Raw genomic sequence first — 144179 nt, 5'->3', positions numbered from 1 at the left:
CACAGTTCGTACCGAGCACTCAGCGCGATCGGTTCGTTTTTTCTTTCTCTCCGTCTCGTGCGCGCGTGGTATTATACTTCCCGTGAATTAACGAAATAGCAGCGTACAGTAAAACACAATTAACCTTTGTTTGAGCACCGACTGCTCTTTATAACGTTAGAAAAAAACCGAATCCTATTCAAATAGGAGAAATTAGAGTCTCCTAAAGTCGCGTCCCCGTAGTGGGATCGTGTAACCACCATTTTGTAGCAACTCTAACCCCAAATGACGCTAGACAAAACTACACCAGACGGTGGCGGAGGACCGTCCCCATCACATAACCTACCAGCGTATCTAAACAGCGGTGATGTCATCGACACTCGAACGCTCCTACTGCGAGCAACTAACCTCCAGGGAGAAACAGAAAATCGCTTGCCATCTGACCCGTTCCTCATATATCAGTCCGTAAAAGCTGTACTACAACGGAACCCTAACGACGTACTATCCGCCGCTAAAGAGGGCAGAGGCAGTAGATACATACTAAGAACGAGCTCAAGAAAAGTATATGGAACCCTACTCGACATGAAGAGCCTAATAAACGGACAACCCGTAGAAATCATCCCTCACCCCACACTGGATGTGACACGTGGCATCATCTATGACCTAGACACTATGGGCATGACAGATGAACAAATGACAGAAAAATTGAGCGATCAAGACGTGATAGCGACTAGACGAATCACCAAAATGGTCGACGGTAAGGTCACCAACACACCCCTCACAGTTATCTCTTTCCCCGGATCATACCTGCCCAGCCACATATACATCGGCCTAGTACGCACCAGAGTCGAACCCTACTTCCCGCGACCTATGTTGTGTTACAACTGCGGCCGCTACGGCCACGGAAGTCGCTCTTGCAAACAACCAACGACATGTCTCAACTGCAGCGAAAGACACGACACCAACCGAGAAGAGCCATGTAAGGCAAATAGCAAGTGCATTAATTGTGGTGAAGGACACTCCACCCGGCACCGCAAATGTCCAACATACATCATGGAAGAAAAGGTCATAAAGGTGAAAATCTCGAACAACATCTCCTTCCCTGAAGCGAGAGCAATCGTGGAAAAAGAACACAGAACTACCAGCTACGCCAATGCCCTTGGGGATAGGTTGAATTCCAACTCTGACGACAAAGACAGAACAATAAGAGTACTCAGAGAAGAAATAAACAAGCTCCGGCAGAGCAACTCAAACCGTCAAAACGAAGACGCCAAAGACCGCGAAATTAGTTCTCTAAAATTGCAACTGGCAGAAGCTAGAGACAAGTTCAACCAAGTCCTTGACGAGATGAAAATCCTGCGAATGGCTTTTACCGAAATCAGCCAACAGACCACCCAGCATAAAGGAACCAAAGTAACACAACAGATAGAGGAAAAAACTAAACCCAACAGTCCTACGTCGAACCAAAAACCAACCGCCCTCCCAACTGCCATGGACACTGACGTTAACAACAGCAAGCAGAACAACGAACGCGACGACCAAACAGACCGAAGCCACTTGAAAGGAAAAAAACACCAAAAGGGATCGAAAATCACGCAGCCCGAACCGAAAAATCCAGCGCGACGACTCAACAATCGAGAAACGAAGCCGATCACGTCTAAGCCGTGAACCAAAAGCCTCCACAACAACCACACGCACCAACTCAAGTGATGAAGGAGACTACTACGGAACACTAAGGGCAAACATCTCTGATTAAACGGAACAAACAATACAAAAGACGATGCACGATAGCAACCCAAATAAACTGAACTGCACTCCAACAAAACCACCCACACCAAGACACCAGAAGGAAGAAAAAGACACCATAAAACCGACAAGCACACCCACACCCGCGTCGACCCCGTCCGGAGACGTCCCGCCACCAGGCGATGCCCCTCCGGCGGCTGTTGACGTCGGGTACCTGGGTATCCCCCAGGCAAGTGTAACAAACAATTACAATATACCAACAAAAAGCTCCCCACATTTTTGTCTACCCCTGTCATTACCAACTAGCACATCATCGACCAGCCAGACGACGACCGACCATGTGGCCCTCTACTGTCCCCCAACGGCCGTTGAGGGAACAAGCAGAAGAACCTTTAGCCACGATAAAATAACACCACCAAAAACAATCATTCCACTCGGGAGTAACCAGCAACCATCACACACAAGACATTCAAGGGAAATCTCCGGCGTTCCGGACTCTCCCAGCGACTGCCTACTACCACACCTCCTAACCAAACCCTACGAAAACCAGACATCCAAAACACCCACCGACAGCCACCGCGAACCCAGCCCGATACCTGGCTGCTCATGGTACAAACCTTACATCAGCAACATACAGAACGACGAGCAAACAAACTATGCACTCAACCACATCACTGACCAGCCAAATTGGAACACCCGCGAACCAGCCACGGACTTCAAATCGGTAGAAGAAACATCGAACGGGTCCAGAAAGCGCAACGAAAGGAGAAACCCGAACCTGCCTCGGAACCATACCAAGCCATACATCAACACCAACAAAGGAAAAAACACCCCTTCCAGCTCAAACTCCGACCGATCAACCTCATCACACACGCAAAAACACTGTACTCTGGCCGTGCAATGGAACATCAACGGCCTAAGGCCAAATCTAGGTGACTTACAGATGATGACATCACGCATCGACCCATCTCCATGGTTGAGCAACCGATACCTATGGGACCTCAAGAGTGGAGCAAACATTTATCAGACCATCGGGCTTGGCATCCGGACCGACCTCCCCTCCGACCCGGTCACTCTAGATACCGACTTGATAGCATTAGCTCGGCGCGTTTCATACCCTACCCCATGCACCATCGTATCGATCTACATCCCTAAGGAGGTTAAAGATATGAAAGACAAACTAAAAAAACTCATCAACCAACTACCAAGCCCGTTCTTAATAATGGGTGACTTTAACGCCCACAACACGTTTTGGGGATCCAAACAGAGCTGCCATCGTGGTAAATGCATCCTAGAAGCTGCCGAAGAGACCAATTCAATTATCCTGAACGACGGAAACACCACTTTCCTACGCGGACGCGCTTCCTCCGCAATAGACATCACCATATGCTCAAACTCACTCGCGACTGCGTGCGGCTGGTCGGTCGCGCACGACAAGGGAAACAGTGATCACTTCCCAATCGAGATAACTTACAGTTGCACACCCCCATCCACCTCACGACCCAAACGATGGCTCTATGACCAGGCCGACTGGGCTTCCTACGAAGACAACGTTTCAGATATGCTGGATCGCGACCGTCAATACTCACCCGAGCAACTCTCCGAAATCATAGTCCGTGCGGCTGAAAGCAGCATACCTAAAACTAGTGGAACTCCGCCGCACCGTGCCGTCCACTGGTGGAATCCAGACGTGGAAAAAGTGCTAAAAGAAAGACGCAAAGCCCTCCGAACACTAAAAAGAACTGCCCCAAACAACCCCCACTGGGAGGAAAGATCCGCAGAATACAAAAAGCTCCGGAACCAAGCAAGGAAAGCTGTAGCAACCGCAAAATCTGACAGCTGGAACGAATTTTTGAACGGGATTAGTCCAGACACATCGACATCAGAAATGTGGCGAAGAGTAAATGCACTGAGCGGTAAAAGGAGACAAAACGGTTTCTCCCTCATGGCAAACGGGAATTTAATCGTTAATCCAATAGACATAGCCAACGAGATCGGCAAATACTTCGAAAGCCTCTCGTCTAACGAATCCCTTCCTAGCACTTTCATGAAGCAAAAAATAGAATCTAAAATCACCCCCACCTCATTCGTACCAAACTCGAGACAAGCATACAATCAACCCTTCTCGGCTACCGAACTAGCAGCCGCACTAGGAGCGGTACGCAGTAAATCAGCAGGCATCGATGACGTCAGCTACCCTTTACTCAAACATATGCCCCCAGTAGGAAAACGAGCACTATTAGATGCCTTCAATCGAATCTGGGAAGGCTCTCCCATACCGGATGCTTGGAAAATCGCGGTAGTAATCCCCATCCCCAAAAGATGCCAAGGAGTCAGATCTCCAAGTGACTTTCGTCCAATCAGCCTCTTACCTTGTTCCGCAAAAATCATGGAAAGACTCGTCAACCGCCGTCTGACTACCCTCCTTGAAAAACGTAACTTATTGGACCGCCGACAATTCGCATTCCGGAAGGGACTAGGTACCAACATCTACATGGGATGCCTGGGTAACTGCATCAACAAAGCACTAGCTGACGGCTCGCACATAGACATCGCAATTTTAGATATTGCCAAGGCCTACAATACTGTTTGGCGCGAAGGTGTCCTACGACAATTGCATCAGTGGGGAATCCGTGGGAATCTCGGTCTCTTCCTCAAACAGTATCTTAACAAGCGAAACTTCAAAGTCAGGATTGGCGGGCACCTGTCCAGCCAATTTAATGAGGTCAACGGCGTACCGCAAGGCTCTGTACTGGCAGTCACGCTGTTCCTCATCAGCATGAACTCCATGTTCGCGACCCTACCCAAAGGCATACACATATTCGTCTACGCAGACGACATCCTACTAGTGTCTATCGGAAAAACAATTGCGCGCACAAGGATAAAACTACAGTCAGCAGTCAAGGCCGTAGGCAAATGGGCCTGCTCGGTAGGATTCAACATCTCCGCACCAAAGTGCGTATATACACATTGCTGAGCATCACAGCACCGAGCTACGGATAGACCGATAAAACTTAACGGAGCAAACATCCCTTTTAAAAAACAACCAATCATACTAGGGATAACGATCGACCGGAAGCTAACCTTCAAGCCTCACTTTCAGAAGGTAAAAAAGGACTGCGAAAGCAGGAAAAGGCTGATACGCACTATCACCTCACGTCACAAAAAATGCAACAGACAGACCGCACTACGCATCTGTCAGGCCATCATACAAAGTCGGGTGTTCTACGGCATTGAACTAACCAGCAGCAACTGGATCGAATTAGTAAGCACACTATCCCCACTGTTCCATGGAGCGATTCGAATCGCTTCAAACTTACTCCCCAGTTCGCCCGCAGAAGCCACATGTATCGAAGCCGGCACCCTGCCCTTCCAATGGACCACAGCAGTAGCCATCGTTAGGCGAGCCCTAGGCTTCCTAGAAAAGACGTCAGGAAACGACTGCGTACTCCTACAAACGGCCAAGACCGTATACGAGAATTTCGCAGGAACCCGCCTTCCGAAACTAGCACGACTACTCAGAGTGACAGACCGTCCGTGGTTCGAACGCGGCCCAAATCTGGACATTAGTCTCTCCCACCTAATCAAAGTTGGAGATCCCCCAAGCACTAACTTAGAACGATACAACCGACTAGTCAATCGCAGGTATACCAACCACACCCGACTATACACAGACGGGTCTAAACTGGATGATAGCGTTGGAATCGGAGTCAGTGGTACCGAACCAGGTCTCGCACTCCGCCTCCCCCCATCATGCTCTATTTTTTCGGCGGAGGCTGAGGCAATCGTTATCGCCACTTTAAAAAAACCAGAAAACATACCCACCGTCATTTTCTCGGACTCTCTATCCGTAATCTCAGCTCTACAATCCGGAGAATCACGGCATCCCTACGTACAGCAAATCGAACAAAACTGCGATCCACTCACAACGCTATGCTGGGTACCCGGCCATTGCGGCATACGCGGCAATGAAGATGCAGACCGTCTAGCCGCCTTGGGCCGACGATCGCGAACCTTCCACACCAAAAAAGTACCGGCATCCGATATCGCTAACTATTTCGAAAGAATTGCCACCGACCACTTCATAGCGCACTGGCGTAATCAACCTGGCCACACCCAGAAAATTAAGGGTTCACCTGACCGATGGGTCGATCGCAACAACAGAATCGAACAAAAAATACTATCACGCCTACGAGTGGGACACACCAGAACGACACACGCCCATACCATTTCCAAAGTCAGCCCCACCATCTGCGGAACCTGCAACACCAGATTAACAGTAGAACATATCCTAGTGAACTGCAGAGTATACGAAGACCTACGAGAAAAATTCAACTTCCCGAGCTCCATTCGTGAAATTCTGGCGAACGACCCAATCAGGGAACAGACACTACTCTCCTTCCTCAAGGAAGCCAACCTCCTCGAGTCCATATAACACAACAACTTCATCTTCAACAACATCCTGGCCCTCTGCCACATCCAGAACGGATGATGGAGAGGATTCAGGTGGCCACACCACCTGACACCAAGCAAACAAGCCTACCGACAACCGTACGCGAACGAATACCACCACCACCATCCATCGCGGGCCCTCCGCCACACCCGCAAGGGCTCGTGGGGAGGACTCCCGCGGCCCCAGCAGAACTTGGACCAACCAGCACTAGAGTACATAATGAGACAATGTTCATATTAGTATATTATGCTAGGCAAATACAATGTAGAATTTCCCCCACAGTCAGTCGGCGAATGACCTAAAATAGGTTAAAACCGAAATAAATAAATAATAATAATAATAATAATTTTCTACAAGTGACTATTACAATAATCACAAGACGTACATTTTTGGTAGATTAGAATTTTATTTACCCGTGGTTAGCAATTCAATAGAAATCGTTTCGAATGCTATGCTGACTCACGGATTCGTTGTCATTCCACGCCGGCAGACCAACGGAATCGGTCGCAGAAACATTCAATGGCTAAGTCTAAAAGGATATGCAATGTTCTCAATCCAACTGCATATTCCACTTCTAGTCAGTTGAGACGTTTGGTTGCGATCAATTTGTCTGGGTCACGCGTAGATGAGTGACTATTAGCAAAACGAATACACGTCTTGGTTGCATTTGTTACTCTTTTAAGTTTTATTTTATCGCACGTACGCGAAAATCCAGTAACTGATAAAATCGAGTGTTTTCGTGGATCGTATCCGAATCGTACCCATGTTCTACGCCAAGGCCCGTTTTTTGAAATACAGTCCCATCACTGGCAAAATATATCGCACATCTTCATTGCTTAGCTGGAATGTTCCCTTGAATGCTGATTTTGTCCAAACTGGGCGTTCCATGAAACTATTCCGAATCAATTCAACTGTTTCGTTAGAAATCCTCTTCTGTTCAATAATTCGCAGTGCAAGTGGATTCGGTTTTTCGGGAAGAGGTTCGGTTAAACTAAACGACATGTACAATACATATCTTGTACTTTGAATTTGTTGCAATTCAATTAGGTTTTTTATCGTGACGACACAAATGAACAAGTATTCATCCTTGACAGTTCAGCGGTACTGTTTACAAACAAGCTTAAACAAAAATCGAAGACCAAATCTCAAACAATCATCTTAACACTTTGCAACTAGTCACTTTTTTTTAATAAATTTCAAAAACGAACCGTATTCAGTCGTGAACAAATGTTTTAAAACTTTATTTATGCGATACGGACCGTGAATGGTCTCATCCAATTTGTCAATAAACAAACAAAAGAAATTTCTGTTTACAAACAGTACTGCTGAATTGTCAAAATGTGTTCATCCAATTGAGGTTAGCAGTGACGGTAAAAAACCTAATACAGCAACGGTAAACATAAACAAACTTGTTTTGCATCTTAGCAACTAGCATGAAGCGTTGCCAGAAACGATCTTCTTCCACATTTTCAAACTATCGCAACAAAAGGGAGTAATTTGCTAGGCTTGCTTGTTCAGGCTGTGAACCAATCATTGGCGGTTCGTTTGTATGAGACTTATACCATGTTTACATTAGCGCTCATATTACTTGATATACAGAGATGATATGCATATCACGTCGAAGTGTTCACATATGAACTAGATGATATCGTTTGACAATCAAGTTGTCATCTTGAATGCACTCATTAGATAAAAGGTCAATAATATTATCTTTCGCTATTAAAATTAAATCAATAATTGAAGTCTTGCATTTAATGGTCTCCGAAAGCAAGTATTTGCTGAAAAATTCGAAATTAAAATGTGTGTTTATTGTCACTCTGAAGGTGACGTTCATAAATGAGTGCGTTCAATGCCATTATCCGTGTTGCTAGTGGCGGATTTTGACAACTCGAAATGATATCGTACATGATATCCCGGATATCATGCCAAAATGATGATATGCATTGACATCAAATTGTATGCGATATCAAATGATATTGCACATGATATCATCGGATATCAAGTATATCGGTATATCATTTGATATCAGCGCTAATGTGAACATACTATTAGGGGTATTATTATTTGTATTTGGTACTACTGTATTTGAAAAGAATACACGGATTCGGCATTTAAAATAATTATGCCATGCTACTAACGATAAATAATGATACCTGAAATAAAATCTACTTGAAGGAAACGGACATACCAAAAACTAAACTGATCTTGAAATGATCGAATGTTTTGCAGAAGCTTGGACTCACTAGGGAAAATCTTTTTGTTTTTATTCGTCATTATTCATTGTATTGGCAAAATTTTATCAGACAAATGAACTTTGGCAAATGTTTTTCTAGGGAATATCGCCCTTTTCTAGTATATCGCCCTTGTAGGCCGTACATGTCCAACTCTAAGATCATTTCCGAATACGATGAGCTGCAAAGAGTAAAATCTGTGTTAGCTGAATGAAAATGATGTAATATCAAAATACTTTTTGGAACTTAATCATGGTATGTTTATATACCACAACATACTTATATTGAAAGCTCTCAAATAAAATTTCAGCACTCACTTTTATTACAGCTTGCACTCATGATGGCTGTAACATTTGCACGTTCTACTTTCTTAAGTTACTCTTATAAAGTGGTAATGAGGGACCAAAAGTTAAATAATTTTAACTGTTCCTCAACTTAGTTTTGTTTATTTATACGGGGTTCCTAGGTAACTAGTTCGTAGCAACTTAAACAGTGTTGCTCGAGAAGAATATTTTTATCATTATCAAGGGGTCGCTATATTTGTGGTAAGTGGTGGTAAATCGCTAACAGACACGTTTTATTTCGATTTTTCTTCGGAGTGCCTGGTCGTGTCGTCGATGAAACACTATTGCCAGACTGACAGTTGTATTACCTGACTTGACGTTGCATAATGGGTTTTGGAAATCCATCTCAACTTATGAAGTGCACATTTTCAAATTAGACAAGTATATGGCACCATAATTCAATTGTTGTTGATAGGAAAAAACTATAAAATTTCGTCGATGAATATAATATGAATAAATATGAATGAATAAAATATATATATAATCTACCACTCTATAACCATAATCTATTGGAATAACACCTTTTAACATAATTGTATTGTAGAAATTTCATTTTATTAGCGAATACAGATAAATACAGATATTTTATACGAATGAATACAGATTTTCTATGAAAATATCTGGCATCTCTGTTTACGGTAGCACTGGCTAGAGCGCCTTATCTTTGCCACCGAGTGTGAATTGGACAATGAACAATTCTGCATAAAATGTTCAAAACGACGTATGTGACATTTCAGCTGAACCGAGAAGAGCGATGTTGAAAAATAATCGCACAATTTTAAATCCTATTTAAAAATGAGTAATTGAAACCAGTGTTGGTGATTGCCGAAAATTTGACAGAAGCTGCTATATTGCTATCTATATTGTATACAACATTTTCAATCCGGTAGAAGATGCTATAAAAACTCGAGTCATTCAATGCATGAACCGCGAGAGAATTTTTCTACATTTCTTCGCTCCACTTCATACTCTGAGTATTTCACGGCCCATGAAAAAATATACAGTCTGATAATGATCGTTGCTGTGTGGAATTTCCCAAGAGAGAATCGCAAGTTGACAATTATCGCAGAAAATCGAATCGATGGTTCATCTTGATGTTTCTCATACTAGGTTGCAATATTTCAAAACCCTTGTGTGGAGCATTCACATACATTTTCATAGACACAATTTATACAAAGGTTATATGCACATAGTTAGAATAAGCGGTGTGGTGATGTATCTGATATGTATCTGTGGTAAGAGAGAAATATAAAAGAGATGGTCAACAAGTGAACAGGTTGTGTTAATTATTGCTCCAGTGATCTATTACAAATTGGCGACGAGGGTGAAAGATAGTGCTATTTTTTTGAAAATCTTGTATGTTGGGTTTTCTCGACTTATCGTCGGTATTGGTAGGTAGGAATATTGATAAGGGAAACTATAGTTCTGATGTGGGGAAAAGTTTCCTTTGTAGCGTCTGCCTTGTGATCAGTTGGAAAAAAAGAAAGGGACGGATAGATATCGCGGCTTGCTAGCGAGTAAGAGAAATTATAAGAACGGCCTTGTTGAGCGTAAAGCCCCTACCGTGAGTGAGGGAGATGGGCGCATGTTGCCTTTGATGATTTGCGACTTGACAGCAGGACCACCGCGACTAGTGAGCGGTGAGATTTGCGACTTGTGAGCAGGAAAAGCTACGCGACACGGAAGCGGAGAAATATACCATTTGAGCAGGAAATACCCGGCAAGCTAGGGTTGGTTATAGATTAGCCAGCTATTGTGTCAAGTAAGCTAAGACCGTTTTAGTTTGAAACACTAATAAACATAGTATCAAACTAACTTTGACACTTATGTTTTCAGAATGGATAAAAACAAAGGGTTTGCGAATCTGCCCTTATTTTCGTATGTAGATGTTCCTTTGACCGAACGTCGAAATAAATGGTACGTTTGGAAGAGAGGATTTGAAATTTGCCTTCGCGCGTGCAAGGTCAAAGATGCAAGTGAAAAAAAAGACTTGCTGCTTGCACACGGTGGATTTGAATTACAAGAAATATACTTTAATATTCCTGGAGCGGATGTCCAGGAAGACAAAGAAAACGGCATTGACCCGTATGAAGTAGCCATTGATAAGTTAAATAATTACTTTGCCCCTCAACGTCATGAAGCACACGAAAGGTATCTTTTTTGGGACATGAAACCCGAACCTGGTGAAGGACTAGCAAAATTTTTAATGAGAGCTCAAGTTCACGCAAGTAAATGTAACTTTGGTAAGACATTATCGGAAAGTTTGGAAATCGCGGTAATGGACAAAATGCTTCAGTTTGTACCTGTTCCATTGCGAGAAAAACTGCTTCAGGAATCAACTTTAAAATTGGATGAAATGATAAGGCAGGTGAATGCTTATGAAACATCACGCTCTGCTTGCGATCAAATCAGTGGACAGAGTATTTTACAACAAATGCAAAAAGGGGGCGAAATTATGCAAAGTATTCGAGCTCTCTGCAAATACTGTGGCCGATCTCACGGTCTAGAGCAGCAATGTCCGGCTTGGAACAAAACTTGCTCAAAATGTGGGAAGCGCGGGCATTTTCGTGCGGTTTGTTTTAGTCGCTCTGGGAGTGATACTACATTGATGTCCAATTTGCGATTACCAGCGAAGAGATCTCATGTTCAATCTATACCGGCCGAAAAATCAAGCAACACTATAGCACGGAATAAGAAGAGGCATTTCACAAGAAGACTACATGCAATTGATGATGCGGAATCAGACATCCAGTTGATAGAAATGCTATCAACGGTACATGATGCAGATGAGCTAGTATGGGCAAAAGTTGGAGGTATACTCATTGAAATGCAAATCGATTCAGGAGTACAGTCGAATATTATTGATGATAAAACATTTGCCGCGATGATCCGCAATGGAGTAAAGACTATTGGAAATATTCAGCATCCAGATCGGAAATTTAAAGCGTATGCCCAAAAAGATTGCCTAGTAGTATGTAGCATGTTTGATGCGGAGATCTCTATTCGTGATGGTCCAAAACAGCTGGAAGCTGTAGCACGGTTTTATGTTATTAAAGATGGTCCTCAACCTCTACTTGGGAAGATCACGGCCAAAATGTTAGGTGTGCTGATTGTTGGACTTCCAAGTCAACAAGAATCAGTTCGGAATGTAGAAATCTCGAGACCATTTCCTAGTATTCGTGGTGTCAAGATACACATTCCTGTTGACAAGTCAGTTGAGCCTGTTGCTCAACGATTTCGGCGAATGTCGTTCTCGACACTGGAACGCGTGAACGAAAAGTTGAAGGAATTACTTGCAAAGGACATTATTGAAAAGGTATCGGAACCAAGTCAGTGGGTTTCGCCGATAGTTGTTGTGCTTAAGGACAATGGCGATATTCGATTGTGTATCGATATGAGACAAGTCAATAAGGCAATTCTTCGTGAAACTCATCCTCTCCCAACGATTGAAGATGTACGCTGGAAATTGAACGGAGCAATCTACTTCTCAAGATTGGATATTAAAGATGCTTTCTATCAACTTGAATTAGACGATGAAAGTAAACCACTCACAACGTTTATTACACACAAAGGTAAGTCATTGGTTGGTTGATATTGTCATATATTATCTTGGAAAATATTAACATTTCCAACGATGGTTATGCTATATGATGTGCTAGAATTATATTGTATTTTTACATGAGATCATCCCATTATTGAGTAATAATGCTTGACTTTCAATTTATTCTAATCAAAGGCTTATTCAGATACAAAAGGCTCGTATTTGGTATATCTTGCGCTCCTGAGATGTTCCAGAAAGTTATAGAGCAAATATTATCCGACTGTGGAAATGTGGTGAATTTTATTGATGATATCGTTGTAGTAGGACAGACCGAGGAGGAACACGATGCTGCTCTCCATTGTGTTTTGGATAAGCTTCGTTCGTATGGTGTTCTTTTAAATCAGTACAAATGTGATTTTAAATTAACGGAGATTGATTTTCTCGGACACCGTTTTGATAAAAATGGAATGTCTCCGTCTCATAGAAAAGTAGAAGCTATAAAAAATTGTAGAGCCCCACTGTCGTCGGAAGAAGTACGAAGTTTTTTAGGTTTGGTAAACTACGTTGGAGCATTTATTCCGGATCTAGCCACACTTGCTTTTCCCTTACGTGAACTTACAAAAAACAAGGTTGTGTTTTCATGGGGCACCAAAGAACAAGAAGCTTTTGATCATCTCATTAGAGCAATTGGACAGGTTGAAAGATTATTCCACTTTGATCCCAAACTGAAGACAAGAGTTGTGGCCGATGCTTCGCCAGTTGGCTTAGGCGCAGTTCTTCTGCAGTTTTACGAGGGACAACCTAGAGTTATCTCTTATGCTAGTAAAAGCCTCACGGATACTGAGCGACGCTATGCTCAAACCAAAAAAGAGGCGTTAGCACTAGTTTGGGCAGTCGAACGGTTTCGAATATATCTCATTGGCATTCGTTTTGAACTCGAAACTGATCATAAGCCTCTTGAAGCAATCTTTGCTCCTGATTCTTCTCCATGTCTTCGAATTGAACGCTGGGTGTTGAGACTTCAATCGTTCACATACGATGTAGTATACCGTAAAGGTAAATCTAACATTGCGGATCCATTATCGCGACTATCACAACAATCAGTACCAGAAACATTTGATCAAGAATCTGAAGTTTATATTCGGAACATTTTGGAATTATCGGCAATCGACTTGAATGAATTAGAAACGGTATCATCCAGAGATCCAGAACTCATTGAGCTACGCGAGTGTTTGAATCGTGGAGTGTGGAACTATGCATCGCATATAATTAAACCATACCATGTGTTTCGCAATGAACTTGGAGTAGTGGGTGATCTTGTAGTTCGAGGATCCAAGCTGATAATTCCACGTGACTTGAGACAGCGCATGCTGCAGTTGGGCCATGAAGGTCATCCTGGTCGTACCAAAATGCAACAACGGTTAAGATATACATGTTGGTGGCCAGGAATGGATGACGCTATAGCTCGAACTGTGGATTCTTGTACAGGTTGTCGTTTGGTGAGTCAACCAAATCGTCCAGAACCTATGGAAAGAAGGAAAATACCGGATAGACCTTGGACGGATGTTGCAATTGATGTTTTGGGCCCCTTACCATCTGGAGACTATCTCTTAGTGATAGTTGACTATTTTAGTCGCTATAAAGAAATTGAGATTCTTAGAAAGATCACGGCGAATGAAACAGCCAAGCGGTTGGAACGAATTTTTGTTAGATTAGGCTACCCTCATACCATCACTCTGGATAACGGCCGCCAATTCATAAGTACAGAGTTTGATGAGTATTGTAAGAAACGAGGAATACATCTAAACAAAACAACACCCTACTGGCCACAAGAAAACGGTTTAGTCGAACGTCAAAATCGATCGCTTGTCAAACGATTGAAAATCAGTCAGGCTTTGAACCGCGACTGGAAGAATGACATGCTTATTTACTTGTTAATGTACTATTCGACTCCTCATTGTACCACTGGAAAACCACCAAGCGAACTCATATTTGGTAGGAACATTCGGACAAAAATACCTTCATTGCAAGAGGTGAGCTCGGCAGTGCCTTTTAGTGACTTCAGAGACCGGGATCAAATCGCGAAGGAAAAAGGGAAGGAAAGAGAAGATGAAAGACGTAACGCAAAGCCTTCACGTATTAATATCGGAGACCAAGTCTTCATGAAGAATGTTCTTCCGGGTAATAAGCTAACTCCAGTCTTTGGTCCGGCGGTCATGAACGTAGAAGCTAAACAGGGATCTAGAGTAACTGTTCGCAATCAAGAGACTGGAAAGATCTTCGATCGAAACTCCAGTCACCTTAAGAAAGTTTGTCCTGAAACAAGTGTTTCCGAGCGAAGTATAAATATAAAATAATCAATATCATTCAAATCTTATTTATTTCTTTCAATTCCAGACGGAAGCGCGAACCAGACCTGTGAGCCTTATACGGAACATCCTGCAGAGGAAACAACACAACATTCAACTACATCGGTAGAATCCCAGCAAAGACCAACTGTAGTTAGCGCGGAAAACCCGCTTCAACGTAGTAGATCTCAACGAGTTGTTAAGACACCAAGTCGATTTAATAACTGCTTCATGAAATTCTAAATTGATATTTTGAAAAAAGGGGAGATGTGGTGATGTATCTGATATGTATCTGTGGTAAGAGAGAAATATAAAAGAGATGGTCAACAAGTGAACAGGTTGTGTTAATTATTGCTCCAGTGATCTATTACAAGCGGCAATAGTAAAATGATTCTATCGCTATTATCCACTGCCCATACAGAATCGGATCGCGAAACGAGAATAAGCGACCGTTTGTTGCTTCAGAGAGGATCCCCACAGCAGCGTGCTAACCTTTGATTCTCAGAAATGTCATCGAGAGAAATTCACTCTCGCACTGGTGTCTATTCTATGTTAAATAAGCCATGCCGGGTGTTTGTTGTTGCGATGTTTTCCATTCCTCTTTGATGGCACTGATTCAATCGTGTGAAGAGTGAAGATTGAACGTTCTATGATACGATAAAAGCCATCCTTGATTGAAACAACTTCATCTCTTCACTAAATCGTCCAATTTGTATGCGTGCAACGTATCATAGTGACTAATTCACAATTTTCAACTACAAAGATAACTTTTAGGCAAAAACGACACTTACGTCGTTTTGTAATTAGATCATGTACAAACAGTATGATAGGTCGTTTTATCCTGGTTGACTTGATACATAAGTCGTTTTGCTTCTGTTAGTTACGTCGTTTTGCTACTCGTACTTGTGTGAAAGCCAGTCGTTTTGTTACTCGCACTTGTGTGAAAGCCAGTTTTGCTCGAAAACAAGAGCTAGTTTTGCATATCAAGTGAAAAAAAAAATGACAGTCGACTCGTTTTTAGTGTGTTTAGATAATTTTCGCTTTTGTTTGACGAAGGATTCATAACGGTTTCTACGATTGGAAACAAAACAGTTTCTTTCCAAATTAATCAGCGTATTTTTCAACAAGCTTAATAGCAACTCGATCCCAATAAATATCTCCAACTCTACAGCAAGTCTCATTTTCATAATATCACTAGATCACTAGATCTGCTTTTTCGTGAAAAACTATTTTGTCGTAAGTCCACGCATACACTTTTGTTTACGCTTCGGTACGTTGTTTATGCTTCGGTAATTGTAAAACATTGGTGGCGTGGATTGCTCTGGTTTTGCACTTTCGAGAAGAAGTGCATTTTTTCGCCGGTGTTTCATTGCCATTTCTGCTCGAAAGTGCAAAACCAGAGCAATTAACGCCACCAGTGTTTTTCAATGAAAAACGCATCCAGGGATGCCAGGTCATTTTAACAAAAATCTGTGATCAAGCCAAAAAACCAGCCATCTGACACCGGTATGTGTGTGAAAATCGGTGCCCGTTTCCCGTATCATAATAGCAGATCGAAATAAATTTGGTGAGCAAAAAAAAGATCACACTCACTGCTCAATTTAAAAAATCTGTGATTTATTCCAGAATCTGTGATCATTTTCAGAAATCTGTGAAAATCTGTGTCATTTTCAAAATCTGTGCAGAAAATTGAAAATCTGTGAAACACAGATTGTGAACCTGGCATCCCTGCTCGGCATCGGTGTGGGTATTGTACGATTCAGACGTTCCGGTGACGGTGACGGGAGAAGCCGGACCGTCTGAATCGTACTTAACAGAGACGTCAAATGACTGAATAACCAGAGTTACCAATTTCACAGATTTTTCTATAAACCACAGATTTTTCGCCTATTTTGACACACAGATTATGTCACAAATTTTATCAAAACTCACAGATTTTTATTAATATTTTATTAAATGGCAGATTTTCAAAATGTTTTTCACAGATTATAATCAAAAATATGCAACACAGGAGGTACACAGATATTTCAAGTTGAAGCAGATTTTAAAATGGCAACTCTGTATAACTATTAAAATTTTGTTTCTATGTTTGGTTTTAAAATGGTGGTCAATATCATCCAAGAGTATCCACGTGCCGAAGATATATGTTTTGGTATGGAATCCGTAAGTAATTTGAACCCAACTGAAAAAGCTGAAGAAAAATCAATATTGATTGCCAGAGAATTAAAATTCGTAAGATCGCTTGCTGGTAACGATGGTAGACTGCGACAGAGAGTTCTCAAGAACCTTAGAACATGGCTTACAACTAGGAGTCGGAGTACTTTTGGTAGGAAACGAATGCTAAATTTCTTTCAAAACCTGATTCCATTCCTGTTTATAGCGTTTACTGTGCCCGACTTTCTAAGGTTGTGGAAGGGTTTGTTTTATTGTATGTGGATGTCAGACAAACCTTTAAATCAAGAGAATTTAGCTGATGAAATTGCTTCTTTAGTGAGATGTTTCGGTGATTTGAACGCAGCACTACTATATTTCAGAGCATTTCTTGAAACGATGTGTAATGAATGGTTTGGAATCGATCGTTGGAGAATTGACAAATTTATGATGGTAAGATTCAATTAGAACCAATATACACATGTATATTTTTTGTTTGTTTCTGTAGTTAGTTCGTCGGTGCACTCGCCAGATATTAATCGAACTACACGAAGCTCAATGGCCACATGAACACGTTGATGCTCTAATGAAACTAGTGGAAAATACTATTCTCAACCCAGACAAGTGTGCATTTGGACTTACTAAGCATTTCGATGAATTGCTTTTTGAAGAAGTTTCCAAAGCAAGCGATGGAAGCGTACCTGCTGAAGTTATCCATATAATGGTGCGAACATATGCTATACAGTTACTTGGAACAAACGACCGGCGAATGATTAAGCACATCACATCAAGCATATTTCATAATCTCTTGTACCAATCCGAATTGGGACAAGATTATCTGGAAAAATTTGATTTTTGGAAGAAAACTGCTTTTGTGACTGGGAATATTGATCATGTGGATTTCGAAGTTCAGTATGAGAGTGACGAAGCTGAGGAAGAAAATGAACATAGTAATGAACAGGATAAAACCTACGATCCTCGTGCAGGTCAAGTTGATGTTTTCATACATGCAATTAGTTTTGATCCATTAAAAATAGTTGACGTTTTTGAAAGCAATCGATTCAAATCTTTTGTTACGTCGAAAGGGAAAAAACAAATGAAAATGCTTGTCAAACAATATAAACAATTTGCAAAAGGAATATTTCCGCTGGGTATTCAATCAGTCGAAAGTATTTCAACAAAAGATTATTATGTAGATATCGATCAGCAGGTTGAAGAACTAAACAGTTACCATAAAGAACTTTTCAAAGAAAACAACAAAAATAAATTAAAATGTAAAGAGATGACTGTTGGTACAAAACCAAACCATGATTGTTTGCAAATTGAGAAAATAAACAGTGAGGGTATTGTGAATAAAAAAAAGAGAAAGGCTTCAAAACTTCAACTGAACGAGAAAAAACTGAATGAAATGAAACTTAAAAGAGGTGAAAAAAGAAAAGTTATTAGGAACAAAAAATCTTGCTTTAAACAAAGTTTTCATGTTCCAACAGAGCAGACAGTGAAAGACGTTCTAATACCAATTGAATCATCAATTAAGGCAAAGCAAAACATAAATAAACTAAAAGAAATATTTGACGTCAAAGATGAGTCGACTGAACAAAAAGGAAAAGGACCACATGATCTTACACCGCAACAAACAAAACTTTCTGTTTTTTCAAAGCGTTGTAAAAAAGTACAAAATCCAACGTTGAATTTATCAACATCGGTTGAAAATCCGTTTACAACACCAAAAAGTACAGCGAAGAGTTTGAAACGCTCCTTGGAAACACCAACTACTACAGATTTATTCGGAACAAAGAAACGGGTTAAAATAGCATTAAATAAAAATATTTCACAAGATTTACATCAGCACATTCAGAAAGTTAAAAATTCCCCTCAACTTCCATATGACTCCTCTAAGAAACCATCAAAAGGTGCTTTGAAACCAAATTTAATTCCTAGTCCCATCAATCCGTTTTATCGAAAAAAGATTGGTTTCAAACTTAAACACAAATTGTAGCATACCTTTGTATATTTGATCTGTAATAAATATTTACTGTCAAATAAAGTTTAAGTATGTTGAATTCAGTTTCGTTTTCATCGAATTACTTACAATTGTCCTACGAAATGAATTCGAATTGCTGGGGTGAATCAACAATCTATAAATCTACGATGCCATTACTTGTAGTGCGATCTTGAAAATAAATAGGTAGGTAGTCTTTAAATCGCCAGTGAAATCAATTGGAACCGGAGTATAAGTTCATTTTCAGACTGCTGCATCAGATTGTTTCAAAGTTGACTTTTAGCATGCATTAAATTAGAATTCATATACGCACTTCAACTCATTTTTTTATTCTTCCGAAAAAAACATTGTTCATTTCAATAACATTTTTATACAATACCTAAAATAATATAAGTAACTAACGGTAACACTAAATTATCTACTTGGTTTGTTTTGGCCTCCACTATGACATTGGTAATAATCGCAGAGCCAGTAATGGCTGCCTTCGAAACAGTCAAATGAATCAGTCTTAGCTTCAACAAAACAAATACAACACATAATTGAGCAATTGCATTTGCTAGTGTGCCTTCTACTGATTTCGTTGAACCTGGCCATTTGTGTTTTCCGATATAATAACCACATACGCTTGCAAATGTATCCCCGATTCCAACGGAAAGAACGCCTGCTGACAGTTTTATCATGTTAAGTCCGGCCGAGTCTGTTAGATCACATGGCACTGGATGTAACCACATCGGAAGAGAGCAACCCACCAACAAATAAATTGGCGTAAGTGCTACCACACCTGTATCTTTATCGTCAACAAAGCATCGAACTGCAGCTTCAAGCATTTCGTGTAATGGATTTAGTTTAATAATTCTTGCTGTCTGAAATTAAACAGATTTATATATATATATATATATATATATATATATATATATATATATATATATATATATATATATATATATATATATATATATATATATATATATATATATATATATATATATATATATATATATATATATATATATATATATATATATATATATATATATATATATATATATATATATATATATAATTTAAACACCGTTGATATCCTGTTTTGTTTACCTCCAGTAGAAACAGTAAGGCTAACATGCCTCCAGATGCAACGTAGAGCAAATTACACTGACACAAGAGCCCAGGAAAATACACAAGAAGTATAAGAACGTGGAATACTTTTCGAAATGCCGTATTGGCATTGCCGTGTTGTTTCATTTGCCACAGGACAAAAATGCTTGCAATACTTAGTAACGTTAGGTATAAAGCTACTAGTAAAATCCGTTGCATATCACTGAACACAAACTGGAGTAAAATTTGTAATGTTGGTTTTCCATGAAGAGGAAACAGCATTGCTCCTGTCGTAACTATAAGGAATAACATCCAAAAACAAATACTGTATCGAAGCAATAGTATAAAATGGCACGATATAATCATCATTCCGGTTCCGAGTAAAATGATCTAAAAAGTCACTTATTCAATGCTTAGACATTTACTAAGCTAGGCATCATTAGATTTACTTGCACAATTAGATGTAGTTCAGAAGTTGTTTCGTTTGGAGACTTTTCGTGGAGAAATGCAGCAGGTACAGCGAGAAACGTATTGTAAAGAAATAGAACAACCCCTTGAGAAACAACACTAGCTTCACCTAAAGTAAAACATCTAGGCATTTTTTTTAAAGCTAGAAAAAAAATTCGGTCATATGAAATTACACCAAATAAAGTACTTATCAAACTCAGAATTCTATTATCTTTTAAGTACACTTGGAAAAGAGAGAACGTTAATGACATACTGATTGCACAGTATACATATTTTCCAATCCCATTTTCAGCCTTTCGATGATACAAATATAGAAAAATACAAAACGAATGAAAGAACAATCCGAAACACAAAATAGTCATTCTTTTATATGTTAAATCTATTTGTTGATCTTGATTCCACATATTGACCGTAAAACAACCTGTTAACAGCAATGACAACCATAATCCATTATCAGCATTTGGTCTGCAACGAATCGAATGCAAAACCTTTGTTTGAGGAACATTTATAGGCACTTTTGAAATAAATATAAATACCTTGTTACAATTCCAATATTTTTGAGGTTCCATTCCACAAATTCGCTTATAGCTTTAGTCATTTTTTATAAATTGAACAAAAATAATAAGTATTCAAATTAGAGATGGGCAATTCGCTCCTGAGCTGCTCCAATGAATCGAATCATATAAGCAACCAGTGTTGCTGAAGAATTTTTTTTTATCATTATCAAGGGATCGCTATATTTTTGGTAACTGAAGGTAAATCGCTCACGAATAATTTTTATTTCGATTTTTCATCAGAGTGCCTGGTCGTGTCGTCGATGGGACCGTCTGTGCTTGAGTTCAGGGAGCAGGGTCGCCTAAAGATGTCCGAGAATTCAATCCAGACCGTCCTAAACGAGTTAAAGAACGGAGATCGTTTGGTTCAGAAGCGATATACATGTGATGTTGAACCACAGACTAACAGACAGGACACTCAAATTAGATTCTTCAATCATTTTAACGGTCATTTCGAATATTCCTCTATTTGGAACAGCACTCACATGAGTCATGATGGCGCCACGTTACACTATCAAAAACATCCTGTCTGTCATCTGGACTGTGTTTATTTTTTTCATTCACCAACAGAGTTGCCATTCATACAGAATTACCTGTAATGTATTGATTTGTATACGTCCATGAGAATTTCATGCAGGATCAGAGATGCCAGATATTTTCATATAAAATCTGTATTACCCAAAATGAAAAATCTGTATTTATCTGTATCCACTATAGAATCGAAATATTTATAATAAAAATTTGTTGAGGTAATGTTATTCCAAAAATTTATGGTTTTATAATGAGAAATTGAATGAGTGCTCAATATTCATATCATTCTACAACGACGACATTAAATGCTTTCAAATTTTCATCACCAATCGGAATCAACAAAACATAATTTCAATTTCATATACTTTCAAAATATTGGCTTGGTGAGTTGATGTAGGATCCCAGCGCTCAACTTAAACTATCAACACCATTTAAAGATTTTTAGATCAATTTGTGATTCGTCGATAGATTACAAAACTCTCATCTCGTCACTACTACCAAAGAGAGCTCAAACGAACAAAGTTATTTTATTCTTTCCTTTTTTTGAAAAATCTGTATGAATCTGCATGGAATTTAAAAAACCTGTACAAAATCTGTATTCTATATGAAATCTGTATGTGCATGTAAAAATCTGTATAATACAGATAAATCTTTATAAATGGCATCGCTGTCTACGATGCCGTTTTATTTTTTGTATATTTGAAACACGAGTAAAACACTGCTGGGACTGCCAGTTTTTCTTGTTATAAAATCCAAATTTGAATTTTGTAACTGACACAAATTATGCATCTAGAACTAGAACACTACTTAATATGCTCTAAGGGCATATTCAGGAGTGTTCTAGTTCTAGATGCATAATTTATGTTAGTTTTAAAATTTAAATCTAGAAATTATAACAAAATAAACTGGCAGCCCCAGCAGCGCTTTTATCAGTGGTTTCAAATATAGAAAAAATAGAACGGCAATGTATACCAGTTTTAAATTTGACAGTAGAACTGGTCGAATAAATAAAACAAAAACGGATACGTTTGTTTCAGTTTCATTTACATTATAGACCACCCATATGAATCTTGCAGCTGCTGAATTTACCCTAAGGCTTCTTTTTTTCAACTAAAAAAAGAAAAAAAAAATAACCATGAGTTTGACTTTTTTATTTGTTTATTAATTTTTAACTTTTTTTAATTAAATATACTAAAAAGGTTGTTTTATGGGACTGCTTATTTGAAAGCTAGAGAAAAGACACACATTTCAAGTCTTGGACGAATTTTTGTATCTTTATTAGATTTTACAGTATAGGCTGTTAAAAAGGCTCTTTTTTGTAAACGAGAAACTTCAAAAAATCATATCTCGAAAATTCCACGCACCATATTGAAATAAATAAATACGTGTCGAATATTTTCGACTTATTTAACAAAAAAATTTTTTTGATGGCTGATTTTGCGTGGAATGAATCGAAACATAATTTACACATTGCCGTAAAGCTGAATCACCTGTCAATGAAAAGTGGAACCAAGAAAAGGAATTTTTCATATCGGTTGTAGTGATTTACATTTTTATCGTTTATTCAATAGTACAAATAGATATCAGCAATCAAAGTACACTCGAAGTAGAAGAAAATCGATTTCAAAGTGATTACTACTACTTTTTTTAGTGTAAACTACGATTAAACATGGACAATCTTCAGAAATGTGTGAAATTGGGTAAGGTTAGGTTTTTTCGGATCAACATTTTTTTAAACAGAAACCAGTGTAATGTTGATTTCTCGAGTACTAGTATGTATAGCGATCGAGTGCCATTTATTTTGGAAACTTTATTTGTTATTTCCAGGCATTTGAAAAATGGTATTAAACCAAGTTTAATGCTTCATTCTAAAAAAACATTAGTTTTTGCACAATGAATTAAGATCAACAGTACCATCTCAGAGTGAAAACTTTTTCTTCAACTTCTACTATGATTTTTCAAATGAATTTGCTGGTTTTTATAAGAAATCGTTGAAAAGGTGGAGTAATTCATAATTTTCCTACCGATTTGACAGCTCTTGCTGAAAGTATCATCCCCAAACAAGCACCGCCTCTACATTTCAGTTTTGCGACAATATGCCAATGAATTTTCACACATAATCTTTTGGAAGTTGGTACCAGAGATGCCAGATATTTTCATAGAAAATCTGTATTCTTTGTATAAAAAATCTGTATTAATCTGTATTTAGTAATAAAATGAAATTCTAACAACAAAATGATGATAAAAGATGTTGTTCCAATAGATTGTGGTTGTAGGATGGTAGATTCAATCAGTCAATTCAACGACGAAGTTTCATAGTTTTTTTTATCCACAATTGAATTGCAATTCCATATATTTATCTAGTTTGAAATTGATGACTTTATAATTTGACATGGAATTTCAACGCCCAATATGCAACGTCAAGTCGGTTCATACAACTCTCAGTTTGACAGTAAAGTTTCATGATGCCATTACTTTCTTAAATAAAGTACTGCCTCTGAGCGTATCCAAAAAATCATCTTTTCTGTTAGTTTTTCATTCATTTGGCTTCTCCAATATATGTTTTCACTCAGTCATTGAAAAAAATTGAATATCAGTTCAAATTGGTTAAAAATTATAATATAAATGGATTTCACAGATTTTCATATTAATTTGTGATTTGTCCGTTGATTGATAGACTTTTATATCGTCACTGGAATCAAATACTAAAAGATAGCTCATACAGAAAAGTTAAATTTGTTCTTTCTTACTTTTTGTGACATCTGTATAAATCTGTATAAAATTTAGAAAATCTGTATAAAATCTGTACTCTGTATTAAATCTGTATGCGCATGTAAAAATCTGTATAATACAGATAAATCTGTATAAATGGCATCTCTGTGCAGGATACAGATTTATGCATATTGCCAAAACTATATACATAATTGAGCCTACTTCTCATCCTCCAACGCAATACAAAATCGAACCCGTTTTGTCACAATATTTACTTGCTTCTGGTCCGCCACCACTTAATTTTGGGTGAAAACTACCAACACAATAAAAAATAGTCTAGATGAACACCGTTGAGTCAAATAAATGGTTACCTTCCAACATCGCGAAAAAGTTTAATATATTGTCAACGTGATCGAATAATTTGTTGTGACGATTCATTTTCAAATATTTTGATGAAATCAGGCATCCCTGCAAGCAGCTGATCGGTGTTGACAAACGAGGGGAAACCAACTAGTAAAAAATTTTTACATAACACAAGGGGTGTACTGATAGTAAATAGTTCGCGCAGTACAATATAGGTGGAACTAGTGCATCACGAAAAATTATTTTTATAAGAATTTACTCATACTGTCATGTCTGTTAGTCTGTGGTTGAACTAACCTCTATTCCAACGTTCTTAATCGTTCTGGGTCTATGATGTCTAATTCATAATAGGTTTAGATTCTTTAGTTTCCAACGCTTGTCTTGCCATGGTAGTCGCCTGCACTTTGTACTATTTGTTGTATGTGCATTCAGATAAACGTATCGTACAGGAAAAACTTTTTTCATTAGTTTTTTAATTATTTGGGAATTTGTGATATGAGTACAGAGCATACATACTCTGGAATGCAAAAATGTTCATCCGACAGAGTGCATAGGTTCTGGGAAACTAGTTGGTCTACTAGCAACGTTAAAAACAAAAGATATTCAATTGAAGTTTTTGAAAATATCACGATTGGCGAGTTTGTACTATTAAAACATAACAATCATTTGGTGTTATGTAAAGCTGTTTTCCGGTTTTTGGATGGTAAACGGTGTGGATTATCGAACATGCCCGTCCATGCCCCTAGTCATTCACGCCAACGAAGAGTTTAAGTACTGGGGAACTTTTTCAGTATTATTCACTACAGTGGGGTTTACCTTTTAGAGCTGATCGAAAACTATGGATAATTGAACATAAGTTGTTATGTTTCTCATATGGAGAAACCAGCAATAGACTCCGATGGCATTTTATACTACACAGAAAAAAATGTAGCGTACATCGAAAACTTCAAGAAAACTTTTTTATTGTTTTATAACAAAATTTTTATTTGGCTCATTTGCTTTAGCTTAACGTGGCCGTTTGTCTTGTTGTTATAGGAGAAGACGGGACGCCGTATTGAGGGGCGGCATACTCTCCTAGAGTTAGTAAAGGAATGTGAGGAGGGTGGGATTTACAAAATATTGATTTTGAATTAAAATACATCATTCGTTTGTGGCACAAATTTTTTAGAGTTTTCTGGATCTTCAGGTTCTTCAGATTGTAACGAGAGAGATTATCCTTGGCTGGGATGCTTTGTTGGTATGCTCTGACGTTGATGTGGCGTTTTTGGGTAGTTTTCAGCAACTCAGTCAGTTCAAGGCAGGTGTACGTTCCGAAGCATCGTTTATACAGGTCATACTTTCAGCAGCCCAAAGAAGAGTGCGATAGAGCTGTAGACGAGAGAGAGATAAGGATAGCACTAAATTTGGGCATTCATAGTTTTCAAGAAGTTATACACAGATAAAAATATTTTGTGAATTTACATCTATTTTCATGCACATATTTGGAGCAGGTAATTAAACATAAAATTACTTTACAATTCTGTACGTTTCAATATAATTTGATCGCAAAATAAGCGTTAATTGAAAGATACAGTTATATTAATTGAAAATTCAATGCAATCCAATTTAGTTTTGCACCGATGAAAGTTTTCAATCAAAATTTCGATTCAACCCATGTCTATTCCATGTTACTATTGATTTACATCTCGTGTAAATTTCATTATTTCTTTCTGTGTAGATGAGAGTCATATAAGGAAGATTTCGAGTTGCCAAAACGTCGCGGACTGGCACGAAGGGTGGTATACCTCGGGCCCGAAGGGAATATATAACTTGGGACCTGATATCACAATACTCGACACACATCCAAACAACATGCTCGATGTCATGATAACCCTCACCGCAAACGCAGACACCACTCTCGGCGAGCCCCACACGACGGAGATGCGCGCTGAACATATAATGATTAGACATGAGCCTTGACATTACACGAATAAAGTCTCGGCTCACGTCTAATCCCCGGAACCAAGGTATCGTCGATACCCGTGGAATTATTGAGTGTAACCATCATCCCAGAGTTCCACTATTCCATGTATTTTGCCAGCTGGCTAGAGTTTTCTGACGACAGCAACTGAAAAATTCATTGAAGCAGATTGGTCTTTCATAGATATCACTTTCTAGTGCGCCCACCTTGGCTAACGAGTCCGCCCTCTCATTGCCCCGTATGGAACAATGTGAGGGGACCCAAGCCAAGGTAATCTGGTATGATTTTGCAGATAAAGCACTCAATTGTTCCCGTATTTTCCCCAGGAAATACGGTGAGTGCTTTCCAGGCTTCACTGAACGGAGAGCCTCAATGGAACTGAGACTGTCCGATACAATGAAGTAGTGATCTGTGGGCAGAGTGTCAATGATCTCAAGGGTACACTAAATTGCAGCTAGTTCTGCGACGTAAACTGAAGCTGAATCACTGAGTTTATAGGAAGCGGTGAAATTTACATTGAATATACCGAAGCCAGTGACCCCGTCGAGATATGATCCGTCAGTGTAAAACATTTTATTACAGTCGACTTTTTTAAATTTATTATTAATAATTTTTGGGATCTCTTGAGGGCGTACAGGATCCGGGATTCTTTCTTTCATGGATGTGTCGAAAAACACAGTAGAATTAGAAGTATCCACAAAATGAACACGATTGGGAACAAACGAAGAAGGATTTATATTCTGAGCCATGTAGTCAAAATACAAGGACATAAAACGGGTCTGTGAATAAGGCTCGACAAGCTTTTCAAAGTTTTCTATCACCATCGGATTCAAGATGTCGCATCGGATTAGCAGTCGATATGAGAGATCCCAGAATCTGTTTTTCAACGATAAGACGCCCGCCAGCACTTCAAGACTCATCGTATGAGTTGATTGTATGCAACCCAAGGCAATACGTAAACAACGATACTGAATTCTTTCCAGTTTAATGAAATGAATATACGCAGCGGAGCGAAAACAGAAACATCCATATTCCATTACTGACAATATAGTCGTTTTGTACAACCTGATCAGGTCTCCTGAGTGAGAGCCGCACCAAGTTCCGGTTATTGTACGAAGAAAATTGATTCTTTGCAGGCATTTTCGTTTCAGATACCTAATGTGACATCCCCAGGTACCTTTGGAGTCGAACCAGACCTCGAGATATTTAAATGTGAAGGCCTGAGCTATGGTTTCACCCCTTAGTTGAAGCTGTAGTTGTGCTGGTTCTCGCTTACTTGAAAATACAACTGATGCCATTTGTTCTTTACGAGCAAATGCCATTTGAATTTCTGTTGAGAGCAACGCCAGACAATCGTTTGTTCCTTTGCCCCTGCGGAACCCAAATTGTGTACCTGAATGTAATCCATTAGTCTCGACCCAATTTTCTCCAACAATTTCCGAATATAGAAAAGCATAGCAATCGGTCGATACGAATTGTGATCGGAGGCTGGTTTCCCAGGTTTTTGAATGGTGATAACTCTCACTTCTCTCCATTCGCGTGGAACAATATTACCCTCGAGGAACTTGTTGAATAAATTCAACAAGCGCATTTTGCAGAGTCAGGCAGATTTTTCAAAAAGTTGAATTTAATTCTGTCTAACCCCGGGGCTCTATTGTTACACGACAAGAGCGCAAGTGAGAACTCTACCATCGAAAACGGTGTTTCGTTTGTATTCGAAGTCACGGCGCGGGATATCTTCTGTTCCGGAACAGAATCAGGACATACTTTTTTAGCGAAATCTAATATCCAGCGGTTAGAATATTACTCGCTTTCGTTCGCGTGATTTCGATTGCGCATGCGACGGGCCGTATTCCAAAGAGTGCTCATTGCTGTTTCTCTCGTTAATCCGTCAACAAACCTTCGCCAGTAACCACGTTTCTTAGCTTTAATCAGACTTTTCATTTGAAATTCTAACGCCGCGTTAGAATTTCAAATGAAGCGCGCAGATATCGAGCTCGCGTAACTTTTCCAATCAATGTTTCGTGTGAAATCGTATGAAACATTGATTGTTTCCGATGGTCATACACGATTGGTGATAGAAACTATGATCGGCAAGTGATCGCTACCGTGAGGATCACAGATTACCTTCCACTTGCAATCTAACTGTAGCGAAGTCGAGCAAAGGGATAAATCCAGCGCACTTGGTTGTGCTGGCGGTCTAGGGTTCGTATCATTTCTCCCGTGTTTAGAATTGTCAAATTGAAGTTTTCACACAGATCTTGGATTAACGAAGTACGGTTATCATCATATAAGCAGCCCCATCCTGTACCATGCGAGTTAAAGTCTCCTAAAACCAGCCACGGTGAAGGAAGAAGTTCTATCATGTCTGCAAGCCAATGATGCCCTATCGAGACTCTGGGAGGAATGTAGATGGAAGCTATACATAGATCTTTGCCTTTTATATTATATTGGCAAGCAACAACTTCCCGGTGTCGAGGGGAGGTTAATACGATAAAATGAATAGTACTTTTTGATCCCTAAAAGTACCCGTCCACAAGAGTCTTCTCGATCCAGGCGGATTATGTTGAAATTATGGAAGTCGAGGTTGATGTTGGAAGTCAGGCAAGTTTCACTCAAGGAGAATACAGCGCAGTTACGAGTATGTATTAAGTGTTTGACAGAATCAAGTTTTGGGATGATACTTCTGCAATTCCACTGAAGCACAGTGATTGCTTGCACTCCAAAATTATACACAATTGCTTGCAATGCAAAATTTTCACTGGCTGAAGGTCGGGGTTTTTGAAACGGCCTACCCCGTCTTTCATCAGATCTTCGATCGTCAGACTTTCATTACGGACCACACCGTCGATCTCCACCACATGAGACGGGACGAACAAGCGGGACTCCTTCGTGAACAACTCGCTGGTAGCAATCCCGTTTACTTGCTTCAGGTCGGACACAACAACGCGTAACTTGTTTGGCGAAACCTTCTGGCGATTTTATTGCCGAGTAATGATTTGTCAGGTCCCGGGAAATATTCAGGACTCTGAGAGGCTTTGATTTGGGTGATTTGGGCCGGAAGTATACCACCCACGGACCCCCCGAGCCATTGTCTTGGTAAACTTTTCGACGAGGTGGCAATATCTCAGAAGGAGATGGAGGAATCGGAGAGGGGGACGGTATCGGAGGGGGAGATGGTATCGGAGGGGAGATGGCATCTCGGATTCAGACTCGGTTTCTAAACGTTCTTCGTTCATTGAAGCTTCGCCTTCTTCCAAGACACCCCCATTGTCATCAATATTCATATTTTAAGTAAGGGAGAAAAGAGTCTCCCGCACTTGTAATAAGAATTAAAAACAAAAGTGAAAAAGAAAATATATAAATAGAAAAAGTAAAAGAAAAAGTTAGAGAAAATACTTAACAGTATGACCCAGCAATCTGTTAGGTGAGTTGATCTTTCACTCCTCCGTTGTGGCTCAGTGTGACCTTGACTCAGGATTGTACGGCTGCGATGCGGGTAGCAAACAATGGATGGATGTCCGCTGCTGTCCGAGTATAACACAATAGTTGTCGATACCGTCGGTGCACAGGTAGAACTCACTTGCGGGGATGCTGCTTTTTATCACTACGGTGTAATGCCTATACTACAGCCTTTGCTGTGATAGGCACCTTCGTTTTTTTTTATTCAATAATGTAATATAATTTTAGGCACACTGCTTAAGCTCTAAGATACCAAGGGTATTTTCTAATTTAGATTAACGACTAACTTAAAACTAGAATAGTATCATTAGACTATGTCATCTCGGGTTCTCGTCAATCCAGCTTTCAGCTGGCGATCGGCAGTGGTCGATGAATTGAGTGTTGCTTGAGTCTTCCAGATGGCATTGGTGGGTCCGCGAGAAACACCCCCAGGCTACGAAGGGCCGGCGGGTGGCCCGTATACTGGTTTTCTACTGGAGCGGTCTTCCTTGGGCGGTGATGGTGATGTTACGGATGAGAAGGAAAAAGAAAGTAAATATTGTGAAAATGGGGTAAAAAGGGGATGTGGGAACAAAATGTCTGAAAACGACAGAGATCTAAAGGCACCTTCGTTTTGCCGATGTCGATTGTAAGAAAAACGCGTGTGTTCACTTTGAACATTCGGTTACGAATGATTCAAGAAAACTTGATATGGATCTTGTTGTATGATTATTGTTTCGTCTAAATATAATTACTCGATGAATTACTATCCTATACACAATAAAAAGTTTGTTGATTTTTTATGTGAAAATTGTTCATGAAATAGCATAACAAGTGAAGAATAATCGTTCTATACAGTAATTTTCTTCAACAAGTTCGTTATGTGAAATGTATAGTTTGCTGTTAATATGTATTAAAGTAAAATAAATGAATTGTTACCATTTCTATAAGATTTTCAATAACATATTTTATATTAAAAAACAGATTTAATAAGGTTTTGCTTCAGTATTAATGAAAAACGTTTCTAAACATAAAAATGGCAAGTCTTAGCATCTAACAAAATTTAAAACCAGTTCAATATCACAGACAGAGATATCTTTGGGTAAACCTTCAAAGGGCTACAATAAACTGAAATATATTCCATCTTCATGCTCCCAGCTACAAAGAAAACAAATTTTCAATGTTGTTTAAGGGGCGAGTAGGGTCTAACACTTTTGAAAAATCATTAGTTATTTTCTTTATATTTTCTTATAGTAAAACATTTAAAGAATATTTGGTGAAATTTTCATGCCTATTGGAACAAAACTCCGGCAGTTATAGTCCATTATCTATGGCTATCTCATTCTACGAAGAAGCAAGAGCTTTGTGCACAGGCACAAGATTCATACTTCGATTGACTTCAAAACTTGACAAAACATTCTTGGAATGTTTCATTATAATAACTTATAAAAGAAAACCTGTTTTAATCCACCTAGTGGTGTAATGATGCCTTTCTCATATCAATCATAATTTCATATATAATACTGCGATTCTTGAAAGAATAACCGAAATCGGTTTGTTTGACCGTGTACTGATGAAAACTATCAATTGGAAAAGATTTTAGATCGATTTAGAAAATTTTTTAAGGTTTTTCCCCATTTTCAGTGATGGTATACAGTTTTTAACCCACTTTACCCTATATTTCCGGATCCGCATGAAATTCAGGAATTACGTATGGGACTTTCATTTGAATCTAAGTTTGTGAAAATCGGTCGCGCCATCTATGAGAAAAGTTAGAACACATATTTACTTTTTTTTTGCATATTTTACCCCATAACTCCTGAACCGGAAGTCGGATCCAAGTAGTATTCAGGAATTTTGTATGGGACCTCAAAACCTTTCATTTGAACCTAAGTTTGTGAAAATCGGTTCAGCCATCTCTGAGAAAAATTAGTGCACTTATTTTCACAATTTTTTGCACATTTTACCCCATAATTCCGGAACCGGCAGTATCATCCAAATAATATTCAGAAATTTTGTATGGGACCATAAGACCTTTCATTTGAATCTAAGTTTGTGAAAATCGGTCGCACCATCTATGAGAAAAGTTAGAACACATATTTTGATTTATTTTGCACATTTTACCCCATAACTCCGGAACCGGAAGTCGGATCCAAATAATATTTAGGAATTTTGTATGGGACCACGAGACATTTCATTTGAATCTTAGTTTGTGAAAATCGGTTCAGCCATCTCCGAGAACAGTTAGTGCACTTATTTTCACAATTTTTTGCACATTTTACCCCATAATTCCGGAACCGGAACTCGGATCCAAATAATATTCAGGAATTTTGTATGGGACCACGAGACCTTTCATTTGAATCTAAATTTGTGAAAATCGGTTCAGCCATCTCCGAGAAAAGTTAGTGCAAAAAAACGTTACATACACACATACGCACACACACAGACATTTTGCGTACTCGACAAGTTTCCTTCAAGTGACTTGGGCTGGCTATCCACAATCCCTCGTCCAGTCATCAATTCGTCCGATGCTCTGATGCTCCCTCCCCTTTACGCTCCCGTGCAAAATGTTTTATATTGATTATATTGATAAATACAATGAAACATAGTGTAATGAAATTAATATAACATAAAATGATATAATAGATTACAAAATAATATAATATAACATAATATAATATAATATAATATATTTTAATTTAGTATGATATAATACAATGTCATACAATATAATATAATATATTATAGAACAATATATAAAATAAGAGTTAATGTAGTGTCAGTTAAGCTCTTCTATCTTCGCAATACTGCAGGAAGTAGAATATTTCTCTTCTAATAACAATAATAATATCCACATCTATAAAAATAATATATGTTATTATTATTGATGACAAATTAATGATAATAACAATAAATATAATAATGAAAATAATAATAACAAACAATATAATATAGTACAATGAATTATATAATAAATGATAGAATGAATAAAATGATATGTTGCGATATGCTATGATATTATATTACTTGAATTTATATGTCATTTCTCATCCTCTCATTCTGCCATCAACGCATTCCATCGACCAATTGTCACCACAGACACACGTGTAGGCATGAAACAGGAACCAGTGAGAACCAAGCTCACCTTGTGACGGCCTTGATATTTAGTTAAAAGTTACTTTAAAAATGATAACTTATAAGGAAAACAAATTTCTATTTTGCGCAGAGGTACGTAGTACTACTCATAATAAACCCTATAATATAATATAATACAACATAATGCAATACAATATAACATAATATAATAGAATAAAATATAATATAATATAATATAATATAATATAATATTATACAATATAATATGATATAATGCAATGCAGTATAACACCATACAACATAGTATATAATAACATAAACTAGTGTAAGGCGATAATATATGAAACAATATGCTATGATACAATATAACAGTTAATGTCCCAGTGTAAGGTACGCTCTTCTTCTAATAATAATAATAATAATAATAATAATAATAACAATAATAATAATAATAATAATAATAATAATAATAATAATAATAATAATAATAATAATAATAATAATAATAATAATAATAATAATAATAATAATAATAATAATAATAATACATGATGTAATAAACCACAGAATTATATGTTGTAATATACTATGATAAACACTGCACTTTAGGATGGGCTTCAACCTACAAGCCATTTCGCACCCTCGTATTCTGCTACTAACGCAGAAGGCGATAGCACCCAGTCGACGCCGTTCTATGGACCAAATGTCATCATAGACGCTCGGGGAGGCATGAGATAGGGACTTGTGAGGACTTAGTTATCTCACCATTTGACGACCTGAATTCAGGGCGGCGCTAGTGTACCTAAACAATACGGGTGCAATGAATTACGAAACAAAAAGATTACAAGAGAAACCAGTACTTCATTACGTTATTTACGGTCAGTGGATCGCCGAGGTATTTCAGACATATTTTCTCCTTGTAGTTTTCTTGTACATACGTTTTCATTTGATTCTTCAATGGGTGTTGGATCAGCTGTCAAAGTCTCTGATTCGTCTTCTGTAAATGTTGTTTTTTGGGTAATTGATTGATCATTGTTATATATTCATCTGGATTTGAAATAGGGCTCCACCTTTTTCTTGATTGGTTACGGTTGTAAATTGCATCAGTCTCAATCGAGTCGTCCTTATCAGTTGTCCTTCCAGTTGGACCGGGTCTTAATTGGTCTACGTGTCGTTTCCAAAGTCGACCGTCATCTAATTCGACCATGTAATGAAGTTTTCCTATACGTTCCACCACGGTTCCGAATTGCCACAAAAATCGCGGGCCGAAACTCGATCATAGATTACGAAATGTCTAACTTCAATTCCACTGTCTTGCACAGATCTAGCGTTGGTAGCACTTGGAACAATAAGATCTAAGCGGGATTTCAGTTGCCTGTCAAAAATTAGCATCGATGGTGATTCGCCGGTAGAAGGATGAACGGTACGCCGATATGCCATAAGAATATTATACAGCTCCAACGATATGTCCTTCCGTTCGCACTTTAACATCTTCAGCTTATTTTTGAAAGTTTGAATAAATCTCTCCGCCTGTCCATTCGTAGCTGGGTGGTATGGTGCTCCCATTCGGTGTGTGATGTTATTGTTCTTTAAAAACCCTCTGAACTTCTCCGAAGTGAACTGTGCACCTCTGTCACTTACAATCACCGATGCAACACCATAAGTGGAAAAAAATTCCTGCAAACGTTCTATGGTAGTATTAGTTGATATATCCGAAACGATTTTTACTTCAGGCCATTTTGTATATGCATCCACAATAACCAAGAAGTTTAATCCAAGAAAAGGTCCCGCGAAATCAATGTGGATCCTTTGAAAAGGTTCTGCAGGTCTTTCCCAGTGATGTGTAGGTACTTTTTCAGGATTTTTCTGGACGCTCGCGCAGTTATTACAGTTTTTCACCATTTCTTCAATGTCCCGATCTATGCACTCCCACCAGCAGTACGATCGCGCTAAAGATTTCATACGGGATACGCCAAAATGGCCGGTGTGTAATTCTTCCATTACTCGTTTACGTAGTTTTGGTGGTATGTAAACGCGAATACCCTTAAAGATGCAACCTTGTTGAACGGAAAATGCATTTTGGTCCACTCCAAATCTATCGCGACTGTCTACTAACCTTCCTATCTTCAATCCTTGCAAAAAATTACGAACATTTGGATCACACTTTGTGCAGTCCGATAACTCTGCGACTGTAATTGGTAATGTTTCAATTTGATTCAGTTCTATTACATCCGCTTCTTCCATACAGTTTTTATTGGTTAGATTATCTATTGGTAATCGCGACATACCGTCCGCATTGGCATTTTCGTGGGAACTGCGATACCTGATCTCATAATCGAACGAACTAAAAAACACTGCGTAGTGTTGCATTCGTAATGCCGAGAGTGTCGGCAGACCCTTATCTGGTGCTAAGATTTGGGAAACAGGTTTGTTGTCCGTTAATAATATGAACTTACGACCGTACAGATATTGATAGAACTTTTTTACTCCAAAAATAATCGAATATGCTTCCTTTTCAACCTGTATATAGTTTTGTTGTGATCTATTTAAAGTCTGCGATGCATACTGAATCGGTCTTTCGGTTCCGTCAGGATAAACATGACTCAGGACTGCCCCTACACCATATGGTGAAGCGTCAGTTGCTAAGATAAGCTGAAGTTTCGGGTCGTAATGAGCAAGCACCCTGTTGGACTGCATTTCTTTTTTCACCCAGATAAAAGCTTTCTCGCACTCCTTAGTCCACTGAATAGCGATATTATCCTTCAGCAGGTTAATAATGGGGTAAATGTTAGTGCTCAAGTTTTTCATAAAACGTCCGTGATAGTTAATGAGACCAACAAACGCACGAACTTGTTCGCGATTGCATGGTCGGGACATATCCTGTATCGCATCTATTTTCTTTTTCATCTTTCGAATGCCTTCTTTATCGATAACAAATCCGCAGTACTCGATTTGATCGGCAAAAAAATCGCATTTCAAAACATTAACGCGCATTCCGTATTTGTCTAGCCTTTGCAGTACTGTTTCCAACCGCTTCAAATGGCTTTTGTCATTTGGTCCTGTTATTTTAATGTCGTCTAGGAAGACTGAGACACTGGGTATATCTCTTAGAATTTGAGATATTTCGCGTTGAAATATAGCAGGGGGCGACGATATACCGTACATCAATCGCGTTGGTTTATACAGTCCGAGGTGAGTATTCAATGTTAAAATTTCTCGATCTTCTTCGCGCACTTCCAGTTGTAGATATGCTTGAGCTAGATCGATTTTTGAAAATTTCTGTCCACCAGCCATATTAGCAAACAATTCATCAATCGTGGGAAGAGGATGTTCATCCACTACGAGATACTTATTCACTGTAACTTTATAATCTCCACATACGCGTACGCGGCCATTTGACTTTATGACAGGAACTATTGGAGTTGCCCACGCACTATGCTTTACCTTAATAAGTATACCACTGCTAACCATTTTTTCAATTTCACGCTCAACCGTGTCGCGAATGGAGAACGGTAACGGTGCTTTCAGGAATATTAGTTTACTATTGGATTTTAAATGTAACGAGGCGTGTACGTTACGTATGGTACCCACCGAATCATGGAAAACCGCTGGAAACTTTTCAAGCACTCGTGATACTGCATCCGTCCCTTGTGTGCGGACAACTACATTATTCACTGTCTTTGCCTTTCGAATTATTTTATCCCAATCGACATTGAGATCACGCATCCACTCCTAACAATGCATGCCGTTTTGTATCCACAACAAATAAACGGAGCGAACTTGTGTGCTTATTGTACTTAACCTCTACCTTCATGTAACCGTGTACTTTAATTTTACTCCCACAGTAACTGATCAACTCAACGTTAGTTTTTTTCAACGGTATGTTCATAAAGTATATCAATTTATCAGTCAAACTAACAAGTGATACGGGTGATCCACAATCCACCTCAAATTTAATCAGTTTGTTGTTTATTGTCAATGGTAGTATAATTTTAGAAAGGGAATTGAACTTGTCTTCTAATCTGCAGATATCTAAAACACACACATCTTCTAAATCTGTATGATGCACCTATATCTGTTACGCCTTCTTCTTCCGTATCTTCACTCTCTTCTTCGAGCATGTTAGTGTGAAACTTCTTTTTCATTTTAACGAATCTGTCACTTTTTCCATCCTTTGATTTATTTTGCTTTGTTAGACTGAGACATACTAGCTGGCAGAGATGGCATTTCACCAGAGTGATAAACGCTAGAGTCAGATTTCTGCCACACCGAGGATGCAAAAAACGAAGCACCGCACAAAGAGGAAAGCGCACTTCTTCTCAGTGTCGAATAGACAGCATTTGAGTGTGTGCTTGTGGTTAAAGCAGCTGGCGCGAGTGAAACACATTCTCTTCGCATGAATCGCTCACACGCGCTCTCGTCTAAATACACCCAAGTGATCACTGGCGCGTGATGGTGAGCGAACACTTCTGTGAATTTCAATTAATAGAGAGTACATCTGGCCTTGCTATGAAAAATATGCAAGGAAAGCCGAAAATTTTACGATAAATTGTTTTATTTTGCTGATTTTGCGTGTCCACGCTTCATCTATGAAAACCATACAGCAGAGTGCTCACCGGCGTGTACACCTCTGTGAAAGTATCTGCATCCACTTCAGAGAATTTATTAGCTAATGCTCTAGCACTTTGGTGCGATTCAGTGGAAGAGGTAAAAGGAAATAAACAAACGCACTCATGATGTGTGCACACTTTACACAACAGTGGTGTATAAATGTGAAAGAGAAGAGCTCTCGTTGAAGTTGTCAGTGCGAGGGGAGAAATTTTGCTTGCTCTTCGTCACACAGAGGAGATAGACATCTCTGCTCGCTGGAGATGTCCTGTTTTATTACAGAAATTACAAACGGATTCTTTATATTTACATACACTTACCAGGTGAGTCTCACTACCACAACGGAAACAATATTTTATTCCAACTTTAAATCGATTTTTTTTTCTCCGTAAGATTAACTTCATGTAGCTTTTTTTGAAAGACCTCGGCACCCTCTCCCGATGCCTCCATTGATATGGCTATTTCTTTAGCTCTTTCGTACGTCAAATTTTTCTCTTCGATCAGCCGGGATCGAATCCGCTTTGAACGCAGTCCAAAAACAAGCTGATTCGAAGTTCCTTCGTTAGGTATTCACCAAATTTACAAAATTTTGCTTCACGCTGAAGTTCCGTTATAAACTGTGTCATAGTTTCACCGTCGTTCTGCTTCCGTGCTCGAAATTTCCACATTTCTACCATCTCTAATGGTTCCGGATCAAAAAACGCATTGAGTATTGTCACTAACTCTTGATAATCATGAGATTCAGGCTCTATAGGGGTTATGTGATCGCACAGCAAGTCGTATGTTGTAGATCCCATGTAAAACAATAGGTAGTCTTTCCACTTTTCTTCTGCAACATTAAACATACGGAAGGCTCCTTCCAGACGTTTTATCCATCTCGCAAATTTTGTTTTTTCTTTGTCGAACGGATCGAAAGTGAAATTTGCAGCAACTGCCGGAATACCGGCACAATCTTCTCGTACTTGACTCATTTAGAAACTTTTTTACATAGTGTCACCACAAATGCAGCCCGTACGGTGTAACGCACAGCGTAGATTCTTCCGACTAATCCTAACAATCACAGAAACGTAAGACTGGCTTCATATCATTAATATACATAATAAATAGAATAGGACCTAACACACTTCCCTGAGGCACACCAAGTGAATTACCGAGGGAACTACCCAACTAACCAAAAGTTCGGATAAAAGGGACTGATTTGGCTTAAGCAGCTCTCAAAGTTAATCAATAGCATTCTAAGCAGCCCATTTTTTAAGTAATTATCCACACTTGAAAGTTCGCGCGACGCAGCGGAGCAAACTTCTAAGCTGCTTCTAGAATACATTGTTCAGCTTCTATGCAGCGAAAAAGTTCGCGCGGAACTTGTTCTGTACTTTCAAGTTGCTAAAAGTACCACGTGCACTCTTAAGCAGCGAGAAAGTTCACGCGGAACTTGTTCTGTACTTCGAACTGTCAAAAATTGCCACGTGTTTTCTTAAGCAGCTAGAAAGTTCACGCGGAACTTGATCTGTACTTTCCAGTTCTCAAAAGTTCCGCGTGTACTTTTAAGCAGCAAGAAAGTGAACTTTTTAAGTAATTGTGAAACTTCTGGTTGCTTGGGTAGACACTACATCGTTCAAAAATAGTCTTTTGAGATTTACCACATAAATAGTTTTCAAACCATTCATGTGCCATTCCCCCGATGCCAAAACGCCGTAATGTCTGCAACAATAAAGGTCTTGAAATTGTGTCAAAGGCTCTTGTTACGGATATGGTACAGAGCAAAAGACTAGTGTGTCTGTTCGATACAAGTGACTTTATTCAACTGAAGGGAGAGGGAGAAATATTGTATTGAATATAGGTGAGAACAAATTTAGCGTGTGTGAGAACCCGACTAATAACTAATGTAACATCCTCTTCTCATTTTAAAAATAAAAATTAATCATCTATAACATAGTCTTCATACTTGCTCGGAAGTTTTCTCTCACGTTTCGGTCTGTACGTCGCATCTGTGGTCTGCTTGTTCGATTTGTTGGTGGTGGCCGCAGCACCCTTGCTGCCCCTGCCGTGTGTCATCTCGGGTGCATCAGCTGATTTGTTGACAACGGGAGTTGCCACTGGTGTTGTTTTCTCGTTTGGTTCAATCGCAGTAGACGGCGGCGGAATCAATTGCAGTCCAGGTGTTGCGTCAATGGTAGGTGTTGTGCTGTCACTGTTTTGTGGTGAACTATCTGGAATCGAGACGAGAGGGCTTGATTCTGGTTCATTACGCGGCTTGATGTTCACCAGATCTCTCCGGTAGCAAGAACCGTCAACGTCCACCACATACGATCGGTTGCTCAGCTTCTCGTTAATCGTTCCTGGTGTCTAGAACTTGTTGCTTTCCGGATGTGCTTGTACGTAAACAGGCGTTCCAGTTTGCAGTGCAGGTAGGTTGCGAGACTTTCGATCGTAGTAATACTTCACCTTCCTCTTGTTTTCCAGGATTGTTTCCGGGACATTTTGCACAATTCGAGGATCGTATTTTTTCATCGAGGCTGGAACTCCGCATCTTGTGTTGCGTGAAAACAATCTGCTCGCCGGGCTGCTGCCTATCTTGTTCGGGATGTTCCTCCAGTGAAGTAAAACATACCAAATGTCTTGATTGGTTTCTTCTGCCTTTTGTAGCAACCGCTTCGCGATTTTGACGGCTGCTTCCGCTTTCCCGTTCCCTTGTTGATGGTGTGGGGAAGAAGTCGAGTGCTTGAAGTCCCATTTGGTCGCCATCTGCTTCATTTTCTCGTTCACGAAGTTGGTCCCATTGTCCGTGACGACGATCTGCGGAATTCCGTGTCGAGAAAAGTTTTTTTTACAGGTTTCAACTAGACTTCTGGCGGACATGTCTTTGAGAATGTCCAGCTCAATGTAATCAGAGTAATGATCCACTGTTACAAGGAACTGGTGTTTCTTGCCACGGTAGGAGGCGAAAAACACATCCATGGAAACGATTTGCCACGGGTAGACTGGAACAGGGTGACTCTGCACCGATGGTTTCTGCTGGCTTGGCGAAAATTTGGCGCAGATAGTACATTCCTTTACCACATCCGTAATCTGCGCGCTCATTCCCGGCCAGAAAATATTTTCTCGTGCGAGCTTTAGGGTTGCTTCGATGCCGTTGTGGCTCACGTGTACTTTGTCGATCATAGACCGCTGCAGGACTGACGGGATCAGAATCCGATCGTTCCTGAACACCAGTCCATCTTGTGTAGACAGCTCGCTCCGATACTTGAAGTAAACTTTGACGGCAGTTGGCACCCGGTCAATGGTATTGGGCCAACCATTTCGGATGTAATCCATCACTGCTTGCAGAGCTGCATCTTGCTTGGTGGCCTCCATGATACCACTCAAACAGCTGTCGGAGATACTCAAGTAGCCACTCACGTTGTAATCTTCCAGCTGCTGAAAGACTTTGTAGATGTTCAACTTTTGATATTCGTTGCGTGCAGCTGGGTCATCATAAGGGGCGCGAGAGATCGCGTCCGCCACGATGTTTTCTTTTCCGGTGACGAACTTCAGTTTTAACTGGTAGCGCTGCAAGTTCAGGAGCATATGCTGCAACCTCTTCGGAGCTGTTAACAGTGGCTTGTTGAATATGTTGATCAGAGGCTTGTGATCGGTCTTCACCGTAGTGCAGGGATTTCCCACGATCAGTTGATCGAAGCGCACGCACGCGAAAAGAATTGCCAGTAACTCCTTCTCTATTTGGGCGTAATTCTTCTCCGTGTTTGTCAGCGTCCTCGATGCATAGCCGACGATACAATCCTTTTGGAAGATGGCCACTCCGAGTCCGAAGCAGCTTGCGTCGCACTCGATTGTCAGCAGCTCACGCACATCGTAATACCGCAGGGTCGTGATATCGGACACTAGGGATTTTACAATAGAGAACTCTTCATCCTCAGCTTTAGTCCATTGCCATGGCACCTTTTCGGAGATCAAACGACGGAGTTTCGAGAATGTGGCACTCAGGTTTGGAATGAACCGGCTGAGATACGTGACCATCCCAATGAATCGATGCAGTTCCGTTCGATTCGCTGGGACCGGGTAGTTCTTAATGGTCGAAATCTTTGTGACGTCTGGCTGTAATCCTTCGTTCGAGAGAATATGTCCTTAAAATTTAACGGAAGGCTTACAAAGTTTGAGCTTCGATTTGTTAAATTTGACATTGCTTTGTTTTAGACGTTCGAGCAGCTTTTCGAGGTTGACGTTGTGGTCCCGAAGTGCTTCCTCAATAGTTGTGCCCCGACCGTACACCAGGACATCGTCGGCCAGGCACTCCACACCATTCAACCCCTGGATGATCTCTTGCAATTTGGATTGAAATATTTCGGGGGCTGAAAATATGCCAAATGGAAGTCTCAGCCACCTGTAGCGGCCGAATGGGGTCCAGAATGACGTCAGCTTGCTGCTTGGTTCATCCAGCACTACGTGCCAGAAACCTTTCCGTGCATCCACCGTCGAGAATACCTTCGCCTGGCCCAACTCAGGCAGAATTTCATCCAGCGTTACAAATTGTAGATTGGGTCTTTTTAACGCCTTATTTAACGGAATAGGATCCAAGCAAATCCGTTCATTATCCCATAGCCACGGAAAACGTCACTGAACTTACCGACGATTTTTTCGTCTTCGATGCGATATATCTGCAGCACATTTGGGTCTTCTAGTGCCGGATGAGCTGGTACCACGTTGACGGAGTTGCAGAACTTAACCAGGCCAAACGTTGTGCAAACCTTCAGAGATAGTAGTGGTCTGTGGTTGACGTCGACGACCTGCAAAACCAGCAAGTACTTCTTCTGGCGTTTACAGGGAAGTTTAACTTGGCCAAGGACAGTGATTGTTCCCCCACCGAATGCTTGGAGTTTGTACAGTGACGGGAGCAACTTTGGATCTGATTCTCCGGTTAGTTTGCACAACCAGTCGTAGCCGATCAAGCTGGTATTGGCACCTGTGTTCAGCTCGCATTTCACTCTTCTCCACTTGCTATTTACCTTCAGAGATATTTCCGCCAGGACGTTTCCTCCTTCCTTCGAGTTGTCGGAAATTTTGCCAATTTCACCGACTTCCGAGTCTTCCGACTGGTCACTATCCTCATCGCTCGAGTCGCTGTCCTCGGATGTGTCGTCATTTACTTTCTTCACTCGGCGCGTACGGTTGCGTTTCGACGAATTCGCTGGATTCTTTAGGCAAACTTTTTCGAAGTGGTTCTTCCCAGAGCACAGCTTGCATTTTTTTCCGAAAGCTGGGCAAGAACCTTTAGTGAACGAATGCCATTCCCCACAGAACTTGCACAGACGAGCCTTCGAGGATGAAGCTTTTAGCTTGTTCACTTCCGGTACTTTGTCAGATGAGAGAGACTGGACGTGCTTCGCCGTAATTTCCTCCACACGGCACAGATCTATCGCCTTCGGTGACGTCAGATCGGCCATCGTGAGCATTTTTGAACGAAGATGTGGCCATTTGTTGGATGTGGCCAGCTAGTAGTGCTCCAAACTTCGCCGGCTTTGCCAACGACTTCAAACGGGCCGTGTAATCGTCAATGCTCTCCGTAGCTGCTTGGCTGGCCGTGAAGAAATCCAGTCGATCTACGATAATGTTTCTGGTATGCGTCACTTTGGCTTTGATAGCTGTCAGCACATCCTCCGGTGTTCTTCTGTCCGCTTCGGTAAGGTCGAAATTGCAGAACTTTTTCAGTGCTTCCGTGCCGACGACTGACAATAAGAAGCTAACCTTTTTCGCATTGTCTGCCGGAGGCCACGCGTCCATGCCCACTGCTGTGGCAAAATTTTTCCAGTTGTCCTCGAAGAATGAAAAATTTTCATCCATGTCACCTTCAAGGCACAATGGCGGAGGAAGCGGCACATTTTGGGGCCCAGGTGCTACCGCCGGGGGCTCTCCCTGCTGGCGAATCAGCTTCTCGAATAGCTTATTTTGGTGTTCCAACAGCTTTGCTAGCTCCTCCATTTTGGATGATTCGCGAAGAAAGTTTAAATCGCTTTCTTTATTACGTACAACGCGATCTCGGATGTTTAATGACCGACGATTACGAACGTTTTACTTTTCGAACTTTATGTCGCGAGTGCTTCTGACACCATGTTACGGATATGGTACAGAGCAAAAGACTAGTGTGTCTGTTCGATACAAGTGACTTTATTCAACTGAAGGGAGAGGGAGAAATATTGTATTGAATATAGGTGAGAACAAATTTAGCGTGTGTGAGAACCCGACTAATAACTAATGTAACAGCTCTCTTCAGATCCAAGAACACAGCGAAAATACTCTCTTTGGCTTCGATTTTCTCCTTCCATTTTGCCAATACTAGGTTCAAAGCGGTTTCACAAGAGTGACCCTTACGATATCCCGATTGTTCCGGTATTAGCAAACTGTTGGAATTCAAATAGTTAATCAGCTGATCTTTAACAAGTTCCAGATTTTTTTCCAGCGCGTGCAACATTTTAATGGGACGGTACCTCTTCAGCTTTATCCGTTCCATTAACCTTGGGGATAGGAACCACCAGAGATTCTTTCCAAACTTTTGGCACGTGCCCCGTGTATAACGATTCATTTACCAAATCCAAATTTTCAATATGTCAGTAAGAATAGATGCCCTGTGCTCCAAATTTCCAGTCAACTGTGTACAACCCAAGCTTCTTGATACAAGTCGAGATAGGGTTGGCTTTGAATAGTTTTTCCAACACTTGATTTTCACCGTATTTTCCTTATTTCTAGAGCTACTCGTTACGGAAATTGCAATTGTTTCATGATCTGAAATCTTGCAATTTGAATAAACACCGTCGAAATTGGAATACACGTGATCTATCAAAATTCAAATTGAAGAATTCTAACTGTTTCAATTGATTCGAATGTTGATCACTTAGTCAATCAATAATAAAATCTCCAGTAATAATATTTAGTTTACCAAAATCGACGAAATTCTCCCACCAGTTTTCTAGAATTTCCAGAAACAGGCGCTTGAACTTGGAGAGTGGTAAACAACTCCATAGTTTCCCATCTGCATACCTCTTTCAACTGATATACCCAAGAACTAATTATTTCCAACTGCTTCGTTTGATTGAATGTTGAATTTAATTGATTCTCTGGCGTAAATTGCTACTCCACCCGTGTGCCTAGAAAGGGACAAACAAAAAGCAACAGTGTAACCCGGAACACTGAACTGATCGAAAGCGTCAGAATCAACTATATGTGTCTCTGAGAGCAAAACTAATGAAGGATGTCTATCCTCTATAAGATGACGCATTGCGACATAATTAGAAGACAAACCGGTTATGTTCAAATACAAAATATCCGAATGCCTCTCATCCATTAGTTGCTGTTCCATTGACATGATGTTGTTCTTTTTCATTTTAAGCAATCTCAGATATACAGGACACTGCTTACTAAATGCTGGCTGGTGAATGTCTAAATTAAATTTTTTTTCTTTGTTTATTTTCAGACAATTAACGCATTTGAATTCAGTTGAAGAACACTCAGATGTTCTATGTGCGGAATTACATTTGGAACAATTTTCACTGTTGCTCTTGTCACCAAACTCACCACACTTGAAACAGCGCAATACGTTGAACGACTCGAAAACCGAACACCTATCCCAGCCGACGCAAACCTTGCCGGCTGCCATCAAGCTGGAATAAGTATTCTTATCAACCACAATTATAACACTATATTTGTTATATTAGATTTGTATTCAGTACCTAAATTGCTTTCAATGTTTTCTTTCACTGATGGAATATCCTCTCCTGCTGCACACTCAACAATAAACGAACCATCTTTACCATTTTTAAAATTACTAATTTTATGTGTTCTTGGATCTAACCTACCCTTCAAAATCTTTCCCGTGTCATCACTCGTTTGCGAAGACTCGATCTCCTTATTCATATCACTAACGAGTGAAAGAACGTCATCCTTTGGCATCAGATTAGCCATCGCGGCAGTTCCTGCATTAGATGCAGTTCCAGTTGTACCATTTGCACCGTCACATAATGCTATAGTTAATATTGATATAGAGTGTCAGAGAGGCAAAGTCCCCGACCTCATAAAAATCTTACCAATCTTTTCCGGTAATTCAAAGCAAATAAATCATTGGATATGTACACGCAGAGAAATTGAGCTAGTTTAAAATAACAAAACAGTCAGTAGATTTTAAAATATGATTTCTGTTGATTTCAAGCTAGAATATGATTATTTTGAACCAATTTCTTCCTTCTACATCAACAACTATATCTATTTGATTTGAAAACAAATTCTCATCCTGGCTAACGAAAAACATGGTTTGTTTCGGCAGATTTTATCGTTGAAATAAATCAGCCATTTATTACATGTCAACAAATGTTGAGTTGAAGTTATTGGCAACGTATTTGTTGATTCAATCGTGTTTTACATTATATCAAGAAAAAAATTGGTTCATTTTATCTATGGTCTTATTTGTGTAATGACAACTAAGTTTATTGTTTGAATTAATCGTATCAGTTTTGTTTCTCATAAACCAGAGAATTTTTTCCCGTGGATAATCGAGAAAGTTTGCACGTGTTTTAGAAGGAAAATTTAAGTGTTTCATTCGTTTCCTTGGAGTCTTTTAACAGTTCAAGTGTATGTATGGATAATTCAAAATATTACTAAACTTGCGCTACATTACATATCTCGTTTTTCACAGAAAATATTTGATCTTAGCCAGATTAATGGAGCACCGAATTAATGATTGGGCCCAACAGCTATTGAAAGCAATTAATAATTTGAAAATGGATAAAAATCGAAATAAAATTAGTTTAAAAAATTACCTTGAAAATTAGTTCGAAAGAAATCTCTTTTTAAGAATAATGACAAACAAAAATGTATGTTTTTAACAAATAAAAGCGTTTATTGAGATACTAATTATTTTAGGTTTGAATCTTATCGTTCATTTCAACTGCCAAACTTTTAAATTCAAAGAACTAATAATATTATCTTTATCTAAAATTAGTTCATTTTAAACTTATTTTGAAAGTTAAATTTACCATGAAATTGTTCGTCAAGAAATTGACAGGAACGCGCAAGTAAAAATTTTGTTATTTTTAACAAAATATTTCTCGAAACAAACTAATGCACTGAGTAAAATCAAATGTTTTGTTTTGTGGCTTCAAGCAAATTTATTTGCAATTTCAAATCAGATTTTCTTTTGTCACTATTTCAACAAAATAAATCGTTGCGTGAAACCAAAATTTAGTTATTTTTACAATATTTTTCTCTGCGTGTACGTATTGCTGGTACGGACGTATATATTGCTGGTACGGACGTATACCCACTTGTACACGGCGGGCAGATTCCCCCCCCAGACGGCTGGCTATGTCTGCCAGCCATTCTGGCAGAATTCCGGCAAAAGTCTGGCAACAATGCAATAACCGTTTCCAGCAGAGAATTTCGACTAGCGGTTATTAACGGTTCTTTTCTGTCGGATTCTTGCCATACAAGATTTTCAGAACCGTTTTGAATTGGTTCTACATTTTAAGCATCTTGGTTTCATTTTTTCAATAAAAGATACATATGAAAGGCAGTAAGTTATTGCCCTTCATATATACTAATCATGGAAAATGTTATTGCCAATAGCATTGCTTTCTTACTACCAAACATACCCATATTTCAATCTCATTCACCTCGTCTTAAGATTCGTTTTTTTACGTACATGCGGAATTTAAGAATATCGAATGAAGTCGACTAAAAAAAAAGAAAAAGGAGGGAAATAAACAAGACACGTTCGGCGAGATAATGACGCAATTTCGCCTGGACAATTTTGACAGCAGCCGGAATGAAGCCAGCCTTCTGGCGATTGCCAGAATTCCCCACAAGCGGGATTGTGTAGTGAACAATAGAACGATCTTAAAATGAGTGAAGCAAACGAACAAAAGCTACCGCCACTACGAAAAAATACAATTATTGTTGACTTCAGGCAGTGCAAAATTCGACCTTCGATACGAGCGATACGAGAACTTGAAGGTTTTATGCTTAAAGAGCAAATGCATATTGATATTGAACGTGTGCATTTACTTCAATGCAATAAGACAAATAATGTTATTTATATCCAGTTCCATAAAGAGTTTGATGCAATTCAATTCGCCAAAGACAATAATAATGTTTTTACTTTTCTTTACGTTTCGTCATAGACTCGTCAGTGTAGAGCAGTTCAAATTGATCTGCTTAGTGCAAACTTAAACAGTTAAATTTGAACCGCTACGCAGACGTAAAGTTAATGCTATTTGCAAAACACTTTTTAAATTGCCACCTGTCGTGAATACCAGAAGAATTTCGCGACGACATTTTTTTCCACGTCTATCCGCGAGTGCCATGTCTTTTCTGACGTGCCGAGCGAAAACGTCTTTTTCGACTGATACTGGCCGAATCAGGAATGGTGCACTATTTCGAGCATGAAACTATCAAGTACAACATACCAGTATATAAGAAAGATAGTACTATAGAAGTGCGTGTGCATGATCTCCCCTCAAGCGTTATCGATCCTTATATTCGCAAAACTATGTCCAAGTACGGAGAGATTCTCTACATCGGAAAAGAAAAATGGAAGAACTTTGTCCCTGGTATTCTAAATGGCGTACGTTTGTTACGCATGCTATACTTCTTATGTGATTTTCGGTCAGGATACAAGAATCCCGTGCAAATCACTTGTTACCTATGACAATCAGATGGCCACATGTAAATATTGTCAAAAAACTGTTCACTATGGTAAGGCATGTGAATAACTGGACAAGAAGGCTTATGTACCAAAGGACAACGGCGCTCCCTCCAAACCAACCCATGAAATGAAATGGCAACGGTTTTCTGCAATGCGGTACTTCAACGGTTTAGCTCAAATTTACCTTTCACCGAACGGCCCATCAATCCTCATTGGACCACACCAATGCTTCGTGAACTAAACCGGGTTCGCAATGCTTGGCATCGTAAACATCGTCGTTGGCATAGCTCTGAAACACTACGAATGTGCAAAAGTTCCAGTGAAAGCTATCGTAGATTAAATGCGGGGTTATACAAAGTTTACATTATGCGGGTTCAAACCGATCTTCGCCGGAATCCCAAAAATTTCTGGAATTTTGTGAATTCCAAACGCAAATCTAAATCAGTTCCGTCATCTGTTTGTTACGATGGTGTTGCATCCAGTTCAACATTGGAGTATTTGCTGTAAATACTGCTTCTGACATCGAAACTAAGGTTGCAGCGTTTGATGTTCCTGAGAACTTAGTATACATAGATACTTTTAATATCACTCCAGATATGGTGGTTGCAGCGGCGAAGAAATTGAAACGATCATTTCCGGCCAGCCAGATGGCATACCCGCTGTAGTCTACTTTTTTAACCGAGCCTCCTTACGTGATATTTAACAAATTATTTGAGCAAGGAATTTTCCCGATGATTTGGAAGCAGTCTTATATGTCTCCTGTGTACAAAACCGGTGACCGTAACAATGTAAGGAACTACCGTGGTATAACAAATTTGTCTGCTACTTCAAAGTTTTTTGAAATATTAGTGAGTAATGAGCTGTTCATTCGTACAAAAAATTAAATCTCCGCTCATCAACACGGCTTCAGGCCCGGGCGTTCGGTCAGCACTAATCTTTTGGATTTTACCTCGACCTGTGTTTCGCGTTTGGAGGGAAAAGTACAAATTGATGCCGTATACACTGATCTGAAAGCGGCGACCGGCCGAATTGGTCACCGAATTCTTATACGCAAGATTTCACGTCTGGGTGCAACCCATAAGTTCATTGACTGGCTATGCTCTTATTTAAGTGGTAGAGTCTTACGAATCAAGTTAAATTCGTGTGTGTGATCTTCGTTCACGGTCCCATTTCTGATCTTGCTGTTTTTCAATGACGTTACCTTGTTGCTCAGTGGAGGCTGCAAATTTGTTTACGCCGACAATTTGAAACTATACCTTGATGTACGCTCTATTGATGACTGCGTCCGTCTTCAAAAGCTTCATGATGAATTCGATACATGGTGTCGAAGGAACTGGCCTATCATCAGCATTGCAGAATATCAGGTCATAACATTCCACCGAATATTGAATCCATTACATTTCGACTATAAAATTGACGGACAAACGCTTCAAAGAGTTGATCGTATTATTTACCTTGGTGTTTTGTAGGATTCTAAACTCACTTTTAATATGCATCGTTCTGCTATAATTACAAAAGCTACTCGACAATTAGGTTTTATTACTAAAATCGTACGTGATTTTAAAGATCCTCAGTGTTCGAAGGTGTCATATTGCTCACTGGTTCGGTCTATACTTGAAAATGCTAGCAAAGTTTGGAGTCCGTATCAACTAGCCTAGAGTTTACGAATTGAACGCGTGCAGAAAAGATTTGTTCGACTTGCGAAAATACTCAACGACGATATTGATTCTCCGAAACTTTTATCTAGTCTTGACTTCCGTCCTTCACAACGATCGCTACGTTCTACTGGTTTACTTCAACCGAGATTTCACCGAACGATGTTTGAATTCTATGAACCGATTACTACATGCATCAGAACATTTGGCACAGTTGAACATCTCTTCGATTATGGCGAACCTACACATAAATTTGCGCAGAAAGTTTTACGATCTTCATTTTTATAACTTAACTACAATATATTCATTAAGACATTTTATTGTCGGATGAATTAAAAATAAATAAATAAATCAACCCCATAAAACCCCACTACATCGGAGACAGCCGTCAACAGCTATGAAGCAAAGTCAAATGGTATATAACACAATGGGTCTCCGAGGCTCCGTTCGAAAGTCGGTTTTTCCAGCAATTCTAATACTTTTCTAAGAGAAAGGCAAAAATCGGGGGCTTATATGAACGGCTGAAAGCAAGAGTCGGATAAGTGCAACATAGTTTGGAAAACCCGTTTAAGTATTTTTGAATGCAAAAACCGGATAAAAACATTGAGTGCAAAAGTCGGACACGGACTTTGAAATGCAAAAGCCGTTTAAAAACATTTTTATTGCAAGAACCGGCCAAAAATACTTTGAATGCAAAAACCGGACAAAAACTTAACCGGTTCTTCCAAAACAAATGTATTTATCCGGTTATTTTCGGCCAACTGTCGCTGCGGGATCAAGCATGGGTCGCTAGTTTGCCACGGCTGGCGTGATACGTAAGCACATTTCATTGAGTCTCGTCTTGTTCCGCAGGGAAAATCGAATGTGATTCGATAATTATGTCAACTCTACTTTATAGATTTTAATGGAAACTCTTTGCAATAAGTTATTAGAGAAGAATCATTACTGTAGAAAACTCTTGGTACGAAGATGAAACGTGAAATATAGCTTGGTAAACATAGTTCGTATCTGTTTTCATACGAAGGAACTATGTTTTCCATAATGAATGGAACTGATATACTTTATTAATGGCTCGTAGGTACGATGCATAAATGTTCACTAAATTTATAATGTTTTCGCCAATTAACAAACATGTATTCAGGATTACTGAAAAAAATGAGAACAGATATGTGTTTCTTTTGATAAGGTTAATACTCCTGTTAATCATTTGTGTAGTCAGGTATGCGTATTAGTGGTTTCAATTCGAAGAACATCATAGTTGTATCAGTTCAAATGCAAATATAACAACAGATTTGAGATTTTTATTCAAACGGAATCAGAATGAAATGTTCAACATATTCTATTCATTCAATTCATTCAAACCATCAGTTGGAGTAGAATTCACTATCTATGCACAAAAAAAAAAGAAACTTATACGACATGTAAGTCAATAGTAATATGGAATGGACATCAATTTGATTGACAAACATAATCGATATCAAACTAAATACGAATGCATTGATTTTGAATGAATGAAACTTTATTTTTCAATTAATGCTCAGGTGTGCTTCTTGGGTAAAAAGAAAAATAAAGAACTGTAAAGTAATTTTGAATTTAATTTCATTTTCAACATATGTGCATGAAAATAGGCCTAATTGTACAAAATATGTTTATGTGTGCATGGCGTTAACTCAGTGGATAGAGTAAAAATCGGAAGGACTGATTTGAATATTATCTTCACTGAAACACATGTATTTCGAATTTATTTTTTTATTTGTCTCAAATTTTGCATAAGCATTATCCTTGCCCCATTGCCAGATCAACATGTCACATCGAAACTATTTCTCTATTTGATACTTGTTTGAAAATTTTGATATTTTAACTACTAACGAGACCAGACTTATATCAGCACTTGCTACGAAAACAGGGTTTTGTTATAAACTTGTTAAGGCTTGACGATCGGGTATCCTTGTAAAATTTGCATTATTAGCTCGTAATAATCAACAGTACATTGTAGCCATAAACTGTTAGTTAAAAACGGAGGGAGAGCTTGAACTTCGTTAGATTAACCCGAACACAAAAACAGCGTTTCGAAAAGTACATTCAGTTGTTAAATTGAATAATTTTGGAATGAATTGCGAACACAAGCTGGGATCATAGTCATTCGTGTGAGGAAGCGAAAAGATTCAAGATTTTTTTTTGAAATTTAACGATTTAACGCCACAAGACTATTTTTGTGGGGCTATTTGAGATCCAAGGTATACGCTGATAAGTCATGACGCATAGTAAAACTCAAAGTCGACATACGATGTGAAATCGCCGTCATATCGACCGATACATTGGTCAAAACGATAGAAAACGCCGAAAAAGGGTACATTTTGTACTCAAGGCCAAACCTTTGACGCGATATCATTTTCAAAAAGTAGATGTAACATGTCTCCTTCAACAAAAAAAATTATAATCGAATTGAAAATTAAAATAAAAAATCCTTCCTCTATCAATGGCCCACTCTGTACAATAATGGAAAATCCAATCATCTTTCAAACGTCTTCGTCACAATCCCAATTATATAAACCCTTTTGAGACGATTTTAGAGTGTTATTCACTCAACAAAGCTCGTAGTTACAGAAGATTAAAGGTTGCATATTCGACACATTTTAGATAAATCATGGTGCTGCCTCTGCATTTCACTTAATCTAGTCCGTTCGTCTGGAGATTTATGTGGATCATTCAAAGAAAACATCGAAAGAATCGCAGGTTTTGCAAGTGTCCGTGTGGCGTAACTTAAACATCAGATTAAAATCTTCATTGAAAATCTTTCGAAATATGCTAGACGAAGCACAGTATCCATGTTTTTGTTCGAATTCTCCAAAAATTGCTGCGAGTGTAAGTCCTTGCTTCAAATTTTTCTTATGTGATGCTGATCGTCCATAGTGAGTTTCGTACGCCGGAAGGGAACTGATGAAGCTACGAACAAGAGCCAATGTTTCCGTTTTAGTTTTCATTGGACAGGGAGCAATGCCACGTTTTTCCATTCCGCTTGTATTGTAGGATACCGATTTATGCGATCACTGATTGTGGAGCTAGGAACTTGATATAAATTTAAAAAAAGCAGCGGCATACCGGATGAATCAAACCATGTTTATCTGTCAGTTGATATGCAAAAGTATGTTCTCTTTTCCAAGATGGTAAATTGCAGCTTCTTCTTGTATCATTTACAGGACTTAATCTAACAGATGATCGCAAGATCAATGTTTTCTGGGCGTGGTTAGATTCATAATAACATGCGTTAAACAGTTGCTGTTGGTGATCAATATCTATTTTTCTGGGCACTTCACAACAGGATTGAACCTTGAATTCTATTTCTGGTATAGTCCGTTTTTGCATCTTTATGTTTCGTCGAAGTCCTTTCTGGACGCATTTTTTTTAAACATTTCTCTTCCAAGTGACAGAAAATCTTTGTCTTTTCCGAGAAAGTTGCGGGACATCGGAGCGAATTTTGAATCGTCGACCGAACAGCCGAATATTATATACCATTCGAATCAGTTTGTTGAGATAACAAAATTAATGTGTTTGTGTGCATGTGTAACAGAATTACGCACTTACTATTTCCAAATAACATTGCATTGACGCTTTCACTCTGACAGCAACCTTGGGAGAACCTGCAATTATGTCATTAGCAGGAATATTTTATTTCGGAATTTTTTAAGAAGTTCTTAAAACATTACCACTATAATAGGCACCATCTGTTTACTTCATTATGCTTATGTTTTAAAAAAAAAAGTTTTGCTTTTACGTTTGTTGCAACACATCCTGACTATATTAATTACGCAGTAAACAAATAACGCAAAACACACACAAACGCGGTCACTAATCCAAGTGAACTAATCAAACGGTAAAGTATGAAAAGTCGTTTGAGTTGTAGTGAATAAATTTTTGCGTTTTGTTTTATTTACCTATGCCAGGAAACTTAAAGGAAACTTTATTGAACTGGCAAGAATTAACATTACGTAACCCTGCTTGTTCTTACGTTTGTAGATGCAGTATTGCGCAGTGTTGGCATTATCATTCTCAAAATATCAAAAATCAGTTATTATCGCCGATAATAATTGTTGGTGATTATCACTTACAAAATCATCGCCGAACATCATGAAGAAAATCATTTGATATTCTGAGAATGATATTAGAAAACGATTATCACTTAATATCGGTGTGCGAAATTTTCAAAACATCAAATATCACCGCTGAGTATGGGGGAAATCATCACCCGTTCAATCTCACTTTAGCGATGTTTCGTAAACTCACACATGATTATCATTCAAAAGCATTATCACGATTATCACCCATGCGCGATTTTCACTACCACATGGTGATATTCCGTGAGGTGAGTGTGGTATTGAAAATCAATTTCAACCAAATCTTAACATGCAGTATGATTATTTTTGGAACGGGTGGTGTCGAAAATCATTGTCTGAAGTTATTTGAAATTTATGATAGTGAATTTCGGTTCGTAAAATTTTATCAAAACCCATGCAATATTGGTATTTTTGGAATGGGTATGATGAGTAGATGTTGATTATCGATGTCTGGAGTTATTTTGAAATCCAACATGGCGGCTCTCGGTTCATGAAAATTCAACTAAACCCATGCAATATGGGTATTTTTAGAACGGGTATGATGAGTAGGTGTTGAATATTGGTGTCTGGAGTCATTTTGAAATCCAAGATGGCGGCTCTCGGTTCATGAAAATTCAACGAAACCCATGCAATATGGGTGTTTTTAGAACGGGTATGATGAGTAGGTGTTGAATATTGATGTCTGGAGTCATTTTGAAATCCAACATGGCGGCTCTCGGTTCATGAAAATTCAACTAAACCCATGCAATATGGGTATTTTTGGAACGGGTATGATGAGTAGATGTTGAATATTGATGTCTGGAGTCATTTTGAAATCCAAGATGGCGGCTTTCGGTTCATGAAAATTCATCTAAACCCATGCAATATGGGTATTTTTGGAACGGGTATGATGAGTAGATGTTGAATATTGATGTCTGGAGTCATTTTGAAATCCAACATGGCGGCTCTCGGTTCATGAAAATTCAACTAAACCCATGCAATATGGGTATTTTTGGAACGGGTATGATGAGTAGATGTTGAATATTGATGTCTGGAGTCATTTTGAAATCCAAGATGGCGGCTTTCGGTTCATGAAAATTCATCTAAACCCATGCAATATGGGTATTTTTGGAACGGGTATGATGAGTAGGTGTTGAATATTGATGTCTGGAGTCATTTTGAAATCCAACATGGCGGCTCTCGGTTCATGAAAATTCAACTAAACCCATGCAATATGGGTATTTTTGGAACGGGTATGATGAGTAGATGTTGAATATTGATGTCTGGAGTCATTTTGAAATCCAACATGGTGGCTCTCGGTCCATGAAAATTCAACTAAACCCATGCAATATGGGTATTTTTGGAACGGATATGATGAGTAGATGTTGAATATTGGTATCTGAAGTCATTTTGAAATAGAAGATGGCGGCTCTTGGTTCATGAAAATTCATCTGAAACCATGCAATATGGGTATTTTTGGAACGGGTATGATGAGTAGATGTTGAATATTGGTGTCTGAAGTGATTTTGAAATCCAACATGGTGGTTCTCGGTTCATGAAAATTCAACTAAACCCATGCAATATGGGTATTTTTGGAACGGATATGATGAGTAGATGTTGAATATTGGTGTCTGAAGTCATTTTGAAATAGAAGATGGCGGCTCTTGGTTCATGAAAATTCATCTGAAACCATGCAATATGGGTATTTTTGGAACGGGTATGATGAGTAGATGTTGAATATTGGTGTCTGAAGTGATTTTGAAATCCAACATGGTGGTTCTCGGTTCATGAAAATTCAACTAAACCCATGCAATATGGGTATTTTTGGAACGGGTATGATGAGTAGGTGTCGATTATCGATGTCTGGAGTCATTTTGATATCCAAAATGTGAACTTCTAGTTTATGAAAATTTTTCGAAAAATTTGAACTTAGTTTGTGTAGAACGCTCGTCGCGTGCGATTGTATTTCTTTGTTGCTCTGCGTTGTTTCGCTGTGTTTCGGTCGGATTTTTCTGCAGGTTCCAGTGTTGCATTCAATATTTTTGTTGTTAAAAACGGAGAAATGATGAATTTGAAAGAGGAAAGAAACTACAACTGATGCCAGAAGGGTGGACAGTGCATGGAAGTTCTTTTTTGGTGTTGGTATTTTATTCTCGTGAATGCAATCTATCACCGTGTTTTACCCACCAAAACTGAAGTGAAAACCACGGAGTTTTAACTTTTTCGGGAGTTGAGTGTCATCTAGCGGCAAGTAACACTCATCAATTAACCATTTACTATATATTAAATGGCATTAAGTGTGAATTGAAAATATTAAACGTCACCGTGATTGGTAGTATCTGCTACACAACCTTGTAATTTTGTCGCTATAATCTGCATCTCTAAATTCTAATTTCATAAGCTTGTAGGTCTACTAGAAGACAACTGTGCAGGCTATTGCGCATTAACGTCGATTTTGCAGTAATGTTTCCGACATTACTTACCGTTTGTTTATAGAGGTAATTTTTTTCAAATTTCGGATAAAAACGGACAATTTTCTTTGAAAAATTAGTGCAACACTTCGAGACGGTATTGTAGATTTGAATTCATTGTGCGAAAGCAGACATTTATTTAAGAATCACTATCAAAAATTTATCATCGACAGTTCTGCAAATATTGCACTTGAACCAATACTACTGTTCTAAAGCTTGGGAAAAGTAAGGAACTCGTTTGTTGAGCATTCTGGTAGTCGAATTGTTGACATCAAATTGGTTGCTGTCAACCAAATGATTGGCGATTGAAAACTAACACAATCCAATTATACATATTTTCGAAAATTTGCTATGTTTAATCTATCACTTCAAACAATTTTCTTACTTTCGTAGTATATTTTTATTGCTGATCTTGGATTTCAAAATGACTCCAGACATCAATATTCAACATCTACTCATCATACCCGTTCCAAAAATACCCATATTGCATGGGTTTAGATGAATTTTCATGAACCGAAAGCCGCCATCTTGGATTTCAAAATGACTCCAGACATCAATATTCAACATCTACTCATCATACCCGTTCCAAAAATACCCATATTGCATGGGTTTAGTTGAATTTTCATGAACCGAGAGCCACCATGTTGGATTTCAAAATGACTCCAGACACCCATATTCAACATCTACTCATCATACCCGTTCCAAAAATACCCATATTGCATGGGTTTAGATGAATTTTCATGAACCGAAAGCCGCCATCTTGGATTTCAAAATGACTCCAGACATCAATATTCAACATCTACTCATCATACCCGTTCCAAAAATACCCATATTGCATGGGTTTAGATGAATTTTCATGAACCGAAAGCCGCCATCTTGGATTTCAAAATCACTTCAGACACCAATATTCAACATCTACTCATCATACCCGTTCCAAAAATACCCATATTGCATGGGTTTAGATGAATTTTCATGAACCGAAAGCCGCCATCTTGGATTTCAAAATCACTTCAGACACCAATATTCAACATCTACTCATCGTACCCGTTCCAAAAATACCCATATTGCATGGGTTTAGTTGAATTTTCATGAACCGAGAGCCACCATGTTGGATTTCAAAATGACTCCAGACACCCATATTCAACATCTACTCATCGTACCCGTTTCAAAAATACCCATATTGCATGGTTTCAGATGAATTTTCATGAACCGAAAGCCGCCATCTTGGATTTCAAAATCACTTCAGACACCAATATTCAACATCTACTCATCATACCCGTTCCAAAAATACCCATATTGCATGGGTTTAGATGAATTTTCATGAACCGAAAGCCGCCATCTTGGATTTCAAAATGACTCCAGACATCAATATTCAACATCTACTCATCATACCCGTTCCAAAAATACCCATATTGCATGGGTTTAGTTGAATTTTCATGAACCGAGAGCCACCATGTTGGATTTCAAAATGACTCCAGACACCCATATTCAACATCTACTCATCGTACCCGTTTCAAAAATACCCATATTGCATGGTTTCAGATGAATTTTCATGAACCGAAAGCCGCCATCTTGGATTTCAAAATCACTTCAGACACCAATATTCAACATCTACTCATCGTACCCGTTCCAAAAATACCCATATTGTATGGTTTCAGATGAATTTTCATGAACCGAAAGCCGCCATCTTGGATTTCAAAATCACTTCAGACACCAATATTCAACATCTACTCATCGTACCCGTTCCAAAAATACCCATATTGCATGGTTTCAGATGAATTTTCATGATCCGAGAGCCGCCATCTTGGATTTCAAAATGACTCCAGACATCGATATTTAACATCTACTCATCATACCCGTTTCAAAAATATCCATATTGCCATGGGTTTAGATGAATTTTTACGAACCGAATTTCACTATCAACAATTTCAAATTACTTCAGACATCGAGATTCGACACCACCCATTCCAAAAATAATCATACTGCATGATAAGATTTGGTTGAAATTGATTTTCAAAACTTCACTCACCTCATTGAATATCACCATGTGATAGTGAAAATCTTTGCATGGCTGATAATTGTGAGAATGATTTTCAATGATGATAATTTATAATCATGTGTGAGTTTACGAAACATCACTATGGTGATATTGGACGGGGTGTGATATTTTCCATACTCACTTCGAGTGATCACAATTATCATTGATATTGTAGATAGTGATAATCGCTGTCGAAAATCGCGCATGATTTTCTGCAGCGGTGAGATTTGATTATTTGATATTTTCGCAACACTGGTATTGCGATCAGAACAGGAAAAAGCTACAAGAAAAACGAACGCCTTGGCATTGCAATCCTTTTGTAGAATTTGACCGTCAAGTAGAGATTATTATTTTGTTCATAAGGGAAAATGAAACTAGACCAGATAACTTATAAGTTAAATTTGTATACCGACAGTCATCTCATTTGTTCAGTCGCGTAATTTTTTAGCTGATAACTCGACTTTCAATCAACAAATTGTGATAAAATCGAATCCAACATATTTGCATCGGCTCTAAGAAACAGTATCTAAGAAAAAATGGTTTGAGAATTGAGCAATTCTGCTATTTTAGCAACCCGAAAACTCGATGCGAATGATCCTATTTACATCTATTCTCTTTGAGCCAATGGCTTGAACAAAGACAGCAGATCTTACTCTAAGCAATGATTTTAGTATATGAGAAGAGTACCGTTACCCTATATTGACCCTGTTATTCGAAACAGAAAACTCAATCACTCGATTTACAATCGAAGGATTACATGTTATGAATACATTGAATGAATAGAAGAGCCGACATGAATATAGCATAGTTATCATATATTAATAAAATTTTAAGGTTTAAGATATGTTGAATATTTTACTCTAATTTCGTTTGAATAAAAATTTCAAATCTGTTGTTATATTTACAATTGAACTAATACAACTATGATGTTCCTCGAATTGAAACCACTAATAGGCATACTTGACTACACAAATGATTAACAGGATTGACCTTATCAAAAGAAACACATATGTTCTCATTTTTCTCCAGTAGTCCTGAATACATGTTTGTTTGTTAATTGGCGAAAACATTATAAATTTAGTGAACATTTATGCATCGTACCTACGAGCCATTAATGAAATATATCAGTTCCATTCATTATGGAAAACATAGTTCCTTCGTATGAAAACAGATACGAACTATGTTTACCAAGCTATATTTCACGTTTCATCTTCGTACCAAGAGTTTTATACATTAATGATTCTTCTCTAATAACTTATTGCAAAGAGTTTCCATTAAAATCTTGGAGTTGACATAATTATCGAATCACATTCGATTTTCCCTGCGGTACAAGACGAGACTCAATGAAATGTGCTTACGTATCACGCCAGCCGTGGCAAACTAGCGACCCATGCTTTATCCCGCAGCGACAGTTGGCCGAAAATAACTTTGAATGCAAAAACCGGATGAATACATTAGTTTTTGTCCGGTTTTTCCATTCAAAGTATTCTTGTCCGGTTCTTGCAATAAAAATGTTTTTAAACGGCTTTTGCATTTCAAAGTCCGTGTCCGACTTTTGCGCTCAATGTTATAATCCGGTTTTGCATTCAAAAATACTTAAACGGGTTTTTCAAACTATGTTGCACTTATCCGACTTTTCCTTTAGCCGTTCATATCAGAAACACCTGTTGTGGACTTCACGTACGACCATTATTCAACGTTACCCAATAACATGCATCAAACATAGCAAACCGGTTGCGCTTGTCGTAAATAGAAATCTCTATTTACAAACGGAAGCGGAAGTTTTCAAAAAAAAACTTGTTATGAATATTATTATAAATACTTTTTGAACGCACTTGACACTGATATATTAGTACCTGAAGGTTCTAGCTTCCTCGGCGAACGACCGCAACTTGGTTAAATCCGTGTATAAATAAACGACATAAAAAAACTTCTAGCTTCCTAAAATTAGCTTTAGAATCCTTGATAATGTTTCACAATTATTTGTCTTTTTTCAAATTTGAAGCTGTTGATGAGAGAGCTTCAAAATTGCTAAATTTATAGTCTCGTACACCACCCTGTATTTTTTTTATTTCTCTATGTAAAATGGACGAATTATGTTAATTGTACGCCAGTGGATATAGGGTTTTATTATTTAGACTTTCGTCAGTATTTTGAATATATAAACATTGTATTGAAATTGAATGAAACATCTTACTGCAATAAAAAAGCAACTCTTGGATTCTGAATGTGGAACTCCATCGTTGAATTTGTCATGAGACGAAACGTGTTCTCAGTGTGCAATTCACATGCTACGGTCCTACTGAATTTTTTCAAGAGTAAACTGACGATCCTCTTAACTACAACTTCAGACTAACCATTGTACAAATCATATGAATTGTAAAAAAAAGCTTGGCAAACATATATTCCAATTCAATAAAATTTTTAATTTACCTACATGAATAATTACGAAATTTTAGCTGAAGCTGATTGGCAAAATTATATATTACAAGAACAATCAATAAATTCACTGCATTTCTACTAGAAAAAATATTTGTTGGTATCCAGACATACAGATCAGTTATGTTTCAAATTATACGGAAACATACAATAATAAATTCTTTACTACTGACGAATAAATGAAGGTTCATAGCGTTCACTAGAAAGAGTAAAATTGGAACTTAAACAGCAGTGAAGTGAAAATTTATGATTAGATTAAATATTTATCCAGCAAATACATATCACATTTGTCTAATTGTCACCATAAACGTTTTCGTCCGAATAGGCAATGTAAAGAAAATAATCTTCCTCGTGGTGTTCCTGTCAATAAATGCTGGATGAATCATTGTGAGAGAACAGATAATTTGACATTTTACCTGATAAAGAGATCCCATAGTTGCAGACGTTGGTGGAATTACATTATTTACAAAGAAAAACAAGGCATCCTCTGATCTAAGATGAATACGTTTACGAATGAGAAAATAGAACTGCCCAACAGTAAGATCAGATGGGACCAGATATTTTTTCTTGTCCAAATCCCCGATGCGTGCCTTTGGAGCCTTTTCCACGATAACCTGGTAATGACATGTTCAATAATAGAAAGGTGTTATTGATAATGGTATGATTTGGTAAATAGCAATTTTCTTAGTTTTTAATAACATTTGCTTTAAAAAAAAAATTCTACGCTGAATAAAACAGATATAGTAACGGTACTCTCATTCATCTCAGTTCCACTATACATCTCATCTATTAAAACTATGAGGTAAAGTGAGTTCTGCTGCCTCTTTTGGTGCAATTGACTCAAAGGGTAAGATGACAATAGGTGCATTTGATTCAACAACTTCAAATGAACACTTCTGCATATAGATTAAAATAAACTTTTTTCCGATCGCACTTGGGATCTTTTCTAATTTTCGTTATCAAATGTTTTACGTATGAACATGAACATTCAAACTGATGTCATTAATTTGAGTATAATTGTTTCCAGTATTCATTTCAAATAGCAAACAAGTATCATGATAAAATCAACATTTCCGAATTAGTCGAAAATTGTCAGGAATTTTAAATCGACAAGATAAAATTGACAACTATGAGTTGCCAAATAAAAAAAAATGTAGTTTTGACTTGGTTATTATAAAAAATATTTTTCTAAGTTTGAGCATATAAAAAATAAATCCAAAACTACTAATAACTTATGGTATATGTACATTCTCATTGTCTTTCGAAAACAAAGAGAAACTGAAACTAGTTTGATGACGTAATAACCTTGAAAATGTACAAGCAGCAAATTTTCTATATTGAACGTTATAATGGGTGCTGAGTAAAACGTAAATTTGAACACGATTGAAAAGAAAATCCGACATTTTGATTTGGCTAATTATGATTCATTTCCATTAACTTTTACTTACAGGTACACGATCAGGATATTTGCGTCTTATTTTATCTCCCTCGGCCTTTCGTTTTTCAAATGGATGTTCTTCTTTATACTGGAATTTCATAGTTGCAGATATAACTATATATTGTAGCACAAATTGTTTACCAAATAGGTTACTGATACTGAATGTATTAACCAACTAAAATATCAGCACAAGCATAAATTGCGTCTCTCGATATATTTGTCAATTTTTTTTGTTAGATGTATTAGTTTAGACCAGCGCTGCCAACTATACCGATTTACCGTACTCGATACAGGAATACGGATATGTTAGAGTGCCTATAACCAGAGTGGCGACATCTCATTCGAAAGTTTAGCAACAATTCAAAACATTCCATTAGCTTTACATTGAGCAATTTGACGTCTCATTTACTCACACCGATGCAGAGTGCGCAGATCTATTCATATACGAAATTAGAATGTGTGCGAGCCGAAGCCAAAGTTTGTTGTGGGTTCAATTTTACACTGAGGTAAAACATTTTTGACTCATATTCATACACTGCAAAAAATGCATATAGAATTTCGTAAGCTATGGACTAATGAACCAAGTAGAAGACAGTACCATAACGTGATATAGAGTTTCATGAACGATTTTATGTCTTTCTCAACTGTTCTCTTGGCATTGCAGTGTTTTTTATTGCATATATGTCTTCAATAATTGGCACGATGCGGCTCGACAAAATTCACTGGGTTATTTCGACACACTCACATTTGCATTAAGCTTTCAACTGCTGAGAATAGCCACACCAACACATTCGCACATGGATTGGACTATTGAATTGACAGGTCGTTTGCTCTTTTGGAACTGGGAGCTGTCATTCCAAACGAACAGCTGTCGCCACTCTGATTATAGTCACTCTATCTATTAGTATTTGATTGCAATGAAAATTTCTATGAAAATATCTGGCATCTCTGGCTGGCTGCCAGCATACTGGTGTCAGTGTACTGCCCTCTTAGGAAAAAACGTACAACGGTGGTCCTTCGTTGGTCTAATACTTTGGATCATTGGACCACAGTTGAACGTTTTTTACTAAGAGGGCAGTACACTGACACCAGCATGCTGGCAGCCAGCAGCAGAGATGCCAGATTTTTTCATAGAAAATCTGTATTCCCTTATATTCAAAATCTGTATTTATCTGTATTCACGACAAAAACGAATTTTTCGCAATAATACCACCATTTCACGATTGAAGATGAATATTAGTAAATATCTGCAATCTTGTAGAATATTTTCTCCTCCAATTATTACTATCAGCAATCCCTCCCTCCAAGTCTTTGAACAGTATAATGAGCTTTGCTAAACTTTTTGAATATGCGTAAAGCTCTTTGAGTTATTGAGTCTAGAGTGACTATAATCAGAGTGGCGACAGCTGTTCGTTTGGAATGACAGCTCCCAGTTCTAAACGAGCAAACGACCTGTCAATTCAATGTAAAGCTAATGGAATGTTTTGAATTGTTGCCAAAATTACGGATGAGATGTCGTCACTCTGGTTATAGGCACTCTAACTGAGTCGACATGACATTTCAGTACCTAATCTGCGAATTCAAGTCAGGTCATAGTTTCTCCATTTGATAATGAGATTTCATTCAATCATTGCATCCATTTGCAGTTCAAATCTATGTTCCATATCTTCATATACCAGATGTGTAAGTTCAAAACGTCGTTTTGTTGTCAACATATAGTGGATAAAATCTATTCCTTTTTTTTTCTTGGACCCCACTTTTTTTGTTTACGTGATTTCGAGAAAAAACTTGCTTTTATTTTGTGCTAACCATGTTGAATTTCGAGCCAAATAAAAGCATTTGTGTGGCAAGACATGATTTTTTTGTTCAATTAAATGAAAAAGGTCCCCAGTTCTTGTTGAGACTTATGGGGATCTTGTTGCAACTGTCAAAGCTTGTGAGCTCTGGTTTCAACGTTTCAAAACAGGTTATTTTTATGTTATTGACAAAGAACTCTAAAATCGACCACAAATGTATGTAGATGACGAGCTACAATTATTATTAGAATAAAATGATACAAATATAAAATAAATTATGGCCGAACATTTAAATTTCATCGCAAGCAATTTCTGATAGTCCAAGAGCCTTGGTAAAAATTTAGGATGGTTTGAAAAATGGGTTCCACAAAAACAGAATGAACATGCGAAAAACCCAGTGCGAAATGCTAGCAAAACAATTAATACCGTCCGCTACAAGTAAACTGTCAATACTTCAAATAAAAAACAATTCGCCATCGTTTTCGATAAACTTATTTTTTTCTTGGAGAAAAAGACGTTTTCAATTACCGCAACTTAGTAATTAAATCAAATTTTGTTCTTTGGTTACGAAACTTCTATTTCATCTCTATTACTAAATCCTAAAAGATGGCTTAGACCAAATAAAAAAAAATTCGTACTTTTTATGAAATCTGTATAAATCTGTATTAAACATACGAAATCTGTACAAAATCTGTATTCTGTATAAAATCTGTATTAGCATGGAAAAATCTGTATAATACAAATAAATCTGTATAAATGGCATCTCTGGCCAGCAGAAGTGTAAATGGGGCATTAGGTTTTGCACGAACATGACATAACCTCACAAAAATGAACAAAATGAATTAATTTTGACAGCTATCAGTGGTTTGTTTACAGTTCATCGGAAGTTCATCGTTTGATTTCGAATTTTTCACGCTGCCTTACATGAAACGAAGGATCATCAAATTTAGCGATATGGATTTAGCAAGCAAAATCACAAACTATCCGTATACGCACACGGATTGTCCCCCGCTGACAGAGCGAGCGGAAACCTGCACTCAGTCTGAGGGCTTCAATCCACTTGTTTCTCATTTTTTCATTTAACCTATTCATAAACAAATTTCTGCTTGGTAGTGGAAACGCAAACAGAGCAATTTTTTAGTCCCTTTTACCGAGGAACACGATTTCAACAAACACTTTTTGCGAGGGGGATGACAGTATTGAATTTATTCTGATTTCGAAGTAGAAGTTAGTCTGGCAACGAGAAATTCACTTCAAAGGACTACTATAACGTCGAAATTCTTCGAAATTCTTTTTATTCTTTATTATTGCAAACAAGAGACGACATATCCACATGCATCTACTTGTTAGCAGCACACATCTTAGCTAAAAGAAATGATTGACAGTTCAGTAACAGAGTATAATTTGTCTAATTCAATATTTTTATGGACAAACATACCTTTCTGCCAATTAAATGTGAAATTAACAACAAGAATTTATGATAAAAACAAGTTATTCTGACTAATACGGTTGATGATGGTAATTCAAAGCGCGAATAATTTTCCCTGATGGTTACCAGCTTTAACCGACTAGGTTATAACAGACACTTGAAACTTTTGCACTAGAACTGATATTGTTTTACATTTCATAACGTTTACTGTCTTGTGATTTCTGTAACACATGTCTGAGACCATCTAAATAATTATATATCTGTTTTTGATTTCGGGAGGGGCCAGGGCCCCTCGCCCCCGCCCCCACCCCCCTCTGGGTACGTGACTGATATATATATATATATATGTATATATATATATATATATATATATATATATATATATATATATATATATATATATATATATATATATATATATATATATATATATATATATATATATATATATATATATATATATAAAAGAGAAACTATTTATCGGACAGAACATATCACGCAATAGACTTTTTTTTTCATTATAACGCAGTTAATTTTAATTCATATGGTATATATTATATTAGATACTATTTCGTGAACTGTTGGAAAATATGTTTCAACTTGGCTTGATGTATTTGAAAGACGTGGGAAAATCAATTCTTCTTTCCGCTTTCATAATTTCTTCTTTTGCTTCGATTTTATTCAATCTAGACTCAAATGATTGCATTGTAAAATTTACTACTGTAAATTCGCGCTTGTCTAAAAAAGCTTTCGCATGCTTGGCTTTGCAAACAAGATATTTCGAATGGGATATTATCATAACGTGGGCGTTTATTTCCAGATTGTAATAACAGTTAGTTGTAACGGAGAGTTCAATATTACCATACATGGAGACATTCCAATTTCGCCATGCTTTTCAGAGCAACTGTGCTAGCAGCTTGAAGCTGGAAATATATTTCCATATTTAATATGCATTCAATTCACTCATTACATTTATTACTTACAAATTCGGTCTTCTTGCACGTATTCAATTCTTTCGAACATGAATTTATTTCACCGCTTGGCATCAACGATATTGTTGTATGTGTTGTCATAGCAGTAACTATGCAACACAAGCAAATTATTCATGAATATTCTTGTAAAATCTAGATAAATTAATGATATACCCAAGTTGATCTAAAAAGCGAAGCTTACTTTTCATATTCTCATTAAGTGAGGGAAAATGACACATCTGAGCCTCAAGCGATGCGAAGCGGAGTAAATTTTTCATTGGTCATTAGGAAATGAATTACTGTCATTCCCCTCGACTTTTTGGTCATTTCCGAACTTTGAATCTTCATCTGAAAATCAAAACAAACCACTGATAGCTGTCAAAAGGTGAACTTGATTCATCGGCAGTTCATTGGTAGTTCATTCGAGTGGTCATCGTGCAAAACCTAATTACTAGAGTGACTATAATCAGAGTGGCGACAGCTGTTCGTTTGGAATGACAGCTCCCAGTTCCAAACGAGCAAACGACCTGTCAATTCAATTCTGGTTATAGGCACTCTACTAATTACCATCACTGCTAACCTCAATCAAATGAACACATTTTGACAGTTCAACAGTACACACTCTTAAAAATAGTTACTCAAAAATGAGTAAGATCTCACTCATCTACAGAAAAAGTGGAACAACTCTAATTTAGAGTAACTCCAAAGTTACTCAAATTTGAGTTCTTCCACTGGAAACGATATTTGGGTAAAATCTACTCATTTACTGAGTAATACTTAATTTGTACGTGTACCAAAAATAGAGTAACTATCACTCAAATTTTGAGTGAAATTTTATTTCACATATACCAAATTTGCAAAAAAATTGCTCCTTTTCTGAGTGTATTGTATTAAAATATTAAGTAATTGAACTCAATACTACACTGAAAATAATTTGCACGCTAGCATCATGTGCAAAGCATTTGATCTATCACTGCTTGTAGAACACATGAATATCATGAAAAGATATACTCTACTTATGAAATGAGTGTAAAAACTGTTGATATTTAGTGGAAATCATGCAACGTTTATGTGAAATGCACTTAAAAACGATCAGATATATCGTTACCTTTAGATTCTATATGCATTTCATGTGAATGTCACATTGTTTTCCACATAGATTTCAATTGAAACAGAGTTGACCGATTCAAGTGTTTTGCACATACATTTGTGCTGTACTCATTCCCACTAGAAAATAAAGTGTTTAACACATGTAATTCGACTCAATAGCGAAACACATCACATCCGAAGGAAAAACACATCAAAGCTAAGTGAAAAATAATCTAATCACGCATCTTAGTGAATTTACACATGAAATCTTGAAACAAATCGCTTTGGTTATGTATTTAAATGAAAAAGTACATTAATTTGAAGTGCTGTTTACATATGAAACGATCGCGCAAATTTTTATCAGTGTATATCAAGTGGTGGTCGTTTGGAGTTGTGTGTCAATCGCAAATTAACATACATGTCAGTTATGCTCAGGCACCAATCATACACTTGTTCCTCATAAATGACATTTGAGCATATTCGTTTCAATTCTAAAGCACAACACGGAGTTTATCATTCCGGTTTTTGCAGACACAACACCGTTTGTGTTAAGCGACTCACCCTCGAAACACGCGATCTCACTAACAAAAAATACAACCTGTTGCTACAAATGGTTATCACAACTTTTAGACTGATCTTGCAAATAGTGACAAAAACACGAGTTCTTGCGTTAAACTCAAATTTAGAGTAGAAGTTACTCAATATCATTGATGATAACTACTCAATTTTTAACGTTTCCATGTATCATTTGAAAATGAGTAAGTACTCAAACTCTGAGTAACTTTTTCTAAGCGTGCAGTTTGTAATCATAGATGTTTTTGTTGGTCTGTTGACAAATTGAATGAGACTATTTACGATCCATATCGCCTAAATAGAGTTTTAAAACATTTGTTCACGATTGGATACGGTTTGTTTTTGAGATTTATTAAACTAAAGTCACTAGTTGCAAAGTGTAAAGATGATTGTTTGAGATGTGTTCCACGATTTTTGTTTGAACTTGATTGTAAACAGTACCTCTGAACTGTCAAGGATGAATTCTTGTTCATTTGTGACGCAGAGATGCCAGGTAAAAATCTGCAGTCAGCAAGTAGGGTAACAGAGGTATTTTGGCGCACTTTAAGATTGATTTTATTTAAGCCCACTTTGTAAAAATATCCCCCAAATAGGTAATTTAATGTGATTAGCTTCAAATTGATGCAACATGGGTTACTTAACATCGAAAAAATCCGATGAAATTGATAAAGTTAGTTAGGTGAGGCAAAATATATGAAGTGGCCAAAATACCTCTGTTACCCTATGTCTTGCTGGCAGCAATTTCTCTGTAAAGTATGACACGCAAAACTGACTTGGCGAGCAACAAAAAAAAAGGTCGCGGAAATTTCAAAGGTCTGTAAAAGTCTGCGAGAATTTCAGAAGTCTGTAAAAGTCTGCACAACAAAAAATGTCTGCAGCACTATACCCCAAATCTGCAGATTTACAAACAAATCTGCAGACCTGGCATCTCTGTTGTGACGCCATGATTAAAATCTGTCATTTTTGTTTTCTTTGATGAATCGGCCCTACACTGAGAATAATATTGTGCTTGCAGAAAAAAATCAGTAGCGATGCGTCGCTCGCCTGAGCATGCTCCTCCAACGAAGTTCACAGTACTCCAATGGTGTGTAGGCACACTTTCAGCAAGAGATGTGAAATCGGCAGGAAAATTTCTAATTACTCCACCTTTTCAACGATTTATTATGAAAACGGGCAAATTCATTTGAAAAATCATAGCAAAAGTTGAAGAAAAAGTGTTTACTCTGAGGTGGTAATGTTGATCTTAGTTCATTGTGCGAAATTCACCATTTATTGAGAATAGAGCATTAAACTTGGTTTGATACCATTTTTCAAATGCCTGGAAATAACAAATAAAGTATCCAAAATAAATAGTTCTCGATCGCTATACATTCTAGTACTCGAGAAATCAACATTACACTGGCTTCTGTTTAATAAAATGTTGATCCGAAAAAACCTAACCTTACCCAATTTCACACATTTCTGAAGATTTTCCATGTTTAATCGTAGTTTACACTACAAGAAGTAGCATTAATCACTTTGAAATCGATTTTCTTCTGCACCAAATGTACTTTTATTGCTGATATCTATTTGTACTATTGAATAAAATAAAAATGTTGCAAATCACTACTGCCGATATGAAAACTTCCGAAAGAATCCTTTTCTTGGTTCCATTTTTCATTGGCAGATGTCGCTACCGGTAAATCAGCTTTGCGACAATGTGCCAATAAGATACGGTAATCGCACAGAATATAAAGAAACAATTGTATTTTAATAGCGAGAAGTAAACGATATTTATCTGTATTCGATTTGCAAAATAACATCATTACTTTACTGTTTATGTATGTGTGCATGAGATAAACGTATGTCCTTTAAACATTTAGAGGTTTTTTGTTTTGTGCAAAAAGCACATATTTTGTTTCAATTTTCTTTGCGTTTCGCCTTCGGCTCGTCAGTGCTTGAAGCAGTTGAAGTAGAACTGCCATCTCCGCCTAGCAGTCCAACTTAAGGGCACTCCGCATTCAGCCGATCCGAGCACGCCGGCGTTGACTTTTTCTCTCTTTGGCTATGGCTGAGCACGGGCGTGCGCATGTATAGGTACGCCGGACCCGACACAGTTGCTACGGTGCGAAAAGCTCGGCGAGGAATATCGTTGCCAAAGATATGAATTTTATGTCGGGTCCGGCGTACCTATACATGCGCACGCCGGCAGCTCAGTCATAACCGAAGAGCGAAAAAAGATCGGCGATGGAAATGTCGGTGAATGCGGTTTGACCTTTAAACCGCTAAGCACTCAATTTTCTTTGCGTTTCGCCCTCGGCTCGTCAGTGCTTAAAGCAGTTCAAGTAGAACTGCCATCTCCGCCTAACAGTCCAACGTAGTACGTAGTTACTTTGCAAGACCAGATAAAAAGAAAGTCGTATTCAACTTGTTCAATAACTTCTCGATTGCTTACTTCTTGGAGAGGTAAACAAATTAAAATATTCATATATTCATACCCTGTGAATGTACAAACCAACGCTCAACATCGAATGGTTCTTAAACAACTGTTATCACCCAATAATCCCGATCGGTTTGGTGCATATATTACATAAAGTCATTCATGAATCATACTCAATCCGAAATCCAGGGGATCCTGTTGTAAACCTTTCTCTGGGAAAAAATTTCCTCCAGGAAAGTAACCGCAATGAGCCAACAGTTCTTTACATGGATATTGCGAAAAATAGCTTATTGCTTCACATACGTCACTCATTATTAGTGAGTTTTCTTGGCGAATTCTTTTCAAGAGTTTTCTTTTATTAAGCTAAAAACGATTTCTATGGGATTGAAAGAAGGACAATATGCCGGTAGAAATATGGGATATATACCAATTGATCGAAGATATCTAATAAGGTTAGCATCACAATGAATTCTTGCGCCATCCATTATCCAAATTGAATGGACTCTCGGGTATTGATGGACCTTCGAGTTTCGTAGTGCGAACTCACGACAACAGTTGAAGAATTTCAAACGGTTGTAAGTTCCTTCCAAGCAGGAGCTATCCAAAATTCCCTCTACTCCTAGAAAGCACAAAAACGATAAACGAGCTTTACGACAAAACTCACCACTATAGATAACTTTTTGACCCACAACCCCATATCCTTTCCGGTGTAGCATGTCCCTATTGTCAAAACTCACTTAATCTAAGAACACCAAGTTATAAATGTCCCACTGATTCGCCTGAAGATCTCGCATAAATCGCACTATTTCTCTTTCCCTCTTCGTATATGAATTGCCCTTCTTTCAATCGTCTTCCAAGATAATCCAGCTTCATGAAGAATCGAACAAACCTAGGAAATGCTAATGCTAATATGGAACTGTTTCTGAAAATTGGTCTTAGCTTCATCCAAGAAGGGCCCGGGTTGGTGGTTCAATGCATAGGGCGCTGGTCTTACAAGCCAGTTGTCGTATGTTCGAGCCCCGACCTGGAAGGGTTCTTAGTGTCAGTAGGATCCATAGTACTAGCCATGCAATGATTCTGTACACTAAGAATCGACTGCGAAGTCTGTTGAAACAGAAAGGCCAAATTCCACAAAAGGAATGTAATGCCAGGACTTTGCTTTTTTCATCCAAGAATAGTAATGGATGCTTGTGGTACAATTGCACTAGCCATAATCTCATTTCTATTTGAAATTTCTTAAAAACCTGTGTCCGCATTTTTCTTTGGTAGGCACCTTCATTTTCGAATCCATTCGTATATTGTAGAAAAACTCTTGCCATACATTGTAGCAACATCCTTTTTAGCCATTCCCAAAAAGTAACGAGCGTCAAGCGCATGATACACAGTATTTGGTAGTGCATGTTGTTTTTGTACTACATGAATAGTTACATTGGCCATTTGGAATCAATTTTTGGAATCAATCAAAAAAAAAATTGGAATCAAGTGTAACACTAAATTATTAAACTTTTCAAATTTATTTCATGTGAATGGGAAATGCATGTTCTTACATTTTTTCTAAATCCAAATCGTCAAAAAAAAGCAATGACAACTTTACTGACGTCGCTCGGCAACGTCGCTGCGCTGGACTTTCCAGCGAATTGCATATTAGTGCTGCATCGACAATATTTTAAACGTGCTCAATTTCTCTGCGTGTATAATGTGTCAATTTTTATCGGTGACACAATCACCCTCATTCTTGTTTACGTCCGTATCCACCATACGACGAACGGATACTTTCGAACGAATACGAATAAGCCATTCTCGTTTTCACTCGAATGAATTCGAACGCGGCTCGTTTGCCACAGAATATTAAAATATCAGTAAACTTCTACAAATAAATGCTAAGCCTTGATGAAATCAGTTCAATTCTTGTGATTAACCATATATGAAACACTAGAATGTATGCCAGTTTAGCTTCAAACGGTACGTGTATTCGAACATCATTCGTACGAACGAAAAGCCCCATTCTCGTTTACGGACGAATAGACGAAATGCCGTGGTTTCGATTCGTCAGTTCAATGTTGCGAATCAACCGTTCGAACACATTGAACAAAGTTTAACCGATTTCCAACAAATTTATTTTCGAATCTAAAGGTGATTTGTAGTCAAATCATAAATTTGTGTTTTGCATAGAACATTTAGAAAGCATAGCTATACAGTAAAATGCTCTTTTTCTCTGGCGAGCCTTTGAATATATGCTCGGTTCCAAGTTTTAACGCATCAAATTTTACATCTATTTGGTACTTTATGGAAAATACGCCATGGGTAAACATGCTGTATTTTATATTAAATGCATGATTTTACCAATGTAATAAATATGGAGACTATCGAAAACATGACAAAATTGCAAGAAAAATGCAACATATTTTTCGCCGATACTACTGATCGGACTGCTATTTTAAAAGCTTATTTTTACTTTGCATGAAGTTTAATTAGAAAATTTCATTTACCAACATGAATGAAATTGGTCCGGAGTACGATATTTATTTCTTATGTAGCATTTGTCACTTCCTTGATGCTTGGAATCTTCCTAAAAAATCTACCTGCGCTGCCGATTCTTCTTTTGCACAGGTGTCGCGTACGTATACGTTCGAGTGAAAACAAGAATGGCTTGTTTGCATTCGTTCGAAAGCATGTGTTCGTCGAATAGTCGATACCGACGTAAGCAAGCATTATGATACAAAATCAGCGAAAAACAAGTCAAATAACAAATGATATCCAAGATTTTTAATTACAACTCAAATCTGATACAGAACTGATAGTTTTAAGTTGGATGGGCGTTGTTTTTATGCATGTACGATGTTTAAAAAAGTGATGGATTCGAACGTAAACGGGAATACGAATTTGATATACTTTCGAACGTATCGCATACGGCCGTAAACAAGAATGAGGGTGAATATTTTAAAAAGATCTGGCACACTTAGTGTTGATTTCTAGTAGTGTATAATTAGACGTCAAAACAGAGATGCCAGATATTTTCATAGAAAATCTTTTTGCTTCTCTTAAAAAATCTGTATATATTTGTATTCACTAATAAAAAAGAATTTTTACAACAAAAAGATGTTATTCAAATAGATTATTGTTATTAGGTTTTGCACGATGACGACACAAATGAACTGCCGATGAATCAAGTTCATCTTTGACAGTTGCAGTGTACTTGTTTTGTTTTGCGACTGCATGTTAAAAATTGAAAAATGACGAAAAAGTGCCTGTTAAAAACGGAATCTACAGAGAAAATAAATAAAAAGATTGCCCTGTATGTGTTTCCAGCTTCAAGGAGTGATATATGTATGAATCAGTTGAGTGTGAAGCGACTTGCAATTTTTACATTCCAACGATGAACTTATAAACTGTAAACAAGTACACGTCGACTGTCAAAAAAAGTTCATTTTGTGAGGTTATGGCATGTTCGTGCAAAACCTAATAGAATAAAATGTTCAAAGAGCATTCATTCTTCATATCTTCTTAAGTCCTTACCGCGCTCACAAGAAAATTCAGCGACGAAATTTGATAGTTTTTATCAATAATAATAAAATTGTAATTTCATATACATTTCTAGTTTTAAAATGATGACTTCACTAATTGGCATGGGATTCCAACATCCAACATGCAATAACAAGTCAGGTCATAAAACTCTCAGTCTGACAATAAAGTTTCATGATGGAGTTACTTCCTTGGTTTCAAATATAAATGTATTTCAGTGTTTATCATCAAACATATGTGATGTGATGTGAAGTTAAGCCACCATCAGTTCAAGGTCTTGCCAGTGGATGCGGGTAGACTTACAGTAGACCCGATACGGTTCACCCATTCACCTTCTTATTATAGCTGTCATCGAAAAGCGAACAAAAAGGGTTGGGCGGATATGTTAGCAGAGTGACTTACACATATTCCGCGGGAATAAAAGATGCTCTTCCAACCATAATATCCAATGCATGGGTGAAGCATATTGCTTTACATGCTTGAACCCGCCTGATGGTTTGTTTGAGAAGGGCGCGTCAGACTCATGTCAAACCTTCAGAAGGAAACAAGTTTCCTTCAAGTGACTTGGGCTGGCTATCCACAATCCCTCGTCCAGTCATCAATTTGTCCGATGCCCTGATGCTCCCTCCCATGACGTCCCCATGATAAATGTTTTATATCAATATAATATAATACAATTTAATACAATATAATAGAATATATAAATATATTTAAATAAAATGTACTTCAATACATGATAGAATAATATAATATAATATACTATAATAACAGACTAACAGACATGACAGTATGAGTAAATTCTTATAAAAATAATATTTCGTGATGCACTAGTTCCACCTATATTGTACTGCGCGAACTATTTACTATCTGTACACCCCTTGTGATATGTACAAGTTTTTTTACTAGTTGGTTTCCCCTCGTTTGTCAACACCGATCAGCTGCTTGCAGGGATGCCTGATTTCATCAAAATATTTGAAAATGAATCGTCACAATAAATTATTGGATTACGTTGATAATATATTTAACTTTTTCGCGATGTTGGAAGGTAACCATTTATTTGACTCAACGTTGTTCATCTAGACTATTTTTTATTGTGTTGGAAGTTTCACCCGAAATTAAGTGGCGGCAGACCAGAAGCAAGTAAATATTGGTTCGATTTTGTATTGCGTTGGAGGATGAGAAGTAGGCACAATTATGTATATAGTTTTGGCAATATGTATTAAATCTGTACCCTGCATGAAATTCGCATGGAGGTATACAACTCAATACATTACAGGTAATTCTGTATGAATGGCAACTCTGTTGGTAAATGAAAAAAATAAACACAGTCTAGATGACAGACAGGATGTTTTTGATAGGGTAACGTGGCGCCATCATGACATATGTGAGTACTGTCCCAAATAAAGGAATATTCAAAATGACCGTTAAAATGATTGAAGAATCTAATTTGAGTGTCCTGTCTGTTAGTCTGTGCTATAATATAATGCAACCTAGTATAGTATGTTTCAATAATATATGTACAGTGTAATATAATATACTACACCATACATAAAAGAACCAGTCTCCGGCTGAGAGTCTCTCACGTCAAGAAAACTGAACTAAACTATATTATGGTATACTACAATACGATATAATGACATATAATACAATATAATATGCAACACAATATAATACAACATTACATAATATAACCAGAGCTGCTAAATGTCACTATCAATGAGCAACTTTGCACGACGAAGATTGGAAAGTTTTTGTCACTGGACTGCTGCCATCCAGGCTCTACCAATCGTCATATATTGAGTGTCTGAGAGCCGATCTGTCATAACTTAAATTCTCTTGATATTATACTCACCAGGACGCTCGTTGATTGCCAATGCGATTGATATTATCTTCATTTCTCCTGTCACTGCTTGATTACGATGTGACGAAATATTAATCAAGCAGCATAAACATTGAATTAAATTCATGTACACCAATAAACTCCGAAATCCAATGACTTTTTACAAAGAACAATGAACTTTATCAATTTATGTTTATGTTAGTACTCTCATGAAATTTTTGTACTTCAACCGGGAATAGAAGAATGAGAGAGAGAGAACAAAATGCGTCACCTGTCTTTGACTGAGTATACTTCTACTTGGTCATTGAACTATCGAGTATCTCATTTGACAGGCACGTTGATCGTACCGATTACAGTTGACGATGATTTTAGTCAGTCTGTCAAGGTCATTTGACATGAATGACAATTTGCAGCTCTGAATATAACTACTATAATATAACATAATATAATATAATACAATACAACACCATACAATATCATATGATATAGTACAATATAATATAATACGCTTCGTTGAAATGACGTTCAATATTTCAATGCATTACACTCTAATATATTATTCAATATATTAATCTACTGGTCTTGATATATTGGTCACTCACCTTGTGTTTGGGTATTATGGCCTATTCCTTCATCATCCAATGCTTTAACTACTTTTTCTTCCCGCGAGAACCTATGGCAGTTTTTCATTTTGTATAAATGTGTTATTAATACTGTTGTGGTCAATACTTGCCTAAATTTTTCGTTCGTTATACTGTTTATAATATAATACGGTGATCAGTATACCTTCAATGTTTATCATCAAACATATACACTAAGGTCTCTTTTTACACGGTTTCTTTTCGCACGGTTTTTTTATACACGGCTTTTTTTACACGGATTCCGGAATTAAAACGGTTTTTATTTACGCGGTTTTCGCCATTAACACGGTTTCTGATGAGAGTTTAGGAAGCACTGTCATTTGATTCTTGAGAAAAAATTTTGAGAAATTCACGAGATCATTGACTGTCGTTCCATAAAATGATTAATCAGCCTTCAGATCTTCAATCCCTGTCGTAAATTACACAACGTCTCTTTCATTCAGTTGTGGTGTATGTCAGCATCGTCATTGATATCATCGAGAATTTCGTAGCGTTGAAGAACTAGTCGAATCTCTTCAATTCTTCATCATATCGAGCTGTACAGTATTTTATACCCATTTGAATGATATAACTCTAGTAGTATTATGATTTACGCCGATGAAATGAGTTGTTTCAGCATGACACATAGTAATACCTTTTCTAATTTGATCCATATTCATCTCTATGAATTCTTCCCCTGTAGTTATGTCGCTGCGTGCATAGATCTTCATCCAATACCCATGTCTTTCCACTCAGTTTAGTTGAACATGACTATTAAGATCGTTAGTGTTTATTACACATCGCAACTTCGGAATTGGAAAGAACTTATTCTCAAGCTATATTTGCAGTGAAAGTGTTTATGGGTGGTATTATCAGCACAACGTTCGACTAACGTTCTAATTTGTACGTATTATCGTTTTTTTGAAAACCGAATTAATTAAACAGAAAGTATTAGCCATTTATGGCGTTTTCGTTTTTAATTTGCACTACACCGGTGCAGTGCTACACTGAGGCATGAATAAACGAACAAAAATGACGAAAACATAAACAGTAACCATTGACTACAATAAACGATTCCATTGCGCAGAGCTACACCAAACTTTTGATGAGTGCTACACCAGTGGTATCGGTGCAGAAAAAGTGTAGCACTGGTGTAGTGCAATTGGTAAAAACGAACGGTTTCAGTGCAGATTTCGCTACACCAGTGTAGTGCAATTTAAAAACGAAAACGACATTAGATTAATTTGCTTATCGTACAACATGTTTCCTGAGTGTTCTAATTTCAATTTGTCATCCAATGTGTTTTATCAAGTATGACTAGACCCTTCTCGTAACCTCAGGCTGGTTTTATAGATTTCCGTTTTTATTGTGAAAAAACAGTTATATTTTATCAAAAACAAAACAAACAAATAATCCAATCTACGGGTTTTGGAATTATTTCGTCAAATTTTCCACGCGGTTTTTTGCACGGTTTCCGCAATCAACACGGTTTTATTTTACACGGGTTTTTTTAACACGGTACGTAACCCCCGTGTAAAAAGAGACCTTAGTGTACACAAAATATTTCCATTTTAATTTGTTATTTTTCCGTTGATCAATTAACTTTTATCTCGACTAATACATAGCTCAGATGGAAACTTTTTTGTCGTTTTTTCTTTTTGTGAAATCTGTATAAATCTGTATTAAATTTAGGAAATCCGTTTTAAATCTGTACTCTGTTTTAAATATGTATGCTCATGTCAAAATCTGTATTATACAGATAAATCTGTATAAATGGCATCTCTGCATCGAAATGTTATTATCAATTCTCTTGCAAAGTCAACCATTGATACGTTATTTATATTACTTATTTGCTTTGTAATAGCTAGTATAATAAGAATACTGTTTGTATAACAAATAGAAAAAATACTTTGCAAAATATTGTAGATACAATTCTGTTTTAGGAAATAATGTCTGATAAGGGTACAACAACCGCACAACCGCTAGTGAAAATAGGTCATTACATTCTTGGAGCAACTTTAGGTACTGGAACATTTGGAAAAGTTAAGATTGGAGAGCACCAATTAACAAAACATAAGGTGGCCGTTAAGATACTAAACCGTCAGAAAATAAAAAGTCTGGATGTTGTCGGAAAAATTCGTCGTGAAATTCAGAATCTCAAACTTTTCCGACATCCACATATTATTAAATTGTATCAAGTGATATCAACACCAACAGATATTTTTATGATTATGGAATATGTAAGCGGTGGGGAATTGTTCGATTATATTGTCAATAATGGCAAACTTCAAGAATCTGAAGCACGACGATTCTTCCAGCAGATCATATCCGGGGTAGATTATTGTCATCGCCATATGATAGTACATCGCGATTTAAAACCTGAAAATTTATTACTGGACCACAATCGCCATGTTAAGGTAAATGTTTAGAAATACGTTGCATTCCTTTCAGTATAGTTTTGACATATATTTTATTATGAAGATAGCTGACTTCGGACTATCAAACATGATGTTGGATGGAGAGTTTTTAAGAACATCATGCGGTTCTCCAAACTATGCTGCTCCCGAGGTGATTTCTGGTAAATTATACGCTGGTCCTGAGGTAGATATTTGGTCGTGTGGTGTAATACTGTATGCGTTATTATGTGGAACGTTGCCGTTTGATGATGAGCACGTTCCAACACTATTTAGAAAGATCAAGTCGGGTATTTTTCCAATACCAGAGTATTTAAATAAACAAGTGGTCAGTTTGCTTTGTCAAATGCTCCAAGTCGATCCGCTTAAACGAGCCACCGTTGAGGAAATTAAAAAACACGAATGGTTTCAAAAAGATTTGCCGGCATATCTTTTCCCTTCACCCGTGGAACAAGATAGCAGTGTGATTGATACTCATGCTGTAACAGAAGTTTGTGAAAAGTTTGGCGTAAAGGAACCCGAAGTACACAACGCGTTGCTTAGTGGAGATCCTCATGATCAACTGGCAATAGCTTATCATTTAATTATTGACAACAAACGTATAGCTGATGAAGCCGCGAAGGCAGAATTGAAAGATTTCTACGTAGCAGGAAGCCCTCCAGTTGCTCCACTTCAGTCGGAAAAACATGCGCCAGTAAATGAACCTTTCAAATCGCCATCTATTCACCCCGAACGTATCGCTCCTTTGCGCGATAGGCCTGTTGTTACAGGAACTACAACTACACCATTACAGAATATTGTTCCTTCAGCTATTCCGCTGGATAAACATCGTGGAACTCCAGTAAAACGAGCTAAATGGCACTTGGGTATAAGGTCACAATCTAAACCCAATGACATCATGTTAGAAGTATATCGGGCAATGAAAGCATTAGACTTCGAGTGGAAAATAATAAACCCATACCATGTCCGTGTCCGGAACTATAACTCACGTAACGAAAAATACGTCAAAATGTCGTTGCAGTTATATCAAGTAGATGCAAAAAGTTATCTTCTGGATTTCAAATCACTGACTAATGACGAGGTCGAACAGGGAGATGATGTCATCATGGAAAGTCTTACACCTCCACCACCGGTTGGTTTTGTTGGAATGGGAGTGCCAAATCAACCTACAGGACACCATACAATGGAATTTTTTGAAATGTGCGCCGCTCTTATTATACAACTAGCTCGTTAATATATTTCAATTTCTTTCAATACATTATTCAATCTTAAACGTAACAGGATTTTCTTCTTATACATATTGATAACGATCAGCGTTGTATAGCTATCAGGTATTTAAGTAGTGTATAGTATCGTTCACAAAGACTCAAAAAAGTTTATGCAGTCAATAAAAATTAACAAATCAAACAAACATTTACTGTATATCATATTGGTGGCCAGATATTTCGTACGTCATGATGACAGGAGACCGGTAAAAACTGTTGGTACTCGTGGAGTAAAACTGAAAATGATAGAATCAAATAAATATGTTATATTCTATACCTAGTATACATACAATTGCGATTAATCTCCCATACTTGTGTTAAACATTTTCGGTCGAATATTTCATTTTGAAGCACAGTTTGTACCAGCGCATTAATTCGTGGAACTGACGATGAATACGCTTTCAGAACAGCTTCCGGAGACGAAAGAAGAACTTTTTTGAATCGCTTCAGTTTGGGAAAAATTTGCCCAGACAGGAAAAATTTTAAGAAGTATCTGTAATTAAACATCCTCACTTGTTAAAAATGACCAAATCTCAAATAAGCTTTGCGAAACTTACTGGCATCTTGTCATGTCATATGGCATTTCTATTTCCGTTATCGGAAGCACCCAGCCGGATTTCCCTATCGTTGCTTGAACGAAACATAAAATACTATCTCTTTCTGAATCATATGTTGGTTCCGGTTCATCGAGAATTTTTATAATATTACAATGTTTCGGTACCAGCTGAAGTAACCATTCTGGTTCGATAGCAGTAATTCCTCGAAGGTATATTTTTGTTTTGCCTTCTTCCGTAATTTCATATGCTTCCTGATAGCAAATCCATTCCAAATTTTGCTTTTGCAGTACTGAACTGGAGTGTATAAAAACAGGTTCCTCGATGTCTGGTAAATAATACGCATATTTGTACTTTATGCGATCTACATTCAATTTTAATTCTGAATCCGGTATTTTGTGAGCAACACGGTCCGCCATTCCGATCAACATTAATTGTCGTAGAAGTTTCGCCTGTGTATCATTAGGTGGCAACAACATTGGATCTACTGTGAGATTAAGATCCATAAGATTAGCGTTGCTTTCGTTGGTAAGCTGAACACGCAATTTACGAATTTCTTTGATTGCTTTTAAACGTATACCATTATCTGTACAAAATTGTTCTAGTTGGTTCTTACTGTTTGCAAACTCAGCAGCTCCAACAACCCGAAGCAGAATCATGGGATCGCCGAGTAAAAGAGAATTGTTCGATCCTGCCCAAGATTTTCTTTTACTACGCCACTTTGTACAACTACTAGATTCATCGGAAAAAGAGACCTCCTGGAGGACTTCCTGGACCGACAGAGCTGCTATCATACAAATAGTGTATGGCAGTAAACCATATTGATGGCTCAAAGCCAACATTTTGCCAAATCTCGGAGCAACCGGGAATGCTGCAATTGTACGTCCTAAATTAGTTATTCGACTTACCGTTTGACTTTTTTTGCCTCTATTAACGATGCACTCCTGGAGAGCATCCATAAGTAGAAGTCTTTTCTCAGCTATTTCTAGCTGTGTTCGATCCGGAGGAGAAGGATATGGAAAATTCACTACCTTATCAATTCCCATACATTTCATCTGCAGCATCAGATCATCAACCGGTTTTATTTGTATTTCTGGAGTTGCAAAATCAACGAACTCATTGTTATATAGTGCACTTGAATAAAGTCGATAGCAATGACCAGCAGTAACTCTACCGGCTCTTCCTGCACGTTGATTAGCCGATGCTTTGCTAATGAAGGTTACAACGAAAGCCGTTACACCAGTTACTTTATCGTAAAGCTTTGTTTTTTGGCGTCCACTGTCTATCACATACCTAATACCAGGAATGGTAAGTGACGTTTCAGCAATGTTAGTAGCTACAACGCAAAGTCTGGTACCAACGGGAGGTGGTTTAAACACTTGTTGCTGTTTCACGGTGGGAAGAACGGAGTACAAAGGCAACACCCAAAGTGGTTGATCAGTTATCGGTTCAGAAATATCAAATTGTTCGTTGCAATCCGACTCAGAATCGCTTATATCTACTGCAAACATATCATCATTATCTACATCATCTTGTTGATCTGCCTCGGTATCATCCCAAGGCATTTGATAATTATCTAAATTGATTTTTGGCAAGTGGATCCGCGAAGTATAATTTTTCAATTTGAGTTTGTTTCCTTTATTTTGCTTGACAAATGCCTTTAAGTTTTCGTCTTCATCCTCAGAAACACTAGCAGATTCTCTTGATGTTCTCTCTGCACTACGATCCAAACGATTTCGCTTACATGGAAAAGCGTTTTGAAGCTTTTTCACAACATAAGTGACTTCCTTTTGACCGGTCAAAAATATCAGGATTCCACCATCTGGCAACTTTGTGTGTATTTTTACGGCTTTTGAAAATGCTTCACGAATATAATCTGAAGCAGTGCTTTTACTAAAATGCACCGTCACGGGAAACTGACGCGATTCTATGTTGATGATTGGAGGAATTTTGTTGAACAGCATTTTATTTTCAGTAAAATCTTTCACCCTTAATGTGGCTGACATAATTATCAGTTTCAAGGGATTTCCTTTCTTATTCCGTAACATAACAATCCTCGACAACAGTCCAACAAGTATATCTGTATATATACTACGTTCGTGTGCTTCATCCAATATAACTACAGAGTATGAACTGAGTAAAAAATCCTGCTCAATTTCTTTTAATAATACTCCATCTGTTACAAATTTTATTCTTGTGTGATCTGTTACGTTGCCTTCGAATCGAATTAAATATGAAACGATGTCGTTGGAAACATTCATTTCTGTTGAAATTCGTTTCGACATTGAGATTGCTGCAACGCGTCGAGGCTCGGTTATGACTATCATGCCACGTTCTGGCAGCGCATATCCTGCTTCATACAAGAATTGTGGAATCTGTGTTGTTTTACCACTGCCAGTTTCTCCAGCAAGAATAATAACAGAATTTTCACTAATCGTTTCCATAATCACTTGTTCTTCTGCAAGTATGGGAAGTTTTAATCTAGCAGCTTGAATTTCCGGTTTACGTGATATATGAACATACGTGGCGGTTTTTCTTTCGACATGCTCATAATGAATTTTTGTTTTCTTTTCCGCATCGGTTATTGATGAAGCTTCGACAGAATCTGCACCCGTAACTTTCGAGAGATTTTCACTAGATGTATTCTGTTGATCTGGGACAGAATGTTCGACCATACCTTTAACTTTTTCGTCGTCAGAAGATAAACTTTCATCGAAATCAATCAAGTTCAAGTTTTTAGAAGATTGTTCAACATATTTGTCCAGTGTTACTTCTTTATCTCGTAATAAATTTGGACGTTTTTTCTTCTTACCAAACATATTTCGAGATTTTTGTTCACAACTAGAACTATCAATCGTTGCTGTCTTTACAGTTATGCCAATGCTTTGCTCTTTCAAATGTTGCCTCAATCCTTTTGTCTGTACAGAGCTTAACTTGGTGTAATTTTGCAGTTCCTTATTTGTTAATTGAACTTGAGATAACGACGTGATTAAAGAAGAACGATTTTCTTTTTTCTTTTTCTGATCAACAATTCTTTCTAAATGTTTTCGTTGTTTTTTAGATAGAATTTTATTAACAACTCCTTTATCCCTTTTAATTTTGGTCGGACGTTTTTTGGATGGTAGCACTAGTAAATTAGATTCATCTTCTCCGCCGTAGTCTTGACATCCAAATTCTAACTTGATCTGTAAAGTAAAGAACGATTTTTTAAAAGATCTATCTTAGTATTTGTAGTAATTAAGATATTATACTTCTCCTTCTTCTTTCTTCTGGTTGGCGTCACCTCACTCAACATGACGCCGACTAATGGCACAGCAACTTAGATTATAGTGCCAGTTAATTTTCGTTAATAGTCCACATACAATCTTTTCGTTGGACTATAACCGAAAACCTCGTTGTGTGGCTACGTCGAGTCGCCGAAATGCGGATAAAATTTTTTTCTTTCTCTCGAAATACTCGAATTTCCACCGCTTTAACACGATACAACGTGCTCACCCGTTGAGAGTTTTACCAGAAGTCCAGATAAAGGATAATGTTTAAAGAGGTACAGGATTTAATAAAAATTCTAAAAATTGAGAAAATGGATGAAATCTTGATTGGAATCGATAGAACGATAGATATAATTAAATGTTTGAAGATGATTTCAAGCAAATGTTTGCCGTGGCTCCGCTCTAGATGGCCCATGCGCATGGTCAAATTTTTACACACTCTTCAACATATCGGCCGGTTTTCACGAATAATGCCACAGGCCCATAATCCACACCAAACAGTAACATTGGAAGTTTGGGGCACTTGCTATGGTCCTTCCTTGAAATAACCCTATAATCTATTTTGATGTGAAGGTAGTATCTGTGTTAATCAAGAAGTATCGTTTCTCGTCGAATGAATTTTATATTGAACTCCCCTTATGTTAGTGAACTGGCAACAGCTCTCTGCCCTCTGAGTAGTGTAAAAAGTATCTGTGCTCGTCAAAAAAGAGGAGAGGGGGGGGATAAAAAGTGATTTTCTAGGCTCTTTTCTCCTAGTCTATATCCTCAGGCTTCCCTCGTTTGTCGACAAATAAGATAAATTCAACAATAAACCTCTTTTTAGAGGCACTTACCACAAACTCCAACCTTTTGTTCACCTGTGCAATGAATATCTGACCTCGACAAGAAAAAATAGCTTTATTACCACCTCTGAATTGCAAAAAGTACCTCTGCCAAGTTTGGTGATAATTGTTATGGAATTATTCCGTTATTTACAAACAATTGAGCTGAGAGCTTCTTCAATAGACACTTGCTATCTTTTATCATTACGATCATCTCTTGGTTGTAATAAATATCTGTGCATGTCGAAAAATTTCGATTTCGTAACATTTGCCTCAGATTCCCCCTGTTAGCAAACACTTACTGCAACCACAACCTCCCTCGCCCTCCTCCTCTTTATAATATCTCTTATAAGAACCTATGACCAGCAAGAAGTAATAATAATTAATAGTTCATAATCTATTGATTTGTTTTGGAGTTATGTTCGATCATATATACAATTTATCCTTTGCATGTTTGAGTTTTACAAGAACTTTGTATGATCTTCACAAAGTATCGATACTCATCCAATTAGATAATCTTTTTCATGATCTTTTGTTAAAGATACTTGCTAGGCCCCCTTCCCTATAAAAATACACTTATGAGCATCTCTGAAGAGCAAGAAGTATCTGTGTCAAATTTTATAGCAATCCGTTCAGTAGTTTCTGAGTTATACCGTTAGAAACATTACACCCCCCTTTTCAAAGGCACTTGCTACATTCACCCCCCCATATGAGCATATCTAAGATATGCAAAATGTTTTTATGGTCTTAAAAAACTATCGATGTCTCGTTCACCATACCGAGTACTACGGAAAATTCATTGTGCGCATAATTGCGTAGGAACTGCGCACTATTAGGGACAAAACATGATTATTTTGTGGCTTTCATGCTCGTAAGTAACATAATAATTGTAATCGTTAATTTGAGGATATTAAAAAACAAGGTTTTATATTTCCGTAGACGTGTGAAACTTCGTAAAGCTTAGGTGCGCACTAATCGCCACCTCTCCCCTAATCAGTATGATTTTGAGTCACTGGAAGTTTGAATATTTGATTGAATTTTAGCGCCACCGAATGAAAGAATTTTATTAACTCCAATCACCGACGTTTTAAATCATCATGTTTCAGAGATATTTCGTAATATGTCTTCTATCAGAAACTTTCGAGCGCTGTAGGAGCGCTTGACGAATGAATTCCTAAGTAACGTTTTCTTCATAATGTAGACCTTGACATCCCGAAAAACTTTCCTCAGAAAAAAAGCTTTGGAGATTTCAGGTTCTGAGCTAGATCATATTGTAGCACATTAGCTCCATATAGTATAGCGATTTGGCATTAATATTTGAAAAACTTAGAAAACTAGTTTGAAAACCCTATTCTCCATACAATCAGATTTCCAAGACTTATCTATGTTTAATCCATTTTATCTGAAGCAAGCAAATGAATTGCTTAATGTTCGCACGGAAATTAATCTTCATCGAATGATCGAATGAATTTAAGTCTATACGAGATCTAAAAACTAAATCAGTATGATGCTGTCTGTGGGCAGAAGTGAGATACTCGTTCATTGTCCCAATTAGTCGAAATAAGTAAGATATTTTTTGGAATCGAAATAACATATGATCTGGGATTGCTGATTATCAGATTCCTAATTCACGTCTCCAGCGAGCCTTTGCTGTAAAAGGTTTCACTCTAAACCGCTCGCTCTTCTGAGCCGCGAAATTCGTATTGCAAAGTGATTACATACTCGAGTAGAGTGAGATCAAATAAATAACTCAATTTGATATTATGATGATCACATAGTACAGCTTCTGGATACGAGAGAGACAAAGAGCACATTTTCATACCTACCATACCTGCCATTCACGATGGTAGCGGGACGGATGCGACGAAACGAGTGTACATCGGCTAAAACTACCTATAAGGACTATTCACACATTTCAGTTCCGTGACGGTTCAGTGAAAGTGCCTTCAGTGCGCCGTCAGTGTTCTTTTTTTATCGGAACCCTTCCGTTCCATTTCCGTACTGTTTCCGTTCCGGCACAGCCAATGCAATAACATACCGACTTCAGTGAAAATAAAAAATATCGGTGACGACGAATTTGAGTTTGCCGGACGGACGCTACACTGACGGCGAGCTGCACTGAAACGGCACGGTGCCGGATAGGTGTAAATGCGCGCATAGAAAACGAATGAAATAATATTAGTATCCGTGCACGGTGTAGTGCCGGCACTGAACCGGACCGGATATGTGTGAATAGCTTTGTGAATCAACACTGCTTGTCATCAGATATTCATTGCACATGTGAACAAAAGGTTGGAGTTTGTAGTAAGTGCCTCTAAAAAGAGGTTTATTGTTGAATTTATCTTATTTGTCGACAAACGAGGGAAGCCTGAGGATATAGACTAGGAGAAAAGAGCATAGAAAATCACTTTTTATCCCCCCCTCCCCTCTTTTTTGACGAGCACAGATACTTTTTACACTACTCAGAGGGCAGAGAGCTGTTGCCAGTTCACTAACACAAGGGGAGTTCAATATAAAATTCATTCGACGAGGAACGATACTTATTGATTAACACAGATACTACCTTCACATCAAAATAGATTATAGAGTTATTTCAAGGAAGGAGTATAGCAAGTGCCCCAAACATGGGAAGTATAAAGTGTATTGATCTGATTTTACGAAAAATTGTACATCTTGACCAGTACTGCATATCTCTAGCAACTAAGTGAGGATCACAAAAATATTCACAAGAAGCAGGGGTAATAAATATTCTTAACCAAGGGAGGTAAAATTAATTACATTGACGAAGAGATCATAAATATAATATTCCTTTTTTTCAATTGAGAAATCTGTCGACCCAAGCTGATGAAAATAAGTTTCACTACGGTCTGAGTATTTCAATGGTCAGAACAATTTCTAATTTCTTTTGCGGCCTTGCCTTCATGAAACATATTTGAGCAACGCCGGGTAATTCAGCTAGCATGATATAAAGAAGAGCGTATTATTAAAAGGACTTGTTAATTGATGCACGAAAAAACATTCACTTTGGCAATACCGTTCGTTGATTTCTAAACCGCAGACAATATCGGTCAAAAGAACAACCGAAAATAATAGTCAGAACATTTAACATCTTTTGTCGTGAATACGACTTACTTTACTATGGGGCGCCTTTTCAAAATTTACCCTCTGAGAGAGTGATAAGTTTTTGATCGTGCATATCTCATGTTATATCTAATGAATCAACATAATTCTTGCTACACGCCATCGGAAATATGATCACAATTTTATAATAAAATTTTCAGTTGTATGACATACATTCTCAAATAGTTCAAAATTAAACTTTTCTGAAATGTTTGGTATAAACGAGTATCAAAGAAGATAATTCATAAGGCGCGTTTGCCTTTCTCGTAGCGTCATTCAAGTTAAAGCAGCGGCTCTGAACGTACGAGATACCGTCAGCACGATGGGAAACCGGTAGAAAGGCAGATTTGTACCGTCACTAACACATTCAATTACGAACGGCAATGCGAAAGCGAATGTTGAACACATCTTTATACTAGTATGGGGTCGTGTGAAAATATGCCTTGCGAAACAGGGTTGCCGTATATACAGGTTAATCTGTATTATTATTATTATTATTATTATTATTATTATTACTATCATTATTATTATTAGAATGACTCTTGCATACCGAAGATCGTCGATACATTTCAGACCAGGCCATTGCAATTGTCTCGTACTGGAATTTCGAGAACAATCAGATATCTTCGAACTTCATAGCTTCAATAAAAATAAACTACAAATTTGTCGTACCTACTATATTAGCAAATTAAAAAAGAATTGTTTCAAGTTTGGAATATATAGTTGTAGAATAGTAGCTGTTTAATGTAACTAATCTGTACTTTAATGTAGGTGCATCGCTTCAAACTCTATTAGTGAAAAAGAGGAAAGCTTGCACAATTCATACAATCAATCAACTAACTGATATTCGGAAAAGTGATGGGAGCGTGTCAGTTTTTTCGTATTCACGACATCCAGTTATGTTTCTGACATTACCCACCCGCCTTTTTTCAACTAAACGCGAAACTGTTAGAGAATCTGATACTCAACGAACCCCACCAGAAGAAAATCGTTGACGTCAAATGTATTTTTCCTATCATATTCCTGAAGAAGGTCTTTCTGTGGCTGACGATCAGATGAGATGAGAATGTCCAAGCCGCTATTCGTCCTCGAAAGAGAATGAGGGCTTTTGATCGGATCTGGTGAAGGCTCAGTATGCCAGGAGATCGCTAAAGGAGATAAACTAGCTTCAGATAAACGTGGCACCAATGATCGCCAACCTATCCAATGTCCTCCAGATGTGTAGTCCTACAACAATAATATAAAGGATTATTCGTGTAAAAGCTGCAAAAGTGTTGACAACAATCTTTTCATTAATCACGGTTATGGTTCCGGACTACTGCCACAGGAAGCATTTTTGTAAAACGCAACATAGAATTAAAGGAATAATTGTTCCATTAAATTTTTTTTTTGCTTTTTTGTATCGCCTAATGGAATTAGTCCTGTTTTGATGCAGTTATTAAGTTGTTGTTTTTGAATAATCATTTTTGGAGTTTCCCAAAATTTTTGCCTCGCAAGCTTTTTTTCCAAAAGTACAAGCAAAAAGATAAAATAATTTGATATCAATTGAAAAATTGATGAGCTGAGATCGAATTAAGATTTCGATTTGCTCTCGTTTCGATGTTTGACTTTGCTCGGGGTTGTATAAAATTGTTATTATTATGTGTCTCACATGTTTGTGTCTTATGGATTTAGTTGTAGTTTTTTATGTAATATATATTGTACATACGTACACATATATGATGGGCACCTGGCGCACCCATCAATATAGGGCTTTTGCCCAAGTCTAATTCTGCTCGGTCGAGTTCATCCATGTGGGAGGGTACTGAATAAACCCCCTACTCGTGGGAACAGAAATGGAACTAACTACTAATAAAACAAACAACAAAAAGGACGGAGAGGGGGTAGACCCCTTTTGCGAGAAAGGGTTTGAGATCTCCACCCGCTAAATCGGGTGCGAAGGAGAAAGGAACAATGGTAGCCGACGAAACGAGCGACAGCAATGCGCTCGTCGAATCAGTGGACCAACCAAAGACCCTGGTCTGGTGAAGCTCTATCGAGTATGACGGCAGTAATAGCAGCTCGATGCGATCATTGCTTTCATGAGCGAAAAAAGCAACATTAGCAAGGACCTCAAGCTGAACTTGCTGAAGCTTAGGAAAGCCGTAAATGTGACCAAGAGGGACCAAGAGGCTCTAATAGCCAGAACAGAGGTAGGCGAAATGATGGATAAGTGCTCTCAAACGGAGCCATTCTCATTTCAGAGTACCCCGAGTCAGGCAACAATCGACTACGCACTCCGCCTAATAATAGAGAGGAACAAAGTGCGTAAGAAACGAACCAGGGACTTACCAGGTCACAAACGCGCGAGCAAAAGGCGTAAGGGCCAGATTGCTGACGGCAGGGAGAAGGATTGCGACAGAGGTCCTAATCCCAAACGGGATACTCGGTCCTCGGACCCGAGTTAAGAGACCGAACACGAGATGCTGCTAATGCTAAAAAATGAGCATAATCGGTCGGATCAGAACTCGGGGCGCAAGGCCAGCAAGTTCTAGGCGACGAGGTCGAAGTGAGAGCCTTACAAAACAAGGTGACACTTCTGTGTAAATGGCTGGGCGAGATCGCGAGCGAAGAAGAGCTAATTACGGCCATTAAGGAGCAAGGAGGGGTGAACGTCTCACAGGAATCCACTCACCTGAGAAAAGGACCCCAAGGCACTCAGATAGCCACGCTCAAGCTATCATTCATGGATGCTAATAAGGTCCTAAAAGTGAGTAAGCTAAAAGTTGGTTGCTCGGTTTGCTCAGTGACTGCATACCAACCGTAGGTGGTGGGTATGTGCTTCAAAGCAAAGCAAAGTCTTGGCATTACATTCCTTTAGTGGAATTTGGCCTTTCTGTTCAACAGACTTCGCAGCCGATTCTTAGTGTACAGAATCATTGCATGGCTAGTACTATGGATTCTACTGACACTAAGAACTCTTCCAGGTCGGGGCTCGAACATACGACAACTGGCTTGTAAGACCAGCGTCCTATGCATTGAACCGCCAACCCGGGACTGTGCTTCAGGTGTTTCGAATCTGGCCACAAGTCATGGAACTGAAAAGGCTCAGACCGGAGCAACCTATGTAATCGTTGCGATGGCGAAGGCCACAAGGCGTTTACTTGCAACAAAACACCAGGAACGAGCAAACTGCAGACCTTCGAACGACCTGCTTAAGGGCCAAGAGAAGGATGCAAAGAGCTAGATCACCGGAGATAAGAGTAGTAAGAAACAAAGCGAGCAAGCTAGCTCTGAACAAGGCTATTCGAGTAAGCAAAAAAGCCTGCTTTGATAACCTGTGTCAGTGAGCCAACTCCAACCCATGGGGTGACGCCTACAGGATGGTTATGGTCAAAACGAGAGGGGCACTAGCACCCCCTGAACGTAGTCCGGCGAAGCTGAAGGAGATCATAAGAGTCCTCTACCATTACCACGACACGTCCCCGCCAGCACCGCTACCAACAAACGATGTTGGCAGAGTGAAGAACGAAGAGTTGTTGTCAGTGGTGAGATCATTCGACACTAAGAAAGCCCCCGGGCCAGATGGTATTTCGAAAGCGGCTCTAAAGGTTGATATAATCTCAAAACCGGACATGTTCAGGGAGGTCATGCAGAGATGTCTGGACGAGCGCACGTTCCCGGACATTATGAAAAGGCAGAGATTGGTACTGTTACCGAAGCGTTGATCGTTGCTGTGTGGAATTTCCCAAGAGAGAATCGCAAGTTGACAATTATCGCAGAAACTCGAATCGATGATTCGACTTGATGATTCTTATACTATGTTGCAATATTTCAAAACCCTTGTGTGGAGCATTCACAGACATTTTCTTAGACACAACTTATACAAAGGTTATATGCACATAGTTAGAATAAGCGGCAATGAAATGATTCTATCGCAATTATCAACTGCCTGTATAGAATCGAATCGCGAAACGAGAATAAGCGTCTGTTTGTTACTTCAGAGTAGATCCCCACAGCAGCGTGCTAACCTTTGATTCTCAAAAATGTCATCGAGAGAAATTCGCTCTCGCACTGGTGTCGATTCTATGTTAAGTGAGCCATGCCGGGTTTTTGTTGTTTCGATGATTTCCGTCTCTCTTTGATGGCACTGATTCAATCGTTGAAGAGTTGCCAGTGAACGTGCTTTGATGCGATAAAAGCCATCCTTGCCCGTCGGCATATATACCAATCTGCCTGATCGACACCACAGGGAAGCTCCTGGAGAGAATCATCCTGAATAGGCTAGCCCTGTTCATAGAGGAGGCGGGTGGACTGCCTAACGAACAGTACGGGTTCCGCAAAGGCAGGTCTACGGCGAATCGGTGGTAGCCACCGCGGAGGTCACTATTCAAACTCAAGCGGTGTGGAATTCGTTACTGCACGGTAGTAACGCTTGACGTCAATAGTCGTTCAATAGTGCTTGTTGGGCGGATATCGCTGACACCGTCTTTCGATTGGGAGTACCAGAAGGGCTGTACAAGATTCTGGACAGCTACTTTCAGAACCGGGTATTGTTCTACGATACCGAGGAAGGCTTACGCAGCACTTCTATCACGGCCGGAGTACCATAGGGATCCATCCTGCGCTTGCTCCTGTGGAATATAATGTACACTCAGAAAAATCCTCACTTCAATGCTACGTGAAAACGTATGTGATTTTTATCCATATAACTGTTCTTGTAATACTTATGTGAAGTATAGGTGGCACATAATGAACTCATGAACTCTTTGTCCACATTTGTATCACGTAATCCCTACGTGACTTTTTTCGTAGATTCTATAAAATAGCTTTGTGAAATTTACACGAAGTTCATTCAAATTGTACTGTAAAATTACTTTCATCTGAACTTACTGTTTACCAAAGTTTTACGTAACAGTCAAATTATTTTACTAAGTTCTATATTGAATATTAATAATGGATATAAGTATTAAAAACTAATTAATTCATATTTTTTTCGTATTTTCGTCAAGTTGAAGTTATTACCCTAGGTTATGGATGATGAGGTACAGGGCGCGAACCCCCCTTTGGCGGATGGGGGTGGAAGTCAATTTATACTTCGTATTGACAAAGTCGGACCATACCGAGATCGATCGATCGTTCGCTTATAAAAGTAAAAAGATGAAAATTATTATGTTATCTGGTTCGATTTCGAAGTGGACAGGACTAATACTGCTTGAAATTGACAATAGGTCATTAGGTGGTTTCGAGCATTCTTTTGGTCACCAATTTGAATTATCTTGATCTAGTTGGGATGAATATTAATATATAACTGTCGTCCTGGACAGGTGAATTTGATTCAAAATGGAGGACTATTGTTATCAGGAATAGGAGTAAATTGATATCTTATGAACCGTTTAGGAACTTTCAAACCTTTCCGATCCGGTTCGGTATCGGTAATGTTCACAAATTGCAATGACGGCGAAACTGATTGATCAGGTGTAAATACACTCTCAAATCGGGAAAGGTTTGAAAGTACTTAGATTTCTCCAACTTGGACACAGATATCACCTTCTAACTAAGAGTGTGAGATGTGTGTTTCTGGAAGAGAACGGTTCATGTGGACCATTTCATACAATCACATCTAGTATTTCTTCACGAAATACATGTAGGGTAAGGGCTCCCTATTTCATCTCATTTGTAAGGACGTCGCCTTCAAACCCCGATTTAGCCACTAAAATCACTGTAACTATTTCATATTACTGCTTCATTCGCCTTGCTCCACGTTGAGAATTGATTCACATTTCTTGAAAATTCAACTAATATTTATAAAACAGCTAAAAACGCTAATGATGTTTTCACTACTCTGCTCCTAATTTCATCTCAAAGGATTTTTATCCATCCTATCGTTGATCTTTTATTCATCCTATAAATTAACAATGGCGACAGCAATCAAAACAAAATATTCCACTATTACACTCTCACCCGCATACGCATGGCTGCCAGATGGCTGACTAAACGCTGCCAGATATACAACTCAAACGATACAACCGTACCCACCAGGATTTTTCCACATTATTATTATTGGTAAAAAATTTCCGCGTCTAATTAATGGGGCAATGACATACGGAGATCTAAAGAACTATCTTTTAACATCATTTTATTAGTTAAAACAGATAGATATTGACTTTCTATGCAAAGTAATACATATTTTCTATTAAAATATCTGGCATCTCTGTGCACAGCCGATGAAACACACACACACACTTCACAGCGTTATGTTGGCGTATAGCGGAATGAAACTAGTGCTACTAGATTTGCCACAATGGTTATTTCATTAGTATTTAACACGTTCTTTCTGGTGATATTCGAAGCTGAAACAGTTTTATTGAAATATTAATATCAATAATATAATTAAACTAATGTCACGGATACCATAACATACTTTTTGATGATAATTTGAAGAAGAAAAACAATTTTTGTTTTGTAACATTATGAGATAACTTGGCAACTTTGCGAAACCAAATGAGATGAAAACAAAGCGCAATCAAGTGAACGAAGTGAAAAACTTTCATCTCATATTTTTGAAGACTTTTATTGCTTGTCGGGTAATTTTTTAAGTTTTTAATCGTTAACTAAACAAGTGGCAAGTGAACATAACTAATTATGAAGTCATCCAGCATTCGATGGTAGTGTAGTTGCGAGAAATAGTGATCATGTTTTGGGACGAATCGATTAGTAGATATTCAGAAACATGACGAACTGTAAATCTTGAGATGAAAATGTGTCCTAAATTGAAAAGTGAGTTTATTTCAAATGAGAAAAACGATAACCGATGAACTTAAAACCATTTCTTTCAATAGGAAAGTGTGACAATAGCTTTTATAATCATTTTAAAACGTTTCACAGTTTGGTTCAGGTAGGTTGTAAAATATTATTCATGTTCAAAGTAATGAGGTGAAGGGATGAGATGGAAATAGGAACTCAGATGAAATAGGGAGCCGTTGCCCTAGTTCTTGTTTCTTGGATGCGTGCTCAACACTAAAAGGCCCAAAACTTAGTATAGACCTAAATTGCTCAAAAGCAGTCAAAATGATTGGAAGAGAGAAAGTCAATAATAAAAACTGTAACAGAATAAATAAAAGCTAGTGCAGTGTGCCTTAGTGCATATATCGTTAAATAAAGAATTAAAAAAATTCACAGAATTTTAAGCAATCCTTCCATTGTTTACATATTGTGACTTTCCTGGGCAATATAGTGTTAAATGCGCATCCTTACATTATATAATTTAACAAGCTTACTAACACCTGATTTTATTTTATTTTCTTGACGCAAAACGAGCCTGTTGAAGTAAAGGATTATCATCGAAGATTTAAGACCAAGAAAAAGACCCTAGAATGTTCTCAAGAAAATGAAGAAAAATAGGTATTTTATGTAATTACCTAAATTTTGGTAAGTAAAATGCACTACGATTTTTACTATCATGTTTTTATTATTGTTATTATTATTGAAATTATTATTATTAATCTTATTATTATTCCTTTATTCTTGGTAATCTATTAGCTTGAGATATTAACAGATTTCTCCGGCATAGTAAAAAAGCAATACAATGGGGCAAAAGGAAACGTAACGTAACATCGACAAAGATAGAAACAATCAGAATAGATTAGATTGGATAGTGTTAGTAGGCCAAACATATCTACATTGATTTAGGAACTTTAAAGTAATAATCGTAAGTACAGCTTCAGACATAAAAGACTATATAGGAAAGCAGGGCCAAGACCGAAGCGGATACAATGCGAAATTTTGCAAAGCTTCATCGACGAGGACATATAAGACACAGAAGCAGTTGATAGGATGACAAAATACCAATACGATACAGACGCACGACTTAATGATTGACTGGTTGAAGCACACACTTCCTGCCCAAGTGACAGGCGACCCTCTTAGAAAAAAAAACGTTCAACGGTGGTCCTTTATTGATCCAATACGTTGGATCATTGGTCCAATGAAAGTCCAATCAATCGTTCAACGAGAGGCCAACACGGGACCTTCGTTTGCCGATTTTGAAACCGAGACCGTTGAACCGAATGCCATTTTTTTTTTTTCGTTCAACAAACCCGGCAGACAGAGGTCCATTGTTGAGCCATTTTTAACATGAGGAGTTGGAGCCCCGTTGGACTAGTTTTACTGCAGAATTTCTGAAGTTTTTTCCACATATTTGTTTAAACTAACAATATATACCTGCACAATACTTCTACTTCACGTAGAATAACTACAAATTTACTTTCTATGTAATGGTAACACTTAATTTTCACACTATTTTTGCAAGAGAACCGTTCCAGCAAATTGAACGAATATTTCGTGCAATATGTCGTTCAACATGCGCTCAAAGACCAACAAAACTGAACGGCCTGCTGAGAGGGGAACTTGCAATAGAAGATATTCGTATCTTTCGTTGCAAATTGATAGCCGTAAAGGAATCTGTCGCTTGGGTTACATGCTGGAGGATTTCCTCCTTCGTTACTAGTGTTCATTTGGGCACCAAATAAAAACTAATTAATTCATTTTTTTCGTATTTTCGTCAAGTTGAAGTTATTACACCTCTGTTGTGTGTCGAGAGTTTTCGAAAATTCGTGTTGCAAACGTATCTTTTACCAACCGATCGTTAGCAATTTAATGATGGTGAACCTTCAAGAAGTTCTTCAACGTGAAAGATCAACCAATTGTGCTTTATCGAGGAAAAAAATCAATATCGTTTTTACCCAAACCGTTCGGATCTGTGCTTGCTCCCGCTCAAGTAGCTAAGCGTCATCACCAGTAACAACGCTTTCGTTAAGTTTCTCTATGTCACGAATCTTGTGTGAAGCGCAATGGCTAAAAAACAATGCGGCGAATGCAGAGAAGATATTTACGATGTTGAACCGATGCGTTATGGTTTTTGCGAATCCTTCCTACATATCAGCCAAACTTGTTAGGGTATAAACGCTAGAGGTTTGAGATTATTTTAATCTCGGCAAACTATTAGTTATACGTACTGCATGCAGAGAAGAGCTAAAAGGTCGAAGCATTGGCAAGTATATTGCTAAGACCCAACAACCTCTACCGCCCGTCTCGGTTAGTGATACCGACCTACCAGCGCAAGTCCAGCAGTTATCTAAAGTGGTTGGTGCTCTCAATAACAAAATAGACAATATGTCGGCACAAAGACAGCGTATATGGCCAGCACCATCGGATACACTTAGGGGAATGGAACGTCGCCGAATGGATGATGATAAGACGACTATCCTAGCTCCTACTGAACGTGGCATAAACGAAATTGACTTCAGTGACCTGTCGGTTCGTTCTATTTGCACTAACGAAGAGAAGTTCTACCTTTATCTTTCGGAGCTATATCCGTTAATCGCCGACGGTGATGATAAAAAAAACGTATCCCGTTCCTTAAGTATAACGGAACCAACAGATTTTGCACGACTCGTACCGAAAGGAGAAGGTGTCATTGGCATGTCGTTCGTTTCATTCAAAATTGGTCTAGATTCCAACATGAAAACTAAAGCGTTGGATCCTGCATCATGGTCTGTAGGACTGCTTTTTCGTGGGTTTAACAGTACGGCTGAAAAGTTCGTATCGTTTAATAGAAACACACATTTTGTTGCCAAAATTCGTTTTTATTATTCAACATAATTGCCATCAGAGGCGATACAGCGATTATAGCGATCTTCCAACTTTTCGATACTATTTTTGTAGTACGATTTGTCCTTTGCCTCAAAATAGGCCTCAGTTTCAGTGATTACCTCTTCATTGCTTCTAAATTTTTTACCAGTGAGCATTCTCTTGAGGTCTGAGAACAGGAAAAAGTCACTGGGGGCCAAATCTGGAGAATACGGTGGATGAGGGAGCAATTCGAAGCCCAATTCGTTCAATTTTAGCATGGTTTTCATCGACTTGTGACACGGTGCATTGTCTTGATGAAACAAAGATTTTTTCTTCTTCGAATGAGGCCATTTTTTGAAATTTCGTCCTTCAAACGCTCTAATAACGCTATATAATAGTCACTGTTGATGGTTTTTCCCTTTTCAAGGTAGTCGATGAAAATTATACCATGCGAATCCCAAAATACAGACGCCATAACTTTACCGGCCGATTGTTGAGTCTTTCCACGCTTTAGGTTCGGTTCATCGCGTGCAGTCTACTCAGCTGACTGTCGATTGGACTCCGGAGTGAAGTGATGGAGCCATGTTTCGTCCATTGTTATATAGACGAAAAAAATCGGTTTTATTTCGATATAACAGCTACAAACACTGCTCAGAATAATCAATTCATTTTTGTTTTTGATCGATTGTGAGCTCACGCGGCACCCATTTTGCACAAAGCTTTCTCATATCCAAATATTCGTGAATAATATGTCCAACACGTTCCTTTGATATCTTTAGGGTGTCAGCTATCTCGATCAACTTCACTTTACGGTCATTGAAAATCATTTTGTGGATTTTTTCACGTTTTCATCGGTAACAGCCTCTTTTGGACATCCACTGCGTTCATCGTTTTCGGTGCTCATAAGACCAGTACGAAATTTTGCAAACGAATTGTTGCTTCGCCCGGTGCAGAGTCTGGATAACACTCATCAAGCCATTTTTTGGTATCGGCGGCACTTTTTTTCATCAAAAAGTAGTGTTTCATCAACACACGAAATTCCTTTTTTCCATTTTTTTCACAATAACAAAAGTAGCTTCACTCAAAATGCAATATCTCACAAACTAATAATCAGACAGCTGTCAAATTTATACACGTATCTTTTGAAGGTTGGTACTAACTGAAAATGGTATGGATTTAATTCTAGTGGCGCCCTCTCATAGAAACGATACGAACTTTTCAGCCGATCTGTTATACCTCAGCCAAAAAACTACGACCGGCGAATACAACCCACCAACTCAGAGACCGTGTAAGCAGGCTTGTTTCAGTGCATTCGGCAGATGACGGTGGAAACCTACGGGTTTCCACCAGAGGCGAGTATGAATTCGTCGATTCCTACGTATAACGCTCCCGTGTTGCATGACGATCCTGAAGACGCTGTGATATGGATATATGTTCGTGGCATGAAAACGAAAGTCGACGATATATTTTTGGCCTCGAACGATTGTAACTACGATGTCATAATACTGACTGAAACCGGGCTTGATGATCACATTAACTCTGCAACTGTTTGGAACATCGTTCAATGTTTTTCGTTGTGACCGTAGTACCCTTAACATTAACAAAACAAGTTTTGGAGGCGTTTTAATTGCTGTGTCACAAAAATACACCAGCTCAACGATCGAAAGGGTGAATGGTCAATGCTTAGAGCAAGTGTGTGCGAGTGCCACTGTTGAGGGGAAAAAAATGTTCATATGTGGTGTGTACATTCCTCCCTATAGGAGTCAAATCGTCGAAGTAATTGAGACATACAGTTTAATGAACTAAACTGTAAGGGATCTGCTGATGAAACTATTCTTGTTTGCGGTGATTTTAATCAGCGTCGAATCGTATGGGATTATGGACTGGATACTACGCATTGTCTTAATTCTGTCTTAATTCCCGCTGCGAGTACGGCGCTGATCGATGGCATGGATTTTTTTAATCTTCACCAGTCGATGAAACCATCTTGTGATCAGCATTGCTAAATGTCAAGTAATTACATTTCACCAAATACTTCATCCATTAATCTTCGACTACAAAATTGATGGACAAACACTTACAAGAGTTGACTGTGTTAACGACCTTGGTGTTGTATTGGATGCAAAACTCACATTTAATCAGCATCGCTCTGCTTTAATATCTAAGGCAACGATACAACTCGGATTCATAGCTAACATCAGCAGAGATTTCAAGGATCCACATTCTTTAACACTCCTAATACCAAGCCTAAAAAAGTTACGCGAAGCACCAAGCCTCAAGAAAAGTTGGAACGGTAACTTTGAGCTTTCATAGCTCACTTTACACCCTCGAATTTTGTGAAGTTTGTACAGGGTGATTTTTTAAGAGCTTGAGAACTTTTTTAAACAATAAAACGCATAAAATTTGCAAAATCTCATCGGTTCTTTATTTTAAACGTTAGATTGGTACATGACATTTACTTTTTGAAGATAATTTCATTTAAATGTTGACCGCGGCTGCGTCTTAGGTGGTCCATTCGGAAAGTCCGCTTTTTTATCGACAAATTTTGTTCAGCGATGAGGCTCATTTCTGGTTGAATGGCTACGTAAATAAGCAAAATTGCCGCATTTGGAGTGAAGAGCAACCAGAAGCCGTTCAAGAACTGCCCATGCATCCCGAAAAATGCACTGTTTGGTGTGGTTTGTACGCTGGTGGAATCATTGGACCGTATTTTTTCAAAGATGCTGTTGGACGCAACGTTACAGTGAATGGCGATCGCTATCGTTCGATGCTAACAAACTTTTTGTTGCTAAAAATGGAAGAACTGAACTTGGTTGACATGTGGTTTCAACAAGATGGCGCTACATGCCCCACAGCTCGCGATTCTATGGCCATTTTGAGGGAAAACTTCGGAGAACAATTCATCTCAAGAAATGGACCGGTAAGTTGGCCACCAAGATCATGCGATTTGACGCCTTTAGACTATTTTTTGTGGGGCTACGTCAAGTCTAAAGTCTACAGAAATAAGCCAGTAACTATTCCAGCTTTGGAAGACAACATTTCCGAAGAAATTCGGGCTATTCCGGCCGAAATGCTCGAAAAAGTTGCCCAAAATTGGACTTTCCGAATGGACCACCTAAGACGCAGCCGCGGTCAACATTTAAATGAAATTATCTTCAAAAAGTAAATGTCATGTACCAATCTAACGTTTAAAATAAAGAACCGATGAGATTTTGCAAATTTTATGCGTTTTATTGTTTAAAAAAGTTCTCAAGCTCTTAAAAAATCACCCTGTAGATTATTTTAAGTATATATATTTTTACACATCATTCGATTGCTAGTGATACCAGCTGCAATTTTCGCTCAACTACCATTCCTGCACAATCAAAAGAAAACATTAAGAAATCGATGAATTTATAAATACATATGAATTTTTCATTTTTTTTTCACATGTTTGTATATAACTCAAAAATTAAAGCGATGACATGTACATTTTTTTGATTCAAAATATTGGAATCATTACCAGAAACAATGTATTGATGACCAAAATTATATATCCGTTCAAAGAAGCTCAAGAAATTTGGTACAAATACAGAGAATTTCAATTATTGGGAAAATTTTTCCAAATTAAATCAAATCAAAACTTTTAAATTTTGTAACATATATTTTTTTATTGTTTTAGTTGGAAATTTATTATAAACAAAATTTACAAAAAAAAAACTGATACTTGGATTTCACTGAAAATCTTAAAAAAATTAGTAAACCTAATACTCTAAAAATAGTTATATTTTTGTATTGGACAAACGATCTAAACAATTTTTATGCACAACCCAAACGCAATTGATAACTACTAAAATTCTGATTTTGTGGTAGGTTTGCCGTAGAGTCGAAAAAAATAGGTAAAAGATCGGAAATTTTAACATTTCCGAATTAAATTGCATTGCACACTGGTCCGGATCCACAATTTAGGGGGACAAAAACATTTGTGGCTTAACCTTATACTTTAGAGCTATGATGTCTTCAAAACAAATGATCAGTGAAGATAAGCCATATGTCGATGTACATGGTATTAGGGTGGCTCTTATTATTAAGGTGATCCAAAACTTATTTTCCGGATGTATTGAGATAGAGGACTGCATTCTTCGGCAAAATTGTAGATAAACTTATATCGAGCAGCTGCGCTGAGGACACCAGAATAGTATCTGCAACGGTTTTAGTGTTACAGCTATTTTTAAAGAGCAACTTAGGGTGTTAATTAAAAAATCAGATTTTTGCTCAAGCATTTATATTTCTTTTCCTATAGGTATCTTTGAACATCTTTTAGAGTTTGTTAAAACCAATTTTTTAATGACTGGCGTGTTCAGGTAGCGTTTTCTGAATCGAAGTTATGACCAAAACTAGTTCAAAAACAGGTTATTTTTAAACTGCTATATCTAACATTGAGGCAAACGAAAAAAAAAATCCGTTTCTTGTATTTGACACAAAATATTTCGAGCATGTTTATAAAAAAAGGCGGAGGAGATATTTTTTAATTTTTTTTTAAATATGTTCAAACATTGGGTTTTTTCATTGAAAAATATTCGTAATTTATTAACTATATATGAAAATAAGGTATTTTTGTTCTAAAGTGTTAAATTAATTCAAGTGCATGTTCGGGAAGAAATCGTTCTGCATTCTTCGAGGAATGCAGAATGGTGTCGCTTTTGTAAAATCTCTAAGGCATCTCGGTGGTTGGAGGTTTTATCAACCGTGTATTTTGGCACCTGCAGATCGTTCAGCATCCTTCCGGGGATGCAGGACGATTTATTTCTTTATGTTTTGTGCTGGTTTCCCACCCCACCCAATTACCAATTTCCTTTCATGTTCTTTTTATCCTTCCCTTCCCATCAGGAAGTTGATGAGAAGCTACGGCAAGGCACGAATCTACAAATAACTAGGGGAACATGCCACTTGAGCCAATTAATTCTGATAACATACTTGCAGGATTTCATTCAGTAAAAAGCATTCAAACGAAGAGGTTGTTTTTCGAGACGAAGACAACTGTAAGCTGCAAATACATTGGTTGGTTGGTGCTAATCGCAAAGGCTGCTGCAAAGCCAATATTCGGGGCGATTCCAGTTTCATAAGTACCTGAAATAGTGTAACTTACTTCACTGAGAAAGATGGCCTAACCGATTTGAGAACTGTTTCATTTTGTAGGTTACACTAGTTCATGCACTAGATTTCATGTTTTTAAAAATCAAACTGATTGAAGAATACATTTTTTATATTAGAATAAGAGAGATATGAGAAAGGCATCATTACATAACTAGGTGGATAAAAACAAGTTTTACTTAATTTCGTGTGATTTTTTGTGCTAAATTCAGAATTCTACTTTTTCTGAATTGTTTATTATAGAAAATTCAAATTATTTTCGAATTCTATACATTCCGAAATAATTCTAAGTTTGTGATATTTAAATTTTAATATTCTATCGATTATAATTGATGTCGTTTAGGATAGCGGAATATTGAAGATATATGTTTTTGTTCTTAATTGATTGTAAAACAAAAATCAAGTAATATTTTTTTTAATTGTGGTTGGTTTCTTTGGCATGGGTTAGTATACAAAATTCATATAATTTTATGTTCTATTTCTTATTGTACAAAGCCATTGAAATAATTTAAAATTTTTGTGTTGTCACAAAATTTAATTTAATATATTTATATTTATAAATTCATCGATTTTTATATGTTTTCTTTTGATTGTGCAGGAATGGGAGCGATAATTGTAGCTGGTATCACTAGCAATCGAATGATGTATAAAAATATATAGGTCATCGCTTTGAATTTCGAGATATTTACGATCATTGTAAAAAGTCTCATCTTTTCTTAGGTCATCTATGTACAGTTTTCATTATAACTTTGCGTAGACAACCCTATTTTTAATTTTTTTTCAGTGCATTTTATTTCTGGAAGTAGTACCTTTCCAATGGTGAACAAATTTTGAAGATCGGTTGACTAACAACAAAGTTATGACTCGGTAAAGTTGAAGTATTCAATATTTTCTATGCGACGTTTATGCCAAAGGAAAGAAAATTGGAAAGCAGATAGGGCATATTGGGCGCGTAAAAAAAACTTGGAACGGGAAAAATCAAATTTTCATTGGTTTTTCTTTACCAATCAACTCCTACAAAGTTTTTTAATCAATCTACGAACTTCACAAAATTCGAGGGTGTAAAATTTATTGAGATTCGTTGAAAAACAGCTGAGCTATGACAGCTCAAAGTTACCGTTCCAACTTTTTTTGAGGCTTGGTATTTGGAGTGGTAAAGGCGTTGTATTGCTCCTTAGTGCGGCCATTGCTGGAAAATGCTAGTTTGGTATGGAGTCCATATCAACTCGTTTGAAACTTGCGGATTGAGCGTGTTCAAAAAAGATTTATTCGGCTTGCACTAAGAGATCTCCCCTGGCGAAATCCCTTGGAAAACTGGAAAATCGAACTCTTAAACTTGGAAAAGAAGAATGATGCAGAATACCAGAAATATATAAAAAAGAAACGAATGAATAACGGAGAAGTATAGCAAATAAGATAAGTATGCAACAAAACATCAAGTACTCAAAAGGTAAACCCATTTAAAAGATTATAATTATTGTTATTACTATTACCATTATTACATTATTACATTACTATTACAATTATTACCATTACATTCTATACAGACCATTACAAGAACCACATACCACAATTTACATTACCACAAAACACCGTACCCTGATCGATGTCGCCTGTTAGATCTTGACAGCCTGGAACGGCGAAGGAAGATTCAACAAGCTGCGTTTGTGGCGAAGACTATCAACGACGAAATCATGTTCGTGAAATGGTGAGATAACTAAGTTCTCACAAGTTCCTATCTCATACCTCCCTGAGCGTCTATGATGACATTTGGTCAACAGAACGGAGTCGGCTGGTTGTTATCGCCTTCTGCGTTAGTAGCAGAATGAGAGGGTGTGAAATGGCTTGTAGGTTGAAGCCCATCCTAAAGTGCAATAATTATCATAGTATATTGCAACATGTGGTTCTTTTGTTTGTTGCATTATTTGTTATATATTGTATCATAGTGTATTATTTGATATATTATCGTCTTAGACTATATTTTGTTATGTTATATTATGGTGTATGATACTATACTGCATTGCACAGAGGCGTACCGAGGAAATTTGGCACCCGGGGCAAAATAAGAGATTTTCCGCCTCCATCGTTGGTTTAGTTTAGTTTGCCGCCCCCTAAAAACGTTGCGCCCGGGGCGAGTGTCCCCTTCGTCCCCCCCTCCTAGATACGCCACTGGCATTGCATTATATCATATTATATTATATCATATAATACTACACTGAGGTCTTTTTTTATGCGGTTTTTTTACGCGGTTACGTTTTTTTTAGCGAACTTTCAGAGTTATGCGGTTTTTTTATACGAAGTTTCAGAGTTATGCGGTTTTTTATGCGAATTTTCAGAGTTATGCGGTTTCCCTTCTGCGTTTTTTATGTAAAGTTTCAGAGTTATGCGGTTTTTTTTATGCGAAGTTTCAAAGTTATGCGCTTTTTTTATTCGAATTTTCAGAGTTATGCGGTTTTTTTATGCGGTACGTAAATTCGCATAAAAAAAGACTTCAGTGTATAAGTACATGTATTGTGTTATATTGTATTATATTATAGTATATTGTTAGAATATAATGTATTATATTACATTCCCTCCCGTGGTTGGTGGGCTTGACGATATTGCAAACATCATCAGATACAATCAATTAGAGTTATAATTTAATATAGATATATGTTACAGTTTTAGCTTAATTATTCAAACTCCAGCTCAATTAATGAATGAAATACGGACCGACTTGAATAAGATGTTGATTGCATTGCGCTTCAAACATCCGGGGTTTGGAGAGGCCGGTAGGGCATAACTGTTTTATGTTTCATTTTCATACTACCGGCCCTTATTACCAGTGTGAAGTGGAAATTAAGTGAAGTGAACGTATCCCAATTGGGTTTCACAAGATGTCATCGAACGAACGGTAAATCTAGTCCATCTTTGACGTTTATTGGTGGTTTGTGTACCACGGAATACTGTGGAATGAGATAGAATATAAGTTGTGTCGTTTTCATGTGAGACCTGATGGGTGAGATGATATGTGAATGAAGTGTATGCAAGAACGGTAATAAAGGCCTCCGTTTCAGCTCAGGACTAACGATCGACCGATAGTAGAGATAAAAATAGGGTAACGGTACCCTCATTTATCTCAGCTCCATTAGTCATCTCATATACGGAAACCATTAGTTAGAGTGAGATCTGTTGTCTCTGTTCGATAGATTGACTTCAAAAGTAGGATGGAATTAGAAGCATTCGCTTTAAATTCTCGCGTCGCTATAACAACAGTATTGAACAATTTTCGAACTACTTTTTTGTGGTAGTGCTTCACAAATCCGAAGCAAAGATATTGTATTCGATTTGATCACAATGCATTAATTGAAAGTCGATTAATTGCTAAAATAACATGGTGACTCTACAAATGAGATGATTATTGTTCAACATTTCATTCCATATGAAATTAATTCACACTGAGAAAACTGGAAAATCGAACTTAAAGAAGCTCTTAAACTTGGAAAAGAAGAATGATGCCGAATACCAGAAATATATAAAAAAAACGAATGAATAACGAAGAAGTATAGCAAATAAGATAAGTATACAAAAAAACATCAAATACTCAACAGGTAAACTCATTTAAAAGATTATAATTATTGTTATTACTATTACCATTATTATATTATTACATTACTATTACAATTATTACCATTACATTCTTCACAGATCATAACAAGAACCACATACCACAATTTACATTACCACAAAACCAGATCTACGACCATTGTCATAACAAAAACAACAACTAAACTATAAAACACAACCACACATTATAAGGACAATTATATAAAATCTATTTGAATCAGCACAAAAAAAGTGACCAAGTGTGCACCTTAGCCTAGAAACGTCTGTGTGTTGATTTAAAATAGAAGCAAATCTTATCAAGGATCCAGTGTAGAACTGATCCAAGCTTGTACGAACACCTTTGAAGCGTTTATACCACTCGTATGCCTGTGTTTTTCCTAGACATGATTCACCAAAGGCCTTTTCTAACATATTCAACTTTTTGGAACACTTAAATCCATTTGCAACACAAAATTTGATGCACGCACGTTGTTCTCAATTTCCATCCATTATAAAAATCGCCACACGAAAATTTTTCAACTTCTTTGTATAGACACCAAACAAAAACTAATCCTACGATATGCGTCAAAATTTGACAGAATGTGTATAAAAGTGTTGCCAACGTTGAGAGAATAAAAGTTTACCGATTGGACAAGCGCGGGAATTTTAAAATGAAAATTCCGGTTCTTTTTTGATCATAAGGTATATTATGTCATGTTATATTGAATTATATTATATGTTATATTGTATTGTATTGTATTATACTAAATTATGTTACATTGTATTGTATTACATTATATTTTTGTCTTTCTCATATAGAAAGGTTATGCAATCACTGTGAAAACCGACTTTTGAACCGAGGCCCGGAGGGCCGAGTGTCATATACTATTCGACTCAGTTCGTCGAGTACGCAAAATGTCTGTGTGTGTGTATATGTGTGTGTATGTGCGTATGTGTGCATGTAACGTTTTTTTTTTGCACTAACTCTTGGCACTAAGATGGCTGAACCGATTTTCACAAACTTAGATTCAAATGAAAGCTCTTGTGGTCCCATACAAAATTCCTGAATATTATTCGGATCCGACTTCCGGTTCCGGAATTATGGGGTAAAATGTGCAAAAAGTTGTGAAAATAAGTGCACTTTTCTCAGAGATGGCTGAACCGATTTTAACAAACTTAGATTCAAATGAAAGGTCTTGAGGTCCCATAGAAAAATCCTGAATATTATTTAGATCTGACTTCCGGTTCGGGAGTTATGGGGTAAAATGTGCAAAAAATATATAGGATAAAGTGGATTAAAAATTGTATACCATCACTGAAAATGGGGAAAAACCTTAAAAAAAATTCTAAATCGACCTCAAATCTTTTCCAATTTGATAGTTTTTATCAGTAGACGGTCAAACAAACCGATTTCGGTTATTCTTTTAAGAATCGAAGAAAAAGTTTTTTTTTTCAGTATTATATATGATAGTATAATTGATATGAGAAAGGTATCATTACACCACTAGGTAGATTAAAACAGGTTTTTTATATTTATTTATGTTATATTATACTATATTATATTATATTGTTTTATGCTCAATTATATCGACAACGGGGAAGGGCAGGGAGTGCATCAGGGTATCTTACAAGTGAAAGATGACGGAGTAGATTGCCAACCTGAGTCACGTGGGGGAAGCTTTGTGTTTCTCTCTGAAGGTCTGAAATGAGTAAGACGCACCCTTCTAACAAACAAATCATCAGGCGGGTTTAGGCTGGTATAGTGAAATTCTTTATTATATGGCTGGATGTTCTTGCTGGAAGGCGCTGTGTCCTCAAAACCCATTTTGGTCTTCTTAACAGCAGTTATATTAAATCTATCTGATAATCAAATTTGGATGTACAGTTTCCTTAGAAGATTGATGTGCTTGAACACAATCTAGGGGATTTGCCTTTTGAACTGTAGAAAAGAAAATTTAAATTGTGTTTCTGTTTCGTATTTTTGGTGCTCAGAAATTGCGTGATTCTGATTTGTCATGCAATTAAGTTGTTGAGGGTTGGTTTCGTAGTGTCATTTAGTAAACTCAATAACATTCGCTACATTTGCTCATGAACTATACTTCTGCAACGTACTGAGAGTATAATAGAAATTAGCTAGACTGCATAACTGTTGATTAAACTAATGAGCAATTGCTAGAGAGCACGCACAGACTGATGTGTCTTCGCGTGATCAGTGCGTACCGTACGGTATCTGGAGACGCGTGGTGGCGTGCATGATGCCTATTAGATCAAGGAGGACGCAGAGTGCTACGATATGCGGAGTGACAGGAACGCACATAGGATTGCCAACGCAACCTTCCTACGCGAGTTGCAAAGGAAATGGGACAACTCAACCAAGGGCAGGTGGACACATCGGCTCATTCCATGAATCTCCGGATGAATCGACTGACCCCACGGCGAAATAAACTTCGGCCTGACGCAGTTCCTCACAAGTCACGGTTGTTTTAGGTGATACCTACACAGGTTCGGCCACGCAGCATCTCCAGCTTGCCCTGGCTGCCCAAACGAGCTTGAGACGGCAGAACACGTCATGAGAAATGGAACGCAGTGTCGACCGCGACCTCCCAGATCGCGGGCATCTTGCAACGGAATTGGATCGCAGAACAACAGGCAGCCGCGAACGCCGACCGCTAAAGAGGGACTGCGAACAAGCGCCATTTCGAGAGTTTTTCCGTTGTTGGGGAACTCTCCGTCGGTGTAGTTTAAATCCTTCGCCAGTAATTAGTCGAGTAGACTGAGACGTAGCCCTGGTAAGGATCATTGGGGCGCCAGTGAACCGGAAGCCATCCCCCAACCGGAATCATAGGAGCGACTCGGACATCCTGCCGATTGATCCGTTCACGGGTATCGGAAGCGACGGTTACGGGAAAACTTCCATCGTCGGGGAATTCTTCGCCGGTGTAGGCTAGATCCTTCGTCGGGTACTAGCCGAGTAGAAGTCAAAGCACCGAAGTCGAGTCGTCGGGGCGCCAGTGAACCGGAAGCTATACTCCAACCGGAATCACCGGATTGACCACGGCACTCCTTTGAGTATCCCGGTGGCATAACATGAATGGTTTTAGGAAAACTTCCTTCGCCCGGGAACTCTGTCGGTTTAGGCTAGATCCTACGCCGGTGTTTAGCCGAGTAGAAACCACAGTATCGAAGTTGAGTCGTCGGGGTTCCGGACGCTCCAATCGAAATCACTGGATCGACCTCTGCAATCATTCGAGTGTCCCGTGTAGCGAAACACGAGATTCGGTGTCGGAGAAACTTTTTCGTCGGGGAGCTCTCCGTCGGCGTAGTCTAGATACTTCGACGGGGATTAGATAAGTAGATTGCGACGTAGCTCTGGCATAGATCGTCATCCTCCAACCGGAATCACGGGACCGACCCAGGCATCCTGCCTTTCGAACCGTTCAGAGATTACGGAAGCGTCGGTCCCGAGGAGACTTCTATCGTCAGAGAACTTTTCTGTCGATGTAGGCTAGATCCATCGTCGGGGATTAGCTGAGTAGTTCGTGACGTAAGCCAAGCTGCAACCGGAATCACCGGACTGACCTCGACATCCTCTTGTTGATCCCCTGTAGCGAAACGAGTACCTCAAAGTTGAGATAAATGGTCCAAAAGTAGGAGAGAACGACAAAAATCGCGGGTTACTAATCGGTCTCGATACTCTACAAGTTCGTCTAGATGGTGCACGTGCTTTATTAATAGCAGATGTTTTGAATGATAAGATTGACTGCCCTGCTTTGCTCCGTGTTATTAATATCAACATATAAACCCGTGCTCTTCGCAGCAGTGCATTTCTTCGGTTTCCTTTACGACGAATCAACTACGGTGCTAACAATGATATTATTGGCTTATAAATGTGATTCAATCGCGTATTATTAGGATTTGACCTCAATCTATCACGCAGCAGAATACCCATTTTTTTGTATACAACTAGATATTGTCATTAGGACCATATTGTGTCTGTTAATTAAACTTAAACAAATATTTTTGATTACATTGTAGATACTTCAATTGTTAGAAAAATAGGTCGAAACTGTTCATTTTCGTTATTATTTTACTACTGTAAACAGTAAATGAAATGATAAAATTACCCGCAGCTTTGTCTTAGTTGCGGAAGTCATCCAATTTCACGAAAAATGCTTGTGACCGTAGTTTCACAATTCACACAGGGAACATAGAAGTAAACAAATCGAAAAAAGGCGAAACTCTTTTTATGTTGATTTATTCAGTGCAGTTATGTTATTAGTCACAAGAATATCACATGCTTATGAAGTCACGAACATTGGAATTCCAATAAAGTTTTATGAAATTCACAAGAAATTTTTGGGAACATTGTCCAAAGTTTCAATTGTCGTTTTCGCTTGATGCCAAACCTAACCCAGTTTCCACTCTAACTGCTGTCAAACCGTTTGTTTGAAGCCAGTTTTGAACCTAGTTTCAACGTTGTTGAAATGAAAATCGAGTCAGTTTCGAAACTGGACTTCCGGTGCAACCCTCAACGAGTGAACGCGTCGTATCGTGTTATTGCGGTGAAAATTCGAGTATTTCGCAAGAAACAAAAAATTTTCATACGTACTTCGTTGACTCCACGTTGGAACATAACGAGGGTTTCACTTGTAGTCCAGTGAAAAAAAAGTCCATTGGACTATAAACGAAAACTAACTGGCAATATAGCTAAATCGCTGTGCCATCAATCGGCGTCATCTCAAGTGAGGTGACGCCACCAGAAGTGAAGAAGAAAAAGTTTCGAACCTGGATTTTATATTATGTTTGCCCAAACCCCCGTTGCTAATTGCGAAATCAACACAAAAGTGTTTGTTTGATGAAACTACCCTAGGTCAGTTTCAGTTTTCTCAAGCGAAAACGACTAATGACAAATATAACTTCTACTGTGGAGTTCATAATTTGTTCGAATGAAAACTATAATAGTGATAGATGAGATTTATATTGCATAGTCATATACATTTTAATAGAAGCATATTTTTCATATAAATCGTTTGAAATGGTGATTTTTGATGCATCATAAGGTTTGCCTTATAATTTTCACTAGTCATATTTCCTGAGTGTGGATATAAAGGAAAAAAGGACAAAATTGCATACATTTCAAAGATACACCAACAGTTCATCGAATTATCATAAAATGATCTGATAATATACGGTAATTTCTAAATACGAATTGAAACCAAAGTCGAAATATTCATCGGTGTTCTTCTCCATTTTCTGTCAATGTTATTTTGTTTTCGTTTTTAAATTGTACTACACCAAAGCTGCACTGAAACCATTCGTTTTTACTAGTGTCTATAACCAGAGTGACGATATCTCATCCGTAATGCTGACAACTCAAAACGTTTAATCCGAAATGTTAACAGTTTCGTTCGCTTTGTACTGTATTTGACAGATCGTTTGCTCGTTTGGAAAAAGCTGTCATTCCAAACGAACATCTGTCGTCACTCTGGTTTAAGGCACTCTAGATTTTACCAATTGCACTACACCAGTGCTACACTTTTTCTGCACCGATACCACTGGTGTAGCAATCATCAAAAGTTCGGTGTAGCTCTGTGCAATGGAATTGTTTATTGTAGTCAAGGGTTACTGTTTACGTTTTCATTATTTTCGTTCATTTATTCATGCAATGATGTAGCACTGCACCGGTGTAGTGCAGTTTAAAAATGAAAACGACATTAGATTCGTTCTTCTTTGAAAAACAGCTGATTTGTGGTTGTTAATGAGCTATCAGAAAACCTAATACTGTGCTTATTTTACACTTTTTAATTATTTTTACCTGCTTAGTAGCACTGTTATCGATGATGGTTTCATTGTGTTTCCGACCTTTTTCATTGTATCGTCTTTTTCCCATGGTTGATTGCTTGCTTTCTTTAGCAACTGTTAAAACACGGAAACGAACTTGTGTAGAGTGGGTTTGAAAACAATATAGAAACCCACGTTTTCAATTTCAGATTATTTTTCTAATCAAGTGACACCAGTGAAGTCAGCATTACCAGCACAGAAGAAAAAGCAGCGATGCTAAAAATGATCATACAATTAGAACGGGGATGATTTAAAAAAAAATTAAGATGCATTATTCAATTCTCTTGAATAAACTACTAACATCAAGAATAATGGTGATCCATCTCGGTCATGCTGTTCGGACTATAAAAAATATCTGTTTGTGTACATTTCAGCAGAGATGCCAGGTAAAAATTTCAAATCTGCATAAAATGTTCAAAACGACGTATGTGACATTTCAGCTGAACCGAGAAAAGCGATGTTGAAAAATAATCGCACAATTTTAAATCCTATTTAAAAATGAGTAATTGAAACAACTTCATCTCTTCACTAAATCGTCCAATTTGTATGCGTGCAACGTATCATAGTGACTAATTCACAATTTTCAACTACAAAGAAAACTTTTAAGCGGCCCTTACACGTAACAATATTATTGTCAATCCAAAGTATTGTCAATACCATCAATCCAATTGGCTTGATAACTTGAGTCGGAGTTTTTCGGAAAATTTAAGCGTTTGGCGCTTTAAACATTGCAAATGAATATCAAAATATTCAGAGAAGAGGTCATTGCAAATATTTAACAATATTTCTCTGGAGAGAAAGTATTGCCGGATTGATGAGCAGTTTTGATTTTTTGACAATATTTTCGTCAATCCAATGAAGTTTCCATTACACGATCAAAAGTATTGTCAATACTCCTTGTCACTTACGTCGTTTTGTAATTTGATCATGTACATTGGACGTTTTATCCTGGTTGACTTGACACATAAGTCGTTTTGCTTCTGTTAGTTACGTCGTTTTGCGAAAGTCACAGTGTTCATTCGTCGTTTTGTTACTCGCACTTGTGTGAAAGCCAGTTTTGTTCGAAAACAAGAGCTAGTTTTGCATATCAAGTGGAAAAAATGACAGTCGACTCGTTTTTAGTGTGTTTTGATAATTTTCGCTTTTGTTTGACGAAGGATTCATAACGGTTTCTACGATTGGAAACAAAACAGTTTCTTTCCAAATTAATCAGCGTATTTTTCAACAAGCTTAATAGCAACTCGATCCCAATAAATATCTCCAACTCTACAGCAAGTCTCATCTTCATAATATCACACTAGATCTGCTAGTCCGCGCATACACTTTTGTTTATGCTTTGGTACATTGGTCAAAACATTGAGCAATTTGACGTTTCTGTTACTCACACCGATGCAGAGTGCGCAGATCTATTCATATACGAAATTACAATGTGTGCGAGTCGAAGTCAAAGTTTGTTGTGGGTTCAAGTCAAAGTTTGTTGTGGGTTCAATTTTTCGTAAGCTATGAACTAATGAACCAAGTAGAAGACAGTTCCATTACGTGATATAGAGTTTCATGAACGATTTTATACCTTTCTCAACCGTTCTCTTGGCATTGCAGTGTTTTTTATTGCATATATGTCTTCAATAATTGGCGAGATGCGGCTCGACAAAATTCACTGGGTTATTTCGACATACTCACACTAGCATTAACCTTACAACTGCTGAGAATAGCCACACCAACACATTCGCACGTGGATTGGACTATTGCCAATTGACGAAAGTAGCATTAATGATTATTTTTCATTGATTTCGACATACGTCAAATGTGGTGACAGATTTTTTAGTGAATCTATAGTGAATCGAGAAACGGTTTTCGGGTAGTGCGTGTATTAGGACATTCCTAACAAAATGCAATAAAAATCTCGGTTTGTTTACTTTTGTTACTTAGGTCGTAATGAACATTTTATACAGAAATATCTCCAGACAGGGTTGTAAGAGTCTATATCCAAAAAATATCTGTAGTCAGCAAGTATATTTTGCTGGCATCAATTTCTCTATAAAGTATGATATGCTAAACCAGAGATGCCATTTATACAGATTTATCTGTATTATACAGATTTTTACATACGCATACAGATTTAATACAGAGTACAGATTTTATACCGATTTTCTAAATTTTATACAGATGTCACAAAAAGTAAGAAAGAACAAATTTAACTTTTCTGTCTGAGCTATCTTTTAGTAGGGTAAGGGCTCCCTATTTCATCTCATTTGTAAGGACGTCGCCTTCAAACCCCGATTTAGCCACTAAAATCACTGTAACTATTTCATATTACTGCTTCATTCGCCTTGCTCCACGTTGAGAATAGATTCACATTTTTTGAAAATTCAACTAATATTTATAAAACAGCTAAAAACACTAATGATGTTTTCACTACTCTGCTCCTAGTTTCATCTCAATAGCGGCCCTTACACGAGCATTAAAAATGTCATTTTAAATGATGTCATTTAAATGATGTAATTCAAATTTGTTAGAAATTTCGTCATTAGTGCACCACTACACGTTCATTAAAATGATATTTTTTTTACTAATGACATTTTTAATGACTCGTGTAAGGGCCGCTAATGGGATTTTATCCATCCTATCGTTGATCTTTTATTCATCCTATAAATTAGCAATGGCGACAGCAATCAAAACAAAATATTCCACTATTACAATCTCATCCGCATACGCATGGCTGCCAGATGGCTGACTAAACGCTGCCAGCTGGAAAAATATGGCTGGGCAGACATTCTGGTGACCGATTGCCTCACCACTGCCAGATATACAACTCAAACGATACAACCGTACCCACCAGGATTTTTCCACATTATTATTATTGGTAAAAAATTTACTCGTTGAATTATCTAATTAATGGGGCAATGGCTTACGGAGATCTAAAAAACTATCTTTTAACATCATTTTATTAGTGAAAACAGATAGAACAGATATAGACTTTCTATGCAAAGTAATACATATTTTCTATGAAAATATCTGGCATCTCTGTGCACAGCCGATGAAACATACACATACTTCACAGCGTTATGTTGGCGTATAGCGGAATGAAACCAGTGCTACTAGATTTGCCACAATGGTTATTTCATTAGTATTTAACACGTTCTTTCTGGTAATATTCGAAGCTGAAACAGTTTTATTGAAATATTAATATCAATAATATAATTAAGCTAATGTCACGAATACCAAAAACATACTTTTTGATGATAATTTGAAGAAGATAAACAATTTTTGTTTTGTAACATTATGAGATAACTTGGCAACTTTGCGAAACCAAATGAGATGAAAACAAAGCGCAATCAAGTGAACGAAGTGAAAAACTTTCATCTCATATTTTTGAAGACTTGTATTGCTTGTCGGGTTGATTTTTGAAGTTTTTAATCGTTAACTAAACAAGTGGCAAGTGAACATAACTAATTATAAAGTCATCCAGCATTCAATGGTAGTGTAATTGTGCGAAACAGTGATCATGTTTTGAGACTAATCGATTAGTAGATATTCAGAAACATGACGAACAGTAAATCTTGAGACGAAAATGTGTCCTAAATTGAAAAGTGAGTTTATTTTATATGAAAAAAAACGATCACCGAAGAATTTCAAACCATTTCTTTCAATAGGAAAGTGTGACAATAGCTTTTCAAATCATTTTTAAACATTTCACAGTTTGCTTCCGGTAGGTTGTAAAATATTATTCATGTTCAAAGCTATGAGGTGAAGGGATGAGATGGAAATAGGAGCTCAGATGAAATAGGGAGCCGTTGCCCAATTTGATTCCAGTGACGATATAAAAGTTTATCAATCAACGGACAAATCACAAATTATTATGAAAATCTGTGAAATCCATTTATATAATAATTTGAAACCAATTTGAACTGATATTCAATTTTTTTCAATGACTCAGTGAAAACATATATTGAAGAAGCCAAATGAATGAAAAACTAACAGAAAAGATGTTTTTTTTTGATACGCTCAGAGACAGTACTTTATTTAAGGTAGTAATGGCATCATGAAACTTTACTGTCAAACTGAGAGTTGTATGAACCGACTTGACGTTGCATATTGGGCGTTGAAATTCCATGTCAAATTATAAAGTCATCAATTTCAAACTAGATAAATATATGGAATTGCAATTCAATTGTGGATAAAAAAAATTTTGTCGTTGAATTGACTGATTGAATCTACCATCCTACAACCACAATCTATTGGAATAACATCTTTTATCATCATTTTGTTGTAAGCATTTCATTTTATTACTGAATACAGATTAATACAGATTTTTTATATACAGAATACAGATTTTTTATGAAAATATCTGGCATCTCTGTGCTAAACTAACTTTTCGAGCAAAACAAAAAACTCGATTTCCAAAAGTTTGCAAAAGTCTGCACAACAAAAAATGTCTGCAGCACTATGTACGAAATCTGCAGATCCGGCATCTCTGCGTTTCAGAGATGCCAACAGCGTTGCCAGGCTTTCAGATATATCTGATTAATCCAGCCCGGTGGCAAGGATGGGGCACTCCAGCTATCGTAGCTATCGTGCTATCGTAGCCAACATCTGGGGCATTTGGTGGGCAATCAGAGCGCTCAGAGTATGGTAAACAAACATTCGAGCATTTCAATTCGATTAAAATCTTAATTTCCTTATCGTAGTGATGATATTCTGATCGATAATTTGTGGGGAAGTGCTTTAAAGGGTACTGAATAAACAAGTAGTTTGTAATATCCAATTTTTTATTAGCCATTCTTCTTCATTGTTTTGGTTTTTGCAGAAAGATGCTGGCCACAGTTTCATGACGTCATAGCAGGAGGCTGGATTAATCACTATTGATTTTTCATTAGGGCGTATAAGAAAGTGTCAGTTTCTCTTTAATCACTCTCTCTTTCGATTATTGTGATGTGATTAAAAAGATTTTCTTCGATATCACTATTCTGTTTGAAAGTCGAAAGTTTCGGGTATCATTTTATGCAAAGAGTTGAGTGATAAACCTGGAAACCGCTTGGTGATTAATAGAAAAGAAAGTAAACAAAGAGAAACTGTCACTTGCTTATACGCCCTTTTGAAAAATTAACCGAGAAATCCCAGATTTTTCTCGCTTCATCAGAGCAGCCTCCTGCTATGACGTCATGAAACTGTGGCCAGCTTTAGAGAGGGGCAATTCGTTCGCGAACGGTTTAAAAGAACTAGTTCTTTTGAAAGAATAAATGAGCAGTAGTTCTTTTTTCGAGAACGGTAGTTCCTCAGTTCAAAGTCGTGGGACCTTTTTTATGCTCGCTTAATCTTCCTCGAGAACGGTAGTTCTGTAATAAGAAAGCTGCATCACGAAAGCTCAGTTCTAATTCGTGGGACCTTTTTTTTGCTCGCCTAACGTAACAACACTTAGTTCTCGTTTAGTCTTTGAACAAACAAACCCACTATGAAAAGAACGAACGAATGGCTCTGGAGAACTAGTTCTTTTAACAGAACTTTGCATCACTGAACGGTTCTTTGAAAAGAACTGTTTTGCCCATCTCTAGCCAGCATCATTCTGCAAAAACCAAAACAATGAAGAAGAATGGCTGACAAAAAATGGATATTACAAACTACTTGTTTATTCAGTACCCTTTACCGCACTTCCCTTCAAATTATCGATCAGAATATCATCACTACGATAAAGAAAGTAATGTCGTTTTCGTTTTTAAATTGCACTACACCGGTGTTGTTGGTTGCAGGTTGCACTGAAACCGTTCGTTTTTGCCAATTGCACTACACCAGTGCTACACTTTTTCTGCACCGATACCACTGGTGTAGCACTCATCAAAAGTTTGGTGTAGCTCTGTGCAATGAAATCGTTTATTGTAGTCAATGGTTTATGTTTATGTTTTCATCATTTTTGTTCGTTTAATCATGCCATGGTGTAGCACTGCACCAGTGTAGTGCAAATTAAAAACAAAAACGCCATAAGATTTTACTCGATTTGAAGTGCTCGAATGTTTGTTTACCAAACGCCGAGCGCTCTGATTGCCCACCAAATGCCCCAGATGTTGACTACGATAGCACTTGCTGTAGCGCACTATTCTTGCCACCGGGCTGTTCATCAGACACCGTAACTAACCAGATCTTTTGCCAGATTTTCCAAATCTCACCAGATCTTAGGGCATATTCAGTAGTGTTCTAGTTCTAGATGCATAATTTATGCCAGTTACAAAATTTAAATCTGAATTTTATAACAAGAAAAACTGGCAGCCTCAGCAGTGTTCTACTTGTGTTTCAAATATACAAAAAATAGAACGGCTTGCTGGGGATACGTTTGTTCCACTTTCTGCTCTATTATAGATTTTCCATATAAAACTTTTAGCTGCTGAATTTGCTCTTAACACTTTTGGCAAATAGCTTGAACAGAGTTGCCATATTAAAATCATAAGAAATCTGTGTACCATCTGTGCTTGGGGAAGTCGGCTTTTTCGAATTACTCGATTATTCAATAATCGATTATAGTTTTCAAACTATTCGATTAGATTTTACTCAATTATCTGGGTTATCATTCGATTACTCGATTGGCACATTGTCGCAAAGCTGATTTACCGGTAGCAACACCTGCCAATGAAAAATGAAACCAAGAAAAGGAGGATTCTTTCAGAAATTTTCATTTCGGCAGTAGTGATTTGAAACATTTTTATCGTTTATTCAATAGTACAAATAGAAATTAGCAATAAAAGTACACTCGGAGTAGAAGAAAATCGATTTCAAAGTGATTACTACTACTTCTCTCAGTGTAAACTGTTAGGAGTGCAACGGTTCCCTCGTTCCTATAATGTATTTGTTATACCTGTATATATTATTCGCTAATCTGGAAACCCTGTATTGAATTAACTCTGCTCGTAACTGTCATTACTAATACCCACATTATCGAAATGACGGAATGCGTAATGAATTCTTACTCGACTGCATGATTTTTCAGTGCTCGATCGGTTCAGTGCTAGAATTTTCGCCTGAGTTGGCTGCTCGATCAACCTGATTGACAGTGACATTATGAATGTCATTGAATATTCGCTCATTTTATGAATGTGTTAGTGTAAAATTTAGGCGACTTAAGCCATTTCATTACACTCCAGCTATAGGAATGGATGATGCTGACTAAGGTAGGCCGTTTTGTTAATTTCCAGCGAATTTCAACAGTTTATGTTGGAATTCTAAGAAGAACTGGTTATTTACTAGTTCTGTATATCCGAAAAACATGAAGATTTCAATGTGTATAATCAGTTATGTAATGTTTTCATTTAAAAATAAACTGAAAGTCAGCACGAAAACGTGCAAAATCGGGAAAGAAGAAGAAGAAGACAAATTGACAATTCAGTCCGCATCTTCTCACTCAATTCCGTCTGATTTCCGAATCAACCGGTTGTAGGCGAAATTCATTCGGAATCGGTTGTTGCACTGGAGTTGGAATTGATTCGGAATTCATTATGATTTCCACATGAAATTCCGAATGAAAATTTCTCGCCGATTCGGAATTGATTCGGAATCCATTCGGAATTCATTCGGATCTGATAATGTGGGTAAAAGTTGTTCCCTATCGGTTTCTTTCCTGCGGTCACGTAGTCCACTGTAAATCTGTTCTGCTAAACCCACAGGTTATGGGCCCAGTGGAAGTTGCGAAAAAATCGTGAATTTTCGTGGAGAAAAATTTATTTACGTTTGCGTCGGAATTTTTTGTATCCGGAGCGACATGGATACAGTTAGTAAATTTGTCAAATTGAACAATCAGAATTGGCAAACGTGGAAATTTCGAATGGAAATGCTGCTAACCAGGGAGGATCTGTGGTACGTAATTGATGGTGCGAAGCCGGAGCCGGTAACACCGCAATGGACTACGGACGACAAGAAGGAAAAGGCTACGATGGGTTTGTGTATTGAAGACAACCAATATAGCGTTGTGAAAACAGCAGCAAGCGCTCGTGAATTTTGGGATCAGCTGCAGAGATATCATGAGAAGGTAACTATTACCTCGAGGGTTTCACTGCTGAAACGGCTCTGTAATTTGAATCTGCGCGAAGGTGGAGATATCGAAAGTCATTTGTTCGATATAGAGGACTTATTTGATCGGTTGGAGAATGCTGGTCAGGATTTAGAAAATTCACTGAAAATAGCAATGATTCTGAGAAGTCTTCCTGATTCATACAGTGGGCTTATAACGGCACTCGAGAGTTGTCCCGATGAAGATTTGACGGTTGAATTGGTTAAATCTAAATTACTCGATGAGTATGAAAGGCGCAAAGAGCGGGGCGGTATATCCATCGGAGATGCAAAAGCGATGAAAAGCCAGATGAAGAATAATACTAGTACTGCTGCTGCTGCTGCTGCAGAGAAAACTTGCTTCTTCTGCAAGAAACAGGGACATATGCACAGAAACTGCCGTCTGTTGCAGGAAAAACAGAAACAGAGTGGTGAAGAAAAACAAAAGGTTAACCCGAAAGCCAAACAGGCTACTACGGAGCACTCGAGTTCAGATCTTTTTTTGGCTAGCGATGAGCGAACTGAGCGTTGCTGGGTAGTTGATAGCGGTGCCAGTCGACACATGACGAATGACAGATCTTTGTTTACATCTTTCAAAGAGGATGGATCTTCTAATGTGATTTTAGCAAATGGGTCCACGATAAAGTCTCTTGGGTCAGGTGATTGCAAGTTAAATAGTGTTCGCGGATGTAACGGTATTACGGAAGTTATTATTAAAGATGTTTTGTTCGTGCCAACATTGAACAGTAGCTTGTTATCTGTGGCACAGTTGACGAAGAAAGGGTTTTCAGTTGTTTTCTTCAAGCCAACTATCTGTGAGATTTTTGACGATGCTGGTAAACTTGTTGCCAAAGGTGATCGTAATGGAAGTTTGTACATCATGGGAATTTCGGAATCTGTTTTGCAAGCGCAGTGCAAGAGGCACAACGAATGGTGCCAACATCAGTGGCACAAAAAATTTGGACACTGAGATCCAGCTATTGTGGAGAAGATGTTTAAATACAAACTTAGTAATGGAATGGTTTTGAAGGACTGTGGAATTCGCTTGACGTGTGAGCCGTGCATCGAAGGCAAACTTTCTAGGACACCCGAAAGTTGCGGCAAAGAAAACAAAGGAAGTGTTGGACTTAGTGCACACAGACTTGTGCGGTCCGATGCGCACGCCAACACCAAGCGGCAACCGTTATCTAATGACTGCAATTGATGATTACAGTAGATATACCGTCGTGTATCTGTTAATAAAAAAGTCAGATGCGCCGAACAAATTAATGGAGTACGTTAAGTACGTAGAAACATTTTTTGGGAGTAAACCTAAAGTAATAAGATCAGATGGTGGCGGTGAATATTGCAATGAACGTTTGAAGAGCTTCTTTGTGCAAGAGGGTTTAAAAGCGCAATATACAGCGGCATATACACCGCAACAAAACGGTGTAGCCGAAAGAAGAAACCGTTATCTGCAAGATATGGCAACTACCATGCTCCTTGATGCCAAATTGGAGAAAAAATATTGGGGTAAGGCCGTATTGGCGGCTACTCATGTGCAAAACCGATTACTGTCACGTTCTGTTAATTGTACACCGTATGAAAAGTGGTTCGGGCGAAAACCCAATGTAAATCACCTCAGGGTGTTTGGTTGTAACGCTTGGGTTCATGTTCCGGATAGTAAGCGTGGAAAATTTGATAGTAAAGCACAAAAATTAACATTAATTGGTTATTCCGATCAGCATAAAGCTTAACGTTTCGTGGATCTGGAAATCGAGAAGGTTACGTTAAGTCGCGATGCCAGATTTTTAGAGCTTACGGAGGAGCAATATAATGTTCAGCGGAAAACTGTGTCGGAGGACACGAACGACGATTTAAATGGCATATCGTTGCGAAATCCGATGCCATTAGTTGAGCAACAGAATGTTCATCAACCTGAAGACGATTGTAATGAAAAGGTGGACAGCGATGAACATAGCGAATGCGAACAGTTCTATGATATGAATTCTTCTGATGTTTACGGCGATCCACTGGCGATCAAAATGGAGTCACCTGAATATCTGGATGAAAATGATTATGAAGATATTTCAGTAAGTGCACCTGATGTTCAATCAACAACACGAAAAAATAGGGGAAAGCTACCGAAACATTTTAAAGATTATGAAGTAGGTGTTGCTACTCAGGAGGAATCTGATTCGTGGAAAGATGCAATGGACGATGAGTTTCAATCGCACATGGTAAACGGAACCTGGACGCTTGTCAATTTACCACCCGGTAAGAAAGTGGTAGGTAGTCGATGAGTGTATAAGGCAAAACAGAATGAAATAAGCGAGGTTATACGATTCAAGGCTCGCATCGTTGCACAAGGCTATACGCAAAAATACGGTGTAGACTTTGATGAAGTATTTGCCTCTGTTACTCGGTATGCTACATTGCGAACGATTCTGGCATTAGCTGGGAGAGACGGGCTTACGTTGCGGCACCTAGATGTTAAAATGGCTTATTTGTACGGCGATATTGATGAAGAGGTGTACATGCGCCAACCGCCCGGATATGTAGTGCATGGCCAGGAGGAGAAAGTATGTCAATTACACAGAAGCATTTACGGTTTAAAGCAGTCGGCAAGATGATGGAATCGAAAGTTATTAAGTGTGTTACAAAGCATGGGTTTTGTATCTATTTCAGCAGATCCGTGTTTGTTTACTGCTGTCAGAAATGGAATTAAAACCTACATCATCGTGTACGTCGACGATCTGCTCGTTGCTTGTGTGAATGAAGCGGAGATCAAACGCGTATATGAAAAATTGAGAAAACATTTCGAGATCAGCTGGCTAGGTGAACCAAATAATTTCCTTGGCCTTGAGCTGCAGCGTGGGTCAGACGGAATGTACAGTTTGGGAATCAAATGCTACATCGAAAAACTAGTTTCTAACGTTGGACTGGAAAATGCAAAAGTATCTAAGACACCCATGGACCAGGGATTCTTAAAAGGTTCAGATGATCATAAAGTGATGGAAGATAGTACCAAGTATCGTAGCGTTGTTGGAGCACTAATGTACGTAGCAGTATGCGCTAGACCAGACATTGCTGCAAGTGCATCGATTTTAGGAAGAAAATTTGCTGCACCAACGGAGGCTGACTGGACGGCCGCTAAGCGAGTAGTACGTTATCTAAAAGGTACAATCGATTGGAGGCTGAAACTTGGAGGAGTTGAATCCAACGCGTTAGTTGCTGATTCGGACTCAGACTGGGCTGGCGACACAGATACACGAACGACGGGTTTTGCAACATTCTTTGCGGGAGGTGTCGTTTCTTGGGTGAGTCGACGTCAAGATTGTGTGAGTCTTTCGTCTATGGAAGCTGAATTTATCGCTTTGGGTGAGACTTGTAAAGAAGTTTTATGGATGAGGCGACTGCTAAGTGAATTAGGCGAAAAATAGGCTGCTGCAACTGTAGTGCACGAAGACAACCAAGGCTGTCTCGCTTTCGCACAATCGGAGAGGATCAATAGGAGATCAAAACATGTGGAGACTAAACGTTGCCTTATAAAAGACCTCTGTGAGCTAAGAACTATCAAGCTGCAATACTGTCTAACTAACGAAATGAAAGCCGATGTATTGACGAAGCCGCTTGGTGCTGTGAAACATCTACAGTTCTCTCAGTCACTAGGGCTTGTACCGACGAACAGAGATGTCTATCTCCACTGTGTGACGAAGAGCAAGCAAAATTTCTCCCCTCGCACTGACAACTTCAACGAGAGCTCTTCTCTTTCACATTTATACACCACTGTTGTATAGAGTGTGCACACATCATGAGTGCGTTTGTTTATTTCCTTTTACCTCTTCCACTGAATCGCACCAAAGTGCTAGAGCATTAGCTAATAAATTCTCCGAGGTGGATGCAGATACTTTCACAGAGGTGTACACGCCGGTGAGCACTCTGCTGTATGGTTTTCGTAGATGAAGCGTGGACACGCAAAATCAGCAAAATAAAACAATTTATCGTAAAATTTTCGGTTTTCCTTGCAAATTTTTCATAGCAAGGCCAGATCTACTCTCTATTAATTGAAGTTCACAGAAGTGTTCGCTCACCATCACGCGCCAGTGGTCACTTGGGTGTATTTAGACGAGAGCGCGTGTGAGCGATTCATGCGAAGAGAATGTGTTTCACTCGCGCCAGCTGCTTTAACCACAAGCACACACTCAAATGCTGTCTATTCGACACTGAGAAGAAGTGCGCTTTCCTCTTTGTGCGGTGCTTCGTTTTTTCATCCTCGGTGTGGCAAAAATCTGACTCTAGCGGGTATCACTCTGGTGAAATGCCATCTCTGCCGACGAAGACTAACCGTTGAGGAGGAGTGTTACGAGTGCAACGGTTCCCTCGTTCCTATAATGTATTTGTTATACCTGTATATATTACTCGCTAATCTGGAAACCCTGTATTGAATTAACTCTGCTCGTAACTGTCATTACTAATAAAAGTTGTTCCAATCGTGCCACGTGTTTTATACAGTTAATTCCGTCGTCTTCATTAATTTCCCTATCGGTTTCTTTCCTGCGGTCACGTAGTTCACTGTAATTCTGTTCTACTAAACCCACATAAACTACGATTAAACATGGAAAATCTTCAGAAATGTGTGAAATTGGGTAAGGTTAGATTTTTTCGGTTCAACCTTTTTTTAATCAGAAACCAGTGTAACGTTGATTTCTCGAGTACTAGAATGTATGGTGATCGAGTACTATTTATTTTGGATACTTTATTTGTTATTTCCAGGCATTTGAAAAATTGTATCAAACCAAATTGAATGCTCCATTCTGAATAAACGGTAGATTTCGCATAATGAACTTAGATCTACATTACCACCTCAGAGTAAAAACTTTTTCTTCAACTTCTGCTATGATTTTTCAAATGAATTTGCCCGTAATTAGACATTGCGACAATGTGCCAATTGAAATTGCCAGTTTTGCGATTCTTGCTTTCGGTAATCGATAAAAAAGAGCTCACTTACCAGAAATTTTTATTGATAAACTTAACACAATGTTGAAGAGTTTCTCTTCTAGAGTTGCTCATTCGGTATAGTAGGATATATTTACAAGTTGTGTTTAGTAAAACTGACTTAGATCTGACTTAAACATCATTCGGAATAGTCCGTTTTTTTAAAGAATTACTTATATTTGAATGTTCACCCGACTCAACAGAACCAACAGTTCCTTGAACAGCTTTTATGCAACGAGAAAGTTTTCTCAGAACTTATTTTGTATGTTCAAGTTGCCAAAAAGTGCCACGCGAACTTTAGAGCTCTAATAAAGTGGATATTTTTCAGGTACTGTGGACCTTTGGTTGCTTAGAGAGACGACGCTTAAATTGTAATTTGATATTGATCTTACCAATTTGAACATTCTACGAAGAAAATGCAATATGAAATGACTATTTCAATCCATTATGATAATTGTTATATATACTGCATTAGAAATGATACTGGCAACAGGGCCATGAGGAGTACGGCAAAGAGGAAGAATAAATAAATTGAAACCAAATGGTTGAACGTGTTTTCTGGTAAAAAGAAATCAAATGAATTACAAACGTTAACGGGTTATAACATTTGGCGACGATGGTAAATCCATAGAAAAGTTAAATACCAATGGTTTAAATACGGATGCTGATTAAATTCGAGTAAGAATAAACGGAAACAGCAGTTTAAAACTGTACGGGAATTCGTGAACAGCAGTTTGAATAGTAGCTACTACTCAGAAAAGAGTGCGCGAAAAAACAGTTTCATCGGACAAGTATGGAAAATCAAAGCGGTCCCAGCTTTCAAAAGTTTGACCCGACGGATACCTCTACCGTGTCAAGTCGATGGAAAAAGTGGAAGCGAGGCTTCAATATCTTTCTGGAAGTAAACAATGTGGTAAACACAGCTCGAAAGCGCTCCTATCTGTTGCAATATGCTGGTACTGATGTACAAGATATATTTTTCAATTTGCGAGGAGAGGCTGAGGTGGAAATTCCAGAGGGTTCGGATATTTACCAACAGTCGGTCAAACTACTCGACGAATACTTTCTCCCACTCAAATGCTTACCGAGAGAACGTCACATATTCCGGAATCTTGAACAAGGCTCAGAGGAAACAATCGAAAAATTTGTCCTGCGACTACGGGAGCAAGGCAGTGTCTGTGAGTATGGCGATTGGCTTGAGGAGAACATAAAGGAGCAAATTTTTGAAAAAGGGTACTCGGATGAACTACGAGCAAAGATTCTAACCAAGGGAAATATGACATTAGCACAAACGGTGGAGGAGGGTCGTTCTCTGGAAACGATTGCGAAGCACCGTAAGAATCTGCAGCGAACGGAAGAAATCAACCGTATTACGAAGTCTAACGGGGAATGTTACAGATGTGGTCATACTGGGCACTACGCTAACGATGATGATTGTCCAGCACGGGACAAAAAGTGTGAGAAATGTCACTTAATCGGACACTTCAAACGATGTTGCAAAACAAAAGGCATTGAAGCACGAAAAAAATTGGACGGGAAAATCCAGCTGCGTCAAAAGCATAAACTAAGACAAGTAACTACAAATGATTCTGATAGTGACGAAAGCGAGCGAAATAATTACGAAACAGATGATGAGAGTATCCACTATGTGTTCGCGATGAATCTAACTAACAGTGAGAAGGCAACGTGCAAAGTGGGTGGCGTGCAACTCGACTGGATGATCGACTCCGGTGCGAGCGCTAATGTGATAAGTGCTGATGTCTGGGAGTTTTTAAAAAGTAGAAAAGTCCAAATAGATTTTCAGACAAATACGGTTTCCAAGAAATTATTCACTTACGGCGGCCACAAACTTTCGATCAAGGGAATGTTCATCGCAGATATATCGACTAAGAAATCTTCTATAAGTGATATGGTGTACGTTGTGAAGGAGTCAGGAGCTAATCTTCTTGGAAAACGAGCGGCTGTTGAGCTTGGAATTCTGAAAATAGACACGTCCGTTTGTGCTGTAGAATCGAACGACGAGAGAATCGGAAAAGTTAAAGGTGTTATAGTCAACATTCAACTGGATCCTACTGTAAAACCCATTCAACACACTCAGAGTCGTGTTCCGATTCCATTGCAACCGAAAGTGGAAAGGGAACTTGCGAAATTGTTAAAACAGGATATTATTGAGCCCGCTCCTCGAGATTCCCCATGGATATCACGATTAGTTGTTCGACCAAAGGTGGGTAATACCGATGAGATACGCATTTGCGTTGATATGCGGGACGCCAACAAAGCAATCATTCCACAACACCATCCTTTACCAACCTTCGACGACATTATTCCACATTTGCACAACTGCAAATATTTTTCTAAGATAGATCTTAACAAGGCATTTCATCAAATCGAGCTTTCAGAGCAATCAAGACCGATTACGACTTTTGCTACACACAATGGTTACTTTCGATATAAACGCCTTACATTTGGAATGAGTTGTGCGTCAGAAGTTTTTCAAAACATCATAGAACGTGTACTAGCAGGAATTAAAGATGTAAAAGTGTTTATCGACGATATGCTTGTGTTTGGACGCAATAACGTTGAACACGATCGTACACTGCGAGCCGTCATTGACCGTCTGAAAGAGTATGACATAACAATTAACGAGAAGAAGTGTGAGATTGGGCGCAAAGAAGTTATGTTCATGGGGCATCGATTGAGCAGTGATGGAATCAGTCCGGCTGAAGAGAAGGTGGATGCCATTCGGCGATGTCGTAACCCTGAAACGGTAGAAGAATTGAGAAGCTTCCTGGGTCTTATTAATTATCTTGGGAAATTCATACCGAATTTGTCGACGTTAACTGCACCACTTAGAGAACTGTTACACAAAGATGTTCGATTCAAATGGGAACGAAAGCACATGGCTGCCTTCGAAGAGGTAAAGAAAGTACTAGTAGATCCTAAAAACCTTGGATACTACTCACCCTACGATGAGACAATACTTATAGCAGATGCCAGTCCGGTAGGGATCGGAGCGGTGCTGTTGCAGGAGAAAGATGGCAAAAAGAGGGCGATTTGCTACGTGAGTAAAGGGTTATCGACAGTCGAACGAGCGTACGCACAGAATGAAAGAGAGGCGCTAGCGCTTGTTTGGGCAATAGAACGACTGGAACCATATTTGCGAGGCTTAGAATTCAAGTTGGTTACCGATCATGAGCCACTTAAGGTAATGTTTGGCTCTCAACGAAAGCAGTGCCCGAGAATTGAGCGCTGGGCATTGCGGCTCCAGTCATTCAGGTACAAAATAGTTCATGTATCGGGAAAAGCTAATATCGCTGGATCGTTATCACGACAGCCGAGATTCGAAGAGTGCTCCACTTACGATCAAAATGGAGAATCAATGTTGCTTACTGTTTTGGAATCAGCTACACCATCTGCCTTGCGTATTGAAGAGATCGTTGAAGCTACAGTGCAAGATAGTGAGTTAGCCGCAGTCAAAGAGGCGTTGAATACTGGTCGATGGATGGACAAACTGAAACATTTTTTGTCGTTTCGAGAAGAGTTGAGTACAGTGAACGAAATTGTTATGAGGAACGATCGGATAGTAGCACCGATTAATCTTCGTAAACGAATAATGAAATTGGCTCACATCGGTCATCCAGGAATCGAGAGAACGAAGCAACGCATCCGGAGCAAGGTTTGGTGGCCAAACGTTGACAGAGAAGTAGAGAAGACAGTGAAATCGTGTCTGGAATGCCAGTTGGTCAGCAATTCAGTACGCCCTGAACCTTTGTGTGTTCGAGAGCTTCCGCATCAACCGTGGCAGATTCTCGCGATGGACCTATTAGGACCACTTCCATCAGGTGATTCCATTTTAGTAGTGATTGACCTTTACAGCCGTTACCGTATTACCGAAATTTTAAGGTCAACTAAAACCGAGGACATCATTGAAAGACTGGATAAAGTGTTCATGACAATGGGACTACCTGTCGAATTAGTCTCGGACAACGCACGGAACTTTGCAAGCAGGAAAATGAATGAATTTTGTGCCACCTTTGGAATTGAATATCGTCATACTACTCCGTACTGGCCACAAAGTAACGGAGAAGTTGAGCGTCAAAACCGTTCCATATTGAAAACGCTGAAAATAGCTGAGTTGAACGGGACTGACTGGAGGAAGGACTTGCAAGAGGCCAACTACGTTTATTCGATATTGCGTCATCCGGCAACGGGTTACTCACCAGCTGAACTGGTTTTCGGCAGAAAACTACGGGATTGGATTCCTGATTTAGCGGCAAACAACATTGAAGACAGCGGCATACGTGATCATGACAAAATATATAAGCAATCGGCGAAATCATACTACGATGCTAAAAACAATGCACTACATTCGGATCTACAAATTCAGGATCGAGTTTTGATGAGGAACTTGGTACCGCAGAATAAACTATCATCGGCATTCATTCCCGAGTCAGCAGTAGTGGTGAACAAGCAGGGAAATAGGGTAACAGTACAGATGGATGATGGGCGCAGATACCGTAGAAACTCTGCGCATCTGAAGAAACTAGTCGAAAACCGGGAGGATGATACCATTAATCGAGAGATTCCAAACGAGCCTATCTGCAGCGACTGGGATACACCAAATTCTACATTGACAGCAAACGGTAGTAAATTGGTCACTGAAAACTGCAAGGGAACTAACGACGTAGGGATTGGACGTCCAAAACGAGAAATAAAACGACCATTGCGATTTGAGGACTTCGAGCTAGAAGCATGAAGGAGTGTAACAATCAATTAAATCGTAGAAAGAGAAATGTGTTATAAAGGGTGATTTTTTAAGAGCTTGAGAACTTTTTTAAACAATAAAACGCATAAAATTTGCAAAATCTCATCGGTTCTTTATTTTAAACGTTAGATTGGTACATGACATTTACTTTTTGAAGATAATTTCATTTAAATGTTGACCGCGGCTGCGTCTTAGGTGGTCCATTCGGAAAGTCCAATTTTGGGCAACTTTTTCGAGCATTTCGGCCGGAATAGCCCGAATTTCTTCGGAAATGTTGTCTTCCAAAGCTGGAATAGTTACTGGCTTATTTCTGTAGACTTTAGACTTGACGTAGCCCCACAAAAAATAGTCTAAAGGCGTCAAATCGCATGATCTTGGTGGCCAACTTACCGGTCCATTTCTTGAGATGAATTGTTCTCCGAAGTTTTCCCTCAAAATGGCCATAGAATCGCGAGCTGTGTGGCATGTAGCGCCATCTTGTTGAAACCACATGTCAACCAAGTTCAGATCTTCCATTTTTGGCAACAAAAAGTTTGTTAGCATCGAACGATAGCGATCGCCATTCACTGTAACGTTGCGTCCAACAGCATCTTTGAAAAAATACGGTCCAATGATTCCACCAGCGTACAAACCACACCAAACAGTGCATTTTTCGGGATGCATGGGCAGTTCTTGAACGGCTTCTGGTTGCTCTTCACTCCAAATGCGGCAATTTTGCTTATTTACGTAGCCATTCAACCAGAAATGAGCCTCATCGCTGAACAAAATTTGTCGATAAAAAAGCGGAAACCGAACACTGATTTTGATAATAAAATTCAATGATTTGCGAGCGTTGCTCGTTAGTAAGTCTATTCATGATGAAATGTCAAAGCATACTGAGCAAATAATAATGCATGAAAATCATAACCTCAAAAAATCTGAGCAAATACTAATGCATGAAAATCCTAACCTCAAAAAAATCACCTTTTATATACTGCATTAGAAATGATACTGACAACAGGGCCATGAGGAGTACGGCAAAGAGGAAGAATAAATAAATTGAAACCAAATGGTTGAACGTGTTTTCTGGTAAAAAGAAATCAAATGAATTACAAACGTTAACGGGTTATAACAATAATCATCTTGAACATTGATATCTAATTGCACGTATTATGTGCGCTTAGTATAATCTGAATCATTAGAAAACAAACTGCAAGGAAAATTTCTTAGTTTGACCTAAACGCTTCTACAGCACAATCTTTGCATTGATTTATTCAAAAATTTTTCGATTTGTTAGGCCGGGATGGCCAATATTATTCATTAATCACATGGATCAAATATGCATGCGGAATCTTCACACAAAACAACTCGTTGCGCGCCAAACAATTTTTTCAACGATCTAGTATTCTTTTTCTCGATGACCAAGCACTTATGCAACTCGTTGCGCGCCAAACATCATTCGTAGATCTAGCAATCATTGGCTACTTTTTCAGTTAAAAAATTCCATTGTCCATACAAAACAACTTTATGGATTTTTCCCATTTTTCCGGTAAGTTTTTCTAATTTTTTTGATGTACGAATCCGGTGGAGGTGAAAACTGATCAAACAAAAAAAAAACGAATCATGTAAATCCGTTTCCAAAACCGTGTTGTGTTAAGCGACTTATCCTTGAAATACGCGATCTCACTAACAGAAAACAGTACCTGTAGCTTCAAATGGTTATTACGACTTTTAAACTGATAGTAACATGCAAACGAGTTCTTATGTTAAACTCAAATTAAGAGTAAAAGTTACCCGAATAAAAAATAAACTTTCCACAATTTGGCTGTGACCATTGAAAAATATTTTAATGTACATGGTTATACACTATTCAATCAATTCAATTCAATTGTGAACATGCTTTTTACAATAGAATGTATAGGTTGTTAAGTATCGCAACCATTCAAATCATAAATTTTTCTCATACATGTTTTCTTAAAAAAAACAATCAAATGTAGTTTGCATATTGTTTGAAATACCACGTGTACAATAAATTCAACTGTGAATTGTAGAAACAATATATTGAATCATTGGAAATGAAAAAAAATCTTGTATACAATAAAATGTATTGAAACCCATAGATCTGATTGTGAATCAATTGTTTATGCTGTAAAATCAATCGATTATTTTTTTACGGGTTCTCATTATCATGGTCCAATTCACGTGTGAATGTGTTGGTGTGGCTATTTTCAGCGGTTGTGTGGCGAATGCTAGTGTGAGTAGTTCGAAATAACCCAGTGAATTTTGTCAAGTCGCATCGTTCCAATTATTGAAGACATATATGCAAAAAAACACTGCAATGCCAAGAGAACAGTTGAGAAAGGCATTAAACCGTTTATAAAACTCTATAACACGTAATGGAACTGTCTTCTACTTGGTTCATAAGTTCATAGCTTACGATGCACTCTATGTGCATTTTCCGCAGTGTATGATTATGAGTCAAAAATGTTTTACCTCAGTGATTGAACCCTAAGACAAGACCTGACAACTGGCTTCTTCAGTTCGTGCTCGCATCGCAAACGACACAGTCGAAAATTTCTTACGGTCGCGACGACATAAACAAAGACAATACAGTGCAGTGAACAATAGAGTGTACGAAATGGGCAAATACGATTTAACAAAGCCTGAAACTTGGCCTACAAGGCCAAATTCAATTTGTATTGATTTCAAGCGCTGCAAAGTTAGACCTGCAGCAACCGAAATTGAAATCTTGCTTAAGGAACGAATGCATCTAACCGTTAATGATGTAAGTGAGATTCAATTCAACAAGGCGTCGAACTGTGAGTACATTATGTTTAAAAATGAAAAAGATGCAATTGCATTTGCTTCGGTTAATAACGGGGTGCACAGTATTGATCATGACAATGTTAAATATAAAATCCCTGTGTACATGGTGGACAATGCCATAGAAGTACGCGTGCATGACCTTCCCCCGCAGACCAGCGAGGGGTATGTTCGGGAATGTATGTCGCAGTACGGTTCTTTCCATCGAAAGGGAAGTATGGCGGAATTTTTTCCCGGGTATCCGGAATGGCGTGCGAGTAGTACGTATGCAACTACGTAAAGCAATTCCATCTTACATCATTTGTGGTCAAGACGGGATACAACCGTGTAAAACGTTGATTACGTATGAAAATCAATTGGTTGATTGTCAGTTTTGTGAACAACCTGCATACTACGGCAAACCTTGCACTGAAACTGCGAAAACAAACAAAAAAAGGACAACCACCCAACAACGGAGACTAGTGAATGCAGTGCTCCTGTTTCAAAAGCACCTTCACCATCTAACCAACTATCAACTGCAATCAATGTACAAAGCGCATCTACAGCAACTGCAAATGAACCCAAGACTGCGATCAACAATGAAAACAAGGAAACGGAAACCACTCACAATTCCAACGATGTAGCAATGGATGATATGGGCAACGGACAAAATGACCTCCAATCTTCGCTAGAAGGAAATGGAAGCTCCTCTCCCCCTAGAAGAAGGGTGACAACGAGATCCAACAATAAAAAAATTATATTGTGTAACAAAAACATGGGTAAATCGGTCACGTAAAGCTATACGCAAATTAGCCTGAATAAAAATTGTTATAAATAAAAAAACTGGCTTCCTATTCTTCCTTCCGAATCATCCTTCTCGTCATTTTCGCCCTGTGGAATAAATACCAACGTATTGGCTACAGTGTAGCCATATTTACAGATTTTTTTAATAACTATGCTCGGAAAAAAATATTACATTTAAATTTTTAGACTTTAGGTTTTTGATTTGAAATAAACATAACAAATGTTTTGGTGAATGCATTTCTTTATTATATATTAATGCTTTAAAACAATTATTTGAGCTTTGATGACAAAACACGAAATATCTCATGTTGAACGAAAAATCGAATCCATTGTTGACGTATTACCGGATCTTTTGGAAACCGGAAAAAGTCAGGTTTGGATAGAAATGCTTAATGCGACCACAGTGTGGAACACAACAGTTCATTCTTCTCGTAAAACTAAACACACTTTCGAGTTTACACTAATTTAACAAATCTTTTTTGATAACACTTTAATTCACTAGAAAGAAAAACGGCTTGATGCCTATTTTAATTACACAGTCCTGCCACTATAAACATTTTAAAGATTGAAAAAAAAGTGAAACATTCTCCGAAAATTTTCATTTTCATTGGTGAGCTAAAATTTTACATTTTAATAAATTTGTTTTCAGATTTTCTTTATACTTGGCATCATTGCTCGCGTACCCTGCAAAAGTTTTTTTTCTTTTCACAATGTGCAGGCGGCAACATCAAAATCAGCCAATCAGAAACTGGTCTATTTTGGAACAAAAGCAGCCCCCCCCCCCCAGATGTCAGGTCTTGTCTTAGATTGAACCAAAGACATCATATTAACAAGATATCCAGCTCTCACATTTCCCGAACAAATCATTGGCAACAACATTTTTTGCGAGGCGAGCTCGCATCGAATCTCGTACACCGAAGTAGGGAAGAGAAATGTCAAATTCGTGCGCGCCAAAATAGCAGCACTGCACACCCATACAATTGACATGATATGTTGAATGTGACACCGTGCGATGGCGTTGCTGAACTGAAGATTGATTTCGCTTCAAGCTGACAGGGTCTGATTGAACCCACAACGAAGTTTGACTTCGGCTCGCACACGTTCTAATTTTCTAATTTTCTCACGAAATTAAGTACGGCGTGCCGGGATTCAAGCATGTAAACATAAACAAACGACCAGTTCAGATCGGGATTTCACTTCTAAGTTGCTCCAGTTGTCGCGCAGTGTACTTTGTGTACTTTCTCTTTCGATTATATCTGCGTTATTACGCAATTGTTCGTTACATGTATGATACTATTACAAAGCTGGAGATATTTTCTTTCATTCTATATACAAATTTGGTAAGTAAACGTGAAAATTTAGGTGTTATTTACAGAAGAGAAAGTAAACAAAGACAGTCTCTCATTGGTTTATGTGCCCTTATGAAATGTTCACGTCGAATTGATGGTATCTTCTAAATTTTTGACGTTTCTATGTGTCATTTGAAAATGAGTATCTAGTACGCAAACTCTTAATAACTTTTTCTAAGCGTGTATCGCGAACTGTCTTTTCCAGAGTTGCCATTTAAAACTTTATGTTTCAACTTATATTATCACCATGTCCCGCATTGGCTTGGGCCAAGCCGCTTGGCTGCCAGCGAGCATACTATGACTGGCAGTCATTCTGGTATCCGGCTGCCTCCCCGTATACAGACATAACTTAAACGATACAACCGTATCCACCAGGATTTCTGAGGTAGACGTGACGGCCAGCCGTTTGTCATACCGATGGAAATCTTTGAAAATTTCAGCGAAGGTGAAAAGCTGAAAACGCTCGGCTAACTAAGATATGTTTGGCCAAATTGGATTTGACAGCCGTCACTGAAACAATTTTGGTAGCCGTCGTGTGCCCATGGCTGTCCAGGTAGCCAAAAGGCCGTGCGGGGTGTTGCAAATTTTCGATAATAATCTGTGAAAAACATTTTGAAAATCTGCCATTTAAGTGAAATATTTATAAAAATCCGTGAATTTTGCAACCCATACACAACCTGACATAAATGAGCCTGTTTCATGTTTGTTCCACTGAATTCAGGACGGCGCTAGTGTACCTAAACAATACGAGTGCAATGAATTATGAAACAAAAAGTTTACAACAGAAACCAGTACTTCATTACGTTATTTACTGTTACTGTGTATGGTTCCAGCAATAAATTTAACTGGTACGTAATTTTCATATTGTGACGCACGAAAGAACTCCTGATAAAATGAAAATATTGCGATTTTTTTCTAACAGCGTTGCATAGCAACAAACTCATTCATAACACCCGTCACGAATCTAGAACCAAGCGTATTTTGTAATTTTTCTATCTTTTAATTCACTCTGCCCAAAATTTTCTCTTTGTTCTGGAAGCAAAACTTTTAATAGTAATTGATGGAGTTAGAAATGAAGTGTTTTTTCAAATGTGTGTGATTAAAGAGTACCTAACGTAATTAGTCATATCAATGAACGTGCAAAGAATTAGTAGCCATTTGTAGGAGTATTTGTTATCATTGGATGATCTTCTAACGACTCGGATAATGATAAGGTAACCATAGATTTTATCTTGGTTTGCAAATTAGTAGTATTATCTTCAAGATTCAGTAGAATGAATTACTTCACGTTAATTGTTCATTGAAATCATCCCCCTGCTATGGAAGCTGGTTCCTGAAAACGACGCATTTTGTTTTGGTGGCGTTGTTGCCAACAATATTTTAAGCTACGTTAATACCATACAATCAAACCACACTGGTGTCAAAAGTTAATTTCTTCAAATCCAATATAAATATAACTCTTGTCTAGTATTCTCTACAAAACAAGTAATTTGACCTCTTTTTGAATAAGAAAAAAAAGTGGTTTGTTATAGTTTGATTATATTTCATCGAAATCATTTCCTTATGTTGGTGAAAGATGTGAACACTGCTTAAACACAGCATTTGACAGCGAACTAGAACCAAAAGAACCAAAAATTTCGGCTTCAAGCCAATTGTTTTCAGATGACAATCGCACCACCGGGGTGATTGAAATGTGATCAACTACTTTTAAACCGACGACACGACCAGATACTCCGAAGAAAAATCATAATAAAAAGTGTTCGTGAGCGATTTACCACCAGTTACCATAAATATAGCGACCCCTTGAAAATGACAAAAACTAACTATTCGAGGAACACTGTTTAAGTTGCTATGAACTAGTTACCAAGGAGCACCAGAATAAATAAACAAACAGTTTGAAACAGTTGTGGAATAATTCCACATTTCATGGTTATTAAAAATCTTACAAAAAACTGCAAAAAATAACAATAATTCATTCGAGGGCTGAATTGTATATAAAGTTTATCAAACGCCGATGCTTGGTGAGTGTAAATGATATTCTAATTCGTATAAATGAATTTCTAATCGCTTTGTGTTTTTAGTTCGATCTCGAAAAAAGTTCTCTGGGACCAAATACTTAGGAAGCAAAGCTAAAAACTTTAAATGAGTTGATTGAAAAGTCTCGATTAAGTACGCAAATTCAGGAAATTCTTGGGACATATTTACTTTTAGAGCGTTATATCATGGAAGAAAGCGTCCTGAAAGCGATAATTTTGTACAGCATTGAAACGGGGCAGCAATGTTCCAGCTTGGTGGACTAGTTTTAGTTTTTTTGCTTAGTTAAATGAATATATTCCCCCTGAAGATAACACACGAGAAGTTTTTTATTACCTTAAACAACCAAAATCAAATTTTAGTAGTGAATAATTTGCGTTGCCGGTACGGTACGCCACTACGAATTACATATTCGTTATGAGACAAGTACTCCAAAAGTGTCGAGAATACAACGCGTCAGCTGCAAAGCTGAAGATTGTGCAGCTGCCAAGCTGCAGATTATGATTATCTCTGAAAGAATAAATTTAATACCTGCCAGTGGCCAACTACACTCAGTGGTTTCGTTTTTAGTGAGAATCTCTTGTTTTTGTTTACATTTTTTTTGTGGTTACCAAGGCTACTGGTAACTGTTTTTCAAAATCAATAATTTTCCAACTTATGTTGCCAGTTCCAACATTTTTTCAAGCGATTCCATTTTGACATTACCAGTTACTGAGGGGTAGCTCGATTTACGATACGAAATACGTGTACGTGTAGCGAAAGCTGCACTAAAACCGTTCGTTTTTACCAATTGCACTACACCAGTGCTACACTTTTTCTGCACCGATACCACTGGTGTAGCACTCATCAGAAGTTTGGTGTAGCTTTGTACAATGGAATCGTTTATTGTAGTCAAGGGTTACTGTTTATGTTTTCATTATTTTTGTTCGTTTATCAGAAATGAACGAAACTTGAACTTAAGACAATTCTTCTGCACTGGAAGTTTCTTTGAACGCTGCCGCAAGACTATTCACGGTGGCTCTCGTGATGTGTGATTTATATAGCACGCATTTTAAAAAATCCACCATCATGGATTAATTCGTGGGCACGCGTATTCCGAACACTTTAAAGGATTTTATGATATTCTTATATCGCGTGTATTGAATTCGTCACCGCAATACAGATTTCCTTGCAAATAATCACATAGTAACATCCAGTTTTATATGTTTGACCAACACATACAACATGCGGGTCATCGTTTCGTCTTGACGCCATATGTTCCATTAATGCGTTGTTACTTGGCTAAAAGAGAAGAAATATTTGTTACTTAATGCACATCAAATTCAATACTGACTTACTTCTACCCAACGAATAAAGGGTGCCGCTACTTGTTGATCCGTCATTGGGAAAAATCCGTCCGCCTTCCTACGTTACCCACGTACCGGCATTTTGCACAGCATTCGAAGAATAAAGCGGTGATTAAAAATTGTTGCTAATTTGGAAACAGAATAGAATCGCTCAACGTTACTCTATTGTGAGTAATTCGTACTCACTTTTGCTTATTTTGTATAAATGTCAAAAAGTTAGTAAGATTGATTTATAAAACTGAGTAGATTCTACTATGTTTCCAAATTAACAACAATTTTCACTCACCGCTTTTTGAGAACGCTTTGAAAATTTTTGTTTATTTCCGCATTTTTATTGGAAACGTATTTGAACGAAAATGGAGCAGGTTGGGGCCGCTGTAGATGAAGACGTCTATCGAAAATTAAAAGGTGAGATAATTATATTTTCTAATACGAATAATTAGTGCAGCCTTTTACGATTGAAGGTTTTCGCTATCGCATATGTGCAGCCTTCGTTTCGGGATATACGATATTCACGAGAATAAACGTGAAATTTGCGTTATTAGATGATGCCCAATCCATGAATTAAACGCATATTATCTACGTTGGGCTTGAAACAAACACAAATTTGGAAAAAAAAATACAGCCTGTCGTCTAAATAGGGTAACAGAGGTATTTGGCCCGCTTTAGGATCGATTTTATTTTAGCCCACTATGTAAAACTATCCACCAAACGTTTTATTATCTTTGAAAAATCCTTCCGCAATAGGTATTTTAATGTAAATCCATATAGTTTGTTAGGTGGGCCTAAATATATGAAGTGGCCAAAATACCTCTGTTACCCTACTTCACAAAAAGTATTTGAATCGTTATCGTCGTTATTATATATAGAGTATATATATATATATATATATATATATATATATATATATATATATATATATATATATATATATATATATATCTTATTTTTTGCTTACATGTATGTTTTGATTTGTTCCAGCAGAGGAGAAAACGGAAAACGAAGCCATATATTTTACCAAAGCGCTCTTTTCGTCTTTTAAAGTATCAAATATTTGCACATTTGGGCCATTTTTTCACGTGATATATATCCAAAATAATCACCCCGATTCTGTATTTCGGTCGAATCGGATTGTTTCGATCGAATACGAAATTTTGCATTCTGTAGCTCGAGTTTTCCATACAAAAGCATCACTCGAGCGTTTTACAGAATGCAAAGTTTTATATTCGTTCGACAAAATTCGATTCGATCGAAATACAGCATTTTTTTGGTTCAATAGAGTTCGTCGTTAGAATCCAGTTTTGACACTGGAATATTGATATTGATGGAAGATGTTGAAGTAACTATTAGTGTTGCTACAATAGCCTATAAAAATGTTTTTATAGCGTAATAAACGTTAACGAATGAATCAGTGGGAATAGCAGTTTATTATTACATGTTATTTATTGTTTGCAAATGAAAAAAAATTAATGTCTCAATATGAAATTTCAATAGCAATTTCTTATTTGCCGTATATTTCGAAAGACGCAAGCGTACTCTCCGCTGTCGCTCTAATTTTCCCCAAATTTGTTTATTACAGATTGTTTATTATTTGCAACACGGTATCGACAATCCATCAGATTCCGACATCTCCCAGCGCTAGTAGATTCCCTACGACTGTTCCGCTTTGGACACCTTGAATCCCAACAGAATGCTGTGCACTTAATAGCGGCCCTTACACGAGCATTAAAAATGTCAGTTTTAATGTAACTAAGTAATGATGTATTTCAAATTTGTTTGAAATCTCGTCATTACTGCACCATTACACGTTCATTAATAATTCAGTAATGACATTTTTAATGCTCGTGTAAGGGCCGCTAATATCCGTTCCCTAGTTTCTTTTTGTTACCTATGCGATTGGCCGATTCATAGCACTCCATAAACTCGAGCGGCAGGGAGAAATACTTAAAGAGCGATTCCATTTGGTTGGAATTTGACTAATAAATCGATGGATTATCCTTATCCCCAACGATTTGAGTGGGCTCTACTCTGCTCGTAATCTAGAACAGAAAAATGCAGTTTTTAGTATTTAAATATAATTTTCCAGTACTAAAAGCTACAAGAAGCATTTTTTTTCACACAAAATAGAAAATCGTTTGGTTCGATTATTTATATTTATCTACTGTGACCGAAATCGCAACCAAGGTTACTGATAACTGTTGTTCTAATAACAACAATCTATCAATCTGTGTTGCTAGTTTCAACATTTTTTCAAAGGATTTCGTTTTGACATTACCAGTTACTGAGGGGTAGTTAATTTGCCATAAAGTTTGATAGTCGAGTGGCAGGTCGTGTCGTCGGTTAAAAGCTCATTTTCAACAAACTCACAAATTAAACACGAGTAAAAATGAAGAATTGCCGTTCAAATGTTCGGAGAGCCACCGTAAATAGTCTTGCGGCATCGTTCAAAGAAGCTTTCTGTGCAGAAGACTTAGAATTGCCTTAAGGTCTGAGGACACAGGGCCACGTGTTAAGTTTTAAATCGACCACGTGGCTCGCTCAATTCCCTTTGCGCATCGTATTTCTCTTGTAGTCTCTCGTATATGAGCAAACTGTACTGGGTTGCCAGCATATATTTTATTATTTTGATGAGAAGTTTTATCACATTAATCTATCGTATGGGTTGGACATTACATGATTCCAATGAACAATGAAAAAATATTCAACTTTCACAAAAATTGAATATCTGTGTGTTTGGCAGCCTTGTCGAGCCAATTTTATTTCTCTCTCCTTTTTCAGAATGCTATCAAGAAACCAAAGCGAAAAAAAAGGCGGGTGGGTAATGTCAGAGACATAACTGGATGTCGTGAATACGAAAACAACTGACATGTTCCTTAACACTTCCGAATATCAATTGTATGAATTATGCACGCATTCCCCTTTTTCACATTTTTCGCAAAAACAAAGAAAGCTTCACTAGATCTCGATTACTGTGAATTTCACACAGCGAAAAGTGCACAAATCTAAGCAAACTGTTCTTGATTTGCAGTAAACTGAGGATATTTCCCTACGATTTGCGAACAACAAATCCTAATAGTTCTTTAGAAAAATTTTAGAGCCATTAGAACGGCTGATATTGTGCAATGCTCTCCACCGTTGTTTTTTTCCCAATGCTAATGACTGGCAGCTGTGACGTAATCGCTCTTGTCGAAAGCGTGCAGACGACACAAAACACATCTGCTCGCAGTGGCGATTGAATCCAAACTGATTGAATTTTTGTTAAGAGATTTCCTTTTATGTGATTTCGTTTGTAGCTTTTTCACTAATGGGCGGTCCTAACGGCTATAAAAATAGCAGCATACAGAATTTTATTGTCGATTATTTCATTTCGGATTTGCATAATTTATTGAAAGAAACTATCAATATGCTGTAGGGATTCGTTTCTAGCATTCACAAGTACCAAATTGAGGAACTCACTGCGATATTCACCACTTTTCGGAACATTTTTCCCAGACGATTTGTTGTACAGCAGCAGATATTTTGTTCTCTTCCTTAGAACGCGTTCTGACATGGTGTTGACATGGAGCAAATGAGACAGGTTTTTCAATAGTGTACTATTGAAATACTTCAATGCTTTTGCTATACACGTTTAAATTGAAAAATTTCGATTCTATTGGTAGTTAGATTATATAAATCCTTTCACAGATCACTGAGCTATGAGCTTTAAAAATACGAGAAAGGCAAACGCGCCTTATGAATTATCCTTTTTGATACTCGTTGATACCAAACATTTCAGAAAAGTTTAATTTTGAATTATTTGAGACTATGTCACAAAACTGAAAATTTTATAAAATTGTGATCATATTTCCATGTCGGCATGTCGCAAGAATTATGTTGATTCATTAGATACAACAAGAGATATTCACGATCAAAAACTTATCACTCTCTCAGAGGGTAAATTTTGAAAAGGCACCCCTTAGTAAAGTAAGCCGTATTCACGACAAAAATGGGTTGGATAGAGGTACAGTAAAGTAAATTCCGCATAATTCTTTAGGAGTATTATTATGGTTTTAAGAAGAACCGAATAGAAGTCTGGAATAGAGAACTGGACCCTGAGTTCAAGACCTAAATTTAGATCCAATAACAGACTCAGAATCCAGTTTCAGTCGCTGCTGGTTCTCGCCTCGATGGCCAGCAAGTGAATGAGAGATGCGACCGGAGCGTTTGAGGCTTTTAACCACGCAGAAGGTGCATTATCCGTCGCTGCTGGTTAACTCTCGCTGCTGCTGCTAGTTAAGGTCCTCTCGCCTCGATGGCCAGCAAGCGAATGAGAGATGCGACCTGAGCGTTTGAGGCTTTTAACCACGCAGAAGGTGCATTATCTCTCGCTGCTGGTTGAAAGTTTAACTCCCGCTGCTGCTGCTGGTTAAGGTTCTCTCGCCTCGATGGCCAGCAAGCGAATGAGAGATGCGACCTGAGCGTTTGAGGCTTTTAACCACGCAGAAGGTGCATTCTCCGTCGCTGCTGGTTAACTCTAGCTGCTGCTGCTGGTTAAGGTCCTCTCGCCTCGATGGCCAGCAAGCGAATGAGAGATGCGACCTGAGCGTTTGAGGCTTTTAACCACGCAGAAGGTGCATTATCTCTCGCTGCTGGTTGAAAGTTTAACTCCCGCTGCTGCTGCTGGTAGATGATTCCACTCCCACGACGTCTGCTTCCATCGAACGCACGAAAAGAAATGATCGATTTTCGACCACGGTTCCCCTTTTATACGCATTCAGTCGAAGATATGTGCCTGACTACCTTAAAATTGTCGTCCTTGCGCGAAAAACCCAAGCGAAAGTAAAGAGTTTTCCGCGTTGTTTTAAAATTTTAAGAAAACTTAATTTTTGACTTGTTTGTGGTTATCGCACACTGTTCAAAATATTATCCTGAATTCCTGATCATATTTTTGATGAAATGGTGAATGAATTATGTTGCTACCATTAATACAAGTCGAGATATTCGCGATTAAGTTCTGCCCATTCTTCCATATGGCTAATTTTGAAAAGGCGCCCCATAGTAAAGTAAGTCGTATTCACGACAAAAAAAAATGGTGGATGCATTGAAACTGACTTTGTTTCACAGAAAAATACAAGACTTTTTTTATCGCGATAACATATATGTTTTTATATACTAATCGCATCTAAACTAAATTATCTAGACTTTGTCACGGTAGATTTATGATACAAGCCTTCAAAGCCGAGATATGCGATGAACAAGTAGAGGTATGCATTTCCGAGCGTTCCAATTTTCAGCAGTTCTTCAGTCAGAAAAAAATACAACACGACCGCTCAACTCAATGAATCATTCTGAAAATTTCACAGAATATTCTCAACTAAATTTCGAAGACATTGTCAGGTGGGTTTTTTTATATTCTGCACCGTTTCACAGAAAATTTAATTTGAAACGGGAAAATAGCAAAAAACCTACCACTTTACGGTAGTGTCTTCAGCCCTTAAGTTCAAGTTTCGTTCATTTCTGTTACAGCTGATAGCCCTAAGGTTTATATTCGTGATTTGAATGAATTTTTGTAATGTAATGTTATTTTTACTTTTTATTGCAAAATTAACCACAAAATGTAATCTATTTTTAAAAGAATAATAAAAAGGTTATGTTGTTCTAAATCTACAAGCATTTCTTTACAAAACGAACAATTCCTTGGGCAATTCAAATGAAACTGAGCAACATTTACTCATTCGAGCTAATTTTCCCTTTTCTAGCACTAAGTAAATGTTACTCCGAATTTGACAAATACC

At 37.9% G+C, this 144179-nt stretch overlaps 6 protein-coding genes, 2 long non-coding RNA genes and 1 pseudogene across 10 annotated transcripts; 3 read left to right on the top strand and 6 right to left on the bottom strand.

Moving 5' to 3' along the window:
- Nucleotides 1-16722: 16722 nt before the first annotated feature.
- LOC131429602 (ribosomal RNA processing protein 1 homolog) lies at nucleotides 16723-18860 on the top strand. Its single transcript, XM_058593828.1, has 4 exons — nucleotides 16723-16805; nucleotides 16862-16968; nucleotides 17023-17246; nucleotides 17302-18860. The coding sequence occupies exons 3-4, from the start codon at nucleotides 17073-17075 to the stop codon at nucleotides 18790-18792; spliced, it is 1665 nt and encodes a 554-aa protein (XP_058449811.1). The 5' UTR covers nucleotides 16723-16805; nucleotides 16862-16968; nucleotides 17023-17072; the 3' UTR covers nucleotides 18793-18860.
- A 241-nt stretch (nucleotides 18861-19101) lies between these two features.
- Nucleotides 19102-21266, bottom strand: LOC131429603 (dolichol kinase). Of its 2 annotated transcripts, XM_058593829.1 has the most exons (4): nucleotides 20895-21266; nucleotides 20340-20823; nucleotides 19891-20280; nucleotides 19102-19658 (listed from the first exon to the last, which is right to left on the bottom strand). In XM_058593829.1, the coding sequence occupies exons 1-4, from the start codon at nucleotides 20954-20956 to the stop codon at nucleotides 19164-19166; spliced, it is 1431 nt and encodes a 476-aa protein (XP_058449812.1). In that variant the 5' UTR covers nucleotides 20957-21266; the 3' UTR covers nucleotides 19102-19163. The 2 variants fall into 2 exon arrangements, with proteins under 2 accessions (XP_058449812.1, XP_058449813.1); XM_058593830.1 differs by lacking the exon at nucleotides 20895-21266 and having other exon boundaries at nucleotides 19891-20480.
- Nucleotides 21267-25473: 4207 nt separating this feature from the next.
- On the bottom strand, nucleotides 25474-46375 carry LOC131428198 (uncharacterized). The gene is made up of 2 exons (XR_009229350.1): nucleotides 45471-46375; nucleotides 25474-25886 (listed from the first exon to the last, which is right to left on the bottom strand). It is a non-coding gene; the product is annotated as an uncharacterized LOC131428198 (long non-coding RNA).
- A 14287-nt stretch (nucleotides 46376-60662) lies between these two features.
- Nucleotides 60663-62667, bottom strand: LOC131429784 (gamma-aminobutyric acid receptor-associated protein-like). The gene is made up of 3 exons (XM_058594130.1): nucleotides 62456-62667; nucleotides 61424-61621; nucleotides 60663-61367 (listed from the first exon to the last, which is right to left on the bottom strand). The coding sequence occupies exons 1-3, from the start codon at nucleotides 62543-62545 to the stop codon at nucleotides 61299-61301; spliced, it is 357 nt and encodes a 118-aa protein (XP_058450113.1). The 5' UTR covers nucleotides 62546-62667; the 3' UTR covers nucleotides 60663-61298.
- Nucleotides 62668-70878: 8211 nt separating this feature from the next.
- On the bottom strand, nucleotides 70879-72159 carry LOC131427215 (uncharacterized; annotated as a pseudogene).
- Nucleotides 72160-78466: 6307 nt separating this feature from the next.
- On the top strand, nucleotides 78467-80529 carry LOC131426962 (5'-AMP-activated protein kinase catalytic subunit alpha-2). 2 transcript variants are annotated; one of them, XM_058589778.1, is made up of 3 exons: nucleotides 78467-78587; nucleotides 78648-79121; nucleotides 79186-80529. In XM_058589778.1, exons 2-3 carry the CDS (start codon nucleotides 78654-78656, stop codon nucleotides 80350-80352), a joined length of 1635 nt encoding a protein of 544 aa, XP_058445761.1. In that variant the 5' UTR covers nucleotides 78467-78587; nucleotides 78648-78653; the 3' UTR covers nucleotides 80353-80529. The 2 variants fall into 2 exon arrangements, with proteins under 2 accessions (XP_058445761.1, XP_058445762.1); XM_058589779.1 differs by having other exon boundaries at nucleotides 78484-78591.
- On the bottom strand, nucleotides 80328-112693 carry LOC131426961 (probable ATP-dependent RNA helicase kurz). Its single transcript, XM_058589777.1, has 5 exons — nucleotides 112620-112693; nucleotides 112293-112534; nucleotides 80941-84122; nucleotides 80674-80876; nucleotides 80328-80619 (listed from the first exon to the last, which is right to left on the bottom strand). Exons 2-5 carry the CDS (start codon nucleotides 112365-112367, stop codon nucleotides 80543-80545), a joined length of 3537 nt encoding a protein of 1178 aa, XP_058445760.1. The 5' UTR covers nucleotides 112368-112534; nucleotides 112620-112693; the 3' UTR covers nucleotides 80328-80542.
- A 13426-nt stretch (nucleotides 112694-126119) lies between these two features.
- On the top strand, nucleotides 126120-130082 carry LOC131428822 (uncharacterized protein K02A2.6-like). The gene has a single exon (XM_058592863.1). It carries the CDS (start codon nucleotides 126120-126122, stop codon nucleotides 130080-130082), a length of 3963 nt encoding a protein of 1320 aa, XP_058448846.1.
- A 7509-nt stretch (nucleotides 130083-137591) lies between these two features.
- LOC131431696 (uncharacterized) lies at nucleotides 137592-140610 on the bottom strand. Its single transcript, XR_009229715.1, has 5 exons — nucleotides 140505-140610; nucleotides 139364-140444; nucleotides 138692-138796; nucleotides 138397-138463; nucleotides 137592-138340 (listed from the first exon to the last, which is right to left on the bottom strand). It is a non-coding gene; the product is annotated as an uncharacterized LOC131431696 (long non-coding RNA).
- Nucleotides 140611-144179: the final 3569 nt, after the last annotated feature.

The sequence above is a fragment of the Malaya genurostris genome, chromosome 2, assembly GCF_030247185.1.
Source record: "Malaya genurostris strain Urasoe2022 chromosome 2, Malgen_1.1, whole genome shotgun sequence".
Taxonomy (NCBI): domain Eukaryota; kingdom Metazoa; phylum Arthropoda; class Insecta; order Diptera; family Culicidae; genus Malaya; species Malaya genurostris.
The sequence above is the reverse complement of the archived record's forward strand: the minus strand, read 5'-3'. Positions and strand labels throughout refer to the sequence as shown.

Excerpts from the sequence above, each read along its gene's own strand:
- LOC131429603 (XM_058593829.1), bottom strand. The coding sequence starts at position 20,956 with ATGACTAAAGCTATAAGCGAATTTGTGGAATGGAACCTCAAAAATATT. Across the intron at positions 20,824-20,894 it reads AATATTGGAATTGTAACAAG|ACCAAATGCTGATAATGGAT; the intron begins GTATTTATATTT and ends GATTCGTTGCAG. Across the intron at positions 19,659-19,890 it reads CCTTACTGTTTCTACTGGAG|ACAGCAAGAATTATTAAACT; the intron begins GTAAACAAAACA and ends GTTTAATTTCAG.
- LOC131426961 (XM_058589777.1), bottom strand. The coding sequence starts at position 112,367 with ATGGGAAAAAGACGATACAATGAAAAAGGTCGGAAACACAATGAAACC. Across the intron at positions 84,123-112,292 it reads ATAACAGTGCTACTAAGCAG|ATCAAGTTAGAATTTGGATG; the intron begins GTAAAAATAATT and ends TTTACTTTACAG. Across the intron at positions 80,877-80,940 it reads TATGACATGACAAGATGCCA|ATACTTCTTAAAATTTTTCC; the intron begins GTAAGTTTCGCA and ends GTTTAATTACAG.
- LOC131429784 (XM_058594130.1), bottom strand. The coding sequence starts at position 62,545 with ATGAAATTCCAGTATAAAGAAGAACATCCATTTGAAAAACGAAAGGCC. Across the intron at positions 61,622-62,455 it reads AATATCCTGATCGTGTACCT|GTTATCGTGGAAAAGGCTCC; the intron begins GTAAGTAAAAGT and ends TGTCATTACCAG. Across the intron at positions 61,368-61,423 it reads CTATGGGATCTCTTTATCAG|GAACACCACGAGGAAGATTA; the intron begins GTAAAATGTCAA and ends ATTTATTGACAG.
- LOC131429602 (XM_058593828.1), top strand. The coding sequence starts at position 17,073 with ATGTGGATGTCAGACAAACCTTTAAATCAAGAGAATTTAGCTGATGAA. Across the intron at positions 17,247-17,301 it reads GAATTGACAAATTTATGATG|TTAGTTCGTCGGTGCACTCG; the intron begins GTAAGATTCAAT and ends TTGTTTCTGTAG.
- LOC131426962 (XM_058589778.1), top strand. The coding sequence starts at position 78,654 with ATGTCTGATAAGGGTACAACAACCGCACAACCGCTAGTGAAAATAGGT. Across the intron at positions 79,122-79,185 it reads ACCACAATCGCCATGTTAAG|ATAGCTGACTTCGGACTATC; the intron begins GTAAATGTTTAG and ends TTTATTATGAAG.
- LOC131428822 (XM_058592863.1), top strand. The coding sequence starts at position 126,120 with ATGGAAAATCAAAGCGGTCCCAGCTTTCAAAAGTTTGACCCGACGGAT.